The sequence below is a fragment of the Martes martes genome (assembly GCF_963455335.1).
Source record: "Martes martes genome assembly, chromosome: 13".
In the NCBI taxonomy this organism is placed as follows: Eukaryota; Metazoa; Chordata; class Mammalia; order Carnivora; family Mustelidae; genus Martes; species Martes martes.
In genome coordinates, this window is record NC_137901.1 from 49,171,510 (window position 1) to 49,315,688 (window position 144,179).

Consider the following 144,179-nt stretch of genomic DNA (forward strand, 5'->3'; position numbering starts at 1 on the left):
TTTTTAAAATGTGCATCTATTTAAAAAAAAAAAAGAAAAGGAACATGGGGAAAAAAAGAATGTCTTTCTTTTTTTGTGCTACTGCCAAGGCTTTTGTTGTTAAAATAGTTGTATTTTTCTCCTCTGCTTCTTTGCATGAGGTTTACCATATTCATCCTTCTGCTGACTTGCTATGAAGTCCCTGAGCTCTTGTATCTTTGCTGAAACACTAGTTTTTTTAGCAGTGATTACAATATTAAATAAATACATATAAATATTTAAAGTATGGGTTGTTTGGTAACAATTTCCATATGTTCATCTGAGGCAACTTTTTTTTTTTAAGATTTTATTTATTTATTTATTTGACAGACAGAGATCACAGGTAGGCAGAGAGGTAGGCAGAGAGAGAGGGGGAAACAGGCTCCCTGCTGAGCAGAAAGGCCGCTGCAGGACTCCATCCCGGGACCCTGGGATCATGACTTGAGCCGAAGGCAGAGGCTTTAACCCACTGAGCCACCCAAGCACCCCGCAACATTTTTTTTTATTGTCAGTGTTCTCCATCCATCATTTTTTCTTTTTTTCAGGTCATGAGAATGTACATATTCTATGCAGTTTCCTTTTTGATTGTTATCCATTCCCGAATGAGGTGAGTTCTTCTGGGACTCTAGTTCATAGCAAATTTATGTGGGAAAAAAATGAGAACCATATTTTGAGCTAGCAGGAATTTACTCTTTGACACATTGTGTGTGTGAATTATTTTAGCTTTAACTTCTCAACCAGAAGAGAGCAGTAGCTAAGGCCTGTTCAAAATAATATCCTTTTCCTTTATTTTGCCTCACTCACAGACTACTTTGAACAAATGTTATTTCCTTGGGCATTCCTTATTTGGCCTTGACTACTTTTATTTCTTTAGTCAAACCAGCGCCAAAGAAGTTTTGCATCAGCTTGCATAGCCATTCTCATTGTTCCAAAGAATTACTGGTTTTGGCAACAATAGTGCCCTATGTAATTAACTGTTCTGCCAGCCTTGTTTCAGGTCTGCAGCTGTAGGGTCTTTCTAAGCATCTACCTATACCCTATTTTACCTTCATTGTATTTGGCAGTGCTTTCTCATGCATTTTAGGGTTTCAGGTGTCCTCTAGGTTTGCCCAAGTTGGGATTTTTTTCCGTCCGAGTTGCCATTTTCAAGAAAAGAAGGGAGAAAATACTAACTTTGGTCTGTAACTAGAACTGGAAATCCTACCCAGTAAATAATTCTAACTCTAAAACTATCTAACAACTCAATTTTTCTATGTTAATTCTGAAAATACAATACAAGATTATCTGGCCTTAAGGCATAACTTCCTAACATCATTCATCAACATACTGAAATGTAGACGGTAGAGTTTATAATACAATAACTTTCTCACACATACGCAAAGATCCATTTATACATTTAACTCAAAACATAAATGTGAATTCATCTGCCAATCTTTGAATAAAAGGAAAGGGCTTTTACTTTGGGTATGAGTCAACTGTTAGTAGGTTCCTTTGATGAACCACATCCTTAATGCATAATCTATAATTTCCAGTTTCCATCTGTTTTTTTTTTTTAAGATTTTATGTATTTATTTATTTGACAGAAAGAGAGACACAACAAGAGAAGGAACATAAACAAGAGGAGTGGGAGAGGGAGAAGCAGGCCTCCCACTGGGCAGAGAGCCCCACGGGGGTCTCAATCCCAGGTCCCTGGGATCTTGACCTGAGCCGAAGGCAGACGCTTATTGACTGAGCCACCCAGGCACCCCTCTAGTTTCCATCTGTTTAGAGTGAAATGATTTAAATACACTTAAGAAACAATGTAAGTCCAGAATACTTTTAGGTTTTTATGATTCTCCCCACAAATATCTTTCATAGTACTTCTGCCACACCTGTCTCAACAGGAATTGTTTTTGGCAACTCACCTCTGTCATGTCTGTTCAAATTGTTTAACCTAATTTTCACGTAATTAATAACTATTTTTTTAATTTATATTTTATTGGTTATTTAATGTCTAATTAAATTGTACACAATAACAACTGACAAATACATATTTGGCAACAAACATACATAACTCCTGAAAGCAGAAATGCTCGAACTATAAGACAACAGCCATGACTATTCATTCATCTGTCAATGTGCTGTCACAGGCATCTGGAAAGCATGTTTTACATATGAGATGGAGAACCCTGGTTCCTCCTACAAGGCTGAAAGCATCATCACTATATTCTGAGTCTGACACATCCCACATATTGTTTTTGGTATGACTTATGTAAATCTCTGGTATTGGCATGTTAACTTACCATTTATTCCTTCTTCGTGAAGGTAGAGAACAGAATACGCTCAAAAAAAGTATCTGAGTTTCATGTGCATTAGATTTACATTATTTTGAGTTTTCTAAATTTTAGGTGTTGGAAGATGGAGACTGATTATAACTGGCTTTTACCGATACACGTGTGTCCTATAGTCAAGGTCACAATAGTTCGTTGGAAAAATCTGGACCAGCTTTTAAGAGGCACACAATTAAAAGAATGTAGGAAGGATAGGGAGAGTTTCTAAGGTCATTAGCTGTCTAGATTTTGGGAGAAAACAAAAGCAAAAAAACCACAAATCCCCCTATGGACCATGGAGTTTTTATCTGAGTTTAAGGACTAGTCCAATATTATTTGTTGTTTTACCCTTAACTTTCTTCTTTTACTATGGCCTAATCAAACAGATTTAGATTCTCTAGACATTTGTTGAGTACTTACTACATACTAAGTTCTGAAATGGTTATTTTCGCGAGTATCATCTCATTTAACTCTTACACTAATCTTGGGAGACATGATTTAATATGAGGAAATAGATCAGCAGAGCTAGAGCCTTAAACAAAGATGCTCAGATATAAAAAGTCAGGCCTCAACTGCCTCCAGGTCTGTGCAGGGCTTTTCAATGGAGTAGGAATATGGGATCATAGCCCTTAGTCCCACAAAGTACACTCCATAAACTGATGCTTGTTTTACTATTACAAAATTATTATATAATGAATTTGCAATTATTTTTTAAATGTTATATAACTTAGAATGGGAAAATTTAAAAATGTATTAGGAAAGAAGGTGCCTATTTCAACAAACTTAAATCTAGTTGCTAAGAAACAGTCATAAGATTAATTTTTAAAAAGTCATTCATAATAAGTGATGGTAATAATAATGACAGTATAACTGTATTTCCATGGGTGTCCTCTTTTCAACAACTTAAAACAAGTTCTGGAAACATTACTTACTTTCACAAGAGCCCAATAACAAGAGGTGGTTGTGACTGCCCATAAACATGGGATAAAGCAAGCTCCGAAAGTTCCAAGAGCCCAAAAGCCTGTGGATAAAGCAGGAACAGAATCTCAGTGCCTGGTGTTCCATCCATTAATACTGGCTTCATCTCCTTTTTTTTTTTTTTTTTAAGATTTTATTTATTTATTTCACAGGGAGATCACAAGTAGGCAGAGAAGCAGGCAGAGAGAGGGGGAAGCAGGCTCCCTGCTGAGCAGAGAGCCAGACACGGGGCTCGATCCCAGGACCCTGAGATCATGACCCGAGCTGAAGGCAGAGGCTTAAACCACTGAGCCACCCAGGTGCCCCCTGGCTTCATCTCTTCAGCCACCATCAAAATGAGTCACTGCTATTTGTCAGAGACAAAAAGATCTGGGAGAAAAATTTCAGCTGTAACCTTAACAGTGTTCTAAACATAATACTGCACCTTTTCTGATCTTCTATCATTTGAGCCAGACCTCTCTTCCATCACTTAAAGACTGGAACAAAAAGAAATTGTTCATGCCCTAGTTTTGGTGTTGCCTTCAATAACAGAAGTCCTAAAAGAGGTAGATTTGTTTTTTGCTCGTCATAAATGTGTTTCCCTGGTTTACTGCAATAAACAGACTATAGGTAGGAACTCTCTCTACCATAAAATTAATAACTACGTCCTCCATCCAGGCTCCAAATGAATTTTGAAGAGATGTCTCTATTTTGTGTGCCTTTCTACCCAGTTAACAAAGGTATCTAAGATCATGGAAACGCCAGCCATAGTCTCTAGGGAATTCTGGGTTTAAATCTGGTTTAAGTTACCTTAACACAGATGTGTGTGTGTGTGTATATATATATATATATATATATATATATATATATTTTTTTTTTTTTTTTGGTGAAATTCTCACCAGACACAGAAAAAGTGAACTGCCAATGGGCTCTGCCACCACCAGTCACAACCACCTTTATTTCACTCTTTGTACTTACTAGATTTTTTTGACTACTGTTCTCTAGCTGATCATTACAAGCTTTATGTGTTATCTTTCCTGTTAATTTGCAAATGTCCTGAGAGAGCTTCTATTTCTGCTCTATCCCTAGCTCACACATCATAGAATGGGGGATGGTAGGGATAGCAAAGCAGCACCAGTGCCCTCCTGCACCCCCACGTCTTCCTCATATGCTAGTAGCATGACTCCCCACAAACATCTTATGATATAACTATCACTATCTCCATTTTCCAAAAAAGGAACTTGAGTTTTAGGGAAGGTGAAAGACTTCCCTAATGTTACACAGCTAGTAAAAAGTCAGGATGAGATCCAAACTGAAGAAAGGCAATAAATGCTATTTTAAAGGTCAAAGGAGAGAGAAAAATGAGCTTTTCCAGCTTCCTCAAACATGTGATAAAGAAAACCAATTACCATAATACTCTCCTGCATTTATTCAGAGTCTAGGTCAAAATATTAGGAGTGTTTTATAAGTCATTTTCTCTTGATTATCAAGCAATACATGCTCTTCATAGGAAATATGGCAAGCAGAAAGAAAGTTCAATACCTTAAAAAAAAAATCACTCCCAACTCAGCACTCAGAGACAATTACATTTAACATTCCAGCATGTTTCTTTCTAGTTCTGTTTTCCTCTTCTCGTTCTTTTTGTATACATTTTCTCTACATAATTGAGATTAGTCCAAATATTCACTATTAAACCTCTTTCACATAAAATCATAATGAAAACATTTCTCATGTTATTAAAACCTTTTATTAAACATTATAATGGGCGGCACTGCCCTTATACCAGGTTGCCCAGGACCCAGGGTTTTCCAGCAGCCGTGCGCAGGCCTTCATTTCACTATACCCCTTGCCATGAGAATGGGGTTCCATAGGGAAAGGAGACTGTATCCACACAGAGTCTGTGTCATCCTTCTAGAACATTCTCTAGATACTCAGAATCCTGGAATTCCATGACCAAATGGCCCCACTGAGACCTTCTCCAGTCTTATTCCCTGAGGGCCAAGAGCACAGCACTGTACACGCCAGCCGCAGGAGTGGCGAAGTGGTGCAAGGGTGTTGATGGATTTTGGGTGTGAGAGAATTGAGTGCCCTCAAAAGCATGTGTAAGACTCCTCTTGGTGAGGCTGAAACAGAGCTAGAAGGAGTAAGGGGCTGGCTCTTCCCATGCCATCATATTCCAAAGAACCTGAGAGTTCTAAATTAAAATATGGCCTTCTAAGCCATTGTCAAAGCCAGAGGATAACACATACTCTATGAGTTTCTTACTTGATTTAAAACTTTAAAATATTTAGACATGTTATACAAGTAAGCCTCTATTTGTCTTCTTGCCCTGGGCAGCCAAAATATGGAAAGAAGCTGGTAATGTGCATATTTTTGCATGTGGATATATCATAATATTCTTCTAATATTGAACACTTAAATGGTTCCTATAAATTTTTAAATGATATATGTTAAACATCTATACATAAATATTTACCATACTTGCTAATTACTTCTTATGATATACTCTGGGAAGAAAAATTAGTGAGCCAAAGAATATAGACTCTTCACAACCAAAGTCTTAAACTAATGGCTGATTAATGGGAGATCTCACTGAAAGCAACCCCTAGCTCTCTACCCTCTACCTACATGCCAAATCCATTGACCTATATTAATGATTACAGAGGCCATGTCTCCTTTTAATGACTTTTATATATGGTCATTTTGTTTCAAGACAGGAAGCTGACTCACAAAATATCTTTTTTTAAAACTGAGGTATAAATGATATATAACATTATATTAGTTTCAGGTATTTAACATAATGATTTAATATTTGTATATACTGCAAAATGATCACCATATTAACTCCAGTTAACACCCACTAAGTAATTAAAAAAAATTTTTTTAAAAAATTTATTTATCTGACAGAAATCACAAGTATGCAGAGAGGCAGGCAGAGACAGAGAGAGGGGGAAGCAGGCTCCCCACCGAGCAGAGAGCCCGACGTAGGGCTCCATCCCAGGACCCCGGGACCATGACCTGAGCAGAAGGCAGAGGCCTTAACCCACTGAGCCACCCAGGCGCCCTGCACTAAGTAATTTTTGATATGCTTTTAAAAATCCATTAACTTTCTATCCCTAAAATCAGGAACAGGCAAACCATGGCCCTTAGGTCAATCCCAACACTGCTTATTTTTGTAAACAAAGTTTCACTGGAACACAGCCATGCTCATTCATTTCCCTATTGTGTACATCTGCTTTCAGACAACAATGGGAGTGTGGAGTCTTTGCAACAGAGACCACATATGGCTGGCCCACAACTCCTGAAATCTTTACTATCTGGCCCTTTGGAGAATAAGTTTGCCAATTTTGATCTGCAATTATCACAGAATACAAACCATGAAACAGGAAATTAGCTACTGAATAATCATAAAATTACAGTAGGTTCTCCCCCATTTCACAAATTAGATGCCCTGGTCTCGGCAGGTTTGCTGTGGTATTGCTGTGGATATTCTATCAAGCAGCTCATGCCTTCTCTGCTTCTCAGGCGCCTACTCTGTGCCCAACAGGCCTTGGATCAGGAGAGCTCACAGAATGAAAATTAATAATTTTTGTCTTCGAGGAGTTGATACATGTGCCTACTATATGTCGAGGAGTCCTTTTGCCAGGTTCTTGGGAGAATAATGCTTTGTTTTGGACCTCAAAGAGATTCTTGGTTTTCCAAATGTGTGTTCAGGTTTTCACAAAATGAACAGGATTGTTCCAATCTTCCCGTACTAAAGCAGCTTAGAGACTGAACCGCAATAATTAGGCTCCCTTGGTGAAAAATCACTGAGGGCAGACGTAGGAAGAGCGGGCAAAACAAATGATTCCTATGTATCAAGTAATCCCTCAAGAAATTTCCTTGATGTTTCTGCTTAAGCCAGTCAGGAAAACGAACTGCCCACTTTTTGACACCAGGATGAGCAAGAGATTGATAAATGGCCCTTTGTTTACCTAAAAATTAAAATTCCTGTTTATGAGGGGTGCCTCGGTGCCTCAGTCAGTTGAGAATCTACCCTCGGCTCAGGTCATGATCCCAGGACACTGAGATCAAGCCCAGCATCAGGAGCTTCTTCCTCTCCCTCTGCCACTCCCCCGGCTTGTGTGCTCACTTGCGCGCGCTCTCTCTCTCTCTCTGTCAAATAAATAAATAAATAAATATCTTTAAAAAAATTCTATTTATGAGAAAAACCTACATGTGAGTAGCGAAACAAGTCATTACTATTGCTTTACTCTTCATAAAGATAGAACAATAACAGAGTAATTGGCTTTGGGAGAGGACATAAACCTGAGCCAACTATTTTAGAGGATTCTGAGGAATGTGGTTTGAATCCAAGTTTGAGGGATTTTTTTGGAGTTTTAGTGGAAAGATAAAAGGGAGAAGAGATTATTTACAAGCCAGATACTTTCTCACTTCTTCTTGGCACAATTAACCTGTTATGAAATTACATTAGAAAACTACAAACCAAAAGCAAAGGTCTTGATTACTCTGTGGTCTTGGATCATTACTAGTACGGCTATCCTATATCACTGGGATAAAAGAGACAATTCTTTGTGGATTTGTGCTCCTCTGCCTCTTATGAGCTGGGCAACCTTGTGTAAATTTCTCCACTGCTCAGAGCCTCATCCTCTGCAAAATGTTGATAATACCACTCACTTTTCTGGGCTCTTTCACATATTAAAGGAGATAACACAAGTCAGCTCATAATGGGCATAACAGTTATGGACATTTAGTCAGAGCTAATTATCTCCAATGGCTCATTTACAGGAATGTGTCCATGTGTGAAGAGGAGTAACAATTTGCAAGAGGAGAGGCCAGTCCTGCCTGTTCATGCCAACTCAAAGCCATTAGAATGACTTGTTCTGACCTACTCAAAATAAACAAAGCTTTATGCAACTATCAACTATTTGTATTGCCTGATCCTGTTATGAGAACAGTCCTCAGAATATCTCCGAAGTATGTGCCAAGCACTTTGTTTTGTTTATTTTGCTTTTGTGAGAAAAATAAAAGATAACTCATGCTTGCATTGTTAATTGGCTTTTTAAAAAAAGATGTTATTTATTTATTTGACAGAGAGAGAGATCACAAGTATACAGAGAGGCAGGCAGAGAGAGGGGGGGAAGCAGGCTCCCCACCTAGCAGAGAGCCTGATGTGGGGCTTGATCTCAGGACCCTGAGATCATGACCTGAACCAAAGGCAGAGGCTTAACCTTGAGCTACCCAGGTACCCTGTTAATTGGTTTTTTAAAGGGTCTTGATTATGCCATTATTTTCGAGGGTTTCAAATGTTCCTTCCATCTTGTCCTTGCCTGACCAAGGAAATCAATTATTGTCCTTCAGCCCCTCACCCAAGCATCAGAGCAGTTTGTCTCCACTTCTTCACCTTCCACACCTTGTAAACATTACTTATATATTCACCAATTTATAGATGTTGCTTTCTCAGAATTTGACTATACAGGCCCACCCTCTACTTACTCAACCCAGAAGCCTTATGTTCATGTTCATCCTCTACAACAATGGGTCTAACAAGATGTATGCTATGCAAGACAATACTCGGGGTACTTTTATTGATGTTTTTAATCTTAAGCTTAAAATTTGCATTATGTGTATTTTTTACAATGTATATAACATATTAATAGAGCAGATAATAATTACTCAAGCTATTATTAATATTCTATGGAATCAGTAAAATTTGGGGGCTCACTCCAATAGAGCAGTAGTGCTCCAAGAATGATATAGGCATGCCTGGTGGTATCTGTGATCCTTTTAGGGTGTCTGTAAGATCAAAACCGTTTCACAATAATACTGAGATGGAATATATCTTTTTTACTCATTTTCTCCTGTATACAATGGAGTTTTCCAGAGGCAGCATGACATGTGATAATGCAACAGACGGATGCAAAAGCAGATGTGGGAACCCAGTTGTTATCTATTTGTAAACAATGTAAAATGATGTTCCTGTCATTAAATTTCTTATTTTGGAAGAGTTCTTTTTCATAAAATTATGTTAACTTATATTAACATATAATAAATGATTACTGTTATTTTCAAATGAAATAAGTAGTTTCAAATCTTAGTTTTTGAGGGTTAATGGAGGGGAGGTAGGTGGAGGATGGGCTAGATGGGGGATGGGTATTAAGGAGGGCACTTCTACTCCTGAAACCAATATTACTAACTAGAATTTAAATAAAAATTAAAAATTATTCTTAGTTTCAGATATCATTACGGCAAATATCAATAGATATACAGTGGTGTATTACAGCTGGCTTCTGCCAGTTTCCAGAGAGCTATCCATAGCCTGAAATAGTCCGTGCTGGTAGTTTACACCACAGAAATTGGCAAACCCATAAATCAGGGCTTATGTTTTGGAGAAATGCTTTACTAGCACACCACTGGATATAACTCACTTAAAAATTCTTTGGGATCCTCATAAATCTAACCAAAGAGGCAAAGAATCTGTACTCAGAAAACTATAAAGTACTCAGGAAAGAAATTGAGGAAGACACAAAGAAATGAAAAGACGTTCCATGCTCATGGATTGGAAGAACAAATATTGTGAAAATGTCTATGCTACCTAGAGCAATCTACACATTTAATGCAATCCTATCAAAATACCATCAGCTTTTTTCAAAGAAATGGAACAAATAATCCTAAAATTTATGTGGAACCAGAAAAGACACCAAATAGCCAGAGGAATGTTGAAAAAGAAAACCGAAGTTGGCAGCATCACAATTACAGACTTCTAGTGCTATTACAAAGCTGTTATCATCAAGACAGTATGGTACTGGCACAAAAACAGACACATAGATCAATGGAACAGAATAGAGAGCCCAGAAATAGATCCTTCACTCTATTGTCAACTAATCTTTGACAAAGCAGGAAAGAATGCCCAGTGGAAAAAAGACAGTCTCTTCAACAAATGGTATTGGGAAGATTGGGCAGCCACATGCAGAAGAATGAAACTGGACCATTTCTTTACAACACATACAAAAATAGACAAAAAGGATGAAAGACCTCAACATGAGACAGGAATCCACCAAAATACTTGAGGAGAACACAGGCAGCAACCTCTTCCACCTTAGCTGCAGCAACTTCTTCCTAGAAACATCGCCAAAGGCAAGGGAAGCAAGGGCAAAAATAAACTCTTGGGACTTCATCAAGATCAAAAGCTTTGCACAGCAAAGGAAACAGTCAAAAAAACCAAAAGACAACCAACAGAATGGTAGAAGATATTTGCAAATGACATATCAGATAAAGGGCTAGTATCCAAAATCTATAAAGAACTTAGCAAATTCAACACCTAAAGAATGAATAATCCAATCAAGAAATGGGCAGAAGACATGAACAGACATTTCCACAAAGAAGACATCCAAATGGCCAACAGACACATGAAAAAGTATTCAACATCACTCACCATCTGGAAAAAACAAATCAAAACCACAGTGGGATACCACCTCACACCAGTCAGAATGGCTAAAATTAACCAATCAAAACAATAGGTGTTGGCGAGGATGCATAGAAAGGGGAACCCTCCTACATTGGTGGAAATGCAAGTTGGTACAGCCACTCTGGAAAACAATATGGAGGTTCCTCAAAAAGCTGAAAATTGAGCTACCCTATGACCTAGCAATCGCACTACTGGGTATTTACCCTAAAGATGTAAATATAGTGATCTGAAGGGGAACCCAAAAGTTTATAACAGCAATGTCCACAATAGCCCAAACTATGGGAAAAGCCTAGATGTCCATCAACAGATGAATGGATAAAGAAGATGTGGTACATATATAATGGAATACTATGCAGCCATCAAAAAATCTTGCCATTTGCAACAACACAGATGGAACTAGAGGGTATTATGCTAAGCGAAATAAGTCAATCAGAGAAAGTCAATTATCATATGATCTCTCTGATATGAGGAATTTGAGAGGCAGGGCGGGTGGTCATGGGGGAGGGAGGGAAAAATGAAACAAGATGGGACTGGGGAGGAAGACAAACGGTAAGAGACTCTTAATCTCAGAAAACAAATTGAGGGCTGCTAGAAGGGAGGGGGAGAGAGGGATAGGGTGGCTGGGTGATGGACATTGGGGAGGGTATGTGCTGTGGTGAGTGCTGTGAATTGTGTAAGACTGATGATTCACAGAGCTGTACCCCTGAAACAAATAATACATTATATGTTAATAAAAAATTAAATTAAATTTTAAAAAATTCTTTGGGATTCTCAATAATGTTTAAGAATATGAAAAGTTCCTAAGACCAGAAAAATTGGGAACCTCTCTCTTAACACTGTTAATTGGTACATTCTTGATACTCCTTCCACACCCTCACTTCTCTCTTCATACTCTGCCTACCTTTGGTTTGGCACAGCACAGAACCTCCTTCTACTTATCTAGTTCTTAACTCTTTATTCCTCACATTTTCCCTCTAGCCTGATAGAAGACCAGTGATTCTCATGATTTGATCTATGAAACTTCTGTCTGACAAAATATAGTGCTTCTCAAAGTGCATCCTAATTATTTGGAGTGCTTATTTATAAAGAATATCCCTGAGATAACTGCATCACCCCAACCTTACTGAATTACAAGTCCCTGGAGAGGGTAGAGCTTTTTAATATCCAGGGGGTGATTCCTATGATGATCCCAAGTTTGAGAAGTCTCTGATCCTCCGTCCTTCAGGGATCTTACCTATTTCGACAACCTTAAACACCTCTTCTTTGTTTCTCTATTTTCAGTCACTCTCTTTTGCTTTAGACATACATCTTTAAATGTTCCTATGACATCTCCGTATACTGCCTTGCCACCACTTCAAGTTCAACATGCCCTAGACAACTTCCCAAGCTAATCTGCTCCTGATTCTCTTTTCCTTAGCTGAAGACACAGTAGTTATCTCAATTACTCAGATTTTGACCACTGAAATGATTCCTACCTTTCACATCTTCCCCATTGCTCCCATGTCTAACTCAGTGCACAGAACATATACTTTCCGTCCCTGAAACATCACTTTTATCTCTCCTGTCCATTTCCCACCTAGTTTTGGTCTCCTTAGTTCTGCCTTAGAAAGTTAGATCACCTTTCCTCTCTCTAGCTCTCCCTCTTTTTAAAGATTTTATTTATTTATTTGAGAGAGTGAGAGAGATCACAAGAGGTAGACAGAGAAGCAGACTCCCTGCTCAGCATGGAGTCTGATGTGGACTCTGAGCCCAAGGCAGAGGCTTAATGAACAGATCCACCCAGGCACCCCTCACCTTTCTCTTTTGTCGAGAACTTCAAGTTCTCAGTGATTTGAAAACCAACATCATTTAATGTCTTTATGACTCCTAATGCCACCTGCTGGTAGGTAAGTATCGCATAACACTTCTGGAAAGTTCTTTTGGAGACTGATGTGTGGCCATTCGTCATTCATTCTATCATAGGGTACAGGTGCAGAGCTGTTTCCAGCACAGAAATACTGGCCTCAAAAAGAGCAGAAGAAGAAAGGCTTTGGTTTGTGAGAGAGTCTGAGTCTCGGCCGCTAGGCAGGCAGAGCAGAGATACTGAGAAATCATCCCAAAGAGTTATAATACCAGTGTTACATGTGTTCTTGCTGGAGTTAAAATAGTTTTGCCTGTAAAGGACAAACAGGCTAACAAGAGAAGACTAATAACAATGGGAGAAAACAGTTACCTGTAGGGCCAGCAAGAAGGGAAGAAGTTTGAAAAATGGGAGCAGGCAAAGTGTGCTGGAAATCTCCTTTTCGTTCCTTTCATTGCATCTATACACATCTCTGTCCTGCTCTAGGCTGGGACGCTGACCTGTATGCACCACATCCACTGAGGTTATCTGTGCTCTGGTTTCTGGTAGGGTTCACCTAAGGGAGCCCTGGAGGGAGGGAGATTATAAGGAAGGAGAAGAGTGAAGTCAGAGTATTTTCCTACCAGCCGATCTCCTGCCACTGCCTAAAACCTCCATCAAAGGCTGCAGCTCCTGCCCGATAGGCCTATCCTCAGTCCTCCACAGTGCCGGGTCATAGCTGTGGCCCCTCCGCTAGCACCGGGGGTCCAGAGTGGTAGGAACACACCTTTGTGACCAGCCTGAGGTCCTGTTCTACCCCTGTGCTGCTCTACATCCTGTCTACATCTGTACAACTAGTTACTTTATGAACTCAAACCACCCCAGTTTGAGTATGGCATGTGTTTCCTGTTGGACCCTGAGTGATACACCTGGCTACAGGGGAAGAAGGAGGAGAAGGAGAACAAGGAGGAAGACGAGAAGGAGAAGAAGAAAAATTTAGTGAAGCTAAATGGAGGAGAGGAGGAGGGAAAGGAAAGATGTTAACTAATTTTCCTCCACTAAGCTGCCCTTTGCCTCCCTGGGCCACATTTTTTCCTTTCGCCTACCTGGGCCACTCCAAGCATGGGTTACCTTTTCTCCTTCCATGTCTCTTTATCCTCTTTCTTCATTATTTTACTTTACCCACCATCTTCTCTTCTCTCTATACCATTCCTTTTAATGCACTAACTTAAGCTTCTTCTTCCTCCTGGACAGTTTATCCAACTCTCTGTCCATTCTGAAATAAATATGGGGCTTAAGGGGTGCCTGGGTGGCTCAGTGGGTTAAGCCTCTGCCTTCAGCTCAGGTAATGATCTCAGGGTCCTGGGATCGAGCCCCACATCAGGCTCTCTGCTCAGCAGGGAGCCTGTTTCTCCCCCCTCTCTCTGCCTGCCTCTCTGCCTACTTATGATCTTTCTCTCTGTCAAATAAATAAATAAAATCTTTAAAAAATATATAGGACTTAATCTTTCAAAACAAGGCACCACATGGCTTTCTGGGCTCAAATAAACTTCCTGATGATGGGGTCCCTCCATACCTTCTATCTTATCTGCAGGAGATCAACACTGCCTTCAGATTCGGGGCTTCTTGGATGACACTCTCCTTGCAGCTTCCCCTAAATTCCCTCACTGACCCTCCTACTTTCAGGTACCACCCTTTTCTGCCCATCACTTGTAAGCCAGCATATTCAGACAAGGGACACTTTTTCTAGATTTGCACTGTCTAGGCTAACTCTAGGTATTGTGTTGTTATTTAAATTAAATTAAAAATTCAGTTCCTCACTTATACTAGTCACGTACCAAGTGCTCAGTAGCCACAAAAAAGTAATGAATACTGTATAGACCACTTCCATCATCACAGAAAGTTCTACTGAACATATCAGCATCTAGATTAGCATTTCTCAACCATGAATGGTTAGAACCATGAATGTTTTAGGCCAGATAAGTCTTCAATGTGCTGTCCTGCACATAGTAGGCTGTTTGACAGCATCCCCGACCTCTACCCACTGACGCCATTAGCACTCTTGCAGATGTGACAACCAAAAAGGTCTCTAGACATTCCCAGACTCTGGTTTAGATGAGACCATTCAACTACTGATTGTGTTTTGCTCACCCACAGATAAGGAGTGAGAGAAGTCAAGGGAAAAAAAAAGTTGAGATACACTTGGAACAGAAGACAGAATAAGGAAAGGAGGCCACAGAATAAAAGATTTCCACAAAACCCTTGCACAGTGTATTACAACTTTTCCCTAGCAAGTCCCAGTCCTTTGTAAGGTAGTGAGTTTCCTTCTGGCTGCCCCATGGCACCTGGAACTCTCAAACTAGGTCATCATAAGGTACAAACCCCCTGCCCCATCCCTGGAAATAAAAGTTAGAATTGTGGCTGTCATGTAAATTGCTGATGTCTCCTGTTAGGACCATGAAGTGTGGGGCTGTCAGAACATCATCACAAGATGACCACGAGTCCTTACTAACTGGACAGGGTCACTCACATGCATTCTTCCTTAGCATAGGATAGGAGTGCCACATCCTTCTTGACCTGCCAAATTCTGTTTTCTGACCCTCACAGTTCTTCTGGGTTATCAGGCATTGAGAGCCATGGAAGGAAAAGTTAATATAGCTCAAGGTTCTAGTGGAGACAACTCAACTATGCAAAGCAGGTTTTCCCAAAATGTAGTCACCAATCTTAAAAGATGTCCTACAGTCATAAGCTTTTTAAAGAAATTGCCCAAGTCAATTTAACCATATGCCCCTTCTTCTGAAATACTCCCAACTGAATATGTTTTACCCAATGCTAACTTAAAGAAAAGACTTGTACTCAACTGAAATCTGTCAGTCCAGAAGCATTTCCTTGACACTTTATAAGATCTCATGCAGAGAAACGAAGGTACAAAAGGGGTCCTGTTATGGGCTCAGGAAATAGTCATGCTTGAAACTCCCAGAAGTCACTATAGAACTAAGCATTGGGAACTGAGAACAGGTTAGGAACAGGCATCAGGCACAACCAGACAGGCTGGTGATTTTCTACTTTCTTATCAAGTATTTAACTATAAATACGCAGTTAAAACGGAGATATACAATGGCAAGGACCAAATAGTGCTTTATATTTGCCTCAGATTCATACACCATGTTTGGTTTACAGCAGCTGTTCGATAAATGTTGACTGAATACTGAATAAAGTAAAGGAGAAGCTTGTCTATCTCACATGATAGATCCCCCAAAGGCAGTGACCTTCTGTTTTGTGTCTGCTCAATTGATTACTCAGGTGATCCCCACGTAGTATGTACTTTGTTAAAAATAGTGGATAACATCCAAAATCTAGGAAATGATAACATTTGCATCAGACAGGGTTCCAACAAGAAACCAATGACGCATTCCAATTAGGATAATATCCAGAGACTTATTTGAAAGGGACAATTTGCAAAGCTATGGATGCATGTAAAGGAATGACAAGGGATACTGCTGTAATTTGGGATTGGTAGCAGCAGAACTATTACCACTCCTAGAGAAAAAGAGATGAGAGGATGGATTGATTACAGGAACCCAAAAGGAGAAAAGTCTTAGAGTGAAAAACCGTGACCTTAGGTCGAGGGGCACAGGCAGCCCAAGGCAACCCCACAAGGAGGGAGCCAGGAGAATAATTAGCCTGACCTCACTCGCGCCCCTCCCTTGAATCTCCTGCTGGGACCCTGCCATTGGCGGAAGTCAGAGGGCACAGGAGCCCTTGTGTAGCCCTCACAGGCAGCCTCCTGGGTAGAAAGAGGGAGGGTGGAGAAGGGTGGAGAGCAGATCAGAAGAGGCAAAAGGAAGATATCCTTAACAATAGGAGATTGCTATCTCTGCACTGGTAGTGTTTGGAAATCATTAAGATGCCAATTCATGATCAATTTATGATCCAATGAGAAAGAATCACTTTTAAATTCGTATTCTTTAATGATGGTTAAAAATGTGGATGTTAGGATTACCACACTAATATAAAAATAAGATTTCATCTGGGTCAAAATCAAATCCCTGTTAAAAGGAAATTTAAGCTAAAGTTACAGAGATCTTGTGAACCTTAATTCTGCCAGAACCTGAAGTTCAGCCACAAATATACCGACTCTGGACTCCTGGCTAGAGGGGAAAATGGTAGTTCTTCCCATGAGAGAATTGATCAAAGGATTACTGTACTGCCCCACACAAGAAAAGCACCTCTTGTTAGAGAATAGAGCACAACTCAGTATTTGGGGATTTGCCAGTGGGATGGAGGGAAGAAAAGGTATCTGAAACTCCTAAAGGAAAAATTACTCCATGCAGAACACAAACAGTTGAGAAACAGGAAATTTAAAAGGGAAGTCATTGAGAAAAGCTTTTAACTGTGAAGGCTGCTACTTTCCCTAAGAAAGTGGAAAGGAAAACATTATCCATGAAAGGACAGAAAATAATGCAGTGGAATACTAGAAAGAAGAGGCTGAGAAGAACTCTGATGGGGCTTCAGAAATAAAAGAAACAGAAACAAAACGTCTTTACCATATTTTAATTTTGGTGAGTCTCTGGCCTGTGGCCTGTTGACACTTGCTATCAAAATACAGCAATGCAAAGAAAAAGATCTCCCTGTTTTCTCCTCTCGTCTTAATCATAGGCATACGTCCAACATCGTCTACTTGACTTGCAGAGATTTATGTTCACAAAATAAATATGTATCTGTTATTTATATATTCATCAATTCCTGAAAAATCACCATATATTAAGAACATGTACAATTAAATTAATTGTTGTTTACCATGCTCAATCTAGAATTTGATATTTTCTTTCTTGAGAAAGACATATGCACGGCTTCTGCTTGTTCAATGCAAGCTGTTCTCATATAATGAGAACTTACCACAATTTCAGACTCTTATCTACAAGGAGAACACTTCGTACTGTTGTTCAAGCATATAACACTCAAGTTGCAAATAAAAGATAGGCAGAACTGATAAATGATGTCCAGTTTAAATGCACAGATACTGCGAGAGAAAGCCAACTGACTGTGATCACCAATCTCTTCTGCTTTATTTTTTTCTAAGATTTTATTTATTTGTTTGACACAGAGAGAGACAATGAGAGAGGGAACACAAGCAGAGGGACTGGGAGAGGGAGAAGCAGGCTTCCTGCCAAGCAGGGAACCCCCACACGGGGCTCAGTCCCAGAACCCCAGGATCATGACCTGAGCCTAAGGCAGACGCCTAAGGACTGAGACACCCAGGCATACCTCCTCTGCTTCATCCCAGATTAACAGAACAACTGGAAGAGAAAGTTATTCCCTTGCCTTTGGGCCACTTAATACCATGAAAATCTGACAGGAATATTCTTACTAAAATATAATCTAAAATGATGTAGTGGCTTATATTCTTTATGGGCCTAAATATTCTTATTCACTAATTCAACCATAAATATTTATTGAGCACATACTGCACCTATCAGACAATGGTACAAGCACTAGAGATACATCAAGAAACAAGACAGACAAGGTTCTTGTCCTCCTGGAGCTTACATTCTAGGGGAGATGGTGAACTATAATAAATACGTAAGTAAATAAGAACTTTAGATAGTAATCTTTGCTAGGAATAAAATAAAATAGGTAGTGGGATGAAGAGTAACAGGGGAGAGAGGTACATAATTTAAATGAGATGTTCAGGAAGGCCTCTCTGAGGAGCTGACATTTTAGGTAAAGCTCAAAGAGTAGGAAGAAGTCAGTCATGTGAAGATCTGGGAAAAGAGCATTCCAGGACAGAGAAGAACTGAGGTAAAAGCCCTGAGGTGGGAATAAGCTGGGGGATGTTTGCGGAGTAGTAAGAAGGTCAGTAAGTGAGAGGAAAAATGATAGGAGATAAGACAGCAGAGGTAACCAGATGCCAGACCATGCTGGGCCTTGCAAGGTAAGGAATTTGGATTCTTTTTTTTTTTTTTTTTTTTTTTTTAGAGTGATGAGAAGCTGCCATGGGGTTTTCAGATGGAGAGGATCTGATCTCTGCTTAATTTTTTTCAAAAAAAGATTTTATTTATTTATTTGAGAAAGAGACCAAGAGCCAGAGCATGAGCAGGGTGAGGGGCAGAGGGAGAAGAAGACTCCCCACCCAGGAGGGAGCCCCATGCAGGGCTTGATCCTGGAACACTGGGATCTGACCTGAGCCAAAGGCAGATGCTTAACATATTGAGCCACCCAGGCACCCCTGATCTCTGCTTTAAAAGATCACTTTGGGAGTGCCTGGGTAGCTCAGTCGGTTGGGCAACTGACTCTTGATTTTGGCTCAGGTTGTGATCTCAGGGTCTTCAGCTGGAGCCATGAGTCAGGCTCCACGATCAGTGGGGAGTCTGCTTGAGGATTCTCTCTCTCTCTCTCAAATAAATAAATAAATCTTTAAAATAAAAAAAGATCATTGTCTCTGAATAGAGACTGTAGGAGGGAAAAGGCCATCATAGTCCTTCAAGTAAGAGAAGATGGTCACTGGAACTATGGTGGGGAAGTGCATGTGGGAAGAAGTGTACAGAAGGGGGACCTATTCTGGAGACATGCCTGCCAGCAGATTGAAAGGGAGAATATATTCAAGGAAAGAAAAAAAATAACTCCTAGGTTTTTGACTTGAACAACTAGGCATTGTTATTAACTGAAGAGGGGAAAAAATGGAAGAAAGCAGGTACAAGGTAGGTAGAGTGGTTATCTAAAAAAAAAAAAAAAAAAAAAAAAATCAAGAGTTGTATTTTGTATATATAATATCTGAGATACTTATTAGATACCCAAATGGAAATATAAAGTAGATAGTTGTTATATATATATCTGGAGTTCTGGAGAAAGGTCGAAGATACTTTCTTTTAATCTAAAAAAATTTTTATTAAAAACATACACTCAAGAGAGGTGGGGACTGTGTGTTCAAATTTACTCTATAGGCTATTGTGCCTCATATACTGAGGTACTGAAAAAACACAAGGTGATATGAAGTAGTAATCATGAAACCAAAAACCAAAAACCAAAACATTGTTCAACTTCTTTGCTTGATGTTCCTACCAACTTAGCTCAGGTGTTCCTCCACCAAAAACCACATGCCTGATAATTACTTGTTGCAGAGAATTACTAAAATGAGGAAAACAATAATACAGGCTTAGCTGGTGAAGATTTGAAATACTTGACTGATTCAGAACCAGATGCACTGGTTTGCTAGCTCAGACCTGAACACAATAGTCACTCACAGATGATATCTACGAAGTGGCATGACAACTGCAGGAAAGGTCTATCAGTACTGCTACATCAAAAGAAGACCAAATTCCATGAGGGCAACTGAATAAAAGGTGTTAGTAATGCCCCCTGCCCCAGTTTTTTTTTGGGGGGGGGCGGTGTTATAGGTCAACAGAATTTCATAGACATGTAAACATCTTGTTTCCCCACAGTTTCTTAGTTGACTGGCTCTTACTCTGCTTCATAATTCATCGATCCGTCATGAAAACAAAGTGAGGTGAAAGGCATTTCAGCTCTCATAAGAGGAACCCTTAAGTCCCAGTATCACCTTATAAACTGTACAATCAAACAAGTTGAAATGAAAAGCAAAGATGTTGAATTTAATAGACATGCAAATATCAAGAATTTTTACTTGGGTTGGTTTCTTTATAGTAAGTTCTAAACCCACAAAACTCCTTTGTAAGGACAATAGGGCAGGAAGTAGCAAAGTCATCATCAGTGACCTTAGATCTTTTTGAAGTGCAAAGAAGCAAAGTAACAGCCCACAGGATAAAACTAACATCACACCTTCAAATCAGTAAGTGAAGAGAGAAAATCATTAACAGCTAGCCTATTCTTCAGTGGGAATTTCAAAACCAATTTAAAAGCCCCTGAAAAATATCATATTTATGCTTAATAGTTTAGTCCTTTTATTTCCAATAAATTTCAGGATTAAAAAACTCCCATGGAACAGTAATTTTCCACTGGAAACCTTTCTTCTACTTTTAATTTAATCTGAGGGATTATTTAGTGGTTTCTGTGCAAGTCTAATACATGACAATATCTGTTCCGGGGGGGAGAACACAATGTGTAAACACTTCAAGTTTTAGCTTCAAGGTGTCCATGTGAGGACCTGGACTTTAAGAACACATTGCATTCAAAAGGCTTCAAAACATAGATGGAAGAAAGTGATCATTAAAGCTCTGTGAATACAAAACTCCCACCTCTTTGCAAGAAGCCTAACACTCCAATTCATTCCTAAGACATTCTTTCAGTGGTCAGGTGTGTTTCTTCCAATCTACTACCCTCCTCCCCCAGAAAAATTTGTACAACTTAGATCTTAGTCTGCATTTCCTTAGTTTCAACAGATTTATGCCCACAGATGGAGGAAAGAAGTTTAAAAGAAGAAAAAGAAAAGAGAAGGAAGAAAGTAAAAGGCTATCAGTGCTCACTTTAGCACACCAGAGTTATGAAGTGGTTAATGCTGACAGAAGTGTCTGGTCAACAGGACATCTGTCCTCTAGGCCTCTTCTTGCAGCTTCTTTCTGTTCTCCTCCCTTTAGCAGCTTCCTTCCAGCCCCAGGCTCTATGCCACCAATGAACATAACATGCAAAAGCAGGCCAAAAATTAAATTATAGATATGTTTCAACAGTCTTAACAGATTAGTGTAGCATATGTGAACTGGCCATTTTAAAGATTTGGTAGGAGGTGTCTGGGTGGCTCAGTCAGTTAAGCATCTACCTTTGACTCAGGTCATGATTTCAGGTCCTGGGATGGAGCCCTATGTTGGCCTCCCTGCTCAGCAGGATGTCTGCTTGTCTCTCTACCCCTCCCCCTGCTCATGCTCTCTCTCTCAAAAAATATTTTTAAAAGATTTTATTTATTTGAGAGAGAGAGAACACAAGCAGGGGATGTGGCAGAGGGAGAAGGAGAAGCAGGTTCCTCACTGAGCAGGGAGCCCAGCATGGGGTTCAATCCCAGGCACATGAGATCACCTGAGCCGGAGGCAGATGCTTAACTGAGCCACCCAGGTGCCCTCAAAAAATAAAATCTTAAAAACAAACAAAACAAAACAAACAAAAAAAGATTTGGTAGTTGGTTTGAGCCAATCTGAGTAAGTATTCAAAATTAGTGATTGCTCATTCAACAAACTTGAAAAGAAGATGTATTGTTTTTTCTAATCAGATATCACAACCAACTATAAAAAAGACTGAGAGGATTTAACTAAGACCATGTAGGCAAACTATCCCCCATGAGCCATTCCTAGGCTTTCAGTTGGAAAACTGATCATAGGAAACCTAATTTAATATTTCAGTCCTACCACTTCTAGGCTCTCTCCTAAAATTTCACCAGTGTCTGGGGTTCTAGAACATGAAAGGGTTCAGACATCTCCAGCATTTTCAATTTACTAGCCTAAAGTTCTTTGTGAACAATATATACACAGAAGCCATTTGCTAAAAGGGGTAGGTGGGCTCTAAGGGGAAATCTGCTAGGAACTAAAATGTCTATATCAAAAGACAGCCTCTTGGAGGGAGTTTTGCAGGCTTCCCTTCCAGGATACCAGCACCTCAAGTAAAGCTACCACGGATGTGCTTCCTCCTGTTAACTTCTACAAAGCAAACAAAATAACCTGTGGTCACCCTCACTCCAACAATGCACATAGATAAGGGAGGTCAAAATTCCTTTACGAACGAATGAAATAAATGGCAAAATTATCTCAATTATACTAAATGACTCTTGGACAATCTGTAAGAACATTTACATGTTCCTTTCCAAATAGCATTCCGTCAGACATCAAACACTCTCCAAAGGCCAGCAACATGGAGGGCATCATCCGTACTGAATTAAACACAGGCTCTCCATTCTAAACATGGAGACAACACAGGAAAGACTCAAACATCCTTAGGCATACATTTAACCTGACTAGATATTGTAACCCTTACAGTGCCAGCAGGGTCTCCCTAAAATAAGCTGGAGAATAATTTTCTAAGAACAAGAGCCTAATTGTAGGATAATGTGACTTTATTCAAATAAGCAGTCTTCTTCCTCCCAACTCAGGGAGGGTGTGCAATGGGGGTGGAGGTTAGTATTTCAAGAAAAAAGAAAAGGAGAAAAAGAAGAAAACAGGATAACAGCAAGAATACAGTGAAAATAGCAAGCAATATAAAAAAATTTCCATACCAGTCTTGTATAATGCCTGGCATGTAGGTGAACAAACCAGTTGAAAAAATGTTCCACTCTTTCAGCTTATTTTGGACTGATTTTATAGAACAAAACAACATAATTACATCAAAGCATCTGCAAAGATAAAATCTAGGGAGTTTTCAAAACTGGAAAATGTTTGGAGACGGGGAAGGGAAGAGAAAGAGGCAACAGAAGTTAGAGCAGGATAAAATAGATTTACAAATCTGGCTTTTGAACAAAAGAAAATAGGAGCATAAAACATTTATGAGCATCTTCATTCATAATATTTCTTCCTAAATCAATTAAAACATTGGCTTATGATGGATTTATACCACAGTGAAACTCTTGACAACTTCAAAATCAACTTCATGTTTGGGTTCCATTCTTTCAAGTGATGAATAGTGGGAAATCAGTGAAGGAATGTCACTTGAAGTCAGTCATTTATCATGAACCAAAATGGCTAAGTGCCCCATAAACTGCAATGATCCATTTCCTATTAGCATCACACAACAGAAGGCAGCCTCATCTGCATTAACAAGTTTTATGACCTCCGTAGGCAGAGAGGCTAATGTTAGGAAATGGGTTATTTTTGTTCTGTTATAAATGTTCATTATTATACCATAAAAAATTCTTTAAGGATATAAACTACTGATTGATTCATTAAGGAATTATTTTAAAAGGTTTTCCCTATCTTGGTTTTTTTTTCTTTTAAATTTAATCTTGGTATAATAGTTTCACTCTTCTTGGTCAAGCTCTAGCTGGTTTTCTATGTGTAATACACAATTCTTTTCCCATAATGTCACATATCATGACTGCCCAGAATTAGAATAATTTCCCCCCAAATTTAGATGACACAACTTTGCAGTGTTCCAAATTTCAAAATATAATTATGCCCTTTGAATTTGGGCAAGAAAATTCCAAGAAAAGGCATGAAAATGGCATGTCATGATTTGAAGATAAATAAAATTGTTAAAGCACTTAGCCAATATATTTCCTATAAAATACACTCTGTTTAAGCATGTTAGTGGGTCACATCCAGATGATTACTGACACTCTTAACTTCAAACATAGCCAGGAGTTACCTTCCTACAACAAATGGTATCACTGCCAAACACAAAGAAAAAAGAAAAGGAAACCCAAATGGCAAGGTAAGAAAGCAACTAAGGAAAAATAGGTACCATATAAAAAAGATTATGAAAACAGGGTATTTACTCCATAATTTTTTTGAAATCTCCTCCTCTGAAATGAATCACTGAAAGTACAAAAAGATTCCAACATTTATCTGATTGTACTATTTTAGCTTAATTTTAAACTACAGAATACAGTTTAAAATGCACAGTGTACATTTATGTATTTTGAGGACTCTTCAGCCTCCCCCCACCCCTGAGGAAACATCAAAAATTTGGAAAATGAAGAAGTCTATGGTAAATTGTTTTAAATTATTAATACTCAATTGTGAGCACCCCAGATAAAAGGTGTTTCACAAAGTCACAAATTCCCAGGAAAGATAACGTGGAATTAGACATGGTCCATGTCCTCAAGGAGGTTATATTCTATTTAGAGGGACAGGATACATTCATAAATATACAACCATAAATAAGAAAAATAAAATCAACCGTAAGTGAGTTACTAGGAAATAAGTCCGTACCAGAGTACTTTTCAAGTATCAGGACTAAAAAAGGTCCTTGTTGACTCACTAAAAAGAATTTTAGGAAACAGGAGAGAGAACAAACCAAGCACGGGGATGATAAGGGAAGAATTCATGGAAGGGAGCAACGTAAGCTTGGCCTTGAAGAATAAGCAGCTTAATGCACCAATTATTTCAACATTTTTTCCCCAAACAAAATAATCTCCTGGAATATCCAGGTTCCCCTAAAGTACTGTCCAAACTCAAATGTATGGTTCTGAGTCCCTCAACAACAGCAGGCCTTTCATACTTGGACTTTTAACCTCTCCATTTCCTGACATTTCCCTCGCTGCCTATTCACCAAATGATGACCATCATTGTTTTCCTTTCTCCTTTGAAATCACTGATAACCCTCAAGTCAGATGATCCCACCCACCAAGAACTAGGGGATCCTGCAGAGTGAGGGCTGAATGTTTATGACCTTATTTATGCCAAGTAGATTTTAATCATCAGAAACTTTCCTGAAGCTTTGAGAGAAACAAAATGAAGTTACAAGGTGTCTCCAGAAAGGTACAAAAGAATCTTTTGTAGTTCCTTCCAAGCTTCACCATGAAGATTTGGGCGTGGGTCCTGAAGTATTGTTCAAGTTCTTAAGCATAACCATGCTCTTTACTCTTGTCCTCTGTCAACTTGCATGTGAATTACTGCAACTGTCCTCTGTCCTCTTACCCTAGAGCACCCCCTCTCAGTCCATTCTATATGCTTCTGTCAGGATAATCTTCCTAGAACACAGCGAGGTACACAAAACATCCTTTGATCAAAAGTCTTCAGGGGATCTCCCACAACTGGACAGAGTGCAGTCCAGCACTAACTGGTAATTCCCTGCCTTTTTTTTTTTTTTTCCCCTCAAGGCATTCAGAGAAAATTCAAGAATATTCATGGAACACATTATAGATAACCAGAGAAGACTGACTTCCTGCCAATCAGAAGTATAAACATCCTTAATGGCTTGAGGGGAAAGCAACACCACTGTCCACTTGTAATTCATTCCTAGCCCAGCACAGGGGCTGCGAAAATCTGGTTAAGTCATCTGCCCTCTTCAACCTTATTTCTCAAATTTTCTCCATGGCAGTGCTTCTCAAACTTCACTGTGCACCTGGGCCACCTGGGCTCATGTAATAATGTGAATTCTGATTCCCTGAGACTCACTCAGCATTTCTAACTAGCTTCCAGGTAGGGCTGGCTCTGTTGGTTCAATGACCACAACTGAGCAAGGAGACTATTGCAATGGCCTTCAACCACAGCTATGGTTGTGCATTAAAATCACCTGTGAAACTTTAAAAATCTGGATGCCTAGGCTGCCCTTCAGCTCAAGCAGAATCTTTAGGGGAGTTTTTAGAGCTCTCCAAATGATTTTTTTCTCCAAGTTTGTTTGTTTTAGTAATCTCTACAGCCAACATGGGTCTTGAACTCACAACCCTAAGATCAAGGGTCACATGGTCTTCCAACTGGACCAGCCAGACACTCCTTCTCCACGTGATTTTAATGTGCAACCAAGGTTGCATTTTCTATTTCAGCCAAACAGTTCTTCCATAATTCCCTCTACCCTGTACCTTTCCCAGGTAGTATTCCACACAAAGACTGCCCCTTCTCCCAGCCCTTCTTGTAAGACCTGATGCCAGTCCTTCCGCTGTGAAGACGTCTCCAGACCTGAATATTGGCTCCCTCCTCTGAGTACCTCCTGGTACTGCTTGTTTTATTCTTTACTCTCTGTCCTGCGTTAGCAGTGGAGTGTGTGAGCCTTGAAGCAGGTGCTGTTTGTTACACTTCTTATGTTCCAGACCTGGCAAGTACGAATGTTAGAGGTACCTTGCCATGACTTTGAGACAGGCTTTTAAGGAAACAGAGCAAATAACACCAAGTGAGTTCTTTTGAGCCTAAAAGGAAAGCACAAAACTAAACGAAAACGTCCTCATAAAACACAAGTACTTTCTCAGCCAGGAAGGGGTATTTTCAGGCCTTGACCATACCTGCCAAACAGGTGCAGAGATCTTGGTTAAGAAAAGCAAAGCCTCTACCCAGCCACTAAGATTTGCAAGAGATTGGTAAGAAAGAAGTCAGAGCCCAGGGTCATGACCTTTAGGATAAGATGTGGAGAGGCTCAAATAACAAGCCATTCCCAGCGCGCGGAAGCAAGAATTCTCTGGGCATGATGGTCATAGGAGCCCATTCAAATTTGGGAATGAATGGACTGGGTCCTCCAATTTAGCTAATTCTGCAACCACCCCATTTTAGGATATAAAAGGTTCCTAGTGCTATAAATATACAGAAAAAGAAGGGAAATTGTCAATAAAGCTGTTTCCAAAACCTGAGTTCATGAAATGCTTAGTTAACAGAATAGATACATTATAACATCAGTCTCTTAGCCAGAAAACATTTTAAATATGAAATCAGAATATTTAGGAAAAAAAAACAAAAGAAAACCTTGTGGAAGACTTATACTGGTCTGAATGAATCACAGAAGGCATACCTGAGAAAATCCATCACAATTCCAAATGAGAAACGTTTAAAGTGGAAGATGTGGCGTCCCTGATGGAGAGACTGATCTCTGAAATCAAATAAGCCTGGATTCAAATCTTAGCTCTCTCCACTCACTCTGTGTCCCCAGGCAAATTCCTTTACCTTTCTAGGGCTCAGTTTTTTGACTGCGAAATGGGGATCATGATGACAATTTATGTATCTATTTTAAATGATGTAGCTTCTCAAACAATGTATACAACACAATAAATGCCAAAAGTGTTAAATTTGTTTTTAAACTGATCAATTACACCTTTGCCATAAGAACCATGTCATACAGTGGTAATGTTATAGTAACCTACACTTAGACCCTATCAAGCCACATCGTTTTCTTGAAATCATATGCATTTTATTAATGCCTCAGTGGTTCTGCAAACTATGCCTTTTGCCTAGAATGAACCTTCTCACCTTCCTCCCCTCCTCCTCTGGCAAAGTAATAACAATAATAATTATTACTATTACTATTATTTTGTTAAGTCTCATTTTCATGGTACCTCCCCTCCTCTGGGTGTTTTCTCTGGCACCTCTACCACCAGAGGCAGTCTTTTGAACTTCTAGAGCACTTTACAGGGACCTGTACTGGAGTACACAGCACACCATGGGTTGCGAGCACTTGTGTTTCCTTATCTCATTCATTAACTTCTAGAGCAGTGCTGTCCAATGTGATAGCCAACAGTCTCATAGGCCACAATTACTGTTTAAATTAATTAAAAATAAATAAAAATTTATTTCCTCGGTCTCTTGAGCCACATTTCAAGCATTTAAGAGGCACATGTGGCTACAACTATCATATTGAACCACACAAAATACTACCATCATCACAGAATATTCTATTGAACAGCACTGTTCAATCTCTTGGGTAGGGACCACGTCTTATTCAGTCCTAAAGCCTAGCACTCACTGAAGTGTTTATAAATGAATGATGATATCGACAAATTGGCACATGTTTATACATACTCTGTTGGCTGAATGAGGAAGGATGAATCATTCATTAGTGTTTAAACTTACAAGAGAAAATAACATACAAAATACCTAACACGAAGGTCATCACAAGGCAGGACATGAAAAAAAGGTGGTTAATCATATGGTTGAGAAGTCCTTCTGATAATTCAGAGTTATTCTGCCAGAAGACCATTAAAAAGATTTTAGTCTAAGGAATATCACTACAATGAGGAAATGGTCAGTCCTATTTGGTAGTTTGGTTGCATCTTACTTGCTTGGTCTTACCAAGCCTATTTTTTCCAAAATCGCAGAATCAGAGCATATACTTCCCATGTGAGAGCATGAAAATCAGCTCTGCAATATCTCCATTAGACTCAGTCAAAGCCAAAGACAAGGCCAGCAAAAAAACAATATTATCTCCCAATGCCAAACCAGAGTTGCAAAACCACTCCTTCTATGGATCCTGCCTTCTTCTCAATGACTTCCCTAGCCTCTCTTTGTTCCTTCCCCATCCTGAGCAAAGATTTCTGAGATACACAATTACTAAACTGCCCCTACTTCTTGATGCTACCCAATCCAGTGTTGGTCACCTCTTCTCTAGTTCCTTCTAGAATCATTCAGCCTAGGTCCAAACCCTATAAACAGACCTTTATCTTCCTAGATGCCCATAGTCCAGCGGCTGTGCTCTCTCTTTTGCTGCATCAAGTTACGGAATTCATGATTACAGTAGCATTCCCATGGTCTTTCCCTATTGCCAAACTTTAGGACCTATCTTGTAACAATATTCATTTCATTCCATAAAAATTTCCACAACAGAAAGTAACAGAATGTCTTTGGCTCATCTGATTTTTGATAAAGAACAATGTTTCTCAATTCAGACATAAAAAGGAATGAAATACTGATAACAGGCTCCAAATAGATGAACTTTGAAAACATTATGCTTAGAGAAAGAAGCCAGATACAAAAGGTTAGAGACCATGTAATTCCGTTTATATAAAGTGTCCAGAATAGGCAAATCCATAGAGATAGAAGATCTCTGGAGAGGGCTTAGTAGGAGGAAGGAATAGAGAGTGACTGCTAACAGGTGTGGGATTTCCTTTTGGGCTGATGAAAACATTCTGGAATTACAGAGTGGTAGTGGTTGTACAACTTTGTGCATATATGAAATACCACTGACTTACACACTGTTAAACAGTGAATTTTACAGACCTGTACCTCTGAAACTATGATATATGTTAGTTAAGTGACTTTAAGTTAAATAAAATTTAAAAAATAAAAGGTGAATTTTATGGCATGTAAATTATATCTCAATTTTTTTAAAAGATTTTATTTATTTATTTGATAGACAGAGATCACAAGTAGGCAGAGAGGCAGGCAGAGAGAGAGGAGGAAGCAGGCTCCCCACGGAGCTGAGAGCTCGATGTGGGGCTCGGTCCCAGGACCCTGGGATCATGACTTGAGCTGAAGGCAGAGGCTTTAGCCCACTGAGTCACCCAGGAGCCCCTATATCTCAATTTTTAAAAGAACTACGTTTTTGCTTTGTCTGGGAATACAGTTTTTTGTAGAAATTTCAGAGCCACCAAGGGAAAACTTCTTAAAGGAAGCTCAATAAACTACTTTGGGGAGAGTTACTATAATTGATCCCAGTAGAACCGAACAAGGTTTCCCAAGTAAATCATTCTACTTTGTCTTTATTCATATTCATCCTTAGAGTTTGTTTCCTTCTCATTCTGTTGTTTCCACATTTTTTGGGTAAAATCCATCAGTTCTGTGTCTTTTGAAAATTTGCCATAAAACTGCCCTAGCAGAAATGCAAATCAAAACTATAATGAGATATCAGCTCATATCTGTCAGAATAGCTAAAATCAAAACCACAAGAAATAACAAGTGTTGGTGATGGTGTGGAGAGAAAGGAACCCTTGTGCACTGTTGGTGGGAAGGTAAACTGGTGCAGCCACTGTGGAAAACAGTATGGAGGTTTCTCAGAAAGTTAAAAAATAGAACTACCCTACAATCCACTAATTGCTCTACTGGGTATTTACCCAAAGAATACAAAAACTCTAATTCAGAGGGTTATATGTACCCCTGTGTTTATAGCAGCATTATTTATAATAGCCAAATTATGGAAGCAGCCCAAGTATCCACTGATAGATGAATGGGTAAAGAAGATGTGGTATATGTATACAACAGAATATCTTTCGACCATAAACAGAATGAAATCCTGCCATTTACAATGACATGGATGGAGATAGAGAGTATAATGCTAAGTGCAATAGGTCAGAGAAAGAGAAATACCATATGATTTCACTCATACATGGAATTTAAGAAACAAAACAAATGAGCAAAGGACAAAAAAAAGAGAAAGAGAGTGGCAAACCAAGAAACAGGCTCTTAACTATAGAGAACAAACTGAAAGTTACCAGAGGGGAGGTGGGTGTGGGGATGGGTAAAATAGACGATGGGGATTAAAGAGTACACTTATCATGATGAGCCCTGAGTGAGCTACCATATTGTATACCTGAAACTAATATGACACTGTATGTTAACTATACTGGAATTAAAATTAAAAAAATAATAGTTTTTTAAAAACTGCCCTGGCAGATAATTTAACTTTTCAAATATTACCCTATAGTTAAAACCCATGTACAGATATAGCTTCTCTGGTCCACTTGTTTCCACCATACCAAAAGACACACATCCCAAGATGATGTTAGGTGTAGAAAAGTTAAACAGGGATACCCAGAAGCCACTGGTATTGGAGCAGAGCTAATGGTGTCAAACAGGACATATGATTCTATGCAATAGGGCATTCACTTTCAACTGGAATTATAAAGAAGAAAAGGCATTTCTCTCAAAAATGGCTTAAAACACCCCTCCTATTACCACAGTGCACAAGGACATTTCATCTCACAGACAGAAAAAGTGAGACCATGAGACCACTGAGAAGAAAAAGTCACAGGATGGCAGCACCTTTAACTGATAATGTGGGCAAAAGCATTTTTATGGGATAATATGGGGAAAAGAGCCTTCTATGGAAATCTGATATGAGGAAAGGAGTTTTGCTATGAGCAAGGGAATCAGTAAAAAACAAGGACTGTTCTACTTTTCCATGATTTGTAATTAAGGCTGTCTAGCAGCAGATAACCCCACACAGAAGGCTTGAGAGTCAGTGGTGTGCAATGCAAAGAGGGTTCAACCCAGATCATAACAATGTTGCCTGGCTACTCAGTAAGGCTATCACCAGCTTCAGAGAAGCGAAACTGAAAATAACATCAAAATCTATCCTACGTACTTTATGGTTCATATTACAGAAATATTCAGAATAAACTATGTAGACCAGTGATTCTCATTTCACAGCATGGGTTCTGTTATATTTTTTCAAAGATTTTATTTTTAACTAATCTCTACACCCAACGTGGGGCTCGAACTCACAACCCTGAAATCATGAGTCGCATGCTCTATTAACCAAGCCAGCCAGGAGCCCCAAGGGTTCTGTTATTTTTAATAGATCTTTCAAAATTTTGGTGTCATTACATAGAGATATCTGCACACAGAGGAGAGGTTGCAGTTTCAGGGCCCACCAAAATTCCATAATCCATCCCTGAACTGCAAAATAGTCTATACTGAATTTGTTCTCTTTCTTTAAAGTTTTAGTTCCCAGTGAAAATCATGAATTCAGTTTTACAAGGGAAGCATAGGGTACCAGGTACTACTTCCCCTGCTTCACAGTTTTGTCGGAGGTTCGCGGACTCATGATTTCAGCAGATTGTTTAATACAAAGCCATCATATTCACAGTATCTTTAAGTAACAATATGGTTCCTCCCTTCTTCCCTTCTTCAGCAATATAAAGAAATAAACAATAAATATGTTATAAGCTCTCACCTATATTCAACCAATACACACTGAGTATCTGGTACTGCACCAGGTGTTGGGAACACAAGAGAGAAAAGCACTTACTTTGTAATGGCGAAACAGTTATATGCCCAACAGAGAAATGCCTCAGATGTCCCTACCATAGGGGTGACAGTGAGTCAGAGAAGGCTTCATCACAGAGGTAACACTAGAGCTGAACGAAGTCAGAATTTCCTCGGGCAAACAGATCTGTGAGAGTGGGAGCAGAGAGCTCATTCCAGGCCAGCGGAGGGGACAGTGTGTGCAAAGTCACTGAGTTGTGAGAATGCTTGGGTTTCAGGAACAATGGGAGCAAGTCCTCAGCGTAGGTAGGGCACAGCCTGGGGGATGGTGAGAGAGGAGATGAAACAGAGCCAGATTATGGTATGTTATCACCTGGCTGAAATAGGATAGAATATTAGCCTAAAGATCATTTTTCATCGATGACAATGGAACGATAGCGAGAACTTGTTTAAAGAATAAACTGTTTGTTTGGGGCATCTGGGTGGCTCAGTAGGTTAAAGCCTCTGCCTTCCGCCCAGGTCATGATCCCAGGGTCCTGGGATCCAGGTCTGCATCGGGCTCTCTGCTCAGCGGGGAGCCTGCTTCCCCCTCTCTCTCTGCCTGCCTCTCTGCCTACTTGTGAACTCTCTCTGTCAAATAAATAAATAAAATCTTAAAAAAAATTTTTTTAAAAAGAATAAGCTGTTTGGCTGGAAGAAAATCCTACAGCAGGACAAATGTTGCTCATTATAAAGCACTTTCGAAAGGGAAAAAATCTTTTATATGAATGGCAGCTAAAAATGTTGGCTTAAACAGGTTTGCTAAGCATTACATATCTTGAGCCTAAGTAAAGCTTTACCATAAACTTGAGATGTTCTGTTTCAAACGAACTTTTTTTTGGCCAAAAAAAAAAAAAAAATCCATATTACAATTTAGAAAGAAATGGAGCCATCTGTCTAGTAGTTAAGTATTAGATAAGCATTTATAGAAACTATAATTTTTTAAAGTAACAATATTTACATTAGATATAGTGTTGTGATACCAAGGTAAAACAAACTGAGTGGCTTAATTATGAGAAGACAACTTACACATTTCATATTAAATAAAACAACTTATCTGAAAAATAAAGGCTAAAAACTTACTTTATCCTTAAAATGAGTATAGTGCTACCATTAGCATTCATGGAAGTCACCTTCTTTTTTGGCTATATCTGGAAGGTAATTAAAATGATCCATTTGGTAACCAAATGAAGAAGTAGGACAGGAAACCAAGTGTTCATGCTACTATATTTTCCACAAATATACTAAGGCCAAAGCCCATTTTACCTTTTGCATTTCTCAGGAGCGAGGTAGCAGCACTGCATTTGTCAGAAATCACAGACAAGACAGTAAGACACTAGTATACACTGACAACCTGTCAGTCATTGTAGCCAGTGAACTGTTGGTTCTGTGCAGAATAGCTCCAATAGAGCCCTTTTTATATTTTCTACAAACTCTATGCATTCTCAACAGGAAAACCTCCATTCCCACATAATACCGGAGGCAATTGGTAGGAACCAAGAATGTAGTCTGTTCCTATGGTAATGGCATACCAGTACCAACTATCACCTGTGGACAAATATATACAATTTTGATTTAATTTCCAAGATAAAGCAGAAAATAATCCAGGTATCACTGTGACTGTACTGTTACCATCCAGAGAAACACAGATTGCTCCCCTTCCTACGTTAAATCAAGCACAAGACTGGAAGCAAAGTCAACGAAGTACAAGTAGATGCAAATGAAGATGCAAAGTCAACAGAGTCAACCTGCACAAAATAATTATGTAAGTCAGTATCAGCAAAATGGTAATTTACACAGTATTCAAATAGGTACCTGTATTTTTTTAAATTGGTATATGCATTAAGGCCAAGACTAAAAAGCGTATCTTGCTGAAGCTCCCTCTGGTGAATTTTTACCATTATAGGGAAAGGGTAAGTGAAGGACAAAGAAATGGCAGTTTCATTTCAGTTAATGTACAGATGGGTACCTCAATCTCTGACCCAAGGGTGTGATGCACACTCTTCATCTTCTCCTTAATACAGGAATGCTGCTTTTCTTAAATATAACTTCCCAAGTATCCTCAGAGTTTATCTAAAAATTGAACCTATACTAAAGTTCTTAGGCTTATATAAAAGGGATATTTTTAGTTCAGTTCTCAAAAATCTCCTAATGTATGCTCAGAGACAAACTGTGAAAACAACAATCATTCCAATTAATATGAAATGCAACCTTTTCATTTCTTTACAAGATTTTATTTATTTATTTATTTATTTATTTGAGGGAAAGAGTGTAAGCAGCAGGACAGGCAGAGGGAGAGAGAGAATCCCAAGCAGACTCCACACTCAGCATGGAGCCCAGACCACGTCAGGCTTGAGCTCTTGAATCTGAGATCATGACCTAAGCCAAAACCAAGAGTCACCAACTGAGTTACCCAGGTGTCCCCAGGCTTTTCATTTTTATTTGTTATTGCAAAGGAAGAAATAATCCCACAGGCATTTTTCAAAACTGAGCTTACTACCCCTCATTGATATGCAATGCTGACTGGTTAGCTGAGGGGAGTGATACTTGGTCAAAAAGCAGCAATCTGGCCACAGTCCACCAGCAGCACAAACATATTCACTGAAGAAATGAGAAACCTCTAGAACTGCCCTCCACAGACAGACACATACCATTTCTCCCCAATGGAAGAAAGACCAAAACTTTTTTTTTCTTCTGAATAGTCTTCTTGCTCACCTGGGAGAAAAAAAATTCTTTTGGGTTATTTTCAAACTAACATGACACAAAATGTCTATTTAAAAAAAAAAAAAAGCAACAATATTAAACTGGCTTTCAGTAGGTTAAAATAAGTTTAACTTATTTCATATGGTTAGATTTAAGTTGATTTTAATATCCTTCTCTTCTTATCACAAGACTGTCAAAGCCTCTTATGGACTCTTCTTCCATTTCCCTGGACTAACAATTGTACCCACATGAAAAGACAGTAACTTTTAAATCTCATGCTTGGTGTAGAAATACATTCAAGGGCAGGATTTCTCTTGTTAAAGATAAGAATGGATCAAAAGATACTTGGCTGCTATAGAGAACAAAAAATAGTGAGTCTATATTTTACATTAAAATTCATTTTTAGTAACATGTAGGAAAGATAATTTCAGTGAAGAATGGATGATAGGATTGAATATGAATGTACAATAACAGACAATTGCAAATATTTGGCTCATTTATTAGGGAATGTGTGTTTCAACTGGCAATGAACATTATACTCCGTTTTGATGAAAGACTTCCCCCTTCCCCAAGGAGTTACTATTTAACATTTAGAGAGTACCAATTCTGGGTGGAGTATACAGTTCTTTCAAACAATGTGTATGAGTTCTTGTTCTACATTCTGGTGTGGGACAAAATTGTATGTAGGACTATTTATTATTCTATTCTATTTCTCAGACAAACAAAAAACTCACACCCAAAAAAGTTTCATATAATTGATCTTTTAGAAGGTCAGCTTATTTTATTTTTTTAAGATTTTTTTTCAAAGTTTTAAGTAATCTCTATGCCCAACATGAGACTCAAACTTACAACCCTGAGATCAAGAGTTGCACGCCCCTCCTACTAAGCCAACGAGGTGCCCTTAGATTTTATTTTTAAGTAATCTCTACACCTAACATGGGGATCAGACTGACAACTCTGAAAGCAATAGTTACATGTTCCACAGACTAATCCAACCAGGCACTCCCCAGAGCATTCAATGTAATCAAACAGACCTCTAAACGAACTCTATGCACAGGCAATCCAAAACCCTGTGTGGCCATTTCAGGCCAGTCCATTCTCTAAACCAATGCTCCTCAAAGTATGGTCTGTGGACTGATCAGGTAAGTACAGAACCACAATTTGAGAGAGTAATTTTATGTCCGTTGAATCCAATATTTAAAAATTGGGGGTTGTGTTTTACATGTCTTTTTAAAAATTTTCATTTTCTAGGGGCAACTGGGTGGCTCAGTGGGTTAAAGTCTCCGCATTCAGCTCAGGTCATAGTCCCAGGGTCCTGGGATTGAGCCCCACATCGGGCTCTCTGCTGGGCAGGGAGCCTGCTTACCCCTCTCTCTCTGCCTGCTTCTCTGCCTACTTGTGATCTCTGTCTGTCAAATAAATAAATAAAATCTTTTTAAAAAGTTTTCGTTTTCTAGTTATTTATGCTTATTGTATTTTACAAAATTATTAGTCTACCCAAATTGAAAAGAAAATAAACCGGTGCTTTACCACAGATAGTTTGAGAAGCACTAATCTATTAAGTGCTGTCTTTCTAGGCTCCTAGGGCACAGTCTCCCCTACCCAATATGGTGAATTCTAGGGAATCTGAACATTGAAGGCAACACTCAGCCACAGAGAACCTACTCTAGACAAACATAGTGATCTATTACATATATGTGTTAGTTGTAATTCTGCCTACTGGAATTCTACTAGATGACAATGTTACTATAGCATGGAAATTAATATAGGGTTAGTCTATCTGGGGTCCCTCCCAACCATTCTCTAAGTTTTCAGTCACTCTTTGAATGAGATGTTGTAGCTATTAATTAACTTCAGGCAGGTGTGCTTAAAGTATCAAAAGAAAAATATTTAAATAAGTGCTCCTAATAGTATGAACTCTGAGGACAACATTTTGAGAAGTTCTGGTTGGTCTGTTCTTTTACACATAATGTGTAGTACAGATTCATCAGTAGTGTAGATCCATCAACATTATCTCCTTATCTCTAAGAGGACTGTGACCACTATGCTTTACATGAATTATTAACTCCAGTGCCCAGGTACTGAGCCAATGTCCAGGTTAGGTGCCCAAGGACAGTAAGCTGTTGGAAATTCTTGATGAGATTCCCCAGTCAAGTACACAAAAATGGTTGCCTGTTTAATTTGGTGGCTGGCCAAGTTCCTTCCATCTAGAAATGGAATTTAACAAACATATTTAAGCACCCACTACATTCAAAGAATTGTATTAGGAGGTGAAGTTATACCAAGATTAATAACACACACTTAAGCCTAGACTCTAGGAATGCACAACCTAGCAGGGCAATAAGGTAGGTTCACAAATAACTATTACACAAAGTGAACTTCTAGTAGATGCTGTGAGAGATTTTTAAATCTCTGTTTATACAGAAAGTCAAAAGAGATAGTCTCATATCTAGCTAGAAGGGTCTGGATAGGTTTTATGGAATAAAGTGCATTGAGAGAAGCTTAAGAGGATGGATAAGACAACAACTAGTAGGATTAAGCAGAGAATGAAAAAATGAGCACGAGCTTAGTTAAACACACACATACACCAACACAACTCATTAGTTTTCTGTCTATGAATATCCTTGTCAAAGTCTGTGGCAATAGTACTAAAAATTATTACATCATTCATAAAAGTTGTAAACTACTAAGGAAATCCATTCACTCACCACTGGATTATATTGTATTTTGTGGTTGTTAACTCAAAAAGTGAGTGTAAGAAATCAGATTTCCAGTGTTAGGAAAAGGAGGGTACACTCAAAGCAATTTTGGTTTTATATCTATAATATTAACAAGGTTCTTTAATTGTAAAATATTAACATCAACTTCTTCAGGTTGATCAGAGGTAGAGAATCCAAGAGCTATGGATTACATAGATTATACAGAGTGAGAGGTGACAAGCCAGAAGAGAATATGTCAGTATGTAAGTATCACCTAGGATTATCAGATTCTTGGGGAGTGCCCAGACTGGGCCAAAGACTTAATTGGGTATTAAAGGGAAGAAATTCTCCCTGCAAGGAGAAGAACATGTGGACATACAGGTTACAACAAAATAAACCTACACATAGAATCTCCTTTTCCTGACACTTCATCTCAGACTTCCCAGGCCCTCCTGTATCTGTTAGCTCCAAACAGGTTCCAAGTCACGGGCATCCTGGTCTACCAAGAATGAATATCTACTGAATTTCTTAAGAATTTTTAAAAAAAATCCATCAGCTATTTCTTCATCTTAGAGCCTAGAAATTATGTTTTTTTCCATAAAGTTTTTTAAATAGAAAATCCCTTTTTTCCTACATATTGCAAATATTCCTCTTACTTTTCTATGTTTTAATCTACCAAACATCTCTCAATGTAATTGGAAGAACACTGGCTTTTTGAGAATCGGATGGATGTGGGTTTTCCTGAAGCATAGATCATACATGAGAGAGTAGTGGGAGATGAGATCAATGCATGAAGGATGTCAAGAATCGATATGTATACAAAGATGCCTAGGAGCACAATTGTTACAACTGTGGATTACATTTATCGAGTGCTTGCTGAGTGCTTCGGATGGATTCTCCCTTTTAACGTTCACAACATTCTTAGGATATAAGTACACTTATTAAACTCATTTCACATAAGAATAAACAGGCAGGAAAAAACACAATCACTAATATTTATATGAATGGATATATTCATTCACAATGATGAATGATGGAGGCTTTTCTTCAGTACTAAGGGCAATAATAACTCTGTCTTCTAGGAGAAGAATAAGGAAGGCAGAGTCATAAAATACCATTTGGGTGCTCCAAGCAACCACACAAAATAGGCCTTGAGATCTCCAAATTCAATGCAATTCCTATGAAAACCACAGCTGGCTTTTTAGCAGAAAGTGACACATGGATCCTAAAATTAATATAGACATTCAAGGGACCAGAAATAGCTAAAACAATCTTTAAAAAGAACAAAATTAGAAGACTTGTACTTCTAATTTCAAAATGTAACCCAAAGCTACAGTAATCATGACTGTGTGCTAGTGGCATAAATGTAGACATATAGATCAATCAATTTATACAACTGAGGGTTCAGGGAAAAAAAAAACAACTTAACCCTTATGGTCAATTGATTTTTGATAATGAAATCTAGGTAATTCAATTGAGAAAGAAGAATCTTTCAACAATGGTGCCGAAACAACTACATATCCACATACAAAGAATGAAGTTAAACCCCTATATTATACTATACATAAAAATTGACTCAAAATGGATCATAGACCTAAATGTAAAAGCTGAAACTATGAAAGTCTTAGAAGCAAACATAGGTGTAAATCTCTGTGACCTGGCTTAGGCAATGCTTTCTAAGCCATGAAACTAAAAGCATAAGCAACAAAATAATGAACAGATAAACTTGAAATCATCAAATTAAAAACCTTTATTCTTCAAAGGACACTATCAAGAAAATGAAAAGACAGCCCATAGAATGGGAGACTGGGAGAAGACATTTGTTGTTGTTGTTGTTGTTGTTGTTTTAAAGATTTTATTTATTTATTTGACAGACAGATCACAAGTAGGCAGAGAGGCAGGCAGAGAAAGAGAGTGGAGGAAGCAGGCTCCCTGCTGAGCAGAGAGCCCAATGCAGGGCTGGATCCCAGGACCCTGGATCATGACCTGAGCCAAAGGCAGAGGCTTTAACCTACTGAGCCACTCAGGCACCCCGGGAGAAGACATTTGTAATTTATGTGTTAAAAGCCTTATAGTCAGAATATGTAATGAATTCTTACAATTAAACAAAAAAAGACAAGTAGTCCAATCAAAAAATGGGCAAAGATTTGAACAGATACTTCTCCAAGAAACACATACAAAATGCTCAACATCATTAGCCAGTAGGACAATGGAAATCAAAACCACAACGAGATACTTCATATCCATTAGTGTAACTAAAATTAAAAAGGCAGACAGCAACCTTCATACACTGTTGGTAGAAACTTAAAATGGTACAGCAACTGTGGAAAATAGTTTGCCAGTTCCTTAAAATGTTAAACATAGAGTTACCATATGACCCAGCAAATCCAGTCCTAGGTATACACCAAGAAAAATGAAACACATTCACACAAAATTTGTACACAAATGTATGTAGCAGCATTAAGCATTTTTTATAGTAGCTAAAAAGAAGAAACAACTCAAAATTCCCATCAACTGATGAATGGATAAAGAAAATGTGGTATATCCATACAAAATAATAGTATTTGGCAATGAAAAAAATGAAGTACCAATGCATACTACAACATGGCTGAACCTTGAAAACACTACGTTCATTGAAAGAAGCCAGTCACAGAAGGTCACATATATGATTCCATTTATCTGAAATGTCTAGACTATAATGATAAATCTATAGCAATAGAAAATACATTAGTGATTACTTAGGGGCTAGGAGATTTGGGGAGGTGGGATGCAGCTAACTGATAATGAATATGGGTTTCTTTTTTGGGCCGATAAAAATGTTCTAAAATAGATCATAGTGATAGTCACACAACTATGCAAATACCAGAAACCATGGGACTGTACATTTTGAATGAGTGAATTTCATGGTATGTAAATTATACCTCAATAAAGCTGTTTTTAAAAAACAAAAACAAAAACAGGCCTTTGAACCAATTAGGGGGTAAAATGGAGTGGGGGCGGTGAAGGACTGATAGGCACCACACACACAAAGGGGTAGAAAATGGAATGCCCTCTGCCCTTGATGTTGGGTTTTGAGGCCACCCAAGGACTGAAGAGGGGAGAAAAGGGGGCATATTTGCCAAGGAGGGGGCTAGCTTTAACATTAGGATAATCTTTTAAAATTATATTTGAAAGTGTTGGTGACAAGGTCTCAGCTGTCATGCCCTGGTTATAGCACAGAGGGAAGTGCAGGGAAGGTTATAAAAAACATGCATTGTTCCTTAGGAACTAACTTGACCTTGGGCTTCCTGAAATCCTACCATCTAAGTCATCCATTGAGCACAGTGTCCTAAAGCCAGTAATTCAGTCTGTGGGTGATTGGTCATTTCAGAAGAACAAAATCCCTAGATGGCCTGCCTCCAGTGACCTGAGTATGGGTAAACTGTATTTCCTGGATTCTGAGAACTCCTGGAGCCTTCCCCAGAACACCTAGTCACCTTTCCACTTGGCCCTGTGGGAGCCATTCATAATTAATCCATTAATGTTAACTTAAAATTTTTTAACTAACATTTCAACTTAAAAGAAGGCTTCTCAGCATATCCAGTAAAGCACAGCTGCAAATCAGTGATGTGATATCCCCATACAGACAATTAGTTAAGACGAATAGGCATTAGAAATCTGAGGTCACCAAACTCAAGGTAGGTTCTGTTAAGTTTGTACTGTAAACTCCCCCATTTGTAAAGTTTAAATAGGATGAAAATACTGTGAGGTTGCTGATGCCTTTCCATTAGAGAAAACAATATCGGGTTTTTTTCACAAAATTCCTGCCTGTCTTCACTTCAAATAAGTATATCTGATTAAAAATAAAATAAAATATGTTCAGCAAACTATCAGAGGCAATAATAAAGAACAACTTAGAAGGTAATAATAACAAATGATATAGGTTCTCATACAAAGAATCTTTTGAAATACATCTAAAGGGAATTTTATACAAGCCAATTTTTTATTTAATTCTGAAGTTACTTATGTTTTAGTTCAAGAGCAATAGAGGCTTCCTAGGGCCTTATCCTAAGGAAAGAAAAAAAAAAAAAAGGAAAAGAAAAAACCATATGCATAAAGCTATCATTATTACATCATTATTTTTAACAACAGAAATCCTGAAACAGTCTGAGTGCTCAAACACAGGGATATGGTTATTAGTGCATGACACATGTACCCTATGAAGTATTATGTAGCATATGGAAAAGTGATTAGAATACTGTTTTATAATTACAGTGCTAAACTGTATGTAATAGTTACAACTATGCATCAATATATAAATCTATGAACAAGAATGTAAAAAAAGCACACATAAAACGTATTATGAAAGTGGGATCTTCAATGATATTTTGCAAGGTGATGGGAAAAGAGCTCGGAGAAATACATTTTGTTAATTATACACTTATGATTTTGTTTTATAGGTATAAATTTGTTGACCTGAAAGTTGTCCATAATATATTTTTAAGTAAAAAAAGATGTATTATGTGATAAAATCATGTTTTTGTTTTTGCTGGTCAGTGTGGAATTTTTAAAGCAAATCTATTGTTATAATTTATATACTATAAAATATACCTACCAATAGTTTTTAGTAAATTTATAGAGCTAAGCAACCATCACCACAATTCAGGTTTGGGACATGTCCATTACCCCCCAAAGTTCCCTCCTATCTGTTTGCAGCCAATCCCCACTCCCAACTCCCCTCCCTTCACCACTGATCTGCTAGCTTTATAGACACAATTGCATTTTTTACACAAATGAAAAAAATAATAAAAATAAATCAGATGTTTATGTATTTACACCAAAACGTCAGAATGGATATGCATCAAAATTTTATGCAGTGGTCCCTTTACAGAAAATATTAATTAAATTTTTAAAAAATACCTTTTTTCTGAAAATTTTAACCAATTAGCATCTACTGCCTATAGAGAAAGGTTTTGGTTTTGATTTCTGTTTTTAAAAAGATGTATAAGAACTTCACATAACTATGGCAGATTGTGCAAATGCATTTACTTTCACTTCCTACCAAAACCCTACTAAAAGTATAGTACAGGTTTTTTTTAAGGCATGAATTTGTAAGGACAAGAGAGAACAGAGGCAAAGGATCAGCAACAAAATTTTTAAGCAGATGGATAAGCTGATGACCTCACAGCATTAAGAAAGTTGAATCCCAAGTTAAGCTAAGAAACAACCAGTTTACACAGTAAGCCACATATCTCTCCCCAAGGCACTGCCACGTTAGTTTTCAGGTATGAGGATAAAGGTGAGGCTAGAAACAGGAAGATTAACTGGAATTTTCTTTTAAGAATCAGATAAATCCCCAGATCCTTTCCCCAAGTCCAAGTAGGCAACTATATCTCCCTGATTCTATAGAAAGCTAGACAAGCACAGTTGAAAGTGGGGGGTACCATTCTGCAAACAGAGAGATTAGGTGAACCTGTTATATACCGAAACCAGAGTCTACCCACCTCCAAACTTCTCCAACTCAGCTTCCAGAAAGATGGCAACCAGTCCTATACTATCAAGGCAGGAGGTCAGAAGATTTCACTCTGGAGAATCTAACCAGTCCAAGAGGAAAGACTTAACATATAACAGTGAGCTTTCCTTAGTGCAATAGCCCATAGGTAGCAAGACGCACCCTGGGATGAAGCTTCTTATCAGCGTTAGCAGGCAGGGCTCTGAAATGAGAACACAGAGCCAGGAACACCAAACAACTGTAGAAAACCTCAAACATAGAATACAGGGGTCAAAATAAACAAAAGCAACTTGTGGAAACAGACTCCACAGGGAGAAAAAAGTGATTAAACATTTATTTTATAAATACCTTCAGAGATAGAAGAGAATACATGCATAAAACCGTAACAGGTAGATGTAAAAACATTTACTTTACCCAAGTGAGTTGAAAATGTATGTCCACAAAAAACCCTGCACACACATGTTTATAACAGCTTTATTCATCATTGCCTAAACTAGAAGCAGCCAAGATATTCTTCAAAAGCTGAATGGATAAGCTGTGGTACACCCATACAACAGAATATTTTTCAGTGACAAAAAGAAACAAGCTATCAATACATGGAGGAAACATAAATGCTTACTGCTAAACGAAAGAAGCCAATTTGAGGAGACCTAACATATGATGCCAACTATCCAACATTCAGGAAAAGGCAAAACTACAGAGACAGTAGTTGCCAGTGGAACTGGCAACTGTGGAAGGATGGATAAGTGTAGATTTTTAGGGCAGTCAAACATTCTGTACAATATGGTAATGGTTGATACATGACATTACACATTCATTAAAATCTGGCAACTGGCAACTGTGGAAGGATGGATAAGTGTAGATTTTTAGGGCAGTCAAACATTCTGTACAATATGGTAATGGTTGATACATGACATTACACATTCGTTAAAATCTGTAGAACTGTAAAAACCAATAATTGTAACATAAACTGTAAAACCAATAATTGTAACATAAACTATGAACTTTAGTTAATAATAAGATATAAATATTTATTAAAAATTAAAAAGTTAAAAAGCTAAAAATTAAAATTAAAAAATTAAAAACAAAAATGATAAAATTAAAAATTAAAAAATAGATTTCAGAAAAACATCATAAAAATATCAATATTTATTCATCAATTGTAATACACGTACTACACTAATGAAAGATGTTGATAATAGGGGAAACTATGGGAAAGAGTACAGAGGGGTATCTGTGAACCCTCTGTACTTTTTTTTTAAGATTTTATTTATTTATTTGACAGAGAGAGAGAGAGAGAGAGCCTGATGTGGGGCTTGATCCCAGTACTCTGGGATCATGACCGGAGCCGAAAGCAGGCAGTGCTTAAATGACTGAGCCACCCAGATGCCCACCCCCCTTTGTACTTCCTGCTCCATTTTCCTGTAAACCTAAAACTACTCTAAAAAAGTCTATTATCTAAAACAAAACAAAATAACCAATAAGGACTCTTTAAAATACTGCTAAATTAGCAATAAAATTGCTATTCTTATATTACAGGGGTTACTACAAATTCAAAAAATCTGTTGGGAGATCTTTATGCTATTTTTATGCTATTATGTCTCTAAAAGTTTAACTTTCAACTAAGCAATTTTACTTTTAGAAGTCTACCATAAGAAAAAAGTACAAAGTATGGTGGAGAGGGTCTATAAGCACCAAGTAAAAAATTGTGTCTCATCTAAATTACCCAATAAGTAAACGGTTAAATAAATTACAGTATAGCAATAGTATCAGGCTGCCTTAAAAAAATGCTAATCATAATTATTTAGTAACATCACAGAAAAATATTCATGAAAGAAATACTAATTTTAAAAGAATACAAAATTACATATATAATTACAATTATGAAAAATATTTCTGCAAAAAGCTGTGTGAAATCAGTAGAATTATAGATTTCCTTTTTCTCTACTTCCCAAATTTTCTAAAATGTTATATTTTATTTAAAACAGGAAGGGTTTGAAGTGATGAGGTAAACTGCCTTGTTAGTATTACTTTAAACATCGGGTTTGATAATATATTAATGATACTTTTTCACCAATGGAAAATTTACACTGTGAATAATTTTTATAAAAAGTATTTGTCAGAAAATTCTTTCTGACAAATATTTAGATACATATAATTACTTTATAGGACATGTGTTCAGTTGTAGAGGAAATATTACTATTCTGATGTGACTAAAATTCATGTTCATTAATTTTAAATTTCTAAAAGTCTTGACTAGTAAAACATTACTATTAGCATTAAGACAATCTGAGTTTTAAACTCAGAAACTGAGTTTCTGGTCTAAGCATGGCATACATATCTTTTCTTTATGGCATCTGATTGCCTCTTTATTAATTAAAATCTGGACTCTGAGGACATAATTTCTCTACTTTGTAATACAATGTGACTGGTGTTTTCTCTCTTGTATATTTTTGTAATTGGTGTAACAAACTGTTCAAGGATTACTATTCTGACTTAAACACTCAAAGAACACTTGATATCAGAACATTTTACACCCGGAACATTTTATACTAAGTGTTCTCAGTGCCACCAAGTACCAAGAATTCAGGTACCAGGTAAAACTGCTCAGTGCTAAATGTAAAATTTTCAATGTTTATGCTAAACTTCATATTGTGAGGAGAATGCTGCCGTAGCCTTACTATTCTACAATCTACAAGCCTAAACAGCTTAAGTGCTAAATAAGAAATCATCTGTCATAGCTACTTTGTCAGTTTCAACAAGCTCATGAGTTTTTGTTGTGTTTTATTGACAGGCTCTAGAGTAAGGAGAATGTTTTCAATACTTCATCATCCAGTCAACTTCCCAGACTCAGTTCATTTCAGAAGACAATCTACTGATGGATTATTTATGATTTCTGCTGGGAACACTTCAATCCAAAATAAGTTCCATCCTTTCTTGTTTTCACTTATCTCCATTACTTCCATTCTCTCACACATTTACTCAACAATCTCAATGTATTGAACATTGAAGATATAGAGATGAAACATGTGGTCCTTGCTCTTAAGAAGCTCCAAATGGACTTGGGCAGTTAGACAACACAGCATATTATGGTACAGTGGTTCATGTAATTATGACAGGGTACAGTACGGCATGGTATGGCATGGCATGACAGGGGTCATGGGGAGCTGAATCTTGCTATGTTCAGTTTGAAATGACATTAGGACATCTAGGCAGGTAGATACTCCAGTAGGCACTTGATGGAGAACTCTGCAAAAAGATCTAGGCTGGGGATAGATATTTGTGAGTCATTAGCATAGAGATGAGATTGCCTAGGAAGAATATGTAATGGAAGACTAAGGATGGAATGCTATTTAAGAGGTGGGAAAATGAGTAGCAGCATGCAGAGCACTTAAGGAAAAAAAAAAAGAGAGAAGCCAAAAGAGAGTAATGTCAACAAAGAAAGTAAAGCAGGTTTTAAGAATGAGTTAAGGGACACCTGGGTGGCTCAGCTAGTTAAGTGTCCAACTCTTGATTTTGGTTCAGGTCATGATCTCAGGGTTGCGAGATCAAGCCCCACGTGGTTCCTCACTTGGGAGTCTGTTTGAGATTCTCTCACTCCCTCTGCCCCTCTACTCTACCCTAGTTTCTAAAAAAAATGAAGAAGATTGAATTAATTAATTAACAGTCAGTCAACTGTATCATAAATTCAAATGAGCCCAACAGGACAGGAATAGAAGGGGAAAACTTGGCTGGGGCACCTTCATGGGCTTCACAGCAGACTAACTCATATAACATCCTGTGTGAGGAAACAGTAACAAATACAGAGCATGTGTTCAGAAGCTGGGCTGTGAGGGGGAAGAGAGATGTGCAAGACCAATTGATGAGGAGTGTGAGACCTAAAGGAAGATCCAAAATCTTCCTTTCTGCCTTTTTTTCCCCCTCCTTTCCTCCTCCTTCCAGCTTCCCTCTCTTTGTCTTTATCTCATCTTTCTCTTTCTCTTTTAATCTCCTCTTTTTCTCTTCCTTCCTGCCTCCTTCTCTTCCTTCCTTCTTTCACTTTTTTGGTAGAAAGCACAGATTAATTTATAAGCTATAGGAAAGAAAAGAGTTTAGAGGCAAAATGTTGAAGATAAAGTGGGAGGAAGGTCTCATAGATGGCCTCTTCACTCCAGGGAGTCAGAAGAGGTTGGGACCTAGTATTTACTGCAGAAAGACGTCATTTTCATCTGTGATGTAGAAGGCAAGTTGATTTTCAGAGAGCTGGAAGGGGAACAGTAGTGTTGAAATAAGAGAAGAAGTTTAGGCAGGCCAGCTGTTAGATGTAATTGGGGAGGAGCTGATTTGGGATCAGGCAGGATTTCAGGACAGAATTCCTAGCAGAGATGAGAGACCATAAATGTAGTTGTTATCAATTGCCCTAGCTGTGTGAATTTCTTCAGTAAAAGTCAACAACCTGGATGTAAGAGCAGAGAAAAGTGGATGGTTGGAGAGTCAAGTAGTGAGGAAGCCAGAGAATATGTCTTGAAAACACTGAGAACTCTACGGTTTGTTTACTATGGAAGAGCTGGTGCTGTAGAGAAAAGAGTAAAAAGGTAGGAGGACACATCCAATCAAAATAAATACATAAGAAAAAACAGATGTCCACAGGCATTCCCGTGAAATAATTCAACCCACAATGAGTTCAAGATGAAACTAGATGGAGGTGAGGGAGTGATCTTAAGAGAGCAACTACTCCATTCTTTGGCCATCCAAAGCCTTCCAAAGGAAAAAGACTCTACATTGTTTTCAAGACCACTAAATGTGGCTATTTCTCCATACCAGAGGTCAGGAAACTTTTTCTGTAAAGGATCAGATAGTCAACAGTGCAAACTTTGTTGACACAATTATTCAATTCTGAGTTGTAGCTCAAAAGCAAACATAGATAATATGCAAACAAATGTACATGCTATACTCCAACAAAACTTTACTTTCAGTACACATGGTGGATTAGTTTTAGTCCAGGACCAGTGTGTTGACCTCTATACCATTTTCTTTTAGTGGATTTGTTCTTTTTCACTGACTCAAGAATGCTTTATATACAAAGAATATTAACACTCTTTTATATACACTGACAATATTTTTTCTTCTTGCTTATATACATATTTTTTTGTTTTGGATATTTAGGGGAAATGTAAAAGTTTAAATAAATATATTCATGTAGTCAAATCTATCAATTTTTTCCTTTGCTTTTGGCTTTATAATCATGTTTAGAATGATCTTCCCTATATTAATATCATATAAATATTTACCTTTGCTTTTTCCTCGAAGTTTTAAAGAGAATATGTGTGTGATGGATAAGAACACAAACTCTGGGGATGCCTGGGTGGCTCAATCTGTTAAGTGTCTGCCTTCAGCTCAGGTCATGATCCCAGGGTCCTGGGATTGAGCTCCTCTTCGGATCCCTGCTCAGCAGGGAATCTGCCTCTTCCTCTCCCTCTGACCCTCCCCCTACTCGTGCTTTCAATCTCTCTCTTGAATAAATAAATAAATAAATAAAATCTTTTTAAAAAAAAAAGGACACAAACTCTGGAGCCAGAATGCTGAGGTTTTTAGTGCCTGTAGCAAGGTGTCCATTGTCTTAAAATTGGGGGGAAAATAACTCCTAATTTATAGGGCTGCTCTAAGGATGGAATGAGTAAAATATGTACAATAATAAAAAATGCTTAAATCAGGGCTTGACACATAGTATAAGCTAAATTAATGTTAGCTACTGTTTTTTGATAGCTTTAAGTCATCTGGAAATTATTCTGATTTAAAAAGTGAGATTGAGGACACCTGGATGGGTCAGTTGGTTAAGCCTCTGACTCTTGATTTCACCTCAGGTCATGATCTCGGGGTCATGGGATCAAGCCCTCCGTTGGGCTCTGTGTTCAGTGTGGAGTCTGATTGTCCCTCCCTCCACCCCTCACACACAGATACACACACATAAATAAAATACAATAATTTTTAAAAAGTGAGATGGAGCTAGAACTCCATTCCCTGCCCCCCACTTATTTAAATCCATCTCCCATCACCTTTCTGTCAATCTTAGTTTCTTTTCCTTCCTTCATGAGGCATAACCAACAATTCCAAAAAATCTTTCACCATGGTTCCAAGTGTGGTATTTTAAAAAATGATTTATTTATTTGAGGTGGGGAGGGGCAGAGGGAGAAGAAGAGAGACATCCAAGAAGATTCATGCTGAGTGGAGAGCCTCATGCAGGGCTCAGTCTCACAACCCTGAGATCACGAAGTGAGCTGAAACCAAGAGACAGAGCTTAACCAATTACACCACCCAGGCACCCCATAAGGGTGGTATTTTTTTAATTTAGAAATAAAAATTGTACTCACTGTATTTGTATATTTTATTCCAAATTGTTTTCTGGTTGAAAGGCTTATTGTATGATGCCATCTTTTTTTTTTTTTTTTTTTTTTTTTTTAAGATTTTTTTATTTAGTTTGACAGACAGAGATCACAGGTAGGCAGAGAGGCAGGCAGAGAGAGAGGAAGGGAAGCGGGCTCGCCGCTGAGCAGAGAGCCCGATGCGGGACTCGATCCCAGGACTCTGGGATCCTGACCTGAGGTGAAGGCAGAGGCTTTAACCCACTGAGCCACCCAGGTGCCCTGTATGATGCCATCTTAAACAGTACTTTCCCTTATTCTTTTTTGAATCACCTGAGCTAATGGATTAAAGCAAGGTCCAAAGCCTTAACATGGCCTGTGAGGTCCAGAGTCTGACCCTTTCTTACCTCTGTGCCTCTTCCTAGTCCAGGCAGCCCTGACCTTCTTTCTCAGTTCCTCCCATGCGTCAAGTGTCCTTCCTGAACCCCTTTCACACTGTGAAGGGCTCTTACTGCAACTCTTCTCTACCTTTGTGTCGTTCTTCCTTTTCATCTCAATAAAGACAGTAGGTACTCAAAAACTTCTTACATGCACTCTTGTTACTCTTTGCCTTTGTTGTCCTCATCCCAATTAGAAAAATCATACAATTACATAATTATATACTAGTATGTGTATAAGTACCTTCTCTTTGAATAGGAACTCATTGAATATTGGTTGAGTTAATGAATAAAAAATTAAAATAGTAAATATACAAATATTACTAGTGAAATAAAAAAATCTCACTAACCTATTCTCCACATAGGTGAAATTCAGGACCACTCAGATTTAACTGTATGCTTAATCTATTTATGAAAAAAAAAATTCAGTTTTTATTTTAATTCCAATTAGTTAATATATAGTATTATATTTGAAAAAATTTTAAGATTTTTGCCTCATAATCATTTGTATGCAACTAGGTACCACTACTATAATGTTAATTATTTGTGAGAAGCTAGTCAAATGATCATGTATGCTGCAGATAAAAAAATATTTTCATGAAAATTCTATCAATCAAAATTTTTATGAATTCAAAACTAACCTTTCTCCTTTCAGTCTGAATTAAAGTTGTACTACTGTCAATACATTCATTCATGCATTTATCCATTTAATCGGTCATTCAATCCCACAAGATCATTAGTTATCTTGTAGGTATTAAGCCCTGGTGATTGAAAGATGCATTGTACATGGTCTGTGCCCTCTGAGAGTTTAACAGCCAAGTGAGATTCATGCCAACCAATTAAAGCCAAGGAGCAGCACACACAGAAGTAAATACAGCAGGTTGCTTGTCATCTGGAGAGGTCAGGGAAGGCTTTTTGGAAATATACTTGAAACTTTACTACCCATATTTTAACCGTCTATAAAAAGAATTATGGTGTGAAATACCTTTGAGAAATAACAAGAGATAGTAAGTCTCTTTTATTTATAACTTCTTGTGAAACTCGCTTTTCACATTTGTAAAGAATCCCTTTATCCATCTGTCAACTGTCTTCAAGACAACTAAATTTCAATCAGCCAGAGTATGACAGAAGCTGACAAGATGCTCACCACTTCCTCTCCCTAGAGACACAGCCAAACAGCATTTCCTAGTTCTCGCAACGGAATGCATCCAATGTGGTGGCCAGACAGTTAAGCGTTGTGTGCCTTCCCTATACTCTCCTCCTTCCGGGGGGATCCTGGGGCTGGAATTCGAAGATGGCAATAGAAGATGAAAGGACCGAGATCCCTGAGCAACTGCAAGGAGAAACAACTCACCATGTTGAACTGCAATGTGAAAAAGTAACTAATTAAGCCACTGAAATTTTGAGGATTTTGTTGCAGCAGTCAGCTTATCCTGATGAATCATTCCGCTGTGAGGTAGTGAAGGTTGAGGGTAGTATGTAGACAATCAGAATTTTAAAGAATATGAGGATGACAAATACTCTCTTTTAGTCACTTTTCAAATACTCACCCCCCTCTTCTTTGCTAATAGGACCCCAATTTTGATTGGGGAGCCAATGCATGCAGCTTTAGGCAGAGGATTTTGATTGATCTAAGCTCACCATGAAGGTCATGTTCCTTAGCTTTCTAGCCTTTTCTGCAGTGAAGGAAGGCCAAGCTGCCTAGTTCTAGCTCAGCAGACATAGGGGGAGTGTCCCGCAGGGATTTCTAGGAAAGGTCTTCCTTCTCTAATAAAAAAGACCTGCATGGTTGGTATCTTTTTCCTTGACTCAAACAGAGAACAGCATGACTGGAGTTGCATTCTGAGCCAATACAGTCAATGCATTCTGAACTAATATAACATATTCACCAATGCCATAAATTTGTGGGCTGATATGGGGTATGCATGAAAAGAAGGGTGCATGCCCTATCTAAAGGCATTCAGAGATAATTTTTAATTTATATATTGAAACGACAAGGGCCTGAAGGAGTCCCTGGCCACTCAGTTCATGAAATCTTAAATATAAAAGCCTATTAACACTATCCCTTTTTGGTCATCATCTATTGAACATGGAACAACACTTCATCTCTCATACTTTCTTAATGTGCTTCTTTATCTTTTTAAAGATTGTTTGATTAATTTGAGAAAGAGAGAGCAAGCAGGGGGAAGGTGCACTGGGAGAGGGAGAAAGAGTCTTAAGCAGACTCTATTGAGCACGGAGTCTGATGGAGGGCTCAATCTCATGTTCCTGAGATCACGACCTGAGTTGAAGCCAAGAATCAGATGCTTAGCCAACCGCACCACCCAGGCACCCCTTAATGTGTTTCAGTACAGTGTATTGGCTGAGAGCTCAGGCTTGCAGTCAGACTTCCTAGACTGAGATCCCAGCTCTGGCACCTACTGTGAACTTAAATAATAATAAATTCTGTCCATTTTTTTCTCATTACTGAAATAAAAGAATAGAGCACATACTAAGGATAGCAATAAGGACTAAATAACATCATGAGTCTAAGTACTTAGTAGAGTGCTTGGCACATACTGCTTAATAAATATAAGCTTTTGTTTTAACTACATCTAAATTTCAGCCATACAACTTCAAGTAATGAAATAATCCATAATCTGTGAGAGGATGTCTGCTTCCTATGGGTGCAAATGTGCTTTATGCTCAGGGCCTCCTGGTGAGTAAACTAAAGATAATTAAGGTTGCACGACAGCCTTTGGACTGCTTGGGTTTTAAGCAGGGTTAAAATAACATCACAGCTAAGTTGTTTTAAGTAAAGGATTAGAGTAAACGACTAAGAGTCAAGGGCGGGATATGAGAGGACACTAGAGGGGTATGGCCTGTGTGCCCTTTCCTGCCCTGGGAACTGTTGGGCTTGTGGACTCTGGAGCTTCACTCCAGACAAGATGATAAAGAGACAAGAGTTAGCAATGGCCAAGATGGCCATTCCAGCAGCCGTAGTGGGTCGGGATCTCTCCCAATATTCCTTTCACCTTCCCTTTGCTTCTCCAAAATGGATCATTCACCATTATGAGAACATGGACCACGTCTTTCTGTTTCCACATCTCTGCTCCTGCAATTTACTTCCCTAAAAAATTCACCAACCCATCTCTGCCTGTCAGAACTCTATTCATTTCTCAGTCTAACATAAATGTCTCCTCTTTCAAGATTGCATCTCTAATTTTCCCTCTCAAATAGTCTCCCTGACATTTTTAAACCCTTGTTGAGCTTCATTCATTCAAAAAACATTTTCAGGGCACCTGGGTGGCTCAGTGGGTTAAAGCTGCTGCCTTCGGCTCAGGTCATGATCCCAGCGTCCTGGGATCGAGCCCTGCATCGGGCTCTCTGCTCAGCAGGGAGCCTGCTTCCTCCCTTCTCTCTCTGCCTGCCTCTCTGCCTACTTGTGATCTGTCTGTAAAATAAATAAATAAAATCTTTAAAAAAAAAAACAAACATTTTCAGGTATGTATTATCTCATTGTGCTGAGGGGCATGATCTTGACTCTTTGGGAATAGTTTAATGGTTATAATAAATTGAATTTATTTGTACCGTCTCTCTTCCCCAAATGGATGTGTACTGGCTACAAGAAGAGATATATACTGTGTAACAGAAAGTAAAAGAAAGTTCAGGTCCACCAGAGAGAAGGAATCAAATATGCTAACCAGTAAATATAGTTCAGCATCCAACATAGCACCTAGGAAACCAGGCTAAATAAAAAGGGAAATACAATGATCTTTTACTACAACATTCTTTTATCAACAGAGAAGAAGATGTATAGTAGTTCTTCAAAGCAAACAAAACTTATCCTTCACCCTGAAGTATTATATACTTCCTCCCTTAGATTGTTACAGAGGTTTCAAATAGTTACATTAAATGTCAAAACTGCTAACAGAGAGGCATGTATAATAGGATACAAACTAGTTCACTAAATTTCAAACTCCTTAAACCTAAGTAATACATTTTGTTAATAACGATAAAGACAATAATGCTATCTTAAAGGGTAACTCACCAGAACACCATCCTAGATTGCTTTTTTAGAATTCAACAAGCTGAAACAGGACGTTAGCATTTAAATGAGTGTTGGTCACTGTGCACATCCCATAGAGATGAATGTAATGTTTGAGGCAAATGATAAAAGTATACTCATTTTTTAAAAGATTTTATTTATTTATTTGACAGAGATCACAAGCAGGCAGAGAGGCAGGCAGAGAGAGATGGGGAAGAAGGCTCCCTGCTGAGCAGAGAGCCTGATGCGGGGCTTGATCCCAGGACCCTGAGACCATGACCTGAGCCGAAGGCAGAGGCTTAACCCACTGAGCCACCCAGATGCCCCAATATACTCATTTTTTTAAAAAAGATTTTATTTATTTATTTGACACAGAGAGCAAGAGAGCACAAGCAGAGGGAGTAGTAGAGGGAGAGGGAGAAGCAGGCTTCACGATGAGCAGAGAACCTGATGCGGGTTTCGATCCCAGGAACCCGAGACCATGACCTGAGCTGAAGGCAGATGCCCAACTATCTGAACCACTCAGGTGCCCCAAAAGTATACTCATTTTTACATCTGCCTGTAGGGGACATTACTCGGGTACTCAGATATTATTATAGCACACATACTTGGGATTTCCAACTACTCACCCAATGAAAGTATCCCTCTCCCTGAGGGTATAGTAAGACTTCCTTAATGCTGGAATCATTACTGGCTCCAGGCATTCCCCTTGTCGTTTATCAAGAATGAACAACTCGGACAGAGATCTTTCACAAGGCTGTTTGCTTTTAGATGTGACCAATTTCCCCATTTGAACTGTAAGATACTGACATCATAAAACTTGCCCCTAAATTCACGTCCTGAGTTTGGAGAGGTATGGTGGAGACTTAACGCAATGATGAATATTTTCACCCACAACGGAACTGGTAATTGGCTCTGAAAGTTTCATTAATAAAATTCAACTCAATTAAATAAGCACTTAAGTGTTCTCTGGGCATAAGGCAATGTACCAGGAGCTGAAACACTTTGCCCTTTTCCACCCAATACAAATAGAAGAAATAGAAAATGTCTCCTATGAGTGAAAGGGCTATTTCAGATTACACTGTGCTCATCAAGCACCTGTCTCCTCTATCAATTCTACCACAATTACTAGATTCTGATCCTGGAAAGTCTTCCTGTAATTCATACTCTTTAATTCTAGTTCTCAACAACATCGAAACAAATGAAACATAAAGCAAAAAGCCCCAAAAGTCCAGACTAATGATGCGATCTTCTTATAACGTATTTCCCTATCTGCACTTGGGATACCTGGAACTCTCATTTTGCCCTTCTATTATGTCTCAGTTTCTCAATTTGGAGAGTTATGATTTCCACATTCAAGTTTTCACCTGTTAGGCTTCAGGGTGCTGGGGAAGGAGAAGGGGGAGGTCATGTCCACTTTTTTAGACACAGTCTTATTCTGGCCTCCTGGTTACCAAAGGAGGCAGGGGGAGAAAAGCTTATCTTAAATCTCCTTTGTCATTTCTACTATTCCTGGAGGGCAGAAAGCAATAGTGGAAAAAAAAAAAATTCTTGCAAATACCTTCCCTTATCACACTTTATGATTGGAAGAGGTCATAAGGCAATCAAGCATGTGCTTCTTGCAGTTATTTCTTGTATCAACAGGTATTTACTGAGCCCCTACATCTGTGCTGGGATCTGAAGAATCCAAAACCAGTGAAGACATTGTTCCTACTCTGGAGACTTATGATTTAATGGGGAGGTAAGATTTACCCAAAAACCCAGCTGAGTTCAGCTAAGTATCAAATCATCTGATATTAACAATAAAAGAAGAAATCAATCACACAATCTTAGAACTGAAGGAAATCTAGGGAAGACGGTACCCAACTCAACCTCTCCCCATAAGCATAAATCATGCAAAATCCTTGGCAGGGGACATTAAGCTTCTGATCAATGTGGAACTCACATTTCACATAATACTCCATTTAATTTTTTGAAGTCTCTTACAGCTAAAACATTTTATCCTATGTTGAACACAAACTCTCCTCTACTTATTATTCTATACAGCAGTGATTTAAAAACCTTAAAGCAGTGCAATTTGCCTTTAAAAGAAATATCCAGGGGCACCTGGGTGGCTCAGCCAGTTAAGTGGCTGCCTTCAGCTCAGGTCATGATCCCAGGGTCCTAGGATTGAGCCCCCCATCGGGCTCCCTGCTCAGCAGGGAACCTGCTTCTTCCTCTGCCTCTGCCTGCCTCTCTGCCTGTTCTGCTCTCTCTCTCTCTGTGTCAAATAAATAAATAAATTCTTTAGAAAAAAATAATAAAAGAAACATCAAGCAAAAACCCAATGTATAAAGCAGTTAAAAGTAGAATTCTTCTGTCGGGAGCTGCAATGTCCTCTAGTGCCCCCTGCTCTACCCCACTGCAACCCAAGGCACATTCAAGGATGCCTGTAACTCTGCAGAGCAAAATTTGAAAGCCACTACTTTAGAGGTAATCAGAGTAAACATAATTCCAGCTGCACATATCAGCCCCTGAAGACAGCTATCTTGTCTCTCTAAATCTTCTTGGATTAAACTTGCCCCTTTCAAATTGTCTACTCCCTTTATGTAATTTTCTTCCATATCTCCCCCATCCTGGTCACTCTTTCCCTGAAAATGTAGAAACTGTATCTAAACATAATTATTTAGATACTGTGATCAGGTAAGGATACTGCTCTTAGGGCAGCAACAGAAGTTAAAGAAGGCTTAGTGAATGAAGAAGGACCTGAACTGGACCTTGAGAAATGTAGGATTTAGGTAGAGAGGAGAGAAGATAAAATTCCAAACTGAGAAGTCAGCATGAACAAAGATACAGAAATTAAAATGAGGGCCTCCTGACACACTTTGAATACTTCTCCAGACTCTTAACTGGTTCTTTTCCATTCAGCCAGCTGCCCACTCTCTTATATTTCTCGGAAGAAAATTAAGCCAGATCTTATCTCTGTGAAAGTAGGCTTCTGCTGTGTGGATACCAAATGAGGAATACGATCTGGGCAGTACCAAAACTAGATCATTTCAACATTGCAGTTAATGCTACAGGAGAGAAAGTACCTGACAAAGATCTTTGTTAAGTCTGAAAAAAAGTGTGTCATCTATCAATGAGTCAGCATCTTGATAAGAAAATTCATAAAGGCTATAGCACTATTGAGGAGGATCCCTGGGGATTCTCAAATCTAAAGTCAACCCAAAGAACACCTTGTCTCTAAAAAATTATCTTTTGCTTTGTCACTTATCAAACCATTGGGAATATGTGCCCCAAATGGTCTCCTGACTGTAAAAACAACAGCATTTTCATATATGAGTGCTAACCCACCAAGGCAAAACATCTTTTTGTGAAAACAAATATCAAAAAACCAATTTTGGGGTTCATCGAAGTCCATCTTCTCATGTTACTTAATTTTCCCATTTACAGATAAGAGCTGAAGCACATCAGTGGTTCGTATAGTTTGGTTTGTTATTCAAGAAGGAAGATCTTAAAGATAGGATATATCGCTCCTTCCCATAAAATGTATTCATTATTGATTACATGAATATTTACTATTTCATATTACAGGAATGTGATTTTCACACAAGCAGCCCTCAAAAACCTGGGGAAATGGAGATCTTGTCCTAAATTTTAATATGTGGTATGAATCTAAAAAATTTAAAGTTATAAAAAAAAAAACCCCTGATCTTACTAGCATTCAGGGTAATTGATTCAGACATTTTATTTCCATTATTTTCTCTTTTCCTTCATCTCAAAAGGGGATAATCTGAATTGCTCTAATCTGAAAAACAACAATAAGTGTAGCAAATACTTGACAATGAAGATGGAAAGCCTCTAAAAATCTGTTTCCTTAGTAACGGCAAGAATGTGGAAGAATAAGAATACACTGTCAGGACATCATTTCAGATTCCACAGATTTGAGGCCTAAATACAGTCAGCTTTCATTAGCTTTTTGTTTTTCCCAGCAGGTCCTTGGACTTTGAAACAAAACCTGAATGACAGCTATGAGCAATTCCAGCCTGGCTCCTGATTAGCTATGCCAAACAAAACAACTCTCTGCAGTGTAAACTTTCCAGGCATCTGCAACCAAGCCTCTGTAGAGACTATAATTCCTCAGTGAGATTTGAAGGAGAGTCAGAGGTTGGGGGGTAAAGGGTGACCAGGAGGGGGGAGGGGGGAAAGGATAAGACCTTCCCCTCTACCTCGAACTAGTTCCCTGAACTAGTCTGATAAAAGCAGGAGAGTAAATAGAGTAGAACTTGTCTCAGTGTTGTTGTCATTGTCACTTTTTAAGTCTGCCTGTTCTAGATTTAACTATTCTCCAAATCTGAATATGCTATTTCAATTAACATCTGTAACATCTTCGTATCCCAAACCACCCACGCATTTAAACCAAACAAGCAATTTGGAGGCCCTATTCGTATCAAATAGAGCAAGCAGTCGATTAAAAACATCTAAAAGAGGAGGGAAGCAACATATATGAATAGACACTGCCCTCTGTGAATGCAAACTAGCATTTTGTGCCATTTGTTGTCATTCACCTTTGGTGCATGCAGACCTAAAATTAATTGCATCAAATGACAGTGCAGTGTGCTGTGTGGTCCCATCTGCTACATAATTAGATCCTGGTGGAACTATTAAGAAGCTTTTTTCTTATGATCAGTCCCCTTGATTTTACCTAACGAACATTCCTTTATCAACACAAAAGAATTACAGATTAGATCTCAAAGCAGTCCATTTTGATCAATGCTTTATTTTAAAGTTATAAGAGGTTTCAGAAAAAGTTGTCTGGAGAAATTTCTATATTGGAGGGCTAGTTGGCAGTTCAGCTGTAAACAGATGAGTTGAACTAAAAGATTGACTTAAACTTTGCCAATAATCCTCTCAAAATTTCAGAAGTAAAAATGATTATTTTTATACTTCTTGGCCACACAGCAAGATGGTAGCATTGAAATGTCCTCTTTCTTCTGGAAAAGTGACACTTAAGCACACTCTGATCTCTATTGCTTCAGAGATAACCTACGGAAACTGGTAGTTGGCTTACTTAGAACGCTGGGCAGCAAAGGTCCCTGCTTCTAGTCAGTAACCATTTTTTTTTAATAGTGCCTGATGATTATGTAGTGTTTAAAGTCAGGAAAATAGCTCTAACACCGTAAGACATAATTTGCCTATGTATGTCAACAGATGTCACAGAAAATTTAACATTTGCATAACCACACCATAAAAGCCCAGCCCAGATTAGAAAAACAGTAAATTTAAATCATCAAAGACTCAAGTGGAAAATTCAAGTTCAGACATAAAGAAGCATTCAAATAAAGATTTATCAAAAATCACAATCAGGAAGATATTAATTTTGGAAACTACAGACAAGGAAAATGTCAGTGTTTGAGAAAGGCAATATCAAACCAGAAAGCTACATTCCCAATTATTTTATTTGACTTGTCTGCAATCCTACCACTCTATTAAACTACAGAAAAGAACCTTAAGTATATTTTTATATTATATGAAGACAAGCATAGTGATGCCAGAAGAGCAGAAAACCCCTCAATAGGAGTCTATGCTTGAAATCCCAAACCAAACCTGCTGATTCAGCACAAAGTCATCAACAGAGTTCTTATCTGTAAAAGGAACAAATCCATTGTCTGGCTGAAACAAAGGGCAATGCACAGGAAATCAGCCAAATCTGGGCCAGATGGTCACTGATTCAAGTTTCATTCTCCCCATCCCCCACTCTCCCTGGCACTACAAAAATAGATTCAGACAGTATTTTTGGTTACCAGGTAATAACCCTTCATGGAAGGTATAAACTTTTTACAATTATCTATACCACTTCCCATCTCAACATCATCTAATTTAGTGAAACATAACGTCCTAAAAAAAGCTAAATGAGAAAACTGCTATGCAACAGTTACTGAAAGGAAAATACCTCTGAAGCCCAATATTTGTTTCTTAGACATGGCATGAAGTTTTACCAAGTGGAGTGGTTAAAAATATTCACACCAATTTGTCCTCATCTACTGTTTTTTTCTCAAACCATAAGACCAAATAGGAATGAACCTAGAGAAAACTAACGTATCACATTCATTTACTACCAACTGACCACTAACAACCTTGAAAAAGAGTTTTGTGGTTTATAACCCAGAAATGTCTTCCAATAACAAGCCACCAACAAAAAGATTTACTGATTCTGATTATAAACCAATGTGTCTGACCTCGTATCACAGAATCTGTAAATTATACTACTGTAAATACACATTTCACACTCCTACTATAAAATTCAGTTTTAAATTCTCAAACAGCAGCTATTAATTAAACTTAAATATGCAGAATTGTGTCTTAGAATCTGCAAACATGCTACAGAAAGATATGTATTAAAGAATGGCCTAAATAAAAATTCAAGATCTTGCAATAAAAATATTCAGAAAACCCTCCTTTACTTATTCCTAACTGTATAAAAGAAAGATATTTAGGTTATAAACAAAGGTCTTTTCTTTGAAGAGAACCCTTGACTCTGTAACAGTTGCTTGGAAAATATTTACATTTATGTGACCTAAGTAAATTTTATCAACCAACAAACAGCAATTCCTTTAGTAAACTTTATAATCCTTTTTATAATTACTTTGGAAATGTCAATGCAGGAGTACATTTTATGGGCATGCTACAGAGCCACTTTTCCAAAATTTACATATAGAAAGGTTAGGGTAGATCAAAGAGTTTTTTGTCTGTTTGTTTTTTTTTACACAAGATAATCACAGGCTGGTAATGCAATGGCTAAAGACAAAAATGACTTCAAAATATGCAATCAACAGCAACTCACACAAATGGTCTGTTTTATTGCAGGGAAGTAGAAAAAGCTGCTAAAGTCAATACAAGGTAACCCCCCTTAAGCGAACATTCTAACTTACACAATGTCAACAACTGAGTATAAAATGAAGCCAAGTTAGAACTTTGAATCTTGACCTTCTGTCTTAAAGGGAATAGTGAAAAGTGTAAACTTCTTTAAAAACTGGCCCTCAGAAATCGTTCCTGAAAGTTGATTTATAATTACGGTATCAGACTAAATTTTAAGTAGTGGCTAAAAATATAATCTAAATATAAATACCATATATAGATATGTGCATGTGTGATACATGTCACTGTGGTTCAGTAGTTTTTTTGTTTTAATATCTCAGATTTAGTTATTTCAAATATATTTTAGAAACCTAATTTCTTTTTAAAATACTACTATTTTCCTTTATGTAGTACTACAAAGTAATATTCAGGATCATACTGGAAATTGTTGAATTGCTATTATATGTGTTTTAACAGCATATAAATTAATTTTCTTTTAATATAATTTATCATCTTGGAAAAACTACTAATGAGAAAAAATTAATAATCCATTAAGAACCTTTAAAATAAGGTAGTTGAGTTTTGGCTTGTTTAACAAGTTTTTTTCTTTAGTGTAAAATAAAGTTTTACTTCACTATTTGTGAAAAAAGGAAGAAAATGACTATTCAAATTAAAATTCTCTACTTTCTGAGCTCATCTTTAGAGTCTCTAAGATAAATTTACATTTAAATGAAACACACACAAAGGCAGCTGGACTATCATAACCATCCCACACACATTAGTGTTTTCAGAGATTTAAATCTCTAATACTTAGGGAGAGAAAATTGTGACTACACAACTATTTTTAGTCTGCTTTATTTACATATCATTGCAATAGGATTTATATGTTAACACTTTAACTTAATGTAAGAGTTAAGGGAAAAGTATCTCTGACCAGATCAAAACAGAATTCTACCAACAAAAAAGTCAACTCAGAACAGAGTTCTCATGCATGTAAGTTTCTGGAAAACCAGCTTTTAAATAAGAGAAAAACAAACACTATAGTAACAATAATAAGTGACTAAATTAATGTAATGAGTTAGAATTTAGCAGACTAAATTATGGTCTTGTCCTTTAATAAGCCCTAATATAAAATAACAGTTTGAAACCAAAATATTGTAAATAGCACTGAGTTCTAATTAACATTTAAGTCTTTTATTTTATTCTTTTTTTTTTTTCTTTCCTTAACATTTATCTTCCTTTCTCTGGTGGTCCACAACAACAGGCAGAAAATTTAATTCTATTCAAGACAAAGAAAATTTATAAAAAGGCAACATATTTATGGTAAATATGGTACTGATTAGTCTTAGTATTTTTTTATTACTGTACATGATGAGAAACATATATCAAGGGTCAAATTAGAGTGTGCATACTTTCACTGATTAAAAATGGATGAGAATCCAAATTTCTAAAGAGTGAATTGCATTTTTAAGAAAATGTTTTTGATCTGTGCTCTTAATGTTTATTTCTGAATATAATCTATATGCTTTAGTGAATAGTAATATATCAATTAAGTAGTTAATCTCATATAACTGTAAATGTGCTTTAAACATAGACTGAGGCCAAAGTAAGCTTTTTCTCATTGTCTCTCTAAATGATAATTTCTTATAACTTAAATTTACCACAAATTAACATCTCAAAATGAGCTTATTTACTAAAATTAGTTTCTGCTATATAAGCAACAAAAAAAATATGAATTGAATAGTCACCAAACTCATATATACAAAATATATGTCACAGTTTTGGTTTTATTTATAGATACCTTAATGTCCATGAAGTGCCATTACCAAGCTTAAGACCCATACAGTGATTTCTTTAACATTACCAGCACTGCTTCACATTTTACATTCAAGCCTTCATGAACAAAGTTAAAAATGTCTTCTAGTTTAAAAAAATGAGCATTAAATCCCCATTAGATATCAGTGCATTTGAATTCTTTTATAATTTTGGTATAATGTCTTATAATGTCTTCTAGTTTTAAAAAATGAGCATTAAATCCCCATTAGATATCAGTGCATTTGAATTCTTTTATAATTTTGGTAACAGAGCAAATTATACACCCTAACGTATTATGTTATATAAATCTACTACACTAGTAATGGTTTCAAGAACATGGTTAAAACAAAACTAGATCTGTCTCTACAAAACCAAAAGCTTCATAAATGCATTTTAACTAGATTGTAGGCTTCTCTAAGGTCAGAGATAGTTCTTTATTCTCCTTTCTCTTTCTCTACAGCACAACTCCAATTACAGGTACTTGATAAAGACTTATTAAGTTGACTTTCATTGTTAATTTCCTGCCCAATAGAGAATTCTATTATCCCCAGTGGATAAAAATATCTTGCTCAGTAGGAAAATTATGAAGAGAAAAATTATTTTTAAAGAACTGACAAATGTATTTGAGGCAGTACTTTTTATGCAAATGAAATGAGAGGAAGTTTGATATTATAAATGCTATTGCCAATTATTACTTCAAAGCTTTAAAAAAAAATCAGTAGAGGTTAAACACAAACTTTAAGATAGAATTGTGGTGCCTGTTTGCAATTCATGAACTTTAGCTTCCCAAGTGTAAACACTATACAGTTATCTGGTAATCTCCCATGTAACAGTATTTAAAGTAAGCCCACGCTGTTTGATTTTGGAAGTTTTATCAATCTGAAATCTAATGAGCAAAAGGAATTGTAACATTTATACAATACAAGAGATTTGTCACATGTTTCAAAACATTTTTTCCAGAATTTCCATTGCGTGGCTCTCTTCCATCATGCATTATTATCCTGAAAATAAATGACTTTCATTTATTTTTAAAAGATCTATTTATTTATTTTGGAGAGTAAGAAAGAGTGTGGAGGCAGGGGGATATGCGCAGGAGAGGGAGAGAGAGAGTCTCAAGCAGACTCTGAGCTGAGCCCTTCCATCTCACGCCCAGAGCCAAAACCGAGAGCCGGATGTTCTACAGATTGCACCACCCAGGAGTCCTGACTTCCAATTACTTTTTATTAACTAGAATATTTATTGATAAATGTGAAGCCTATATCACCTAAAATATGCAGGTTAACTTGGAAATACATAAATTTGATGATAAACTGATCACATATGGAGGAATACAAGGACATCATCATTTTGTAAAATTCAGAAAGAAGAGAAAATGAAATGCATCTCTATTCATCTCTGCCACAGAACTGTTTTGGATTTCTTTCCTTGTTAGCATCCTTTATTCAAAAGATAATGCTACCGACCTAGCTTCCATGGGGCATGGGCCTCATTTCAGTATTTCCGGTAGAGGTAGTAAGCTTATGTTGTTCCATCTACCACCCCTCCTCCCAGCTCCCTTGGAGTCTGTGCCTTAATGAAAGAAGTTTGGCCCAGGTTAAAGATGGATTCCACAGCCATGGAAAAAAGGGAACATGGCCCTACAGAAGCCCTTTAGTCATTCATTACCAAATATTCATTAAGGAACAATTACATGCTGATTTTAGGTATAGAGACAGAGTAGTGAGCAAAAGGGACAAAGTACTTGTACTCATGGAGTGTTCATTCACATTTGGTGAGTACATCCAAGATTTGACCCCAACTACGTTCCTTACTAACCAAGCTATAGCCTTGGTACAGTCTGTTTCTCCAAAATAAGGTGCTAGCTGGTCCTCTGGTGTTCTGAAAGTTAATATGTTCATTAGCACCTATTTACACTATCTTCAGCAAGAGGAGCAACATTTGCCAAAAGCTACCTTTCTGGATAATACAAAACATGAGATACAATTCCTGACATCCAGATCTTACTGAGTAACGAGACTTGTAACCAAGAATATAATTTTCAAGGAAAGAACAAAGGCTAGGAAACCAGCCAGCCCTAGGTCTGAATTCTGACTTTTCCACCTACTACCTATAGGCTCTTGTGAAATTTACTTAAACCTTTCTGAGCCTTCTTAGCTGAGAAAGGCTGAGTTTTCTTAGCTGTAAAAACAAGAATCACGATGCCTACTTTACAAGGCTGTTGTGAGGATTAGAAATGATATGTGCACAATGCCCGAAGTAGTATACATTAATTTTTATTAAATTTTTGGGTTAAATTCTTCATTTCTGCTATAAATTCAGTGATTAAATAGTAGGAAAGGACTAAGAAGAGAACAATATATGGGTCTTAAAGACCTTTATGGTTGTTTTTCACTAAAGGCTATGTTTTGTACATGCAGACATTCTCTGACATATATACACACTCTCTGAAATGCCAGCTATGCAACCACACCATGTATTACCCTGTTCAGTCACAGTTACTGCTCTGGAGGGAGAGGCTGAGATAAGGCATACCACTGACTCATGAGGCTTTATGATGGCAGAAAAACCTCAAACAGTTAGAATGTCTGAAATACCATGACCCAGACACTATGCTTCCAGACTCCAACTTGGTCCCTTTAATATCTGGCCATATCAAACAACTTCTTACATCTTTTGGCCAAGAATACTATGAAAATATCACACCTCATAGTAATCATTCCATTTATATGAATATGGGGGAGAAAAGTTGGTATTTACATGGTCCAACTTTTCTAGAAAACAAAGAACTTAGGAATATTAGTTGAGAGGCAAAACATTTAATACAAATTGGTACCCTCTGATGAAGTCAGAGGACTGCAATTCAGCAAGTCTGATAAGGGAAAAAGCCTAACATTTCCTGAGGGTCTATTTTATATCAGGAATCATGCTTAGTGAGTTGACTGATTATCTCGGAAATGTGACTTTTGGAATCAAATTATCAATCAACTGTCTTAGGGTCAAAATATATCAAGAGTTTAAGAGGAGGGGTGCCTGGGTGGCTCAGTGGGTTGAGGCCTCTGCCTTCAGCTCAGGTCATGATCCCAGGGTCCTGGGATTGAGCCCCACATCGGGCTCTCTGCTAAGCAGAGAGCCTGCTTCCCCTTCTCTCTCTGCCTGCCTCTCTGCCTACTTGTAATCTCTGTCTGTCAAATAAATAAATAAAATCTTAAAAAAAAAAAAAGAGTTTAAGAGGCAAATTGTTATTTGTCAGTAGAGATTTTATTTCTTTTTTTTTTTTTTTAAAGATTATTTATTCATTTAAGAGAGAGAGCACAAACAGGGGAAGGGGCAGAGGGAAAAGGAGTGGGAGAAGCAGGCTCCCTGCTATGCAAGGAGCCCAACAGACATGGGGCTCAATCCTAGGACACTGAGATCATGACCTGAGCCAAAGTCAGAGCTTAACTGACTGAGCCACCCACACACCCTGAAATTTTATTTCTTAAATTAGAAATTAGATTAGTTTTACATTTTAAGGTGATGAGCCTATCAGAATGTAGTTGTTTGTTTTGGTATCAACCCATGGAATAATACAACCGGTAAAATTACGTACAAGAGAATGTAAAAGGAACATTCCTTATATTAGTCTTAAAAGTGAAATGCTGCTGCTCTCTTACTATTACTAGTAGTAATATTACTGGTCTGCCCTGATCTTTCACTGTGCCCCAACTTGTGAAGGTACAGGTCTAGTCATTCTTTAATATGCTGAGACCTTAATCTCCTGCTCCAACAATTTTGAAGTGATTACTACATCATCAGAGTAGAATAACTACCTGTTGTTGGAGCCAACCATGGCTCCAGAGGTTTGATTAATTTATGTTCTACTAGAGAACCAAGGGATCAGAGCACTTTTGAAAGTTACTATTTAAAAAAATGCTGCAGATCTAAACTTTATAAGGAATATCTTCATATAACATGTGTCAGAAATCTATGCCGAATTTTCAGGTGTATTCCCAACAAGTGAAATTGAGGAAGAATATTATGGAAACATTCTTACCACCATTTATCTTTCATCTCCAATATGCCAGACACTGTTATAATCTTTCAAAGAATTATCAGTTACATATAGAATGTAGACTGTCAGTTCTGTAGAGTGTAATGAATCAGTGAATACTTTGTGTTTACCATGTATCCAATACTATGTTAGTCATTTTGGAAAATACAGACTATAAAATGCCATAGCACCTTCTCTAAAGGGACCTATCCTCTAATTATCAGAAAAAAATGCTTTCTGAAATAATTAGATAATATAAATATCTATAGTAATTATATATGTATGTATATACTATATTCTATATCTATCATATATAGAATATAAATATCTATAGTAATTCCAAAACTGTGATATATAAATTATGAATGTTATTGAAGTTTAGAGTAGGAGAAAATGAAAATTCCCATATTTAGTATATCTCCATAAAAGAAATAAAATAAAGTTTAGACCTCAAGGCTGTGGTTCTTCAGCATTCCTGGGCATGAAAGTGGCCTGGGACCTACCCCTAAGTCTTAAAATGTGCATTTAAACAGCATCTCCACTTGATTCTCATATAGGTGACCATAGTTTGGCAAACACTGTGTTAAATAATAGGTATGATTTGCAAGAATCTCTAAAGCAGTGCTGTCCAACAGAACTTTTGGCAACAACAGAAGTATTCAACATCTGTATTGTCCAAAATAGTAGCTACTATCCACATGTGGCCATTAAGCTCTTGAAATGTGATTAGTGTGTCTGAGAAACTAAACTTTTTATTTTATTTAACTTTAATTAATTTTAATTTAAATAGCCACAGCCAGCTCTGGAGAACCAGAAGAGATTTTTTTTTTTTTTTAAAGATTTTATTTATTTATTTGACAGTGAGAGAGAGAGAGAGAGCACAAGCAGGGGGACCAGCAGAGGGAGAGGGGAGAAGCAGGCTCCCCGCTGAGCAGGGAACCCGATGCAGAACTCGATCCCAGGACCCTGGGATCATGACCTGAGCCGAAGGCAGAGGCTTAACCATCTGAGCCACCCAGACGCTCTAGGAGAGATTTTTAAGAGAAACAAGAGTCAAGCCATAGTAGGAATGTACATGAGTAGGATATATAAGCAGGAGAGACAACCGATTGGCTTGTCTAAAACAGAGGTTTTATATTATATTATCATGAGGTCAGATTATGAAGAACCTTGAAGGAAATTGGATTTCATGGTACATACTGCTAGTTGCCTAATTGAGCCATTCCTAATCTTCAATATGAACAACCCCAGAAGTTTTACATGCTTACTTGAGAGAGTGGACCTTTCCCCAGGCTCTGGGGTGAATCTTGGTTATTCTGTACCAGTCATGGTATTTCCCTTTTCCTTATCAGTGACTGGTTTACACATGAGCACATGGTAAATTCTGGCCAATGCAATTTGGGACATCTATGTATGTGGGTAAACTCTTTCAAAAAGATTTTAGCCTGAAGTAAAAGAACATTTTACAGACTCTAGTTAAAACTGTGTGAGGTTTGGGTGTGCCACTGACACCTTGGGGTAATGAAAAGACAAGATGGAAGACAAATGCCATCAAGCTAAGCATGGCAGAGAATGACCTAAAGAACCTGAATCTTCTGTTTAGTTAAAATAAATGTCCTTCAATAAAGTAATAGGTGTTTAACTGTGGAAAAAATACATATACTACAGAATATCATGTAGTCATTAAAAGAATAAATAAAAGCTATGCCAGTTGACTTAGAAATATATCCCTGTGTTTTATTAAGTAAAAAAAGAGACATGATTTTTAATACATATGTAATGATAGATTACGTATATAAAGTATGACAGTATATATAAGATGCTGAAAACATACAATATAAGGTTACATGATCATGGAAAAAGTTATAACAAAAGAAACAGCAGATTTTCCATACTGTTGGGCTAAAGGGGAGGGAAAAGAGGGAATTTAGGCTCCCTGAATTTTTTAAAAGATGTGACTATAGTTTTTTGAAAAACAGAATATGACCCCATGATGTAAAATTATTTGTTTTGGTGAATATATATAAATATACTGAATATGTGTGTAAAAGAATTACCACCAAAACATTAATGGTATTTAATTTAGGGTGGTTAGATTTTAAGAAGGGAAGAAAAACAAGAGGTAAGAAAGAGAGAGAGGGAAAAAGAGAGCAGACACGATGAAAAAATCAAATACATTTGAATTGACCCTTTTGAAAAAAAAACAGAACAGATGGGATGAGGGGGAGATACAATTCTGAAGTGAAAAGATTCACCCACCCTCTATGGTGGGTCAGAATGAGAGTAATGGTCTCCGAGTTCCCTGAATATTCCAGTAGAGATATAGACATAGACTTACTGTAAGTGGTATTGGTTTAATTGGTTTAAAAATAAGAAATAAATGAGACATTACACCAATTACATCTTCTCTTCATGACTTCTACAGTGGTGACAATTTTAGGCATTCCTCCTCTATAAAAACTAAATGCACAGGATGATAATTGTGAGAAGTGGTTCTAAGATTCTTATGTCCATAAAATCACGTGGGAAGATTGTTAAAATGCACAATCCAGGGTCCCACCCCAGAAACTCTTATTCAATAGGTTAAGAGACCAATAATCCTCATTTAACAAGCACCCCGGGCAAGTAAGGCAGGTGTTGACAGATCGCACTGAAGAACAGCGCATTTAAGGACGTCTGATCTCTTTACAAACTGATTAACCAAAGAATTTGAGAAGTGTGGTACACTAGAGAGAACAAAGAATTTTGAAGTCAGAAGATCTAGACTACCTCTCTGACCTAATCCCCCACTCCCTCCCTCGCTTGCCTCTCCCCTTCCCTTCAGTGGCTGCAGCCTCCTTGCTACCCCTCCCACAACAGGTGAGAATGCTCTTCCTCTCAACTTTCCAATGATTCACACAGACTTGAGGACTCACTCAGGTGTCACATCTCAGTTATGCCTTATAGAGAATCACAGCTCCTATCTCACGTTCTAATTCCCTTTGCTGCTTCATCTTCCTCTCTGGCACTTCTTGCAATCTAAAATACAACGGCTTGCTCATTTTCTCTCACTTATTGTTTGATTCCCATAAGAGCAGGAAAATTTGTTAGTTTTCTTCACTGTGGTATCCTCAGTATCTAGAATGGCACTTGAACAGAGTTCAAAAAGGTTTCACTTGTCCAAGACAAAACAAATGAAGCCTGAAACATTCAGCGATAGGAGGCAAATACAGACAGAAGGTGGACAGCTTGTTTATACAGATTCCTGGGCCCTGCCAGAGATTCTGATGATTCAATGGGCGTGGAGGGGGGCCTGAGATTCTGAATTTCTAAGAGGAACCCACGTGATACTGATAGAGCCTGGAGAGTTATCAAGTGCCTCTGCCCACGTTTTAGTGAAAGCCAGCCTGTTTTATGTATAAGAAGAGCTGCAGGCTAGAAGAGGGAAAGCCTCATTCTACTCATGCATGTCAGAAGAGAAAAATCATTCCTCTAATCTCTGTGTGCTTAAGCTATCTACCCAAATAAATGAAATGATACTATGATAAGAATATTTTTTATTTATCTATATATCATGGATATTTATTGCAACTTAATTTTTAATAAAACCATGAGGTTTAGTTTGTTTCTAATTTTTTTGCTCTATAAATAATGATTCTGGTGATATTTTTGTTATATTCCTTTGCTCATTTGTCTAATTATTTCTTTCTAGCAAATTCCTAGGAGGGAAATTTGACACAAAGAGTTTGAACCAAAGCTGTCCAACAGAACTTCCTCCAGCGATAGAAATCTATGTCTTCACAGTCCAATGTGGTAACCACTAGCCACATGCAGCTATTAAGCTCTTGAAATATGATTGGCACAATTGAGAAACTGAATCTTTAGTTTTATATAATATTAATGTAAACTTAAATAGCCACATGTGGCAAGGCACAACCATATTGGACAGGGTAAGAAGAGACATTTAGGTCTTATCCATGATGCCAGATTGCTCTCCAGAAAAGCTATAAGTATTTGCCTTCACTCTTACTGTGTAACAGTGACCAATCTTTACCCCAATGTCAACACTAGATTTTGTTTATCTATTGAATCTTCATAAGTTTAAAAGTGTGTGGTTTTCATAAGTATTTCTTCACTAATAATGTTGAACAGAGCTGTTTCTTCTGTCATCATACTCATTCAAATGCAAATATTTTCACCCATGTTAATTAACTGAGAGGCTGGAAATTATCTTGCTTTCCAAATTTGTTTTGTTGGGCCTCTGTTTTCTTACAATTTCTTGGCAACATTTAAATTCATTTAAAAATATGAATTTTCAGAAAAAAATATGAATTTTCAGCTCCATTTGAAAAATGAAATCATCTGGCAACAGTGACACACAGTCCCATGGGACAAAAAATCAGTGAAGTCTTAGAAATCTACTGCCTTCAGACTTCCTTGTCCACCAGAACCTGTTAGCCCATATGATTTTACAGGTGTTTGCTTCACTCACTCAGATTATCTACTTGACCCCTACAGGCACCTGAGTTTACAACTATTCTGAGTTCAATTCTGAGAGATTAAAAGGCAAACAGCAGCTAATAATAATGGCTAAATTTCATTTCATACTTGGCATGCTAAAGTGATGTTATGAAATTTCTAGGTTATTTTATAATTAATATTTAACAGAAAAATACTTTTCTAGTGGTTGTTGACATTTCCTACTCCCTAAAGCAGTGGTTCAGCACCAGAATGGTTCTTAAAATACAGATCAGTGGGCCCTGTCCCCAGAGTTTCTGATTGAATAGTTTGGGTTGGGCCCCAAGAATTTTCATCTAACTTCAAGCTCCAAGTGCAGCTCTACATTGAAGTGAAGTTTTCTCAAAGGTACGGACACTCCTGAAGCATAGTGATAATGTGTAATATTAACAACCTTTTTGTTGTTGTTGTTAATGAATTTATATATCCTTTCTTCCCAAAACATGTCCACATTTATTATTTCTTTTTATATTTATAACAATCCTGTGTAGAAAGTTGATAATTAGAGCAATAACTAAGAGTTCCATTTTATATAAGAAAAATAAGGCGCAGGAGTTAAGAATTTACCCAAATACATAAGAAATTAAAAGAGCTAGAACAAGCAGGTTTCCTAACTCCCAAACTGGGTAATATAGGCAAACATAGCAATCCAGGCTACAACTGGCACCATAAAAATAGAACCATGCCCAGGAAGAGAAAAGACCATATAAGATATGGTTCACAGCAACAAACACATATCAAGTGCTTGATTATATGTTAATCTATGTTAATCATGCCTATAGTCTCTACCCTATGGATTGTTGAAGACACTCATAAAGCATAGAAAATTAAAAAAATAAAATCTGAAACCACAACCTTGAAAAGATACTGAATCTCCACATCATAAAGTGAAAGCAAATACGCTGAAGGGGTAGGTAGTAGGGGTAAATACAGAGTTGGGTAGAAGAGAGGAGTCCCTGTGGGAGCTTCACATCTGGACTTGGAGGAGTTGCTATCACCAGTCAGTCAAGAATGGGAGGGAAGGAAGAGTACACAATAGGGAGCCCTCCTGGGGCTCAGCAGCACAAAGAGCTGCTGTTATCCACATTGGGTGTGTGTTTGCCAGAAATATCAGGGCTGCTGGAACTCCAGAACTTACAAGGGCATGCTTTTGTGTAGTCTAAATTACCTTGACTATATAAGAACTCAAGTCAGAAGGAATAACTTCATTATCCATTTGTAGCCAAAAGATACCACGATTAGGGCTCATGAAACTTTCTCTCTGGCTTTCCCCCCAAGTTTTGAAAAGCATTCTTAGTAAAAATTCACCAAATTGTGATCACAATAATGCTAATTATAAATCAGCCCCTATAGGGGAAAAAAGAGAAGACTACATTTGCACTTAGGTAGAATTGATATATTACTAACTTCAGCAGCTACTTTCCTAAGATTCAAAATAATAATAACTAATAACAGTTACCGTAGACTGAAAATAGAAAAAACCAAACAAACAAAAAACTACAATTAATTTGAAAGAAACTATTGGAACATTCGATTCAGTCTTCATTAACAGTGTAACTGACCTGTCCTATATGCCCATCTCATAGTCCAGCTCAAAATGACTGAGGTGGTGAAATGTCTACCACTCCATTTAGAAAAAGGTAGCAATACTGCTGAAAAAAACACCTCTCACTTTGCACAAGATCAAAGGAATACAAATCAAAACAAAGGGATACAATTTTACATTGATCAAATTAGTCACAATAACATAAATGTTTTAAAATGACGTAAGCATGCACATAGATTGTTAATGGCAGTACAAATTATATAATCCTTTTGGAAAGTAATTTGGAAATTACCAGGAATCTGGAAATGTTCTATTAAAAATAAGAGCTAACATTTACTTGTGTTTTTATCATGCTATTGCTTTCTATCTTAACCTTGTAGAGAACTATTAGCATACCCATTTTAAGTCAAGAAGCAAAAGTTCCGAGAAAAAAAATTTATAAATAATTTTGCCAGTAAGTGATGGAGTGAGGTTCTGAACTCCGAATCTTTAATTTTAGAGTCCACCCATTTACAATTACACCATACTGCCTCTCTGAAGAAATAGTCCGAAGGAAGTAAGGAAGGAAGGAAGGAGAAGAAAGTTACATTCATGAAGACAGTCATCATATTATTTTTAAATACTGGAAAATTCCCAAGTAGAGGAAGGGCTAAGTAAATTATGGTACATTAATTGGATAAACTATTAAAAAATTACTACAAATAATAGGGAGTAAATTATTTAAAATGTTGATAAAAAATCAGGACAGAAATGTATCTGTAACATGATAAGACATTTATAAAAATATATATTCATATGGAAAGACTGAGAATGGAGCTGGAAGAAATAAAAACTACTACCATTTTAGAACTTTCTGCTAGAACTTAATTTTCTTTTACTTTTGTCACTCTTGTCAATCAAGATTACTCTAAGCACCTTACCTTACAAACTCATTCTCCTAGTTTATATTCTTATCATCCCAGTCAAACATTCCTAAAACTTCACTAATAATTTATTCATATTAAAGACTTATTCAATGTCTGAAGCTCTAAAGTATGTGACTTCTTAACATCAATGATTTTCGCAATCACCATTTACAGTATATACATATTTTTTTCTTTTAAAATTTTTATTTAAATTCTAGTTAGTTAACAAAGTGCAATATTGGCTTCAGGAGTAAAATTCAGCGATTCATTACTTACATACAACACCCAATGCTCATCATAACAAGTATCCTCTTTAGTACCCATCACCCATCTAGCCCATCCCCCACCTGCCTCCCTTCAACAACCCTCAGTTTGTTCTCTATCTTTAAGTCTATTATGGTTTGTTTCCCTCTCCTCCCCCATATGTTCATCTGTTTTGTTTCTTAAATTCCACATAAGAGAGAAATCATGGTATTCGTCTTTCTCTGACTTATTACAGAGTACTTTCAAAAAAACTTAATTGAGATCATATACAGTGACCAAAAGCAACTAATTCTTTTTTACTTTCATAACCTTGCAATCACTTCTCAGCTCCCTGAACCCATCCAGGGATCATCAGCCCAGAGTTTGCAGGTGTCTTAGAGAACAGAAAAGTTTCCTACTAAGAACATGATCTCTAAGTGAATACTTATAAAGTAAATAAACCAGCTGTAGGGATATTCACATTCTAAATGCTTGTGAGAATTACTAAGTAAATTATGTCAACTTCTTTTGAAGTACACAAGTGAAAAGAAAAAAATAAGAGTACCAAAAAGAAAAGTAAGAGTTTGGTAAGAGTAATTTCCCTAAAAATGGCACCATGAGCTATGAAGAAAATTCGCTCTCCTTAGCCATACAAGGTGATACACAGAGAGAGTCCCATTCAGCTTAGGGTTTGGCCTCTATCAATAACATAAACAGACATTTTATGGGAAAGTGAAGTAGCTGTTCTTCAATGATATCAATCTCGTAAGAACAGGAATGTAGTTTAAACCCCTCTAATTTCCTTGTTATGAATCTACAAATCAGGAAATTTTTTGTCACTCTACTCTCTAGTACACACAGGTCCAACTGGTTATCCTTAGTCAATCGTAGAACATCTATGGAAGTGCTATTTTAATAATAAAATTTGGGATTTAAAAGGACCCTTAGAAACCAAGTAGTTCAATTTGTTTATTTAACTGAGGGGGGAAAAAGCATTTCTAAGAAAGTTAGTTCATTTAGCTAGTCTATGATAAGTGCAAGCCTGGAACTAGATGTGCTCAAATATCTTAAACTTGGCTTTCATATTTCTCCCTTATCACTAAATTTCTGTATTATGTTATGTCAATGGGAGTGTATACATATGTCTTTTCAATGTCTTCTGATAATATACTTCCCTGGACATAGTTAGTTACAGTGCTCGTCCTTTACTTCATAAAGAGCTCCAAAATGGAAGAAAAAAAATTTTTTAAAGGTTATTAAAAACAGTGTAGAGGGGCACCTGGGTGGCTCAGTGGGTTAAAGCCTCTGCCTTTGGCTCAGGCATGGTCCCAGGGTCCTGGGGTGGAGCCCTGCCATCCCATCCCATCAGGCTCTCTGCTCAGCAGGGAGCCTGCTCCCCCCCCACCCCCACCCCCCCTCCTGCCTCTCTCCCTACTTGTGATCTCTGTCAAATAAACAAATAAAATCTAAAAACAAAACAAAACAAAACAAAACAAAAAAACAGTGTAGAGAAACCAGTGATGGTGGGGGGAGAGGCAGAGATCATCCTTTAACAGTTCGGCTTTCCACAGTATATTTGTTTCAAGATTTTTAGCATTCTAACTCATCTTCCACTGCAATAAGTGCCTTAGGCTAAATAAGAGGTTCTGAAGTCATCATGAGTGGGTATCACATAGTCATCACCATTGATATGTAGTTCAGTCTTATACTACATTCCTTTCATCCTTTATTTTCATAATTTAATTCCATTTAAATAGAAGATGTATAGAAGAATATACAAGAATTGCCTCTGGGAAGGAGGGCATTGGGGCTATGGAGTCGGAAAGGGAAAACTTACTTTACACTGTGAAACTCTTAACCCTATGCACATTACTTTTCAATATTAATTTAAAATGTCCTTTAGGGCACCTGGGTGGCTCAGTCGGTTAAATGGTTAAACATCTACCTTCAGCTCAGATCATGATCCCAGGGTCCTGGGATCGAGTCCCATATCAGGCTCCCTGCTCCTCAGGTAGCCTGCTTCTCCCTCTGCCTCTCTCTCTTTCTGTCTCTCATAAATAAATAAATACTTATTTCTTAAAAAAAAAAAAAAAGAAAGAAATGTCCCTTTAAACACATGCCTATATTCACATAATTCTATCATAAACATTTTCAATGAAACAACTATTTCAACGTTTTTTCTCTTTTAAAAACTTTCCAGTATTGCAACTTGTAAAATCACGTAGAAATTTTCAGAAAGAAAAAGAACAGTCACAAAACTCAAAGCAGAATTCCAGGATCTAAACTATAAGAGAATGTTCTGAGGGATGAGAGGTTTTTAAGGGGTCATTTAATTTAAAAATGTTTTGCAGAAAACCTCTTCCCCATATTCAAATAGCTAGGTTTTAATATGAGATTTAAGTGGGATTTGGGGGGGAGAGGGCTCTAAAGGTGTGAAAAATAGAAGTGAAATTTTGGTTTCTGTCTTTTGAATTGGAGACTGAGGAGTTAGGGTAAGGTGGATAAGGACCTTGTGACAGTCACGTTCATACAGGAAAGGAGTATGACTGAATGAGTTTCTCCAGGATCCGTCCACCTCAGTTGGAGGCAGCAGCTGTTCTCGTGCAGATGAATCGTTCTGGACCTTACATGGGCTCGATTTAACGTAGAAGCCCCATGAACTGAATCTATACAGATAATTTATTTTAATGGAGAGCTCGGAAGAGGGACTAAGGGAATTGATTTACTTTAACAAACTGCCTCATCATCACCCTTGCCTCGCTGTCTACCTCACCTCGCTGTCTACTTGTGTCAGGGTCAACTGTCAACACAACCCTTTGTGTCTCATTCAGATTAAAAGTGGTCCTCCACCACTCACAGAAAAATGGAAATGATGGCTGGAGACGCGCGCGCGCTGGTGACGAAGTGACATTGGATGTGGAGAAAAGAAACCCATGGACATTGAGCGACCGCCCAGCCACCGCTGGACGCTCTCAACTTTCCCAAGCTGAGCTCTCTCCATCCTTCCCCCCACCCCCCGTCACCTCCGCGCCTCCCTGCCTGCCCTCCAACCGCCGGGCTACCCCCTCACAAGCCCCTTAGGCTCGGGGAGACCGGTCCTCGGCGCGCCCCCCGCCGCCTCTGCCTCGGCGCTCCCCGCTGCGCCGTAGCCTCTCCCATCCCACGCTCGGGCTTCCTCGCTCCCGCCACAAAGGCGGCGAGAAGAGCCCGCGGTGACAGGCCTCTGGCCTCCGGGCGCGGACCGCACGGGCTCGGTCCCCTCTGAGGGCTGACGCAAGGCGGCGGGGAGAAGGGGTTCGGATCCGAGGCTGCCACTGGCGCCTGCCCTCGCCACGCAAACACAGGGGCGCTCACACACCCGCTCCGCCTTCCCAGTCCTCCAGAAAAAGTCAGCCGCAGAGCTTCCCCGCGCAGACAGGGTGTCTACAGCCCGCCAAAGGGCAGCTCCTGCCCGGCAGAGGCGTGCGCTCCCGTCCGGCTCGCCACCTCTCACCTCCCCGCCTCCCCGCGCCCGCGCCCCGGAGTCCCCGCAGCTGCTCACCTGGCCCTGGCGGGGCGCTAGGGCAGAGGACCAGGGGGTGGCCCACGCCTCGGCCGGGGCTCGTCTCCCCACCCCCAGTCCGGGTCCCAGGGCTGCGCTGCGCTCGCTCCGGCCGCCCTCGAGGTGCTAGCGCCGCCGGTGGCTGGCGTCTCTCTGGCAGGCGCGCTAGCCGCGCGCTCAGTTCCCCGGGGCGGAGCGAGGCTGCGGCTGCCGCGGCCGGAGGCGGATTCCTCAGGTGCTGCCCCTCCCGCTTCCCCAGAATCTCCGCGGCGGGGACCCCCGCGCCCCCTCCCCCCGCCCCGCCTCTCGGCCTCCTGCAGCCCTAGCGCCCGCGAGTGGTCTTTAGGGCTCCTTTGCCCTCCTTGAGGACAGTGGGCGCGATGGGGGACCTCCTTGAGGTCTTCCTTGAGGACATTTCCCCCCCTACCCTCTCCAACGACGCCCCCTCCCCTCCTCAGTCCCCTGTGCTCACGCCTCCATTTCCAAACTCTACGGCCCAAATGATGTGTGTGGCCACTGTGGGGTGTGGAGGGTGGTGGTGTGGAGGGGATGTTCTGGGAAAGAGGATTGCCCCCCAGAGTGCGGCTGACGCGCTCAGCCAGGAATAAATATTATTTTCTCGCGGATTCCGCGTTCATTCACAGAGTGCTCTCGCTTCATTGCGCGATTGCTTTCTCTGTCCGCAGGACGGCGGCTAAAGGGCCTTAGTGTGAACTCGGCCTGGGCAATGGTGGGTCAAAAACCCTTGGCCTTTTTCACGAAGGGGGGTAGGGTGGGGAGCAGGACGCGGACAAAACTAAACAAACCCGGGAGCTCCGGGCCAGAGCCAAATTTTGCACCTCCTGGATAAGCACGCCCCCCCGCCAGCGGACCCCGGCCGGGCGCTGGGGGAGGCTGCCTGCTCGCGGTGGCTTGTCCCGAGCCTCCGGGATCAGGAGGGATCGTCCGCCCCACCCGCAGCCACTTCCAGCAGGCCCTGGACCATGACGGGTGCGCCGGGAACAAACGTTCTCAAGAGATGCTCGGCCGGCCTATAGTGACAGATTGAGCTCCACTTTTCACAGCTGGTGGTTTCTGTTAGTAGAGATGCAGTTCCATTTTAAAAACTGTCATTGTTGCCAGAGATAAGCTACTAGACTCCTTTACTGAACTGCCCACCCTCTGGAAGAAACAGCTCCATGCTGGATGTGGCAGAAGAGTCTAGGTAAAGAGAAGTTGGTCTACTTTTAGTGTCTTGGGGGCAAGTATAGCCCCGGGTAGCTCAGCACGTTGGTGGAAATAAGGAAGCTAGAGCGGCACCCAGTCTTGCGCAGGTTGCTTATCAGTCTATTGTTACGGTATCATTGTCAATTATAGTTTAAAGACAACTTCAATTAAAGTAGATATCATATGATCTCTATGATCTCTAAGTCAGTACCTTTCCTTTGCTTGTCTTGTATTTTTTTTTTTTTAAAGAACCGAAATGTAATACCCCCTCCCCCCACACACACCCTTCTCTTTTGGTCGATCCAAAGGGAATTGACCAGAAGTGTGGAATCACCAGAAAATAACTTAAGTTCAATTATGACTAGCAAAAGCAAGCAATTTGTTTGTGGTTTCATTTGTGTTCTCTCCCTCCTCCACTGGGAAGAGACGCTCAACTGCCATTTTCTTTAAAATCATTTTGTTCCTTGTGGTGATAAGAAGCAGAAATGGTTTTTTGGTTTGTTTTACAATCGAATCCCTATTGTCAGGTCTTTAAAATCACATAGAAATGCTTTTAATGTGCCACAGGGGCAGGAAACACGGCTTTCAATCACTGCTGTATTCCCACAGTTCTGGATCTAGCACACAATACAGGCTTAGTAAATGAAATCAATACGGTTTTTAAACAACTATAGCATAGAGAGATGCAGATGATTAACAGTATAGCTCAACATATCAAGAAGGAATCCACACTCACCATGAGAACTAGACATACATGTGGAAATGAGTTAGTAGAAACCTGAGATTTCAAGTTAACCTTGCGAATACAAACTAAGCTCACAAGAGGTTAAAGCAGGTGAGAGAAACTTTGGAAAAACTCAATCCCTCACAAGCTCTGTAGAGTTGGGGAGAGGGTCACCATCCACTTTAAAGATAAGGAAACTCGCAACAATGAGCAGCCTTAAAGCAAAACCACAGTGCAATTTTCTTTCAGTTTAGTTGAAGGACCATTGTGGAGTGCCAAGCACGCTAGGCTCTGGAGATGTAAAAGCAAATTTGGCAGAATTGTTCAAGGACCTTAGATTAACATTATAGAGCTCTGGTATTCATTCTTCATTCATTCAATATATATTTATTGAACCCGTATTGTGAGCCAGATGGTATAGTGGGAACTAAGATTCATCAAAAAACAAAACAAGTCTCTAACAAGGTTGAAAGTTAGTGATACTAATCTCTTTCTGGATTGAAAACATTTTAATGTCTCCTTTATTAGATAATACATTCCCTTTCCCTGAATTTATCTGCTTGTATATAAATCTCTCCTGGGTTTATATATTACCCATCATGCCCAATAGACTTCTGTGATTATAAAATATGATAGGGCTGCGTGAGCACTCTGGATCCTGGCTCCAAGACCTACCTATTATGTAACCTTGACCAAGTTACTTGATTCCAGCTTAGTGTCCCCATCTGTAGAATAACATCACAATAGTACATACCTCAGAGAGGAGCTACGTGGATTTTGACAATGCATAGTACCTGGCAAACTATAAAATGTTAACTGCTGCAGATCCCTCCACTGTTCTCTGTGACAATGATTCCCAAATGCTTCTCCATAGATATTCTGCATCAGAATTCAAATTCAGTGAAAAATATGAGATTCACAACAGTTAGGATCCTTATAAATAATAGAATCCTTCCAAGTTGTTATTGTGATGATCCGCCATCTCCGCAATGGGAGAAGTTCTATGATTATGTCCTGGTTCTGCTTTCAAGGATGTACACCCTTCTGCATTAATTTCTGTAGCCCTTGTTCCACACTCTGGAAGACTCTTTCTTGTTCAATATCCTTCATGGCCACATCTGAAGTGGGCATGGGGATGTACTCCCTCCTTGGAGACTTCACAGTTTTCCTAGCTCATTTCCTGGCAGTACAAGTTTGGGGTCCTGAGAGTTCTTTTACAATTAAAGGTTTTTAAGGCCAAACTTGTGGCTTATCTGACAAAGCAGTTGCCTCAGACATATAGTAGACTTCATATTTATTTGCTTCCATTGAGTTCCATGTGCCAACAGTCACACCCAAAGTTCTTTCCTGGACGTAGTTTCCAATACTTTATTCCCTTGCTTCCTCTCTCTGTACCTTTTTCTCTCAACTTAAGGTTTGAAGCTTGGTGACTCAGCATCCTGTGTACCATCAACCATTATCTCCGAGGAGGAAGATGGGCACTACTTTCCTACTGGGGACCAGTTCATTGAGGGAAACCAAATTCCAACTTAGTACCACCATCCTCAGAGGATAAGACTCATTGTGGGGATGCGCCTGGGTAGCTCAGCGGGTTAAGCCTCTGCCTTTGGCTCAGGTCATGATACCAGGGTCCTGGGATCGAGTCCCACATCAGGCTCTCTGCTCAGAAGGGAGCCTGCTTCCCCCTCTCTCTCTGCCTGCCTCTCTGCCTACTTGTGATCTCTGTCAAATAAATAAATAAAATCTTAAGGAAAAAAAAAAAGACTCATTGTGGGGAATTGAAAGGTGGTCTCTCTAATTTCAGATGGGATGCCAGTTACCAGCCATGAGTGATCTAGATCTTCCTTTAAAAATACGAGCAGACAAAAAATATCACTAATCATTAAGAGGAAATCAATCGTTTGAAAGAAGAGGTCAAATTAAAGCAGATATCACTCACTAAAATGGAGTTAATACAGTAAATAGGAGAAAACATTTTTAAAGAATCTGTTCATGTTCTTAGTGAAATTTAAAGAGTGATAAGGACAGGTTGAAAATAGAGCAATCTGAGAACCAGAATATCCTCAGAAATTTAAAAATACATGAATATTTTAAGTTGAAAAGACTACAGACAGAAGCAGTTAATAGAAGAAAAGATCATGCTGAAAACTGAATTAATTAATTATAAGACCATCTCAAAGAATCCTTCCAATATGCAGAACAACAACAACAACAAAAAAGTAGAAAATATGGAAGAGAAGATAAATATTCTTAAAAGATCCAGGAGATCCAAATTCATATGTTGGAAGTTTTAGAAGCAAGATGGAATAGATGATATGGTGCACCTGAGGGGCTCAGTTGGTTAAGCATCTGACTCTTGATTTCAGCTCAGGTCATGATCTTGGCATCCTGAGATCCAATCCTATCTTGAACTCCACCCTCAGCAAGGAGTCTGCTTGAAGATTCTCTCTCTCCCTCTCCTTCTGCCCCTCTCCCTTCTCTCTCTCTCACTCAAATAAATAAATCTTTTTTTAAAAAAGATGGAATAAGTGTTATATATTAATATCATTGTGATATACAATATGTATCTTGTAGTATACAACAAAACACCCTTAAAAGAAACTAAAGACCTAAATAAATGGAAACATATCATGTGTTGTTGGAGTTAATATTCTTAAGGTATCTAAAAATTCCAAACTGATCTAGATTCAACACAACCTCTGTCAAAATTCCAGCTGGTTTTTTTGGTCTTGTTTTGTTTTTGCAGAAAATGACAGGCTGACCCTATAATTTGTAGTGAAATGCAAGAGACTCAGAATAGTAAAAACAATTTTTTTTTAAATTAGGAAGGTCAGGGGCACCTGGGTGGCTCAGTCAGTTAAGCATCTGCTGTCGGCTCAGGTCATGATCTCAGGGTCCTGGGATGGAGCCCCACGTGGTGCTCCCTGCTCAGCAGGGAGTCTGCTTCTCCCTCTGCCTCTCCCCAATGCTCATGTGCACACTCTCTCCCTCAAATAAATAAAGCCTTTGAAAAGATAAAATAAAAAAATAAAAATTAAGAAGGTTGGAAGAATGAACTTTCCAATTTTAAACCTCATTACAAAGTTACAACAAGACAGAATGGAACTGGGATGCCTGGGTGGCTCACTCGGTTGAGCATCTGCCTTCGGCTCAGGTCATGATCCCAGTATCCTGGAATTGAGTCCTGCATCAGGCTCCTTGCTCCACGGGGAGCCTGCTTCTCCCTCTGCCTCTGCCTGCCACTCTGCCTGACTGTGCTCTCTCTCTCTCTCTCTCTCACTCTAACAAATAAATTAAAAAAAAAAAAAAAGACAGTGGAACTGACATAAAGATAGACATATAAATTAATGGAATAGAATTTGGAGTCCAGAAATGAACCCATGAATCTATGGTTAATTGACTTTCAACAAGGGTATCAAAATAATCTACCTTCCAACAGATATAAAAATTTATTCAAAATGGATCTTAAATATAATGTAAAAGATGAAAGTCTAAAACTCTATTTACAGGGTTCTTTGACTTTGCATTGGGCAACGGTTTCCTAACATGACACCAAAAGCACAAGCAACAAGGGAAAACAAGATAAATTGATTCATAAAATCAAATGCTTTTGTGTATCAGGGGCACCTAGATGGCTCAGTTGGTTGAGCGTCTGACTTCGGTTCAGGTCATGATCTCAAGGTCCTGGGATAGAGCATCAAATTGGGCTCTGAGCTCAGCGGGAGTCTGCTTCTCCTTTTCCCTCTCCCTCTGCACCATCCCCATGCATACTCTCTCAAATAAATAAATAATTTTTTTAAAAAGCCTTTTGTACACCAAGGCTAGTATTAAAAAAGTGAAAAGATAACCCACAGTGTGGGAGATTTGTAAATTACAGATCTGATAAAAATCTATTATACAGGGACGCCTGGGTGGCTCATTGGGTTAAAGCCTCTGCCTTTGGCTCGGGTCATGATCACAGGGTCCTGGGATCGAGCCCCACATTGGGCTTTCTGCTCAGCGGGGAGCCTGCTTCCTCCTTTCTCTCTGCCTGCTTCTCTGCCTACTTGTGATCTCCGTCTGTCAAATAAATAAATAAAATCTTAAAAAAAAAAAAAGCGGACCTTTCTTTGGAAAAAAAAAAATCTATTATCCAAAATATATAAAGAACTCTTACAACTCAACAATAAAAAGACAACTAATCCAAATGAAAAATAGACAAAAGATTTGAACAGACATTTCTCCAGAGAAGATTGTCAAATGGCTAATAAGCATACAAAAAGGCGTTCAACATAATTAGCCACTAGGGAAATATAAATCAAAACCACAATGAAATATCACTTTATACCCATTAGAACAGCCATTAGCAAAACAGAAAATAACAATGGAATGCTATTCATCTTTAAAAAGGAAGGAAATTCTGACATACAACAGCATGGATGAACCTTGAAGACATCATGCTAAGCGAAATAAACCAGTCACAAAGGACAAATAGAGTATGATTCAACTTCTCTGAGGTACCTAGAGTAGCCAAATTCATAGGGACAGAAAGTAAAATGGTGGCTGGGCTGGGGCCAAGGTGGGGGAAGTGATGTGGAGGTATTGTGTAATAGGTACAGTTAAGGTTAAGGTTAGAGTAAGACATAAAGAAAGTCCTACAGATGGATGATGGTGATGGATGCCCAAAAATGTGAAGGTATTTAATGTCACAAGACTATACAAAACTATATCCTTAAAAATGGTTAAAATTATAAATTTTATGTTATATATAGTTCACCATAATAAGAAAGAAGTTTTAAAATTTGTTTTTAAAAATACAGTAACAAATGTGAGCAAAGACATGGAGAAATTGGAACCCTTATACATTGCTGGTATGAATGTAAAGTGGCAGAGCCACTGTGGAAAATGATTCACCAGTTCCTCAAAAAATTAAGTAGAATTATAACGTGACCCAGCAATCCCACTCCTAGATATACACCCAAGAGAATTTGAAATATTCACACAAAAACTTTTTACACAAATGTTTATAACAGCGTTATCCATAGTAGCCAAAAAGCGAACATAACCAAAATGTGCACCAACCCATGAAATGATAAACAAGATGTTACATCTATACAATGGAATATTGTTCAGTCATTGTTTTTAAAAGAGGAAGTAGTGATACATGCTCCAAAATGGCTGAACCTCGAGAAGATAATGCTAAGTGAAAAAGGTCAAACATAAATGGCCACATATTCTATGATTCCAATTATACAAAAATATCTAGAGTAGGAAAATCCACAGAGATAGGGAGTAAGTTAGGGGCTACCTGAGGGTAGGAGGTTTGGGGAGAAATGGAGAATAAGTGCTAATGGGTCTGGGTTTCTTTTGGGGGTGATGAAAATGTTTTAAAACTGATTGTGGTGATGGTTGCACAACTCTGAATATACATACTAAAAACCACCGGATTGTACATTTTAAAAGGGTAAATTCTGGAACACCTGGGTAACTCAGATGGTTAAGTGTCTGCTTTTGGCTCAGGTCATGATCCCAGGGTCCTGGAATTGAGTCCCGCATCAGGCTCCCTGCTCAGCTGGGAGTCTGCTTCTCCCTCTGCCTGCCACTCCCCTTACTTGTGCCTGCACTTTCTCTCTCTCTGACAAATAAATAAATAAAATCTTTTTTAAAAAGGTTAAATTTTATTGTATGTGAGTTAAAATGGAGAGGCAGTATTTAAACAGATAATAGAAGAAAATTATCTGGAGATAAATATAAATTTCTGTATTCAGCTTGAAAGGGCAAGATTATTTGATACACTTACACATATCCTTGAGAAATTTCTGCTTTTGGGTTAAAAAATAAAATTATGTGGGGTGCCTGGGTGGCTAAGTGGGTTAAAGCCTCTACCTTCGGCTCGGGTCATGATCCCAGGGTCCTAGAATCGAGCCCTGCATCGGGCTCTCTGCTCAGCAGGGAGCCTGCTTCCCCTTCTCTCTCTGTACCTGCCTCTCTGCCTACTTGTGATCTCTGTCTGTCAAGTAAATAAATAAAATCTTTTAAAAAATAAATAAAAATAAAATTATGTGATATTTCAGACCTCCCCTTAAAAATAATTAGATCATCTTCTGACATCTAATCTGCAACATTATAAGAAAAGTATTTATAGGACTGTAAGGAAGGATTATGAAGGAAAACCATATCAGTCAGAATTCCAGACAAAGCTGTAGTACAGTTAGTTGCCTCCCACACCATACTTTTCCCATTGGGTAACACTTTGGTGCACACTATAATTTCCTTTGCCTTGGTCTTGTAATTGGATCAAGAATGGACAATAATAAAGGTCTAAATCAATGAGTACATATGGCATTTTCTTGTCACAAAGTTTGTTTTGGACTACTCCAATTAAAGTAAAGGGCGATACTTCATTTAAAGGTTCAGGAAAAATAATTCTACCATTCTCACTGTGTGATGTGCTTTTGCAAAGCCTAAATTGCTATAACCACCCCAATAACACAAAGGAAGATAACATAAGGAAGAAGGCAGATTTGAGAAAATCAAAACTAGAGTTAAAGCCTTCATCAAGCTGTGTTTCAAACTTGCTTCAGAGTTCTGTTAAAAGAACAAAAATTCTTCGGCGCCTGGGTGGCTCAGTGGGTTAAAGCCTCTGCCTTCAGCTCAGGTCATGATCCCAGGATCCTGGGATCAAGTCCCATGTGGGGCTCTCTGCTCAGCAGGAAGTTGGCTTCCTCCTCTCTCTCTGCCTGCCTCCCTGACTACTTGTGATCTGTGTCTGTCAAAAAAATAAATAAAATCTTTAAAAAAAAAAAAAAGAACAGAAATTCTACTTGCTATTAAGTTTCTTTGCAATGCATTTGACATTGCTTGCAATTAAATAAAAGATCCAATATAAAGGAAACTAGAACATACAAAAAACAAGGGAGAGTAAAAACCCAGTAAAGTATAAAAATTATTTTATTTTATTTATTTTAATTTTTAAAATAAATAATTATTGATAATGTTTTCATAAAATCTAATGTACATATTAACACAGGGTTCATAGCATAGGAAAGCAAAAATTTAAATATTAAAAATAGTCTAGATTTAAAGTTCCAGTTTATTTGAACAAATGTGGGAGGTATGGATCCCTGGAATGTGTTTGGGGAGGAGAATAAGGCAAGAATATGTACCCTTTTTTCTTTATATTCATAAGCACATATTGGTTCAATTTTTAAAAATTTAATGATAATGACCATATTTGGTTGTGAAACTTTCAAATTATTTGAGGAGGGAAAACATACAAAGAAAACTTAACCAAAATGACAAAAGTCAAGAAAAGAGGAAAAAATGATAAAGCATAATAAACAGAAAACAAGATGTCTGAATATATTCTTAGCATTAATAACAATAAATCACACAAGCTAAATCTTCCTATAGAAAGACAAAAAATCAGAGTGAAAATTCAAGAGAAAATTTAATTCTATTCTCCTTATGACTAATACCAGTAATAAAACAACACAGAAAAATTGAAAATAAGTGGATGGCAAATAAAGTTCCAATAAAATGCAGACAAAAAGAAACAAAAGCAGCAAAATAAGATCAAAGTGAAATGCATGATTAAAAAGTAAGCACCAAGTAGGACAATAAGACTAGTTTACTTTGATAAAAGGAACAATAAAAGGAACAGTGAATATTTATTGAACACTCACTAAATGCCAGCCACTTAACTAAGGATTTTCTCAAGGAATTCTTACAAGCTATGGAGTGACTGTAATTAACACTTATATTTTGCAGATGCTGAACAAAGGCTTTAGAGAGATTAGGTATCCTCAGTGTCACACAGTGTAGATGGGTATGGAATTCAAACCTTGATCTGCTAATTCCAAAGTACAAATATGTAACATCAAAATACCTAAATAAAATACTAATGGGAATAAAAGAATTTATTTTAAACATTTAAATCCCTTTCTCTAAGAATTTGACAGATCTCATGGACCAAAAATAAATAGAAAGGAGAGGATTTGGTAACACAACAAAACACATATGTGATACATACAGATAACTTTGAACTCCAAAACCATAGCGTATGCATTCTTCTCTAAGTCCCAAAATACTTAAAATACTAAAATCTTCTAAGCCACAAAGAAAATCTTAACAAATTCTGAAGAATGGAAATCTTAGTCCTGAGCCATAATTTTTGACCCTAACTTAGAAAACTATAAATTAATTATAAAAAGATAACTAACATAAATCTATTTGATGTTTTAAAAATCTTTCTGACTAAAGATAAATTCAATTTGCTATTCTAGATTAGCTAGACATTATGAACAACAAGAATACACTTATTAAAAACCCAGGAGTTCATGATATTTGATTTGGCAATAACTTGGGTATGACCAAAAGCACAGACAACAAAAGTAAAAATAGATACACTGAAATACATCAAAATTTAAAACTTCTGTGCATCAAAGGACACAAACAGCAAAGTGAAAAGCCAGCCTCTGGGATGAGGGAAATTATCTGCAAATCATATAACTGATAAGGGGTTAATATACAGAACATATAAAGAACTCCTACAACTCAACAAAAATAAAACCCTAAACCCAATTTAAAAAGCAGACGAAGAACTTGAATAAACATTTCTCACAGTAGATAAATGGGCAACAAGCATACTCAACATCACTAAAAATCAGAGAAAAGCAAATCAGTACCTCAATGAGAAATCACCTCACATACATTTAGGATGGTTACTGTAAAAAACACAGGAAAAAACAAGTGTTGGCAAGGATGTGGAGAAATTGGAACCCTATTATTCTACCCTGATAGAATTTTTAAAACTTTTTCTGTTTTACTATGAAATAAGTTTTGAATCAGTTTTTTGCTCTCTATCCACAGGTACCCATTCCAATCTAGTAGTTAGCGGCATCCTTCTCCTGGAACATTCTATTAGTTACTTGGCAGGTTTTGCATGGACTAGGCCTGCCTGCAATCCTGTCTTCCCCCACATTAATCAGAGTGGTCTATAAAAACAGAACTCTGGGGGCACCGTGGTGGCTCAGTGGGTTAGGTGTCTGCCTTCAGCTCAGGTCATGATCCCAGAGTCCTGGGATTGAGGGCCATGTTGGGCTCCCTCTTCAGCATGGAGCCTGCTTCTCCCTCTTCCCCTGCTCGTGCTCTCTCTCTCTCTCTCTCTCTCTCTCTCTCTCACTTGCTCACTCTCTCTCCCTCAAATAAATAAAATCTTTTAAAAAATAGAACTCTGATCACATCCCCTCCCCCATTTTTATTGCAACTTTATATAGTGCTCAGGATATTCCAGGCAGTCTTAAGCTCTTTACATGTTTTAACTAGTTTCATTCTTATAACCTTATGTGCTAAGTACTATTATTATCCTCATTTTACATTAAAGAAAATTAAGACACAAGTTAAACGATTTTGTTTTTCCTGATGCTACTGTTAGTATGTGGTATAGTCAAGATACATGAACCTGGCAGTGCCTCCAGAGTCTACTCTCCCTCTAAGCACGTTTCAATGCCTTCTCTTTGTCCTTAAGAAAGACTATAAAACTAGCCTGATAGGATCTTAAGGCTTGTATGTTAAAGAAGAGGCGATTTGATGCTCTATCTTCAGGGATTAAAAAATGTGGAGGAAAGTTGTTATGGGTTCAGTTATGCCCTCCCAAAATTCATAAGTTGAAGTCCTAACCCCCAGTACCTCAGAATGTGACCTTATTTTGAAACAGGATCATTGCAGATGTAATTAGTTAAGTTAGAATGAGTTCGGACTGGAGTAGGGTAGGCTTCTAATTCAATGACTGAAGTCCTTATAAAAAAGACAAATTTGGACACAGACGTGCACACAGGAAAAACACTATATGAAGATAAAGACAGAGATTGGGTAATACATCTACAAACCAAATAAAACATCAAAATTGCCAGCCATCCATCAGAAGCTGGGAGAGAGGCATGCAACAGACTTTTCTTAACAACTTTTAGAAGGAATCAGCCTTGCTGACACTTTGATCCTGGATTTCCAGCAGAAGTGTAAGACAGTAAATTTCTGTTGTTTACACCACCCAATTTGTGGTACTTTGGTATGGCAGCCTGAGCAAGTTAATACAGAGATTTTGCCAGAGGTTTCATGACCATCTTAGGCATGGAGTCATAACTAAGACTGTTACAAACTTTAAGAATATTCTCTTTTTCTTTTACCAGTACAACTTTTTAAATTGAGGTTAATTGAGGTATAATTGATATACCTTACACTTGTTTCAGATGTACAACATAATGACTCAATATTTGTATATATTGCAAAATGATCACCACAATAAGTCTAGTTAACATCTGTCACTGTGTATTATTACAGACTTTTTTTCTTACGATGAGAACTTTCAAAATCTAGTCTCTTGTCAACATTTTTTAAAATAAAGCTCTTTTTATTTATTTATTTATATGTCAGAGAGAGAATGAGAGAGAGAGAGAAAGAGAAGGAACAAGCAGAGAAAGTGGCAGGCAGAGGGAGAAGCAGCTCTCCACTGAGGAAGAAGCTCAAGGCAGGACTCGATCCCACGACCCTGGGATTATGATCTGAGCCAAAGGGAGATGCTTAACTGACTAAGCCACCCAGGCATTCCAGCAACTTTCAAATATGGAATACATTATTATTATTCTAGTTGCTATGCTGTACATTACAGCCTCATGACTTACTTATTTTATAACTGGAAAATTGTAGCTTTTGATTCCTTTCACCTATTTTGTCCTTGCCCCCGACCCCACCTCTGTCTGGCAACCACCAATTTGTTCTCTGCATCTAGAGCTTGTTTTCTTGGGGGGGAGATAGGGGTTAAACTCCACATATAAGTGAGGCCATACAGTATTTGTGTTTCTATGTCCGACTTACTTAGCATGATGCCCTCAAGATCCATTCATCTGTCACAAATGGCAAGATCTCATACTTATAACTAAATAATATTCCATGGTTTATATACACCACCTTTCCTTTATCCATTCATCTGTCAGTGGACACTTGAATTGTTTCCATTCCTTGGCTATTGTAAATAATGATACAAAAAAACATGAAAGTGCATATATCTTTTTGAGTTAGTGTTTTCGTTTTTTTAAACAAATTAGACCGATTTCCAGAAGTGGGATCACTAGATAATATGGTATTCCTATTTTTAATTTTTTGAAGAACCTCCATACTGTTCTCCATGATGGCCACACCAACTTAAATTCCCACCAATAGTGTGAGAGGGCTCCCTTTTCTCTACATCTATGCCAGCATTTGTTATCTCTTGTCTTTTTGATAACAGCCATTCTGACAGGTGTGAGGTGATATCTTATTGTGGTTTTGATTTGCACTTTCCTGATGATTAGTGATGTTGACCATTTTTTTATGTACCTGTTGGCCATCTGCATGTCTTTGGAAAAATGTCCGTTCAGCCCCTCCACCCACTTTTTAATCAGATTGTTTGGGTTTTGTTTTTGTTTTTGTTTTTGTTTGCTATGAAGTTGGCCGAACACTTTATATATTTTGAATATTAAGAATTTCTCTTTTTCTAAGATTTTATTTATTTGACAGTGAGAGAGAATGAGCACAAGGAGGGGGAGGGGCAGGCAGTGGGAGAGGGAGAAGCAGGCTTCCCATTAAGCAGGGAGACCAATGCGGGCTCCGTGATCCCAGGACCCCAGGATCATCACGACTGGAGCCGAAGGCAGACGCTTAACTGAGCTGCCCAGGAGCCCCGGATATTAGGAATTTCTTAACTTTGAAGCTTCTCTATGTTTATTAAGATTCTTTAGTGATTAATGATAAATTCCAAAAAACCCATAAGGACCAGGTTGTTTGCCTCTGGATATCTGAGGAAGAAGGAATTTATGGAAGGCATACTTATCTCTACAGCCAGTCTTGTGAAAGAAAATGACAAAAGGATGCAGAGGCAATAGCAACATAAAAAAGGAAAGACAAGTAGGCTACCCTTAGGGCCTCCCAAAAAAGCAGGGGCGGGGGTGGGTGGGTATAGGAAGCCGCTTGGGCGTAAGAGCCTAGAAGCTTCTCTGGAATTTAACTTCTCTTGTCCAGAGAATTGCAGCAATCTTTTCACCAGCCTCTTATATTTCCTCTCTTTGCTCCTGCCATTTCTCCAGCCTGAACGAACACTTACCTCTTCTTTGAGTACCAGAGCTGGGACTAGGGTGAGACAAACAAGGCCCCCAAGGGTGCAAAAGATAAGGAAAACACTCCCTCCCAGGTGCCAGCCTTGCATTTCTACCACCCTGAGAGTGAGGGCCTCTCTAAATTTTGCACCAGAGGTGCCTGTTGAACTGAAGGTTTTTCACCCTTCAATGCTCACCAACTTTCCTTGATAATCCCAGTCGTGAGTAATTACTTGTCCTATATGCTGTCATAACACTTTGCTTATTTTCCTATGAACTTCAAGCACTCCTATCACTCCATGTCAAAACCTGGAGTCATCCTTGATCCTTGCGTTCATGCAAACCCCACATTCAATCCATCAAGAAAGCTTTTTGACTCTGCCTTAATAATCTCCCCAATAAGACCACTTCTCACTTCCATATCCTGTTACCATCTTGGTCTGAAACTCCTGGATGTTTGCAATGGACTCCTAGTTTCTATTCACTTGCCCTACCCATGCCCCCTACCCCCTGTCTGTACAGGCATACCCGTGTTACTTAGAATAAAAGTCGATCTCCTAACCAAGGCCTAAATGATCCTACCTGAGCCCAGATTATCTTCCCAACCTGATTCCTGCCATGTTCTCTCTCCACAAGCTGCACTCACTTTCATTACTCTCCCTAGTGTTTCTTCAAGCCCCTCCAGCCTAAGGGTCTTTGCCAGTTCAGTTATTTCTGCCTTGAAATCTGTTTATTCAGAAAGTAACATGCTTTACTTATTTTTTTTTTAAGATTTTATTTATGTACTTCGAGAGGTGGGGGGAGAGCACAAAGGGAGAGTGAGAGAGAGAAGTGGACTCCCCACTGAGCAGAGAGCCCAATGTAAGGCTCAATCCCAGGACCCTGAGTTTATAATCTGAGGCAAAGGTAGATCTTAACCGACCGAGCCACCCAGGTGCCCTATAGCACACTTTAATTCTTAGTCTTTTTCAGTTCTCTGTTTAAACAGTACCTTCTCAGAGAGACTATGTAAAATAACACCCTTGTCACTGCTTTATTCCTTTACATTGTTTTATTTTTTTTCAAGGTACTTATTACTACGTATATTTTATTATTCATTTATTTGTATATTATCTGTTTTCTCTCCTAGACTGTGTGCTACACAAGGGTAAAGATTTTTGTCTGTTTTTTTTTTTTTTAAGATTTTATTTATCCATTTGTCAGAGAGAGAGAGGGCGCAAGCAGGGGGAGCAGCAGGATTCCCACTGAGCAAGGAGTCAAAAGTGGGATCAATCCCAGAACCGCAGGATCACGACCTGAGCCAAAGGCAAAAGCATAACTAACTGAGCCACCCTGGCACCCCAGTTTGTTTTTGCTTTGTTTTTACCATGCTTTACCTTCTGCGCCTAGAACCGTGACTGCCCTGGCATAGGGCAGGAGCAAAGTAAATATTCATTGGATGGATGGATGGATGGATGGATGGATGGATGGATAGATGGATGGATTCTGCTCTGTTGCATAGCTCTTTGACCATTGTTTTAGCCATGACAAGTCTTTGTGGTACTGTCACGATGTCACTCTGTTCTATATTCCCAAAGCATCTAGCTAGTGCTTTGCATTTCGTATATACTCAGTAAATGTTTGCTAAACTGAATCAAGCCAACCTATTTATAACTTTTTCTCCCTCACTCTTATCCATCACACATAATCCTACAAGATTAAGTCACCTGAAGTCCAGGTCAGATCAAGTCTCTTCCCTACCACTAACCCCTTGAAGGGAATTTTTTCCTGAATTTTTAATGAAACTATTGTTTTGGGAAATCTTATTTATAAAAGACAGATAGATTACATACTTGTTACTTAATCCTCACAATTATCCTATAAGACAAGTAATACTCTCTTCACTTGACGGGTGAGGAAACAGAGCCTCAGAGAGGTTTAATATTATTTCTAGGGTCAGTTACTTACTAATTGTCTGATCTACCTGATTCCAAGGATGTGGCTATTCATGGTACATTTTGCTATAATTTCCCCGGTATTCAAAGCCTTCCAGAGTATGGTCTCTATTTTTTTCAGTATTGCTTCTCCATTATGGCAGAAACTACAATTAAATCTTACAAGAGTGTCCTTCTTATGAAGCTTTCTGTAAAATAGTGAAAGATGAAAAGTGAGCAATAGTAGGAAAATAATTTTTAAAAACTCATATTTCACTCCAAGGACTATCCATGAAATTAATATCAATAAGCTTACCTTGAAATGCATAAAGACTAAGATGGATTGATAAGTGGAGAGAGATAGAGACAAGGCATGTAGAGTAAAATGTTCACTATATCTAAAAATCTAAGCCATGAGAATAAGGTGTTCATAGCAAAATGTTTTCAACTCTTTTCACGCTTTAAAATTTTCATAATAAAATCTTAGGATAATTTATGGAATACTAGAAGAAATTTTTATAACAAAATAATGAAATGTTTATAATTTTAATTTATAATTTTAATAATTTTAATCATAAAGTAATATATTTCAAAACATAGGAAGTTGTATATAAAAATCATTACAAATGGAGCACCTGGATGGCTCAGTTGTTTAAGCATCTGCCTTTGGCTCAGGTTGTGATCTCAGGGTCCTGGGATCCAGCTCTGCATCAGGCTCCCCACTCAGTGGGGAGCCTGCTTCTCCCTCTCCCTTTGCCCCTCCCCCCACTCATGCTCTCTCTTTCTCGCTCTCAAATAAATAATCTTCTTTAAAAAAAATAATTACAGGGGCACTTGGGTGGCTCAGTGCGTTAAAGCCTCTGCCTTCAGCTCAGGTCATGATCTCAGGGTCCTGGGATCGAGCCCCACATCAGGCTCTCTGCTCAGCAGGGAGCCTGCTTCTTCCCCCACTCTCTCTCTCTGCCTCTCTGCCTACTTGTGATCTCTGTCTGTCAAATAAATAAATAAATAAATAATAATAAAAATTACAGGGGCGCCTGGGTGGCTCAGATGGTTAAGCGTCTGCCTTCGGCTCAGGTCATGATCCCAGGATCCTGGGATCAAGTCCCACATCGGGCTCCCAGCTCAGCAGGAAGTCTGATTCTCACTTCCTCTCTGTTGCCCCTCCTTGTGCGCGCTCTCTCTCTGTGTCAAATAAATAAATAAAAATAAATCTTTAAAAAATAATAATAATAAAATAAAAAAATATTTACAAATGAATAAAAAGAGACTGCCCCTTACCAAAAAAAGCTAACAGAAATTTACTAAATTATTATTTTTTAATTTTTTTACTTTAGAGAGAGAGAGCAGAAGCATGAGAGCATGCAGGGGGAGGGGCAGAGGGAAAGAGAATCTGAAGCAGACTCCCTGCTGAGCAAGGGACCCCAACATGGGCCCTCCATCTCACAACCCCAAGATCAGGAAGTGAGCTGAAACCAAGAGTTGGATGCCTAACTGGCTGAGCCATCTCAGCTCCCCAATTTATTAAATTATTAATAGTGTCAGTATTTGGATAACATCATCTAGATAATTTTTACTTGTCCTTTTTGTCCTTTTTGTACATTTTACAAATGTTTAATGAGCATTATCCAATCAAATTTTTAAAAGGTTTTTTTTTTTTAAGTAAAAAATGCATACTAAGTTGCACTTCATAATCCTATGGTAAAATTAGCAGGATTTGTGGGAGAGAATGTGAATCAACAGGTAGAGGCAGGCAGATCAAATAGAGACTTGTCCCTGAAACTGCTTCTGTGCTTTGGTAAATATTACCTAAATTACTTACGAGACTGCAGCCCTGACTCCTTTTACTGCAAGGTCTCTGCTATTAAAATATGCTTATTTTCATTTTTCCTTCATGATCAAAAGCCCATTTTCTACTGGAGCTCTTTCACACCCTTCTAGATTCTACTTCTTAAAGCTGACCCACATCCATGGAGCCCAGGATAGCAACAATTCACGATTATTCACTTAGTGTGTTAGTGGAGGCCTCTCAGTCATGTGGAGTTGAAGATTTGGTAAATACATCTTGGGGCTTTCTGTAAGAATATTTCTGGAATTCTGGCTCCCTAGTGTTAAAATAAATAAATTCTCTACACCAGCATGTCAGAAGGGAGCTGGGCTTTGGAGCTAAGGTCAAGGGTAGGGTCAATCAGCAGGAGTCTTACAAAACCTCAGAGGCTGTGACACCTCAATGCAGGGTAAGTTTTTTCTAATGTAAATTGAAACAAACAAACAAAGGTAACTTGGCAACCTCTTTTTTTTTTTTTTTGGTCTCTTAAAAAAAATCTTTCCAGCAGTTCTCAAATTGCAACATACAAATAAAGCTCCAGGTCTTATGTAATAAGAAGGTAACTTTTCTTAGACTTAACTATTATTTTAATCAGGTAATTCTCAACATATATCAAACAGAGTCCATTTAATGGAAAAACTTAAGCACAAAACTAGTCTATAAGTGTCTATCCTTAGAGAAAACAGTAGAGAATCAAGAGATTCTAAAATTAATACAAAACCAATTATTGATCTTCAATTATGTACCTGACACCATTTCAGTGTTTTAGTATAATACAGATTTACCCATAATGGCAATTTGGTTTGGGTTACCTGAGGAAAAAAACTGAACATGTTTTTTAAGTTTGCAATGCATAAAAATCATATAATTCTTATCAATTCAAAGTGAAATTAGTACTAGCAAAATACTTAGGTTTTTTATAGATCTAAATTTACATTTAATGTACAAATGTGGAATTACAGCATTTTTAAACCATAAAAGGCATTGTTATTTCCTGAATTTAGTTTTCAGAATACAGTCTTATATGATGTTTCATAAAGAAGCTATTCAATGGTAAAATAAGTTTGGGAAATGGCATATGCTTTACCCTCATCTTGAAAACTCAAATTCAAATAGTCATAGTAAAGGCTGTAAGAAATTCTATGGTAAGAATCCAGTATAACTTTGTTTAACCTAATGTTTCTGAAATTTCAATGATCATGGAGCCTCATTTGTTTGTTTGTTTGCATAACATTTATCAACATTTTGTTGAACCTCTTTAAAACACTGCTCTAGACCAATGTCCTCATTTTTATAGAAAGGGAGAGCCCAGAGATAAAGTGATTTGCTTACAGAAACAGTTCTTTATTTACTTAGAGACACTTACAGGTAGGTAAGCTACGTGGTGTTTTTTTAAATCAACTTCAATTATTTGTTCCTATTGAAACTTTGCTTTGAACTCTCAGTGATCATAGGCAAAAACAATCTAGCCTTACCTTCATTTCTGCAGCTAGACTCTTAGTGAAAAATACTACACATTCAGTCTTACCTGACTTAAACCGGTTTATGTAAATCAAGTAACTAGGCATCTGATGTAAATTAAATTATTGGGGAGGGTAAGTTACCTGTTAATCACCGAGCTATGAAAATCTCACTGTTTGATTGTGTAGTGGTTAGTGCACTAGACTCTGAAAATATCACTGGAAACAGCTCTTTCAAGGTTCAGCAGGGTCTCCACTACCCTAGAGTCTTGCCTGACAACCCCCTTCACAGTGATGATGCCCTTCTCCAATCAATATGTAATCAAACTCTGTCTTCCATTGTTACTTACATGCCCTGTGTGTATATCTTATCTCCCTAAACAGATTGCAAGCTCCTAGACTGTTAAAACCGATTCTTACTTTTCTTACCAGTCACTTTGGACACATCCTAGAGTCTCAAGAAATACTTTTGAATGCCTCACAAATGACCAGTTGAATACAACAGGGGAGATTAGGAAAGCAGCCCCACCTTCCATCTTCTACCTTTAGCGCAGAATTCCTCTCTCAGCTTGTATGGCTAGCAATACCCTTTGGCAGTCGTGGCTAGGGGTCCACAGTAAGCTGGGCTGCCTTTGCCCAAGGGATACTGCTTGAACCTGTCAGCATTCCAGTGGATCATTGAGAAGCTCATCAAAGCAGCAAGACAAGTACATGTCATGCTCCCAATCTGTTCGGAGATCAGATGGGCTTACTCAGTAATAAAATGGAATCCTGGTTTTATTCTACTTGTTTGGCCTCAGATTAATTAGGTACATGCCCCCAAAATACAAAGCAGCTGCTTTTTAACACTCCAAGTTAAATTGTCTTTCTTGGGGTTCCTGGGTGGCTCAGTGGGTTAAAGCCTCTGCCTTTGGTTCAGGTCATGTTCCCAGGATCCTGGGATCAAGCCCCGCATCCGCCTCTCTGCTCAGTGGGGAGCCTGCTTCCTCCTTCCTCTCTCTCTGCCTACTTGTGATCTCTGTCTGTCAAATAAATAAAATCTTTTAAAAAAAATTGTCTTTCTCAAAGAAAAGCTAATCCCAGAGTATGGATAGTTTAAATTATGTTTTAGCCTGTTCGATGGCAAGACCTGAGAGATGCTGAAAAGGAAAAAAGGAAACTTCTTTCCCTCCCTATCGCTGACAATCCAGGCCAGTTTTGGTTAGAGAATAAGCCCCGTACTAAAAAGGTTTAAACAGACCCAGTGCCCGTAAAGTGGGATCTTCCACTCCTCCTAGGAATTCCAATTTTTGTAACACATACATCTTTGATTGATACGGACCAACACTGTCAGATTAATTTGTTGTTTTTGCCACAAACAAATGGATGCATGTGGATTGTGTAGATACCATGTTCTCAGCACTGCTGTAGGCACTCTGAAGGTTATAGAAGATGTGTAAAGATACGGGTTCCTCCCCTTGAGGGATTTACAATCTAATAAGGTAAGATAAGACTAACATTGGAAACAACTGTGAACAATACAAAGTGATATATATGATCCAGAGCTGACCTGGAGGCCTTGGACTTTAATTGCCACCGAAATTCGGTGAAAGGGTAAGAGTCACTGGGAATTTCCGACATAAAAGAAGACTTCGTGAAGAAAATGGGACAGAGGTGAACATTGCAGGAGAGGCGAACTGGAGGCAAAAAAGGTAGGCTGTCCAGAATATGAATAAACAAGCACACTTTCAATCATTAAGCTATTACTTTTTCTAAAAATTACCTTTTTTAAAAAAAATTAAAATTTAATAACATACTATTATTTTAGTGGTCTATCAATAAGTTTGTTCAACTTTCCATTTCTCCATTAGCAGAATCAGGCCAATAATTTAGTTTATTATTTCTAAAGTTATCAATGAGATGCATATAGTTTATTAAAAAAATAAAAGTGATCACTATATGTTAGGCTCTTTGTGGGTTTTGGAAATAAGATGGTGCATAAGTAATCAAGATGTCTATCAAGTTTAAATGTGTTGGTGAAGACAGACATATAAAGAACAACATGATTACAATTATAGTATATGTCATCAAAGAAAGAATACAGAGAGCTATGAAAGCATATATCAGGAAGTTAATTTAGATTAGAGAAGCAGTGGCAAATTTCCTGAAAAATTGATAATTTAAAGTGAGATCTGAGGTATATAGGAGTTAGAAATAAGGGTAATAGGAACCAAGTAGTCTAGTAATGAAGAAACAATTAATGTGGTTAGAGGGTAGAGAGAGATAAGGCTGGACAAATAGGTAGAGCTAGGTCATGTTTACCTATCTATATTATAAACAATTTATAAATCACAGCAAGTTGAAATATTCAGTAGTGGTGACATCTAATTTTACCCTTATTACAAACTATGAAGAGAACTGAATTGCTCTTATGGTAAAAACAATTTGAAAAGATAAACATAAAGCAAGAATGTCTTGTTATTACATCCATATTGCCTTCCATTTGGTAGCTCTCTACAAGATACAAATAGAACTTTAGAATTCTAGTTAAAGTGATTACCTCTAAAATTACAGTATAGATTGAGAAAAATCAGACCCCCAGGAAGCAACATAATGAAGCAGTTAGGTGCATGAAATTGAAACTAAACTTTTGGGTTTGAATCCCAGCTCTTCTACTTACTCATTCTATGACATTAGGCAAATTGAACCTCAGTGTTCCTGTCTTTAAAATGGGGGGTGGAGGGGGTGCCTGGGTGGCTCAGTCAGTTAATATCTGCCTTCGGTTCAGGTCATAATCACAGGGTCCTAGGATAGAGCCCCATGTGGGCTCCTTGCTCAGTGGGGAGTCTGCTTCTCCCTCTGCCCCTCCCACCTGCTCATGCCATCTCACTCACTCTCTCCCTCTCTCAAATAAATAAATAAAATCTTCAAAAAAATAAAATAAAAATAAAGTAGGAGTAAATTACAACAAAAACATAAGTAACAAAAGAAACAGATATATTGAAATTCATCAAAATTAAAAACTTTTATGTTTTAAAAGACAAAATCACTTCAACATCAGCCACAGCAACTTCTTTCAAGACATGTCTCCAAAGGCAAAGATACCAAAAGTGAAAATGAACTTTTTGGACTTCATCAAGATCAAAAGCTTCTGCACAGCAAAGGAAATAGTCAACAAAGCAAAGAGGCAACCCAGGGAATGGGAGAAGATATTCGCAAATGACACGATAGACAAAGGGCTGATATCTAAGATCTATAAAGAACTCCTCAAACTCAACACACACAAAACAGATGATTGTGTCAAAAAATGGGCAGAAGACGTGAACAGACACTTCTCCAAAGAAGACATACAAATGGCTAGCAGACACATGCAAAACGTTCATCATCATTAGCCATCAGGGAGATTCAAATCAAAACAGCATTGAGATACCACCTTACACCAGTTAGAATGGCCAAAATCAACAAGACAGGAAACAATAAGTGTTGAAGAGGATGTGGAGAAAAGGGAACCCTCTTACATTTGGTGGGAATGCAAGCTGGTGCAGCCACTTTGGAAAACAGTATGGGGATTCCTTAAGAAATTAAAAATAGAGCTACCCTATGACCCTGTAATTGCACTACCGGGTATTTACCCCAAAGATACAGATGTAGTGAAAAGAAGGGCCATCTGTACCCCAATGTTCATAGCAACAACAGCCACAGTCACCAAACTGTGGAAAGAACAAAGATGCCCTTCAACAAAAGAATGGATAAGGAACAATGGAGAATTATGCTTCCATCAGAAAGGATGAATACCCAACTTTTGTAGCAACATGGACAGGACTGGAAGAGATTGTGTTGAGTGAAATAAATCAAGCAGAGAGAGTCAATTATCATATGGTTTCACTTACTTGTGGAGCATAAGGAATAACAGAAGACCTTGGGAGATGGAGAGGAGAAGTGAGTTGGGGGGAATCGGAGGGGGAAACAAACCATGAGAGACTGTGAACACTGAGAAACAAACTGAGGGTTTTGGAGGGGAAGGGAGTAGGGGGTTGGGTGAGCCTGGTGGTGGGTATTAAGGAGGCACATATTGCATGGAGCATTGGGTGTGGTGCATAAACAATGAATCTTGGAACACCGAAAAAAAAAAAAAGATAATGAAAAAAATAAATAAAAGACAAAATCAAGGAGGTGAAAAGACAACCTACATAATAGGAAAAAGTATGTATAAATCATATATCTGAAAAGAGACTTGTATTAGAATATATAAAAAATTCTTAAAATTCAGTAATAAAATGATACATAATCCATTGAAAAATGGGTTGAGGGTGCTTGAGCGGCACAGTCAGTTAAAGCGTCCAACTCTGGGCTTTGGGGCCCAACTTTGGGCTTCATACACTGCTGGTGGGAATGTAAAATGGTGCAGCCACTTTGAGAAAAACAGTCTGGTGGTTTTCAGACAGTTTAAACATAGAGTAATAGAGATTTTGTCTTTTTTGTTGCCAAATTCCTGGCACACAGATGGCTCTGAAAAATATTTGTGAATGAATAAGTGATCTGGAGGAAGTGGAATTTCTTTTTATAAATGCAATGTATGTTCATAACCTCACCCCTCCCAGAAAAAGCATATAAGGATGGGAAATGCCAAGTAAATGTCTTCTCATTCCCTAATCCCACTCTATAGCTATACTGACTGATCCATGAGATTTTCACTAAAGCAATGATGTCCAGACAACTAGTTTCTTATTTGCAACAGCTAGAGCAATTCCTGAATTTGTTACCTATTTTCTTAGAAGCACCCTAGAGTTTAGAGGTTAAGGAAATCTAGAAAGATATGCTTAGGACCAGGGCCAGATATGTGTCCCCCCTCTATATTGCAGTTGGCTCCCCAAATACCTAACTAAACCGAAACTAAAAGGCATAATTAGATAAAGGGTTTATATCGTCGTATAAACTTAAGTATGGTCACTGCTGGGAAATAATCCCAAATTCAACATTTAGTCATGTACAGAAACAAAACAAAAATAATATAGTTTCAGACTTAGAATCGAACATTTCAATTAAAGTCAATTTATGGGCAAAAATGACAAATTCAACTCATTCATTTATTTTTGCATCCTATTAAAACCCTACTAAGAAAATAATAAAGGGGTTGGCCCCCTGAGTGGCTGTCGGTTGAGTGTCCTGTTCTTGGTTTAGGCTCTGGTCGCCATCTCAGGGTTGTGGGATTGAGCCCAGCATCAGGCTCAGTGTTCAGTGCAGAGTCAGTTTCAGATGGTCTCTCCCTCTCATTCACTATCTCTCAAATAAATAAATAAAATATTTTTTAAAAAAAAGAAAAGAGAGGTATTTAAAAAAAATTTTTTAAGATTTTTTTTATTATTATTTATTTGACAGAGAGAGAGAGGGACAGCAAGAGAGGAACATAAGCAAGGGGAGTGAGAGAGGGAGAAACAGGCTTCCCGCAGAGCAGGGAGCTTGATGCAAGGCTCCATCCCAGGACCCTGGGATCATGACCTGAGCCGAAGGCAGACACTTAACGACTGATCCACCCAGGTGCCCCTTTAAAATTTTTTTTAAAAGATTTTTTATTTATTCGTTTCACAGAGAGAGAGTGAGCACAAGCAGGAGGAGTGACAGAGGAAGAGGTAGAAGTTGACTTCCTGCCGATCAGGGAGCCTTGACTCTGGGCTTGATCCCACGACCTGAGATGAAGGCAGACATTTAACCAACTGAGCCACACAGGCACCCCAAAAGATTTTTTTTTTAAGATTTTATTTATTTATTTGACAGAGATCACAAGTAGGCAGAGAGGCAGGAAGAGAGAGGGGCAGAAGCAGGCTCCCTGCAGAGCAGAGAGCCCGATGCGGGGCCGGATCCCAGGACCCTGAGATCATAACCTGAGCTGAAAGCAGAGGCTTAACCCACTGAGCCACCCAGGTGCCCTGGGATTTTTTTTTTTTTTTTTTTTTTTAAGACAGAAATCCATAGGGGCAGAAAGGATCCAGAAAGGAGACAATAAGAGCAAAGCTTTGGAAGCTGCAAAGAGGTGGCTGTATGGCAACTTTTCTAGAAGATCTAAGAAAACTAATTCCTGGGGCACCTGGGTGGCTCAGTGGGTTAAAGCCTCTGCCTTCGGTTCGGGTCATGATCTCAGGGTTCTGGGATTAAGCCCCGCATCAGGCTCTCTGCTTGTCGGGGAGCCTGCTTCCTCCTCTCTCTGCCTGCCTCTCTGCCTACTTATGATCTCTCTGTCAAATAAATAAATAAAATCTTTAAAAAAAAAAACAAACAAACTAATTCCTAAGCTGGCAGTGGGAAAAGCCTAGGAGGAACTCAATCTATAAGGACCTTCCAAAAGACTTGGGAATTGGTAGCATCAAGTGTGGTTGGAAACTGGGGCTCTAAATAGCAGGCTAAGATGAAAATCTGTGAAGCAGTTAAATTCCTAGGTCTCTTCCTCAACTCCACGTAGGGGGGTGACTGTCTTCCTTCACTGCCTTCCTTCAGGCAAAATAAAGGAGGTATATTTTCTGAAGAGGGTGAATAGAGAGTTCCAGGCCTTGGACACACGCAGTGCAACTGTAGATGGGGTATTATTCTGAAGACAGAGGTATTAAGTGAACACTTGTAAACTGTACGTTGAATCCTATTAGCCCTCTTTTCCTCTTAAGCTCATAGAACAATAGCATCCAGACATTACCCTCTAGCAAGGTGACTGGAAGAGCTTCTCTAAGGAAAGCTAAACCATTCCAGAAAGAAAGACCTTAAAGTATTGGTGGAGATGTTCCTCAAATAACTGACCTAGCCAGATCATCCTATATTGAAGCCCGACCTGTGTGCTCATAGACTCCTCTATCAACTTCTTAGGGCTGTTCTCTTAAATATGAACTCATAACTAGCAGGTATTGGAGAGAAGTCATTGACATGAAATATGAAGACCAAAACAAATAAACTAAACAAGAAACTTGGAGAAAACAAAGTTATTCATGGAGTTGTACATGACAAAGAATTAATATCTCTAAAGAGATAAGAGAAGATACTGAATATACAAAAGAAGGGGATGATGTAAAGAGAGCCCTTGGAAATGGAAATTGCGATTGTATAAAGAAAATATAAATAGAAAAACTGGAAAATAAAGTTTAGAAACTCTTCCAGAGAGTAGAGCAAAAAGACAGAAATGAAAAATTTGATTCTGTTTAGGAAAATTAAAGGACTGGTCTTAGAGACCCAACAAGCGCCTAATAGGAGTTCCAGAAAGAGAACAGAGAATGTGGAAGGAAGGAAATCATCAAAAAATAATTCAAGAACATTTTCTACAAATGAAAGATATACATTTTTTAACTGAAAAGCCCAACAGTGAGAATTCTCTCACCCCAAAACATATCTTTGAAAATTAGCTATTAGAGAGAAAAAAACAGATTTATGCAAAAGATCAAGAACCAGAATAGATTTAAACTTCTCAATAGTAACCCTGAAATCTGGAAGACAATGGAGAAATGCCCTCAAATTTTTGAAGGAAAATTGTTTCCAAGTGATATTTTAGACTCACCGAAGCTATCAATCAAATGGGAAGATCCAATAAAGACATTGTCACTCAAGCAAATTCTCAAAGATTTACCTTCCACACATTCTTTCTCCAGAAACTATGAGAGAATGTACTTCATTAAAATAAAGAGATAGGGGCACCTGAGTGGCTCAGTGGGTTAAGCCTCTGTCTTTGGCTCAGGTCATGATCTCAGGGTCCTGGGATTGAGCCCTGCATTGGGCTCTCTGCTCAGCAGGGAGCCTGCTTCCCTTCCTCTCTCTCTGCCTGACTTTCTGCCTACTTGTGATCTCTGTCTGTCAAATAAATAAAAAATCTAAAAAAAAAAAAAGTTAAGTTTTTCCTGGTGCTACGAAGATAAAAAATGAGTAAGATTTGGTCCCTCAAATGCTTATTGTCAAGCTGGGGGAAGACAGATCCTCAGCTATAGTGTATGAGATCATGTGAAGTGTGCCCTGAGAGGTTAAAACAGAAAGCTATGGGAACCCCAAGGAGGGCAAAGGTAGAGAGACCTTAGAGATAGTTTCATAAAGGTTTTATGTTAGGTCTGAAAGGCAGTGGAGAGATTTTAGAAGGTAGAGATTAGTGTGGCAGGTATCCCAGGTAAAGGGATTGTGTGAGTAAAGTAGGTAAGCAGAAAAGCTGTGCTTTTGTCCGGGAAGGAAGATACAGTTTGACTTGACGGAGTGTGCAGGACAAGCAGGATGTGCTAAGAAATCAAGCAGGGGAGGGAAATTGAGGACAGACCTCTGGATGACCTTGAATACCCCATTAAAGCTTTTGGAAGGCAATGGGAAATTGTTACGTTTTTGGAGCAGGGAATTGATATGATCTAAGCTGTAATTTAGGAAGATTATCTGGCAGCAGTACATGAGTTAGAGTAGAAAGAGAAAAAAGGAAGACAAGAAAATGAGGAACACAATTCAACAACCCAGGGTTGAGGTATAAGGATCTAAACTTCAACAGAATTGGTGACAATTGAAAGGCAATTGGATATGGATAGGAAATATTTCAGAGACAACAATTAAACCCGCTTTTAAAAAATTATTAATTTGTTCTTGCTTTTCTTCTGTTGGAAATTCTTCATGGGCACTGAGGCTTTAACTGGCTGATACAGGGAAAATGGAAGCCAAGTAAATCATGTTGATTTGTAGCTTATATACTCTTTAAAAGCCAACCAGTTAATAAGTCTTAGAACATCTTGATCTTGGTACAAATGCCTGATGTGCTCATGTTTTCTAACATTATATTTCATTTCAGTTGGTTTTTTAAATGTGTAGTTGCTATATACCATATGTTGCTATATACGGACTTCAAAAAGAACTCACTTATGCCTTACTTTTCATTATCTCATCATTCTTGTGAACCAAAGTTATTTTAACATAAACAAGAGACAAGCTCACAGCTAACATCATACTCAGTAGTGAACTGCTAAAAGCTCTTCTTCTAAGATCAGGAATAAGACAAGGATGCCCACTCTTGCCAGTTTTATTCGACATAGTATTGGAAGTCCTAGCTAGAGCAATTATGCAAGAAAAAGAAAAGGCATTCAAATTGGAAAGGAAGACGTAAAACTGTCACTATTTGTAGATGACGTGATACTATATAGAGAAAACCTTAAACACCCATCAAAAAACTGTAGAACTAATAAATTCATTAAAGTTGCAGGACACAAAGGTCTATGGTATTTCTCTACATTAGTAATGAGCTATCAGGAAAAACAAATTTAGAAAATTGTTCCCTTTACAGAAGAGTAAAATACCTAGGAATGAATTTAATCAAGGAGTTGAAACACAGCCTTATAAAATAACAAATCTATTGTTTAACTATGATAGTGGCTACATCACTAGGAACACTGACCTCAGTCTCTCTCATATTCCCAAACTACCCCTCATTCACAACACTGTCGGATAAATGTCTCTCCTTAATATGTAATCACTGCTTCAAATTTATGTGGGGGTTCTTTAATGCCTGCCCTAAAAAACTATAAATTTTCTGTTTGACATTCAAGGTCTCCAAGACCTAGTCCCATTCACCTCTGCAGTCTGACTTTCAGTGACCTCTACCACTATACTTGTACTCCAATCTAGAGGATTTCTTTATTATACCCTACTCTCAACATGCACCTTTGCATCTCAGTGTTTTGCTTTTCAGGCTTTTCCTGGCTAGAATTCCCTTCCTTGACATTTTTTCTTATTTAAATTCCTACTTGTCCTTTAAGGCTGAGAGTCTACCTTCTCTATTATCTTCTCTCCCAGATACATCAGAGAAAGTTGGCCTCTGCATTTGTTAAAGTTTTGGGATTTGCGTCATATAACTTGGCATTTTGTTATTTGCTTTATTTTTTTATATGCTGGCTGTGACTCCTTTCCAAGCAGACTCTCACTTTCTGGAGAACAGGTTAACTCTACCATGCACTCCTCCAGATCCCCTCTACCTTTACTTTCTGCATTAGTTATAATTATTTTGGTTGCAAGTGACAGAACCCCAATTCAAATTAGCTAAACAAAAGAGATTATTTTGCCTAATATAAATAAAGAATCTATGGATAAAGTAGGATTTAGAAGTACATTTGAACCTGGGTGTTTAAACAACATCATCACAAATAGGTTTCTCACCATCTCTTGACCCTGATTTTCTCTGAGAGAATGAGGTCAGGCAACTTCTTCCCGAGTATTAGCAAAGGTGGTCTCTAAAAACTTGGAACATATATCTGAACAACTTAGTAAGCTAAGAATGCATATTATTCTCCATTGCTCTAGGAAAAGACCCAAGGCTGACTGTCATTATAAAGAGTCACACATACTCACTGCTGAATCAGTCACAGCAACTCTTATTAATTAGGTCTGGGTCACAGGATCAAGTCTTGAACCAGGATGCTGGTCTCCTGTGGTCAGAGACCACGCCTACTTAGAATGGCACTGGGAAGCTTTTCCCATAGGAAAATCCAGACATCATTACCTGAGGAAGGGGAAATGATTCTGGGCAGGCAAAAATAGCCAGTGTCTGCCATACACATTCCATCTCCCATATCATTTAGAACATTCTAAAAATCTCTTTCAAATACTCAAAAAACATCAAATTTCTTGGGGCGCCGGGGTGGCTCAGTTCGTTGGGCCTCTGCCCTACGCTGGGGCCCTGATCTCAGGGTGCTGGGATCAAGTTCCCCCATGGGGCTCCTTGCTTAGCGAGGAGTCTGCTTCTCCTTATGCCTGCTCCTCCTCCCACCCACCCATCTGAGCACTCTCTCTCAAATAAATAAAAATAAAATCTTAAAAAAAATAAACTTTCTTGAACTGCCAAATTGTATTTTATTTTTGACGTACTGCAGTAAAGACAGGGGTAGGTGTCCTGAAGACTGGAGAATCCTCCTTTCATTCTCCTTATGTAAACACTGGAAACCAAGGCAAGCATACCCTGCGATAAAGTAATATCACCAAACAAATCCTCTTCCGTCTTTGATTATGGCAGATTTGAAAGGGGCTGTTAATGCCCTTATAAAGCATCTTAATTAATCTGAGCACTTTGTTCTTGTTTCCTGTGCTCTTTGTTAGACACTGACCAACTTCAAGAATACAGACATTCATATGGTAGAGAATTCCAAAAGAAAACAAATTTAGTGATAAGTCATAATGACCTAGTTATAAAAACTGACAAGAATTTAGCTTTCGTGTTTACTCACCATTATAGAAGCAAACACTATTTTATTTCTGTTCTCTTCAGATGTTGCCAGAATCTCCCGCCCCGCTCTCTCCTCAGGACATTAGCAGAAGTAAGATGGATTTTTAAAAGAAAATAAACAGAAAGTTTAATGAAAGGTTTTTGCAGAACCTGAGTTTGGGAAGGGAAGCAGGGAAATAAAGGTTTTGGGAAGGGCGGGGAGGAAGATTCTCTAGCCTTCCATATCAAAGAGAAACCAATACTTTAAGCCCAGAGCCTGGAATTCTCTTGGGACTCCATACAGACCAGCATCTGCCACCGTAATTGCAAAAGGTGTCATCTGACAGACCTGAAGCTACAATGTTAGACTACGGGTGTGAAACAAAACAAAATTTTACTTTCTTAACATCCTTTAAATAGGTGTTACTTCCCTTAATAGCACTGTTGTGTTTGGCGGGAGGAAGAAGGGAAACGTAAATCCTCATTCAATAGCTTTAATATTGTTCCAACTATTATTTTTAAGCCTATATGTTTTTTCCTCTAAAGTCCTCTAACTTCTTAAAGGCCCAAGTTTCACAAGGATTTTTTTTTCCTTCTTACTTAGATGGAATATTTTTTTACTTATCTATTATTAGAAACACCAAATAGTTATTAGAAGTTCTTTAGATCTTGCCTAGAGAATGCGTAAGTCAAAATTCTAAAGTTAAGTTGTCCTATAATCAAGACAAAATGAATTTTCCTTTAATATCTGTGGCACCTAGTTTTCACGTATGTTTTGCTTTGGTTGAGGCTGAATATCACAAATAAGATAGTGAGGATGAAAAGCTATATTTGGTGATCGAACCTAAGTTTAATTTAAACATTTTCCCTGGGAGTAAAATAAGGGATAAAAATTTAAGGTATACATGTCTATAATTATGGCTACAATGTAAATGGATAATATTTCAGTTTTCAGGGACACTTCAATCTAATGGCCAACATTTCTTAAATAAAAAAAGCAAGCCTCCTGGAAAATAACAGAATTTAAGAGGAAAGTTCTGCAAATACAATAATGAATTAATTATTGCTAATTACATATCTGTATGGTAATAATGACAGTCCTAAACTGACCTGATCATCCACTGCACAACACCTCTATGGGCCCAACACACGGTCGCCTTATCTCACATGTTCTCATCTGTCCTTTGGCATTTGGTCATGTTGGGATCTTGAGGTGCTACTCTTTTTTCTTTAAGATTTTATTTATTTATTTATTTATTTGAGAGGGAGAGATAGCAAGAGAGAGCATAAGCAGGGAGCAGAGGGGGAAGTAGGCTCCCTGCTTAGCAGAGAATCCAATGTGGGGCCCAATCCCAGGACCCTGAGATCATGACCTGAGCTGAAGGCAGAGGCTTAACCGACTGAGCTACCAGGTGCCCCTAATGTTTCTTTTTAAACTAGTTTATTGAGAGGGACAGAAAATGCCAAAGAGTCGAAATCTCCCACTTGAAGCCTGTAGGTTTTGTTTTTGTTCTTTTAAGATCTGTATTTGCTTATTTGTCAGAAAGAAAGAGCACAAGCAGGGGGAGTGGCAGGCTGAGGAAGAAGCAGATGGGCTCAGAGCCAAAGGCAGATGCTTAACCGACTGAGCCACCCAGGCATCCCAAAGCTTCTAAGTTTTTCAAGATTTGGTGGAAAAGGCATAAAAGAGAATAGGTTAAAAACAAACAAACACGGGCACCTGGGTGGCTCAGTGGGTTAAAGCCTCTGCCTTCGGCTCAGGTCAAGATCCCAGGGTCCTGGGATTGAGTCCCGCATCGGGCTCTCTGCTGAGCGGGGAGCCTGCTTCCTCCTCTCTCTCTCTGCCTGCCTCTCTGCCTGCTTGTATTCTGTCAAATAAATAAATAAAATCTTAAAAAAAAATTAAACAAACAAACAAACTGGGTTAGTACATGTACTGTGACACTGGCTCTGTGACTTTAGGTAGTTACTTAACATTACTGATTTCAGTTCTCTCAACTGTAAGGCAAGATAGTAATACCTTATTCATAAGGTTGATGTGAACACTAAATGAATTAGATGAGGATACACAGGAAGTACCCAGTTTAGCAACTGACACAGAGAATACGTTCAACAAATGGTAACCAATATAATGAAAAACATTAAAATAGGGAGGAAATATCTAAGGCAGGACTCCTATTTATAACGTAGACTACCATAATCTGGACAAGTTGTTCCCTACTTCCTTTATCCAATGCTGTGGGGAAAATTTTTGTAATAAAAAATGAAAGCTCTTTTTTTTCCCTTTATAATTTTACACAAATATTAGAAAGCACTTTAAATTTGGAGGAAAAAAAAACCCTCTATGCATTAACCATGATGCTTAAACATTATTTTCAGTTAATTATATATGTATTTAATATTCCTTCTCTGTGCCAAACATGAATCAAAGAACTTGGTGAAAAATAAGTAGAATCAGAAGATCCTGAGAGACAAATGAAAATTGAAGATAATAGGGACACTTCATTCCAATCCCTTAAAATATGATTCTCAGTCTCTCTGTTCTATCAGGCAATGAAATACACATGTTATTTAGTTCTAGGCTAAAGGTTGATCTGCTAAATAAAGCTAAAAATAAGTGTCCAGGAAAATTTAATAGATTGGCCTGCCCTATAGTGTACTCAATAAATTTTATGGGAGAAATTACCCCTTTTTAAGGAAAGGAATAAAATTTGCTGTCTCTATCTCAATCACCATAGAGCAGAGGCTTGTTAGATGTTCAAAAAATGAATTGCAGAGGCTGAACTGTTTGATTAAAATATGAAATTTTCAATTATTTGCAGAAGCTCCATTCAAGGTATAACAAAAAGCATTATTGGCATAAAAGAAAAACTTTCAAGACTCGGTGTTCTTTCACTAATACAAATAACCTCATTTTGGCAGTTCTGATCATTTAGAATCCAACAAAGAGAAGAACATTGTCAGTGACATCTGCTGAAATAGAAAGACAGTGATGTTGAATTCTCTTCCCTTGAAGCACTGATTTGGATGGTTATGCGATGTTCCTGGGATCACAGTGGGTCCTGGTTCTTTTCAGTATGTGAACTTTTTTAGATTAGTTCAAATTTGTAAGGAGTTTTTACCTGAGGTTGCTCCTTAAGGGATTCATGTAGAATACATTTAAAATGGAATAAGTCTTTTCCCCCACGGAGTTGAAGCTCTTAGCGATTTAGCTGCTTGGGCAAAGAGAGCAGAAAGAAAGCTGCCTGTTGGCGACAGTCAGTAGCTTGGACCAGGGTGGTGGCAGAGGAGACGGAGATTAGAGATATATTTTGGTGGCAGAACCAATAGGCTTTGTTAATGATTTGCATTTAGAAGAGAGGAGAAAAGGAAAAAATCAAGAATGACCACCAAATTCTAGGTTAGAATAATTACATGAGGCCATTTACAAAGCTGGTAAACTGGGAGATTTGTTTGAGAAGGAAATAAAAGTTAATATAGGGGTGCCCGGGTGGCTTAGTTGGTTAAGCATCTGTCTCTGGGTCAGATCATGATCTCAGGGTCCTGGGATCAAACCCTGAGCCCCACATCAGGCTCACTGCTCAGTGGGGAGTCTGTTTGTCCTTCTCCCTCTGCCCCTCCCCCACTCATGCGCGCTCTCTCTCTCTTTCTCTCTCTCCTCTCTCTCTCTCAAAAGAAATAAATGAAATACTTTTTTAAAAAGTTAATATAATAGGAGTCTTCCTCTGTATAAGAAATATTAAAAAAATACTTTTTTAAAAAACAATCAAATCACTATCAATACTTTGCTTTTTAAAGCGTGTTCTAAATGTTTTCCCCTTGATACAGTATTGTTTTGGTATATTTCAGACCACTTTTAGGTTATTGAATACTTTGAAGTTTCTGTGCATAATCATAGTAAATCATAAAATATTTACTATTCTTATTGCAAAAGGTGAGAGAGTTTATATTTTGTGAAGGTTAGAAAAAAATATAAAGACAATTTTCAGCCCTTTTCCCAAGTTCCATGTTTTCAAAGATAAAATTAATTATATACTTTTAAAAATTAATACATTTCTTCTGATAATCATCAAATACCAGCTGGTGGGCCACGGTAAGCTAACTCATAAGAAATCACTTAGCAGATTTTTAAAAATAAATTTGAATAGCTTTCGTTTTGACATTTAACCATTGTTGAATCTGCATAAGTCTAAAAAGTTGGTTTAAAGGAAAACTTTAGGCTGACAGATAGCTTGTTTTTTAAACCCTAAGATTCAACCAGGCAAAAGATAATTTTTTAAAACCAGGGTTTAAAGGTAGAAGCAGGTGTTCATTTTTTCAAACAAAAGATCAGAGCGCCATCTAGTGTTCAATGGGAGAATCTGCAACTGACTACTGCCGGACTCGTCGTCAACACGTCTCTCAGCGCCATGTTTCCGACAGTATTTGCTCACTTTCTTACTATCTTTGGGTAATTCTCATAATACTTCAAAGTTTTTCATTATCTTTATATTTTTTATGACGTTCTGTAATCAGTGATCTTTGATGTTACCATCGTAACTGTTTTAGGGCATCACGAACTGCCTATATGAGACATAGAACGTTAATTGACAAACGTTGTGTGTGCTCTGACCACTTAACCTGCCTGTCATTTCCTGTCTCTCTCCCTCCGCTCGGGCCTCCGTAGTCCCTGACAATTCAAAAAATTCAACAATATTGAAATTAAGCCAATTACTAATCTACAATGGCCTTGAAGTGTTCAAGTGAAAGGAAGAGGCACATGTCTCACACTTTAAATCAAAAGCTAGAAATAATTAAGCTTAGTGAGGAAGGCATGTTAAAAGCCATGCTAGGCTGCAAGCTAGGCCTCTTGTGCTAAATAGTAAGCCATGCTGTGAATGCAAAGGAAAAGTTCTTGAAGGAGTTAAAATCATGAACCCAGTGAACACACCAGTGATAAGAAAGCAAAATAGCCTGATTGCTGAGATGGAGAAAGTTTGAGTGGTCTGGATAGAAGATCAGATGAACCACAACATTCCTTTAAGCTGAAGCCTAATCCAGAGCAAGGCCCTGACTCTTTGGTATTCTGGGAAGGCTGAGAAAGGTGAGGCGGCTGCAGGTAAGAAGTCTGAAGCTGGCAGAGGGTGGTGGATCATGAGGTTTAAGACAAGAAGCTGTCTCCATGACATCAACGTGCAAGGTGAAGCAGCAAATGCTGATGGAGAAGCCACAGTAAGTGACCCAGAAGCTCTAACTAAGGTCATTGCTGAAGGTGACTACACTGACCAACAGATATTCAATGTAGAAGAAACAACCTTCTATTGGAACAAGGTGCCATCTTGGCCTCTCACAGTTGGAGAGGAGAAGTCAATGCCTGACTTCAAAGCTTCAAAGAACAGGCTGACTGTCTTGTTAGGGGCTACTGTAGCTGGGGACTTTAAATTGAAGCCAAAGCTCCTCTGCCATTCTGACAATCCTAGGGCCCTGAAGAACTATGCTAAATCTCCTCTGCCTGTGTTCTAGAAATGAACAACAAAGCCTGGATGACAGCACGTCTGCTTATAACATGGTTTACTGGGTATTTTAAGGTCACTGTTTAGACCTACTGCTGAGAAAAGAAGATTCCTTTCAAAATATTACTGCTCACTGACAATGCTCCTGGTCAGCCAAGAGCTCTGATGGAGATGTACAATGAGATGAATGTGTTTGTCATGCTTTCTAACTCAACATCCATTCTGCAGCCCATGGATCAAGGAGTAATATTGACTTTCAATCTTATTATTGAAGAAATTAATTTCCCAAGGCTATAGCTGCCCTAGACAATGATTCCTCTGATGGATCTGGGCAAAGTCAGATGAAAACCTTCTGGAAAGGATTCACCATCCTAGATGCCATTAAGAACATTGATGATTTGTGGGAAGAGAAGAGGTCAAAATATCACCATTACCAGGAGTTTGGGAAAAGTTGATTCCAACCCTCATAGATGACTTTCAGGTGTGCAAGACTTCAGTGGAGGAAGTCACAGCAGAGATGATGGAAACAGCAAGAGAAGCAGCATTAGACGCAGAGCCAGAAGATGTGACTGAATTGCTGCAAGCCCAGGATAGAATATTCACAAGGTAAGAAGGCGTTTCTTATGGGTGAGCACAGACAGTGATTTCTGGAGAAGGAATCGACTCCTGGTGAAGATTCTGTGGAGACTGTTGAAATGACAAAAAGGGATTTAGAATAGTCCATAAAATGGGTAGATCAAGTAGCAGCAGGGTTTGAAGAGACTGACTCCAATTTTGAAAGAAGTTCTACTGTGGGCAAAGTGCTATCAAACAGCATCACACGTCACAGAGAAATCACTCATGAGGGGATTCGCTCGTGAAAAATCACTCAGGGGCACCTGGGTGGCTCAGTGGGTTAAAGCCTCTGCCTTTGGCTCAGGTCATGATTTCAGGGTCCTGGAATTGAGCCCCGCCATCCCATCGGGCTCTCTGCTCAGCAGGGAGCCTTCTTCCTCCTCTCTCTCCGCCTGCCTCTCTGTGTACTTGTGATCTCTGTCTGTCAAATAAATAAATAAAATCTTAAAAAAAAAAAAGAAAAGAAAAGAAAAATCACTCGATGGGGCAAATTTCATTGTCATGTTAAGATTTTGCCACAGCCACCCAGCCTTCAACGATCCCCACCCTGATCAGTCAGGAGCCATCAACATGGAGGCAAGACCCTCCACAGCAGGAAGAGTATGACTCCCTGAAAGCTCAGATGATGGTTAGTACTTTTTAGCAACAAAGTATTATTTAATTAAGCTTTGTACTTTTTTTTAGACATAATGCTATGACATACTGAATAGACTTTGTATATTTGTGTGTGTATATATATATATATAAGGCATAATGTAAACATAACTTTCATGTGCTGGGAAACCAAACATTTTATTTGACTCACTTTATCATGATTTTCTGCTTTATTGTGATAGTTTGGAACCAAGGGGGCAATATCTCCAAGGTGTGCCTATATTTTCGTCATTTTACCTTGCCTACAAGATATTGAATACAGCATAAGCATGAATGAGAAGGAGACAAATAAAAAAGGTTACTGCAGCAATCATCATCATCATCATCATCAAGAATAGGCGCATAATTTCTGAGAGCCTTGAGTCTCTAATGTGGTTTCAGAGATTCAGGAGTGGCCTCCTGTAGTAGCTCCTGCCTGGACTGATACATAAAGAAAGGGGGAAAGTCACAGTGACAACAGCATGGGAAGAGCTCAAAAGACAGCAGTATGAGTCGAGGTAGAAAATCAATTTACAGAATAATATTGTGGGATAAGTTCAATGGCTCCAGTGTAAAGCAGGGGGCACTGAGCATCTGGAAGGGAAGCAGGAGAGGGAGGCAAAATTACAAGAAGAGTTTGTAATTTCTGCATAATGGGAAGCCACCTTAGAGATAGCCTTTCAGTTCAGATGGAGCTGTGGCATAAGTGGAAGATGTCTAGGGAGCAAACTAAAATTAAAACTAAATTTAAATTAAACTAAATTAATTAACTAAAAACTAAAAAGTAAATTTAATTAACTAAAAACTAAATTTAAATTAAACTAAAATTAGATGTTACTATAGTAGATGATGGTAGTAGCAAAGAGAAGATGGATTTAAAAAATAATCGTGAGACCAAATCAATAATGGACTTGCTGGCTTGATTGTATGTAAAAGGTGAAGGGCAAAGAGTCAATGATATCATCTTTTTTCTGAGGTCATGTAAATTCTATGCTCTTTAATTAATATTTTTATTTATTTATTAAAGATTTATTTATTTGCTTATTTGAGAGAGAGAGAGAAAGAAAGACAGCACGAGCAGGGGGAGGAGGAGAGAGAGAAGCAGACTTCCCACTGAGCAGGGAGCCCAAAGCAGGATTCGATCCCAGGACCCTGGGATCATGACCTGAGCTGAAGGCAGACTCTTAACTGACTGAGCCATCCATGTGCCCCTAATTAATAATTTTAAATTATAAGAAAAAGCATGGTTAGTGAGAAAGATGCTTGATTTAATTTTGATAAGTTAACTTTGAGGTGCATGGGAAATAGCATTCTTGCCAAAGGCAGTTGTGTATCTGGTTCTTAATGCTTTAAGGAGAGGATCAAACAAGACATGTGAAATTAGGTTTATCAGCATAGAGGTGGTTGCTGAAACAATGGCCGTGAATAAGATTACCCAGGAAGGGTATCCAGTATAAATCAGGAGCATGGATGAAAAAGACATTAATGTCTAGTGGGAAAAAAAAATGATTTGGAGTTGGATTTGTCTAAAATATATTAGAAAGAAAAGATACAATTTCTTCAAGATCGAAAAGTTAATTCACAGAAAGGATCAGTATTTTAGAGATTGTATTTTATGGCCTAGCTATACAAATTCTACTGTAGTATCAAATGAATACATATTATATTTATTATTATATTTGTTAATCATATTAACCAGGATTCTTTCACAAAAAATAAGAACTTTACCTAAACTAATATAAGGAAAAGATTTCATTACCATGTAACCTGATGTCTCTGGGGATGGACTGGCTCTAGGCACGGCTGGATCCAAGTGCCATGTCTTCAGTGGGTTCTCTCTCTCTCTCTCTTTTTTTTTTTTCAAGATTTTATTTATTTATTTGAGAGAGAGAGAGAGAGACAAAGCACAAGCAGAGGGAGCTGCAGGCAGAGGGAGAAGCAGGCTCCTTGCTTGGCAGGGACTTGGTCCCAGGACCCTGGGATCATGACCTGAGCCAAAGGCAGATGCTTAACCAACTGAACCACCCAAGAGTCACTGGGCTCTTTTTATGTCTTAAGATAGTTTATTCTGTATTGACTTCATTTCCATGCAGAGACAAAAAAAAATCATTGTAGAATTAATTTCAATATAAAACTAATGACAACAGAGAAACGAACAAAACCTTCTTTCCCTCCATCGTCTCATACTGACCTTCCCCAAAGAGTTCTAATTGGCTTGACTTCAATCATGTGCCTATCACTTGAACCAGTCATGGTGTCTAGAGGGAGGATACATTCTGATATATTCTGAATTATGACGCATCCCAATAGTAGTAAAGACAAAGCCCTATATGATTAGACTGCCCTCTCAGAATCACATAGGAAATCGTCTCCTCTAGAAACTCACACTTTAGTCATTAAAATTATTACCACAATAAGTTTAGTTAACACTATCCCCTCACATAGTTACAATGCTTTTTCTTATGATGAGAACTTTTAAGATCTACTCTTAGCAACTTTCAAATATATAATACAGTATTGTTAACTACAGTCACCATGCCGTACATTATATCTTCAGAATTTATTTATCTTGTAATCGGAAATTTGTACCTTCTGATCACCTTCACCTATTTTTTCCACCCTAACCCCAACCCCTATCTTTGGCAACCACCAACAGGATTCCTGTTTGCATGACTTTGGTTGTTTTTTTTTTAGATTCCACATACAAATGAGATGATACATTTATCTTTCTTTGTCTGACTTATTTCACTTGCATAATGCCCTCAAGCTTCATCTATGTAGTTGTAAACAGCAGGATTTCCTTTTCTTATTTTAATGGCTGAATAATAGTCCTATATATATATATATATATATATATATATATATATATAATGTGTTACATATATATATACACTACTTTCTTTACCATTCATCCACCGATGGGTGGTTCCCAAGTCATGGCTATTTTAAGTAATGCTGCAGTGAACATGGGATGCATGTATCTTATCAAAATAGTGAATATTTCCTTCAGATATATACTCAGAAGTGGAATCACTAGATTAAAATCTTGAAGTTCAAAATCAAAAACATCTTGGGGCACCTGAGTGGCTTAGGTGTTAAGTGTCTGCCTTCGGCTCAGGTCATGATCCTGGGGTTCTGGGATCGAGCCTTGCTTCGGGCTCCCTGCTCGGCCGGAAGGCTGCTTCTCTTTCTCTCCCTTTCCCTGCTTGTGTTCCCTCTCTCACTGTCTATCAAAAAATAAATAAAAATCTTTTTAAAAAAATCAAAAACATCTGACAGATTTGTCCCTTCCCAATTATATTTTAGACCAAAAGTTTGTTTGTCTAGATAATAAATTGGGCTCTTTTTTCTCCATTAAGAAATTGATGAAAAGTAGTGGGACAATGACTGACTAATAGATGAGGAATGTCAACAGAGACATGGAAACTATGAAAAAGAGCCAAACATATATTCACTAATTGGAAAGTATAATTTCTTTTTCTCTTTAAGTTTTTATTTAATTATTTATTTAAGTGATCTCTATACCCCATGCAGGGCTCAAACTCATGACCCCGAGATCAAGCATTGCATGCTCATGACCCCAAGATCAGGGGTTCAGCCTGGATTCAAGTGTGATTCCAAGTGAAGGAGAGACCAAAGGAAGATTTGTTAGATGGACAGTCTGTTCAGTCTAATGGCGGCTTGGAAAGGAAAGTAGAGAATCCTTGAGCCAAAGTCAGCCATCGGAAGTGTCCTGTGTTTCCCAGGAGCAGGTTTGCCTTTTTCCCTGCCACACATTCATGGCAAGTGTACCCTCAATGCAGACGCAGCAGTAGGTCCCAGAACACAGTGCGCACGTATGTCCGTATTACCTTACCTTTCACATTGCTCTCCATTGATGGATTTTCCCGGTTCACCACCACTAAGGCTTTCAGGAGCTGAGCTGCTGCCTTCTGCTAGAGACTTTCCTTGTTCCACCTGCCAAGGGTCACATTATATTTGTATGCCAGGTGGCAGGCAAGCCCTTCTTAAATCCTCATCTTACCTCGTGCTTTCTCAGACCACTCCTGATTTCACCTGTGTTACTCCAGGTGCCCCTCAAAGCGGACATTAGGAATGGGTTCAGGGAAGATGCTTCATATAGAAAATGGGAGAGGCTGTGATAGCTGTCCTATCACACTACAAGTCTGACCTGGAGTGAAGGAGAGAAGGAAGGAACTTTAGGTGTCATGTAGTCTAAGGAAGAAACTTTAGGTGTCATGTAGTCTAAGGAAAGTTCAGGAAGCCCAATGGGGAGTCCTCAAAACAACGGGAGCCCTCACAGGGTTCCTCAGTGTTTGTACAGTAGCAACCCATGAGAAGAGTGGCCTAAGCACAAACAGGAATGAATTTTACAATATTTCACAATATAATAGCTCAGGTCCTCACTCAAGTATGCTCCTGGTAGCTGGTGGCCTGGGAGGATATTCTCATGACCACTACAGTCATGAATTTGAAAAAAGATCATTAGAAATTATGCGTCCTGGAAAAGGAAGGGAAATAAGATTAGAAATCATGAACATTACAAATAATCAACAAATAATGGGACATTTGAAGTGATCTGATACAAGTGCAAATTGAGTCTCAGAATGAGAAAAGAAAGAGAATGGGACCAAAAAAAGAGCTAAAGAAAAAACAGTTGAAATTTCCACAAATTTGTGGAAATAACTTACTTACCTACTCAAGAAGCTCAACACATTCCAGGCAAGATAAATAGAAAAATACAAGAAAGTCACAACTAAGTACATCATAGTCCAACTACCAAAAACTGAAAGAGATACCAAAAAGAAAAAACGTTTTGTGTAGAGGAGCAATGATGTATGATGGTATTTCATCATGGAAATGATATTTCACAAGAAACAATAGATGCCATAAGACATGGAAAAAACATTTTTAAGGATTTATTTATTTATTTGAGAGAGAGAGCATGCAGCAGGGAAGGGCAGAGGAAGAGGGAGAATGTTAATCAGACTCCACGCCGAGTGTGGAGACAGATGAGGGAGCCCAATGTGGGAGCCCAATGTGGGACTCATCCCATGACCCTGAGATCACAGCCTGAGCCAAAACCAAGAGTCAAAAGGCTAACTGACCACACCACCCAGGCGCCCCATTGGAAAAACATTTTTAAAGTGCATCTGGAAAAGTTTTGAATATGGGCACATGTTAAACCATAAAACAAGTCTCGTGAAATGTCAAAAAAATTAAAATTTTACAGAGTATGTTTCCTGGCCACAACAGAATTAAAGGAGGAAGTAAAACTGTTTATTTACAAATGATAGGATGGTTTATACAGAAACATCAAAATGAATGTACAAAGAACTAGAAGATTTAATATGTGAATTTGACAAGGTCATAGAATATAAGCTTAATATAAAAAATCAATCATATTTCTATTTACCAGCAAATAATTAGAAAATGAAATTTTAAGATACTATTTATAATAGTATGAAAAATGAACTACTTAAATTAAATTTACAAAAATTGTGTAAGACTTCTACAGTGATAAATACAAACATTGATAAGAGATATTAAAGAAAATCTAGGGACACCTGGGTGGCTCAGTGGGTTAAGCATCTGCCTTTGGCTGAAGTCTTGATCCCAGGGTCCTGAGATCAAGGCTCGGTGTGGGGCTCCTTGCTCAGCCGGGAGCCTGCTTCTCCCTCTCCCTCTGCCACTCCCCCTGCTTATGCTTGCTTTCTCTCTTTCTGACAAATAAATTTTTAAAAATCTTATTAAAAAAAGAGAAAATCTAAATAAGTGGAAGTTTATATCATGATCACACATTAGAAAATACAATATAATTAGATTAATAGTCTTCCAAAAGTGATCTTTGAATTCAACACAATTCTAGTAAATATCCAAACAAGCTTCTTTCCTAGGAATTGACAAGCCAATTCTAAAAATTTTCTGGAAATATAAAAGACCTACACTAACAGCCTTAAAAAAGAAGAAAGCTGGAAGCTACTCGCTACCTCATCACAGGGCTGTTTAAAGCTGTGCTAATTCAGACTCTGTGGTAATGATGTAATGATTGATAAATAGATAAAGGGAACCGAAACTGAAAGCTAAGAAATAGACCCACACCGGCAGGGTCAGTTGATTTGCGACATAGTAGCCAGGGTAATTTGAAGTGGAAAGTAAAATCTTTTTAGAAATGGTGCTGTGCGAATTCTAGCTGCTTTGGACTCTCCCAGCTGTCATTCCTCTCTGCCCAATCCAGTAAGACTCCTGGGGTCTGTCTGGATTCCTGCCATCTCCACCAAGCCTGGAAATTGCCTAAAGAGACCTGGGACAATCTCACGGTTCATTGGATTGTTTCCTTTCTGTCAGAAGCCACAGGCCTGGGCTGCTGGTTGTCTAATGTGTGAAAGCGGGCATTAAAGACATTTTTGTCCAGTTTTCTTCAGACCCAGTTACTCCATATGGTTGAAACAGAAGCCGATGTGCACTTTTAAGGGAGCTTCTCTCTGCTGTGTGAAGAATAGATTGTCATGAAGCAAAAATGGAAGAAAGGAAAGCAGAGACAATTTGGGAAGTATTTGTAGCAGTCCAAGAAAGAAATGAAGGTGCTTAAATCAGTGTGACAGGGGTGCCCGGGTGACTCGGTCAGTTAAGCGTCAGACAGTTGATTTGGGCTCAGGTCATGATCTCTTGGTTCGTGAGATCAAGCCCTGCCTCCAGCTCCTGCTCAGCGGGGAGTCTGCCTGGAATTCTCTGTCCCTCTCCCTCTGCCATTTACTGAGAGGAGAAGATGAGGTATGAGAAGATTCAGGATTGTTGGTTTTTTTGTTTTGTTTTGTTTTGTTTTGATTTGATGGGGGGGCGGGGCGGCAAAGAAGAAGAGTTCAAAACTTCCATTCTTTGTCTGGAAGTATAAAAAGGAAAATTCAGGAATGGATTTTTAAATATTTTTTTCTTGGGGCACCTGGCTGGCTCAGTCCGTGGAGCATGTGATCCTGATCTCAGGGTTGTGAGTTCAAGTCCCATGTTGGTCATGGAGTTCACTTGGAAAAAAATTAAAATTTTTTTCTTACATTTTTATCACATATTATATGTCTTTCTTTTCTAGAACATGAGCTTCTGGAAGGGAGAGTCATTGTCTTATTATTCTGATGTCCCATGCAATGTACACCATTGTCCTTTAATGTGTGTATTTGTGTGTGAAACTAGGGGATCTGATCAACTTGGTGTCAGAGGTGGAGGAGCTGAGCATTCTGGGTTACAGGAGGGGCTAATGCAGAATCCCTGGAGGAGATCTAGAATACTCTGCTATTCATTCCTGGAAACCAATGTAGCCCAGTAAGGATAAAAAATGTGTATGAAATCATAAATACTGTGTGTTTATATAACCTTAGATGGAAATAATCAGAGAAGATGCCTTGTGATTTTGATATCATTTGTTTCCGTGAAGAATAAAAATCCTTCTTTGAATTGAAAACACAGAGGTGAAGTGGAGAATGGGCTCAAGTATGTGTCTAATAACACGCCAACACATCTAAATACACTGCTTAAAAGCTTGTCTTTCTCGACCCGAGTGCTATAGTTTATAACGGAGCTCCAACAGAGCTTTTCACCATCGTAGATGGCTTTATTTTTATAATCTTTAGCTGCAGTGTTAAAAATGCCAAATCGACATTGCATTCTGTGGGGGTGGATGGGAGAAGAAAGGTAACCCTACATGGTGATAAGAGGCCCTAGTGCCCAAAACTTTTGCTGTGTTTGAAATGTTCACTCTTAGGCTTGCTGTTTAGGTTAAAATATGGTTTTAAAAATAGCCATTAAAATTTGTTACATGTCTCGTTGTGTGAGTTAGCACAGTAAGTAGGGAGAATGTACGCAGTCTTTAAAGCTGTTGTACTGCCTTGACTTACCAGTTTCAAGATCCCGGATAAGAGAGGCTTAACTTCTCTAAGCCTCAGTGTTATTAATCTATGAAATGGGACTAATAATATCTATCACACTAGGTTGTCATAAGGATTAAATCAATAATGAATGTAAAGTTCCTCTGAACAGTTCTTGGTGCCTTTAGTTAGCTAAGAAAGAGCAGAGCATAATGAAAGAAGACCCTGGACAAGTACATTTTGATATGGTGGAAGGGACTGGAGAAGCTTGAAGCATTGGGAGCCAACACAGAAGGCAGGAAAGGGTCTTGGCTGAGAATGTTAGTGAACAGAGGGCATCATGGGGATTCTCAAAGGCCCTGGGAACACTCCAGAAGGAGGGATAGGACAAAATCACCACTAGAAGATGGGAAGCTGGTGCCAAAAAACCCCATGGTTACATCGGACAGACCCAAGTAAATATTTACCGAATCTTAACATAGGACAAAGGGTTCTTGAGTTTAGAAACAAGGGAAGAAATCATCTACACAAAGTTAATTATGTTTGACTACAAAAAAAAAAAAAAATCTGTCCGTACTTTAAAAACACTTAAAGAATTTTTAAATGAACAGAAACTTCATCAACAGAAATTAATTTTAAAGATCCCTCTCAAGGCCTTCCAGGTAAAGATAGTAGTTACAGGCAGCCATCTACTTTTGCTCTTTCTCACCACCCTACTAAAACAACAGCAAAGGGGGTGTCAGGAAGGCAGAAACTCATCAGGATGGAGGGAAGAGAGAAAGGAGGGGATAGAAGCAAGATTTTGAAGCTACAAAACAGATGGGGTGATATATGGCTTAGCAAACCCCCCAAAACAGAATCATAAGGCAGCAGCCCAGAAAGCTGACATTCATTCTAATTTACCCTGCAGGATCTCTGGTGGGGTCTGGTAGTGGCAGCCTCTGGCACCTGTGGAGGTCGGAAAGTGGAAATAGAAAAGAGCTGGAAATAGGACAGCTGGTTGAGAATCGATTAAGTAATTGGACCCCAGTTCTCCTCCCTACTCCGTAACTGGGCCATCGGGGAGCCCTTGTGAGAATGGGGGTTTATTGCCGGGAAAGATGAGCACAGATGCCACCAGGTGTAACTGTGAATGGGGCACATAGTACTGAAAACAGGTCCTGAGACACCTTGGCCTCTTCTCCCAATCAGCAATCGGCAGCCTTGTTTGTATGAAAGGAGACCAGAAAAGTGTTCAAGGAATTTGACCAGCCCACTAAACCAGGACTAAAGAGACTGACAGTAGATATCCCCAACTACTCCATTGTGAAGTGTTCCCTTTCCCCTCCCTGCTCAGGCCCAGCAAGCCTATTTTTACTTCCTTACTCTTGAGGAAATGAAAACAACCAGACATCCGAGGGAAGTGTCCAATATGGTAGAGAGAAACCAAAGAAATAAGCAGAAAAAAAAGCAACTCAGAGGAAACGGACCATACGAGAGAAAAAAAACACTTTTTGAAAGGAATGCTGTGGTTAATAGCCTGAGATTAGAAAAGATATCGCCAGTGAAACAAGAATAGGATACTGTTTTAGAAGAGTGCAGAGATCCCTCAAAGGAAAAAGAAAATCTCTTAAAACTAAAAACATGATAATGAGACTAAAAACTCAACCAAAGTGTTGAAAGAAAAAATTGAGGAAGTTTTCCAGTAAACAAGGTAAAAGACAGGCAGATGAAAAAATGGTAAAAGTGGATAAAACTTTGGCAGTCCAGCCAGAAGTTCTAAAATCCAAATAATAGGAATCCAGAAATAGAGAAGAAAATGTAGAAGAGAGGGTTCAAAACAAAAAATCAATACAATGTCTCAGAACTGAAGCACATGAGTCTACAGATGAAAAGAGTCCATGACAGCACAGTACAATGGATCAAAAGAGGCTCACACCATGACTCATGTGATGGTTGATTTTATGTGTCAACTTGGCTAGGGGGCAGGATGCCCAGGTGTGGAGTCCCTATTTTACACATCTGGTTTCCTAAAGTTTGCAACCATTTTATTTTATTTGTATATGATTATATTCTGGGATAAATGTGGGTTTTGTTACAATTAAGATGTTAGTGTTTATATAGAGGGGAAAAGTGTTTTTTTTTTTTTAAAGCGTCATCAAATTAAAACTGAAGTTTGGAAGCAATAAAGTGATTATTATACTTTCCCCTAAAAACAGCTGGTTATCACATTTTTAGAAATCACGAGCCTATTGACTGTGTGTTAAAACATGCCGAGACCTTTGGCATTTATTGTACTGAGAAGGACCTATTGTACCATAGGGTGCCAGAGCTGGTGACATCGATTTATATATCCTGTGAGTGTTCTTTGTATATGTGTTAAGCATCAAGATGAAGTGCTATTACTATTAAAGATAGCCGAATGAGGAGCCATAAGCAGCTGGAACCAGAAAAAGAACTGTAACATTCACTTTCATTTTGCAGACAAGCTTGTTTGTCGGCAAGGACCTTTCTCACACGGAAGTCATGCTACCGCTAGATGGCAGCACAGTGGAGCGCTGATGGTCTGAAGTCAAGTCAGAACCAGGACACTGGCTGGAGGAGACCCCGTGAGCCTGGCGGCCGGGAACTTAGAAGGGAGACTTATTCACTTTGCCTCCATCCACCCATCCATCCATCCATCCACCCACCCATCCATCCACCCAATACGCACTGACTTTAAAAAGAACTCTTTATAACGATACAGTTGAATTTAAAACAATATTCCCCAAACCATATTTTAAAATCACAGAAGTTGACTAGACAGGAAGGAAACAGATTGAAGTACATTCCTCCTGCATGACTGGTGTAGATGGAGACGTCCAAAAGTAAGCACTGCATGTTTTTATTTTTATTTTTTAATTTTTTGTGGAAGAGAACTTTTTATCACTTTTACGTACAGGAAATTCAACAGCACACACTTAGCCCAGTCAGGTGGCCAGTTCTTTAGCCTTTTTACCTTTTCCAGCGTGGCAATGCAAGCCACCGATTTAGGACCCAGGATCTTGCCTCCTCCATGATGGCGGATCTCATCCTATCTGTCTTTGTAATTGGTCCTGATAGATTCTACCAGCTTAGCCAGAGCTCCTTTGTCTTCCTAGTTAACCTGTGGGAAAGCCAGAACGGTGCATGTCTTCCTGGGGACCAAACACTCCAGCCTGGCCTTCCCTTCATAATGCAGTAGGGAGCCCCCATCTTACAACACAGGACAGGCAAGAAGACAACCAGTTTAATGGGATCCACATCATGGACAATCACTACCAGCTGAGCCGTCTTGTTTTCCACCAAGGTGGTGACATATTAACCCCAGCTTGAAGGACAGGCGGCCTCTTGGTGGGGATATCTGCTTCTCCAGTAGCTTTCTTCTCAGCCCCGGCCAACGATTCCTGCTTCCTCTATTACTTTGTGTCTGGTCTGTATCTGTGGGCGAGTGTAAGCAGTTGAGTAGCTGTTTGGCCATCCAAGGCCTGGGCGAACTGGTCAATCACATGAGGCCCTTCAAGACATTTACAGAGAATAGCCCTTTGCCACTGGAGACAGATGTAGCGATTTGACAAAGCGAGTGAGGTCCCTTTTGGTCTGGATGTCCTATCTGATGCCAAAATTCTTGGTCCTTTTCTCCAACAGAGGATTGACCGCCTTCTTGGCCTCCTGCTTCTTCAGGACAGCAGAAGCCCAGGCTGCCTTCCTCCCCTTTGTCTTCTTTCCTTTTAGCATCTCAGAAGGCAGGAGGAGAGAGCAGCACTGAGTGTTTTTAAACACAAGGAATCAAGCATTAGGCTTGACTTAACGAGGGAGGCTTGGGAGCTATTTCTTGAGATCCGAAATCCCAAATAATTCAAGGTCAAAGCTTTGGAATGGGAAGAAGTGAATAGTCATCAGAGTGGGGAACAAGTTGGTGTTGCTGGATTATGGCAGCTATTCCTTGCGGATCCGGGCCGTTTTCGGGATCCATTTCACTAATACCTGCTGACGGAAGTGATTTGATACCCAGCATACCAATTTTTAACTGCTATAATTTTCCTTCCACACCATTGGAGAAAAGCGTTTCATTTCTTTGCTCACACATTTGCCATTTGTGTACTTCCTTCCTGCTCTGTTTCCCTAGCCTAAATTCCATCTACATCTGCCAGGAGTTTTCCCTTTGCTGCTAAGAGATCTTGATATGGCTAACTCCAACACTAAGGAGAGAAGTGGGTTAGTCTCCCAATCCAACTTCTTTAGTTCAAACTGCCTTTTCAAGCACATACAAAAAGGCAAAATGTGGCATCCTGTAATGGTCAAAGTGTGATTTTTATTCTTCCTGTATATAGAGACAACAACACAGAAATAGCTTTGTCCTCTAGAGCAATGGCTTTTAAACCTTTTGAAATCTGACCTTTGATCAGAAATACATTTTACTTCACAGCTGTGCCAGCCCTGGGACTATCTGCTGTCAAATCCATTCCTTATTCTTCTCTTTTTCTGCCATGTTTCAAGGATGCTGATCCCAAGAGGCTGTATTTCCAAGCCTCCCAAGTTATGGTAACTGACTTCTGGCTGGGTGCTACTCATGTGCAGCTCTGACACTGATGGCTGAGGGGAATGGAAAAGCGAGGACGATTCCCTCCATCTTTCTCTGCCTCGAGTGCATCTTTGACAGTGGCTGGGTCTTCCCTCTGGCTCCAGCCAAAATGTCCTATGATTTTAGCTTCTGCTGGATGACCCCAGCTCTGGGACCCAACAACACTGTCACATCCTTATGTCCCTCCAGTCGAAAGGGATTAGTGGTTTCTGCCATTGTTGATCTCTGGGTTGTCTCGTCTTCCCCTGTTTGGCTTTTCAGCTGTTACATTATTTGTGTAACCAGTTTCCAGTTAAATTCCTTCCATTAAAAAACACACTGACCATGGTTTCCATTTTCCTGGTATTTCATTATAGCACACACATATGCATGAAACAGAAGCAAATGCTTCCTTAACAATATTCCTTTCACTGTGTGCTATGACTCTGATATTTCCTCTTCTATTTCACCTTTTTTTTTTTTTTAAAGTAATTTCCATGACCAATGTGGAGACCAAGACAGGGCTTGAGCTCATGACCCTGGGATCAAGACCTGAGCTGAGATCAAGAGTCAGATACTTAACCAGCTAAACTACACAGGTGCTCCTATTCTATTTCACTTTTTAAAATGCCAATCACAATGCTCTAAATGGAATTTACATCTCACTGATGGGTTGTATCTTGCTAATGGAGATTTGAAAAACACTGCTTTAGAGACCATATTTATTTTTACTTTTTTTTTTTAAGATTTTGTTTATTTATTTGACAGACAGAGATCACAAGTAGGCAGAGAGGCAAGCAGAGAGAGAGAGGGAAGTAGGCTCCCTGCTGAGCAGAGAGCCCAATGCGGGGCTCCATCCCAGGACCCTGGGATCATGACCTGAGCCGAAGGCAGAGGCTTTAACCCACTGAGCCACCCAGGAGCCCCTATTTTTACTTTTTAAAAGTCTGGTTTACTGACTCATATACACAGAAAATTCACCTTTTTAGGTACACATCATAAGAAGTTCAAAAATTATACACAGAATATTTTCATTGCCTCTCAAAGTTCCCTTGTTCTCTCTCTCTTTTTTTTTTTTAAAGATTTTTATTTATTTGTTTGCCAGAGAGAGAGACCACAAGTAGGCAGAGAGGCAGGCAGAAAGAGAGGGGGAAGGAGGCTCCCTGCCGAGCAGAGAGCCCGATGCAGAGCTCGATCCAAGGACCCTGAGATCATGACCTGAGCCGAAAGCAGAGGCTTAACCCACTGAGCCACCCAGGCACCCTCCCCGCCTTGTTCTTTTTTGTAGTTAACCCCTCTCTCCATCCCAAGCCCCTAGTAAACCACCAATGTTTTGGGTTTTTTTTGTTCTTGTAGTTTTATCTTTTCCAGAATGTCATTTAAATAAAATCCTATAGTATAGAGTCTCTTGAATCTGGTTTCTTTCCCTTAGCACAGTGCTTTTTAAAGATTTTATTTATTTATTTATTTGCCAGAGAGAGAGAGTGTGTGTGCACAAGCAGGCAGAGGTGAAGAGAAGCAGGCTCCCTGGCGAGCAAGGAGCGTGATGCAAGACTCGATCCCAGGACCCTGGGATCATGACCTGAGCTGAAGGCAGCGGCCCAACCAAATGAGCCACCCAGGCTTCCCAGCACAATGCTTTTAAGATTCATTTGTGTTGTTACATGTGTACATAGTTCATTCCTTTTTATTGTTGAATGATATTCTATTATCACATTAAAGCTTAGCAAATTCTTATGTTAACCTAAAATGTATATTTTACTTCGGCTATTTGTTTTGCAACCTGTTAGTCTGAAATCATGTAAAATCTTCGTGGCGGTCCTCACTGCTGGGCCCAATAGGGGTGGGAGTTCATCACAGGACAACCTCAATAGTTTTCATGTTCAAAGACAAGAGAGTAATAGCTTGAGCTCTGGAATCTTACTCTCTTGATTGAATTCTTTCTTTTAACTCTTGCTACTTCCTGATCTTGAGCAAATTACTTAATCTCCCTTAAATTATAGTTTCCTCATCTGTAAAATAAGATGGTAGGAATGGTATGTGTTTCACTGAATTCTTGTGGAGATACAATGAGATGAAATGTGTAAAGCACTTAGTGCAATGACTGGTGCCCATAAGTACAAGTAAATTAGTTTATGTCCTAGGGAAGCTGGCTATAATTTAGCCGGTCTAAAAAGTCAGGCGAAACACTTTTTTCAAGACCAATTCACTTCCTTTAAAACCCTGTCACTCACTTCTGAGCCTTTGCGAGCTGTGTCATTGCCAACCAATGATTCAGCCTCATTCAGTCCATGAGGTCAGGAAGAAATGTCTGGGAAGCCCAAATCTGGGGACAACCCATCGACTGGCACCTAACATCATCAAGTTGGCTCATCATTGGACTTGATGACCACATCAATTAGCTGGTCATCAGTGGGACTTGAAGTTCACATCTCCTCTATAAACTTTTCAATTCGTATTGTGTTGGGTCTCCAACACATGTCTTAAAATGGTGTAGATGGCATGCTACAATGGGAAGAATCCCAGATTGAAAGCCAGAACACTTTGGCATCAGGTCGGACCTACCACTTTTTACTGATGTGATCTTGAACAAGTCACTCACCATTTCTGTGCCTTGGTTTCTTCATTGGTAAATGGGTATATAATATGATTATTTCCCATAAGTCTTCCTGAATCAACCATCATTTGCAATGATTTCAAAATTAAAATTTTGTTATTATTTTATGTAAAAGTATATTTGATCATTCAAATGTGGCCATTCAGATTTGAATTACATGAACTCTTTGTGATATGATGAGTATGATGACTATTTCTGTGAAAGCATTTGTTATTTCTTCTGTAATAAAGACTGATTGAGTTTATAAAACACTGTTCCACTGGACCCATGAACCTCAGTGTTTAATACTTACCAGATATGCACATTCTAACAGCCTTTGTGTTCGTATAATGGACCAGTGAATTCTATTTACTGCTGAGGTTTCAATCACATCCTACAAACAAAGACAGATTGTTTTGAATTCGTGTCTGTCGGGGAAAGATGTTCAATTGTTAAATTACTTTAGCTATATGTGAGTTTTAATTATCTGGAGCATACTTCTCCTTTACAAATTATATTTCTCTGTAGAATGAAATCTTTCTGAACTAGATAAACTAAATTATTGACATATTTCTATATATTTAAATCACACTTGCAGCATAAATTGTCATTTTAAAAAAATTTTTTTTAAATATTTTATTTATTTGACAGACAGAAATCACAAGTAGGCAGAGAAGCAGGCAGAGAGAGAGAGGAGGAAGCAGGCTCCCTGCTGAGCAGAGAGCCGGATGCGGGGCTCAATCCCAGGACCCTGAGATCATGACCTGAGCCGAAGGCAGAGGCTTTAACCCACTGAGCCACCCAGGCGCCCCATAAATTGTCATTTTTAAAAGCACATTCTGGGACTTTCCCAAAGCCATTGAAACGTCACTGTCCTAAAAAAGCAAAAAACTGAGGCTTGTGTTTTCTAATAAATTTGTTAAGGAACATAAAAACTATTATGTATAACATCAATCCATCTATTCTTTTTTTTTTTTTTTTTTTTTTGAGAAAGAGTGTGTGCTTGTAAGCAGCATGAGGGAAGTGGGGTGCCAGAGGGACAGAGGGAGAGGGAGGCTTCAAGCCCAGAAGGGGCTCAATCTCAAAACCCCAAGATCATGACCTGAGCTGAAATCAAGACTCAAATGCTCAACTCACTGAGCCACCCAAGCACCCCATCCACCAATTCTATTATAGAGTATTTGTTACAAACTTACAAAATTGGGTTGCCTAAGGAATGCAAAGTTGACTAAGTTGACTAAGAGTGAGAAGGTCACAATCTATTGAAAAAGTAAGGACACAATTTATAATACAATACAGGAGGCATTGTAATTGAGATAGTAATCATCAGTAAATATTTTTTAATAAATTTAGTGCCAGCATGTGCTAGATCCTATACTAGCTATTAAGAATAAGATTTTAAGAGTTTATGGTCTAATAGAGGAGACCAACAAATATAAGAAATTATCAAAGAGTACCCACCTCACCTTGAGGAATGATGCAGGAAAATCTTCCCATAGGTAAAATTAAAACTGAGTACAGAAAAACTAACAGGAGGAGGTAAGAGGAAGAAGAGGGCTAAGGATATTCTAGACAGAGAAGCAACTTTTGCAAAGGCACAGAAATGAGGAAAACTACAAATCATTTACTATGTCTGGATCCTGGGATACATACTAGAAAGTGGCAAGGGCTACTGCTAGGATGAATAGGGGCCAGGTAACGAGGGGCTATGTTTGCTGCATTATCCAGACCAGTTTGTGTGGATGTTGTGTCAGTTTTGTTGGCCTCCAGGGTATCTGATAAGACATTTACTGTCTTTTGAATTATTATTTCTTTGTTGACAAAGTGTTGTTCCTTTCTGCTTTGAAGATTTTTTTTCACTGTCTTTAGTTTTCAAATACTTGGCTATGGTCTTGGTGTGGATTTCTTAGAATTTATCTCATTGGGGTTTTACTCAGCTTCTTGAATCTGTAGGTTTTTATCTCTTACCAGATTTGAGAAGTTTTCAGCCATAACTTCTTTGAGTACTTTTTCAAGCCTAAATTTTCTCCTCTTCTTCAGAGACTCTGATAGGATCTTTAGATCCTGTAGTTGTCCCACAGGGCCCCAAGGCTCCCTTCAATTAAAAAAAATTTTTAATAGATTTTAGTTTTTAGGGCAGCAAAACCATTGAAGATTTTCCTGTAGAGAATACATGTGTGTGCACACACATATATGTGTGCATGCACACACATATATTCATACATATATATGTATGAATGCCTTATTGAGATATAATGGACATATCATATGATTTTTAGTATATTCCCTGAGTTGTGCTCCCATCATCACAATCAACTTTAGAACATTTCATGTCTCCAAAAATAAACTCTATACCCATTAACAGTCACTCCACCCTCTCCAGCTGTAGGCAAACACAAGTCATTCTGTGTGTACAGATTTGCCTATTCCGGACATTTCATGGACACATATTGCATGGAGCCATGCAATACACAGGCTACTGTGACTGGGTTCATTTATTTAGCTTAACGTTTTCTTTTTTTTTTTTTTTAAGATTTTATTTATTTATTTGACAGATCACAAGTAGGCAGAGAGGCAGGCAGAGAGAGAAGGGAGGAAGCAGGCTCCCTGCCGAGCAGAGAGCCCGATGCGGGGCTCGATCCCAGGACGCTGGGTTCATGACCTGAGCCGAAGGCAGAGGCCTTAACCCACTGAGCCACCCAGGTGCCCCAGCTTAACGTTTTCAATCCATGTTGTAGCATGTATCAGTGTTTGCTCCTTTTTATTGTAAATAACATTTGTTTTAGTTTTCTATTGCTGTTGCAACAATTTAGTACAAACTTAGTGGCTTAAAATGATGCAGATTTGTTATCTTACAGTTCTATAGGTCAGAAGTCTGGTGTTGGTGTCACTGGGCTAAAATCAAGGTGTTGTCAGGGAAGCACACTTTTCTGGAAGTGCTGGAGAAGAAACTGTGTCCATACCTTTTTCAGCTTCTAGAAGTTGCCCACGTTTCTTGGCTGGTGGTCCCCTTCCATCTTCAAAGCCAAAAACAGTAGACTGAGTCCTCTCACATTACATAACCCCAATGTCCTGCTTTCCTCTTCCACTCTTAGGAACCTTTGTGACTACATTGGAGCCCCATGAATAGCCCAGAATAATCTCCCTATTTCAAGGTCAGCTGACTAGCAAACTTAATTTTAGCTGCTACTTTAATAATTCCCTGTTGCCGTGTAATATAATATATTCACAGATCGTGGGAATTTGGATGTGGACATACAGTGGTTTGCCTACCACCCATTATAAGTATGTGCATTTTATTTGTCTGTTCATCAGTTGATGGTTATTTGGGTTGTGTCCACTTTGGGGCTATTGTGAATAATGCTGTTATGAACACTCGTGTACAAGTTTTTGAATGGCTATATGTTTTCATTTCTCTTAGGTAGATATCTAGAAGTAGAACTGCTGGGTCAGAAGATTTACTTTCTAGACAATCATTCTGGCTCAGAGTAGAGAATGGTAGGAGTGATATATACTAAGTTTTATATGAATATGAAGGAAGAACAACACTTGTTGGTGAAGGCCTCAGAGAGGAAACATTTGAGCTGGATCTTGTAAAATTATATTATCATTTATTGGCTTCCTTTTTTTTTTAAAGATTTTATTTATTTATTTGACAGACAGAGATCACAAGTAGGCAGAGAAGCAGGCAGAGAGAGAGGAGGAAGCAGGCTCCCTGCCAAGCAGAGAGCCCAATGTGGGGCTCGATCCCAGGACCCTGGGATCATGACCTGAGCCGAAGGCAGAAGCTTTAACCCACTGAGCCACCCAGGCGCCCCTATTGGCTTTCTTTTAATTGTGAAAGTAACAAATTCATTGTAGAGAATTTAAAAAATATAGAGAAGTCTCTAAAAGATTTTAAAATCACTTAATACCCCAACACCCAGTGAAAACCACAGCTGACATTCTGCAGTGCTTGTTTTGTGTGTATGTGTGTGATTTGAGTTCATATTGTATATATGATTTTGTTGTTCATTCTTTTCAATCAACATATGTCATAAGCATTTTCCCATATCATTAACCATCAAAAAAAGAAATAAACTGGTTACATAGTATTCCTTTCCTGTATTCCTTTACATAAATATCCTTTACTGTAAGATATTTAGGTTAATTTCCAACTTTCTATTGTGATAGATGTTACTATGAAGGACAGTCTTGTACATGTATCGTTTCTTTGAGTTGGATTTTGAAGAATGAGTTAACTGGGAATCATGGAGTCTAGCAAGATAGTGGTCTCCTTTGTTTGAAAATAACATAACATTCTATGTTAACTGTACTTCAATTTCAAAAAATGATAGTGGTCCCCAAGAACACACCACAGATGCTTTTGTGCACAACTCCTGAAGATACAGGAATTAAAATGTTCAAACGAAGACTCATAAAATAAAAACTGGAGATTGCTTTCCTGTATGTAAAATAAAATTCCTGATGCAAAATTTTATTCCAGCCATGGTAATAATCTATCATTGTTAGTGGTAATGTGATACTAGCAATCTAATGTTGGACTAACCAGACTTTTCTCCTCTCAAGAGTTTTTTTTTTTTTTAAACAAATATTGCAAGATTAAAAAACAACCACAAACTCTATCATTGATAAAGCCATGTCAACTGTTAGATACCACTTTACATTTCCAAACTACAGGCTTCAGTCCTTCTTTAGAAAGCGATCTAATTCTTCAAGAATATTCTGCCATATTTAAGTTTTGGTGTGATTAAAGCAGATCTGGCCCTTCAATATTAGCTACCTTGGCTTCAAACAGTACCTGTCCTAAAAGGTTGTGACTTTTGTGTCAGGGACAAACCCTAGATTCACATGCACACCTGTTAAAGAAACAAGCCCTGCCATGCTGGTATTTCAGAATGTCCTGTTGGACCCTCAGATGTTGTTATTTACCACCAATGTGTTATGTGTAAGGATGCAGCCACTGAGCCAAGAAAGACAATGCAAAGAAAACAAGAGCTTGATGATGACTGTGATCCTATACAAAGAGAGCAACTAGCCTCGGTGAATTGCAAAGGTAGAAGTGGCTTTCAGTCCAATGTGCCAAAATGGAGGACACTGCATCTTATATGAAATAAAGTTTCAAAGTACCATTTCAGGTTCTAAGGACAGGTATTTTTAGTAAAATTAGTGGTGGTGTTTCTTTTTCTTTTCTTTTCTTCTTCTTCTTCTTTTTTTTTTTTTAAAGATTTCATTTATTTGAGAGAGAGAGAGAGAGTGCACAAGTGGGGGGCGGTGGTAGTGGCAGGAAGAGGGAGAAGGAGACTCCCCGCCAAGCAGGGAGCCCAATGGCGGTCCTGGATTGCAGGACCCCAGGACCCCAGGACCACAACCTGAGCAGAAGGCAGATGCTTTACTTACTGAGCCACTCAGGTGTCCCAATGTGGTTGTGTTTCACCAGGAGTCAAGTATAAGAAGTGAAATAACTATCTCTTTAAAAGTTGAGAAGCACCTGGGTGGCTCAGTGGGTTAAAGCCTCTGCCTTCGGCTCAGGTGGTGATCCCAGGATCCCCCATATCAGGCTCTCTGCTCGGTGGGGAGCCTGCTTCCCCCTCTTTCTCTGCCTGCGTCTCTGCCTACTTGTGATCTCTGTCTGTCAAATAAATAAATAAATAAATAAATAAATAAATAAATAAAGTTGAGAAGCACTTTGTACCCCTAAGTTATAGATTCTAAGTTTGGCCAGTGACTATAGGATTTAGCAGAAGAATTTCTGAAACAACAAATAGTATAAATATTATTTTGATGTTAAGTAACAAGTCACATTTATTGTCACAAAGGTTGAATATCTCCATGAGGGATCATTTGTAGAGAGAGCTCCTGGTCGTGGTGGCTCTTCTTTTATTTTGAATTCATCTCAGTTGCCTTTTGCTCTTCCCTGATCTCCCATCTCCTCAACCTCTTTCTAAATTTTATTTGTTTAGTTTTTACTTTTTTCTCCAGACTTTCAAGTTTCTCCCTATTCCACCCAACTTGTAAAACCCCAAAATGAAGAAATTAAAATGGAATTCCTGATAATACAGTTGAGTGTTATTTTAATGCATACTCCATGCACCTCATGTTCCATGAGAAATGTGTTTTCTTTCCCTTAACATATGCCTACATGCTTCCATTGCTAATGCTAGAGCCACCTCTTCCCAGTGATAACAGAGCTCAGATAATTTTTCTGGTGTGTAGATGAGGCTGTCATGTGGAATGGAATCAAAGCCCCAAGGAGCAAAGTATATTGCCTTGCCCTCCCAGACAAGACCCAGAAGGATGTTAAACTGTTTTCATGTGGCTTACATTCAGATGCACTGTGACATAATATGCCTTTTTTGCCAAAATATTTCCCTCTTTTCCATTTGAATGCATCTAAAAGTCTTACTGGGAAAGATAAACAAGCTTTTAAAAATATAAACAGTCCTTGAAATTTTTAAGCAGTAAAAAAACTTGCAGAATTTTCATAAGGCCAGAAATAATCTGGCCAAATCTTATTCAGGATGTGGAGGGAGCAGTCTAGGCAAGAGTTCCACGTGTGGGCTTTCTTTCTTTCTTTTTCTTAAAGATTTTATTTATTCATTTGAGAGAGAGAGAAGGAGACAGAGTGTGCTCACGCAAGCAGTGGGGGAGGGATGGAGGGAGAGAGAGAAACAGACTCCCTGCTGAGCAGGGAGCCTAATGTGGAGCTCGATCCCAAGATCCTGAGATCAGGACCTGAGCTGAAGGCAGAAATTTTAACTGACTGAGCCACCTAGGTGCCCCAATGCGTGGGCTTTCATAAACAAGGATTTTCACCTCTACCCAGCAAAAGAAATGCTCTTCCCCGCAAAATCAGCTCCAAGCGAATTTGTGAAGAATACTATTCATATTGGGCACCAAGAATCTCCCTTTCCATTAGTCTTCATTTCCCCCCTTTTTAGTTTGTTTAGTTACTTCCAGCCATCTTTTCTTTTCTTTCTCAGGAATATGTCAGATATATTCCCAAGAAAACATAAATGAGTAATATGACTTCAAGTGTTCCTTCCCAGAGGTCCTTACAAGGAAAAAAGCCTAAACCTAAAGTAGTGGTGATCAAAGCACAGGGACAGGACAGATGATGTAAATGAGCAAGGTGGGTGGCATCTTAGGAAAGCAGGGAGATAATGGAGATGGAGCCAAAGGAGAGCCCCAGCCTCTCTCAAAGAGGGCGCCCAGCTCCTGTAGACTGTTGGCAAATGGGTTTATGGGCTCCAGTATTACCAGATCTCCTGGCATTTATTTCACAACTCAGGTTTTTCTGAGAAATCTCCCAAAGTGTCAGAGTGTTGGAGCACTAAACTTAACATACCTGCAAGCTTCATTCATCTGTGGGCTACCCAACTGTATCCTTGGGTGGCAGGAAGACATGCTGACCATTGGAAGGCTATATGGACCAGTGGAAAGAGCTTTAAAGTGCCCCTCACCTGTTGAAATCTCAGTTTTGTCTCCCATAGGCTCAGTAAGCTTGAGCAAGTTATTTAATATCATTGAACTTAACTTCATTGTCTGTAAATTGGGAATAAAGCATCTCAGCCTTGCAAAATTTCTAGGTTAAGTTGTGTAACATATAAAAAGCATGCATCAGAGTCTAATACAGTAGTTGCTTAATATGCAGTCACTATTACAGCCTCTATGACTACCATTACTTACTATTAATATGGTGGAATTTCAGACATCAAACAACATATGAGGAAAGCACTCAATAAGGGCTAATTTTTCTGCAACCCTTCAAACACATCATCACTTACCTGTATATAAGATCATTCCTGTCCATATAATCTGAATATGGATGTGTTATGGAATTCTGTGATTGTAGTTTATTGGAGAGTTGACACATCAAAATATACAGTATATTTCAGCAAAGAGACTAGGTTGTTACATACATTGGAATCAACAGAGTAACATTAAAATCATTTTTATTTTAATTGAGTTCTAGTTTTGTTTTTGTTTTTGTTTTAACTGTTAGCCATAGGTGCCTGGGTGGCTCAGTCAGTTATGTGGCTGACTCTTGATTTTTGGCCCAGGTTGTGATCTCAGGGTCCTGGGATTGAGACCTGCAGTGGACTCAGTGCTCAGTGGGGAGTCTGCTTCAGGATTCTCTCTCTCTCTGCCTCTCTTCCCACTTGCCCATGCTCTCTCTCTCTCACAAATAAATAAATAAATTTATTTTTAAAATATTTTATGTATTTGTGAGAAGAGAAGCAGAGAGAGCATGAGTCGGGGGAGAGGCTGAGGGACAAGCAGACTTCCAGGTGAGCCCTACATGGGACTCCATCCCAGGACCCTGAGATCATGATCTAAGGGGAAGTTCGATGTTTAATGAACTGAGCCACCCAGGCACCCCAAAAAATAAATCTTTTTTTTTAAAAGATTTTATTTTATTTTATTTTATTTTATTTTATTTTATTTTTGACTGAGAGAGACACAGTGAGAAAGGGAGCACTAAACTTAACATACCTGCAAGCTTCATTCATCTGTGGGAGTATCAGAGGGAGAACAGGCTTCCCATGGAGCAGGGCCACCAATGTGGGCTCGTTCCCATGACCCTAGGACCATGACCTGAGCCAAAGGCAGACACTTAACGACGGAGCCACCCAGGTGCCCCTCCCAATAAATATATTTTTAATAAAAACCCAAAGCTCTACTTCCAGCCATATTGTTGCAAATGGTAAGATTTCATTCTTTTTGATTGCTGAGTAATATTCCACTATATATATGTACCATCTCTTCTTCAGTCAGAGAAAACAAGTATCATATGATTTCACTCATATGTGGAATTTAAGAAACAAAAAAGATGAACATGGGGGAAGGGAAGGAAAAATAAAATAAAACAAAATCAGAGAGGAGAGATAAACCATAAAAGTCTCTAAACTGCAGGAGACAAACCGAGGATTGCTGGATGGGAGAGGCGTAGGGGGATGAGGTACCTGGGTGATGGGCATTAAGGAGGGCACTTGATGGAATAAGCACTGGGTATTATATGCAACTGATGAATCACTAAACTCTACCTCTTAAACTAATAATACACAAACAGATAATACACATTAATTGATTTTAAATTAGAAAAAAACTATTAGTCTTTAGTTTTTTTCCAATTTTGATATGTATATTATGCAAAATTTATCATAAAACTTTATCAATTTAACAATTCTATGGAGAGAGAGGTGGAGAAGCAAGATGGTGGAGGAGTAGGAGATCTAAATATCATCAGGTCCCAGGAGTTCAGCTAGATAGTTATCAGACCATTCTGAACAGCTACAAACTCAACAGGAGAGAGAAGAAAAGCATCAATTCTAGGAACAAAAATTGACCACTTTCCAGAAGGTAGGATGTGCAGAGAAGTGAATCTGAGGCAATATTTGGGAAAATAGACTGCAGGGAGAGGGGCCATCTCCGGCAAGTGATAGAGCAGCAGAGCACAAAATCAGAACTTTTAGAAGTCTGATCCACTGAAGGACATGACGCCAGAGGCTAAGTGGTGGGTGGAGCCCTTGCAGGGACAGTGTGGTTTCAGGACCCGCGGGGTCACAGAAAGACCGGGGGTGTCTGAGTGTGGCAGAGCTTCCAGGTATTGGAGCAGGAAAGCTGACTAAAGAGACAGAGCCGAGGAGGGGACTGTCAGCTCAGGGTTACCTTAAACCATGATCTGAGGCACAGTTGGACCACTGCTCTTCGAGCAGGGACCTGACAAGTAGCAGATCCGGGAAGACTCACCTTCCTCATCCCAGAGGAGCAGTGCAGGAATGTGCTGCAGGAATCAGCTGGGTTTGGAGACTCCAAACAGAGCCATGCTTCAGAGATAAAAATGCTTGGTCACAGGCCGGGCGAGCTCATAGTTTGGCCAGAGACCAGGGAGACGGGAGGGATTGACTGCTTCTCTCCGAGGGCACACTGAGGTGTGGGGCCCTGAGCTCTTGGCTCCTCCAGGCTGGAGATTGGGAGGCTGCCATTTCATTCCCGTCCTCCAAAGCTCTACGGAAAGTGTTCAGGGAAAAAACCTCCTGAGAGCAAATCCGAACAGATTCCTTAGCCTGGCCCCTGGCAAGGGCAGTGCAATTCTGCCTCTGGCAAAGACATTTGAGAATCACTGCAAGAGGCCCTTCCCCCAGAAGATCAGCAAGAATATCCAGCCAAGACCAAGTTCACTGACCAATAAGAACTGTGGAACTCCAGAGCTAGGGGAAAGCAACACATAGAATTCATGGCTTTTTTCCCATGATCCTTTAGTCTTTCAAAATTAAATTTTTTAAATTTCATTTTTTCTTATTCTATTTTTAAAAATTTTTCCTCTTTCCTCTTTTAACATTTTTAACTATTTTATCTTATCAATACCTTTTTAAAAATCTTTTTAAAATTTCATTTTATACTCAGAGTTTATCCCTTCATTGTATTTAACTTTATTTTTTGTATACATATAGGGGGTTTTTTTCTTTAAAATTTTGGGATACAATTTCTTCTAATAGATCAAAGTATAGGGCATGGCTTTGTTCTAGTCTCCAGCCTGATCACATTCTTTACTTTTTTTTCTTTTTTTTTTTCAACCAATTTCTTTTCTTATCAATTTCTTTTTTAGAGTCTTCTTAAAAGTCATCTTTACGGTCATATTCCATCCCTTCATCATGTTTACCCTATTTTTGTATATATATAAGTTTTACTTCCTCTAAAATTTTGGGGGGCACCTGGGGAGCTCGGTGGGTTAAGCCTCTGCCTTCGGCTCAGGTCATGATCTCAGGGTCCTGGGATTGAGCCCTGTGTTGGGCTCTCTGCTCAGCAGGGAGCCTGCTTCGCCCTCTCGCTGCCTGCCTCTCTGCCTACTTGTGATCTCTCTGTGTCAAATAAATAAATAAAATCTTTAAAAAATATGTGAAAATATAAAATAAAAAATAAAATGAAATTTGGGGAGGCAGTTTCTTCTAACAGACAAAATACACCCAAAATCAAGTGTATGGCCCTGTTATATTCACCAGTCTAAGATATATATATAGATAGATATAGACATAGACATAGATATAGATATAGATATAGATATAGATATAGATATATAGATATATACACACATATACATATGTGTTTCTGTGTGTGTGTGTGTGTGTGTGTGTATATATATAATTTTTTCCCCCCTCCTTTCTTCTCCCCTCAGTTTCAGGTCTCTTCAGATTTGGTTAGTGTATGTTTTTCTGGAGTCATTACTAGGCTGTCATTGAAAATAGATGGAGAGATAAAAAGCTTCCAGGACAAACAAAAATTAAAAGAATTTGCAAACACTAAACCAGCCCTACAGGAAATATTGAAAGGGTTCCACTAAGCAAAGAGAGAGTCTAAGAGTAACAGACCAGAAAGGAACAGAGACAATATACAGTAACAGTCACCTCACAGGCAATACAATGGCACTAAATTCATATCTTTCAATAGTTACCCTGAATGTAAATGGGCTAAATGTCCCAATACACAAGGTATCAGAATGGATAAAAAACCAAGACCTATCAAAATGCTGTATGCAAGAAACTCATTTTAGACTCAAAGAGACCTCCAGATTTAAAGTGAGGAGGTGGAAAACAATTTACCATGCTAATGGACATAAAAAGAAAGCTGGGGTGGCAATCCTTATGTTAGATAAATTAGATTTTAAGCCAAAAACCATAATAAGAGATGAGGAAGGACACTATATCGTACTTAAAGTGTCTGTCTAACAAGAAGATCTAACAACTTTAAATATCTAAACCCCTAACATGGGAGCAGTTATATAAACCAATTAATAACAAAATCAAAGAAACACATCAACAATAATACAATTATAGTAGGAGACTTTAAACTCCCCTCACTGAAATGGACAGATCATCTAAGCAAAAGATCAATAAGGAAATAAAGGCTTTAAATGACACATTGGACCAGATGGACATCACAGATATATTTAGAACATTCTATCCCAAAGCAACAGAATACACATTCTTCTCTAGTGCACATGGGACATGCTCCAGAATAGATCACATCCTGGGTCACAAATCAGGTCTCAACCAGTACCAAAAGATTGGGATCATTCCCTGCATATTTTCAGACCACAGTGCTTTGAAACAAGAACTCAATCACAAGAAGAAAGTTGGAAAGAACTCAAATACATAGAGACTAAAGAATGAATGGGCCAACCAGGAAATTATAGAAGAATTTTAAAAATCCATGGAAACAAATGAAAATGAAAACACAACGGCTCAAAATCTTTGTGACACAGCAAAGGCAGTCCTGAGAGGAAACTGTATAGCAATATAAGCCTTTCTCAAGAAACAAGAAAGGTCTCAAGAACACATTCTAACCCTACACCTAAAGGAGCTGGAGAAAGAACAGCAAAGACAGCCTAAACCAGCAGGAGAAGAGATATAATAAAGATTGAGCAGAAATCACTGAAATAGAAATGAAAAAACAAAAACAAAAACAAAAACCAGTAGAACAAATCAACGAAACTAGGAGCTGGTTCTTTGAAAGAATTAATAAGATTGATAAACCCTCGGCCAGACTTCTCCAAAAGAAAAGACCCAAATTAATAAAATCATGAATGTGGGGCGCCTGGGTGGCTCAGTGGGTTAAGCTGCTGCCTTCGGCTCAGGTCATGATCTCAGGGTCCTGGGATCGAGTCCCGCATCGGGCTCTCTGCTCAGCAGGGAGCCTGCTTCCCTCTCTCCCTCTCTCTCTGCCTGCCTCTCTGTCTACTGTGATCTCTCTCTGTCAAATAAATACATAAAATCTTTAAAAAAAAAATAAAATAAAATAAAATAAAATCATGAATGAAAGAGGAGAGATCACAACCAACACCAAAGAAATACAAACAATTATAATAATATATTATGAGCAATTATACACCAGCAAATTTGACAATCTGGAAGAAATGGATACATTCCTAGAGACATATGAACTACCAAAACTGAACCAGGAAGAAATAGAAAACCTGAACAGACCCATAACCAGTAAGGAGATTGAAGCAGTCATCAAAAATCTCCCAACAAACAAGAGTCCAGGGCCAGATGGATTCCCAGGGAAATTCTACCAAACATTTAAAGAAGAATTAATACCTATTATCCTGAAACCATTCCAAAAAATAGAAATGGAAGGAAAGCTTCCAAACTCATTTTATGAGGCCAGCGTTACCTTGATCCCCAAACCAGACAAAGACCCCATCAAATAGGAGAATTACAGACCAATATCCTTGATGAACATGGATGCAAAAATTCTCACCAAAGTATTAGCCAATAGGATCCAACAGGACATTAAAAGGATTATTCACCCTGACTAAGTGGGATTTATCCCTGGGCTGCAAGGTTGGTTCAACATCTGCAAATCAATCAATGTGATACAATATATTAATAAAAGAAAGAACAAGAACTGTATCATACTCTCAGTAGATGCTGAAAAAGCATTTGACAAAGTACCTCATATTTTCTTGATCAAACCTCTTCACAGTGTAGGCATGGAGGGTATACATCTCAATATTATAAAAACCATCTATGAAAAACCCACAGCGAATATCATTCTCAATGGGGAAAAACTGAGAGCTTTTCCCCTAAGGTCAGGAACATGGCAGTGATGTCCAATATTAGCACTACTATTCAACATAGTACTAGAAGTCCTAGCCTCAACAATCAGAAAACAAAAAGAAATAAAAGGCATCTGAATCAGCAAAGAAATCAAACTCTCACTCTTTGCAGATGATAGGATACTTTATGTGGAAAACCCAAAAGACTCCACTCCAAAACTGCTAGAACTCATACAGGAATTCAGTAAAGTGTCAGGATATAAAATCAATGCACAGAAATCAGTTGTGTTTCTATAAACCAACAGCAAGACAGAAAAAAGAGAAACTAAGGAGTCGATCCCACTTATAATTGCACCCAAAACCATAATATACTTAGGAATAAACCTAACCAAAGAGGCAAAGAATCTGTACTCAGAAAACTATAAAGTAATCATGAAAGAAACTGAGGAAGACATAAAGAAATGGGAAAACGTTGCATGCTCATGGATTGGAAGAACAGATATTGTGAAAGTGTCTATATTACCTAAAGCAATCTACACATTTAAGGCAATCCCTATCAAAATGCCATTAATATTTTTCAAAGAAGTAGAACAAATAATCTTAAAACTTGTATGGAACCAGAAAAGACCCCAAATAGCCAGAGGAATGTTGAAAAAGAAAACTGGGGTTGGCAGTATCACAATTCCAGACTTCAAGTTCTATTACAGAGCTGTAATCATCAAGACAATATGATACTGGCACAAAAACAGATATATAGGTCAATGGAACAGAATAGAGAGCCCAGATATGGACCCTCAACTCTATGGCCAACTAATCTTCGACAAAGCAGGAAAGAATGTCCAGTAGAAAAAAAACAGTCTCTTCAACAAATGGTGTTGGGAAAATTGGACAGCCACATGCAGAAGAATGAAACTTGACCATTTCCTTACACCACACACAAAAATAGACTCAAAATGGATGAAATACTTCAATATGAGACAGGAATCCATCAAAATCCTTGAGGAGAACACAGGCAGCAACCTCATCAACCTCAGCTGCAGCAACTTCTTCCTAGAAATATCACCAAAAGCAAGGGAAGCAAGGGCAAAAATGAACTATTGGGACTTCATCAAGATCAAAAGATTTTGCACAGCAAAGGAAATAGTCAACAAAACCAAAAGACAACTGACAGAATGGGAGAAGATATTTGCAAACGACATATCAGATAAAGGGCTAGTATCTGGAATCTATAAAGAACTTATCAAACTCAACACCCAAAGAACAAATAATCCATCAAGAAATAGGCAGAGGACATGAACAGACATTTCTGCAAAGAAGACATCCAGATGGCCAACAGACACATGAAAAAGTGCTCCACATCACTCAGCATCAGGGAAATACAAATCAAAACCACAATGAGATACCACCTCACACCAGTCAGAATGGCTAAAATTAACAAGTCAGGAAATGACAGATGCTGGTGTGGATGCAGAGAAAGGGGAACCCTCCTACACTGTT

The 144,179-nt window shown here is 38.5% G+C and overlaps 1 long non-coding RNA gene and 1 pseudogene across 2 annotated transcripts; both read right to left on the minus strand.

Annotated features, from left to right (window-relative positions):
* Positions 1–343: 343 nt before the first annotated feature.
* LOC308354164 lies at positions 344–77,093 on the minus strand. Its single transcript, XR_013967849.1, has 3 exons — positions 76,958–77,093; positions 3,260–3,348; positions 344–643 (listed from the first exon to the last, which is right to left on the minus strand). It is a non-coding gene; the product is annotated as an uncharacterized lncRNA (long non-coding RNA).
* Positions 77,094–124,912: 47,819 nt separating this feature from the next.
* LOC308354218 (large ribosomal subunit protein eL8-like) lies at positions 124,913–125,699 on the minus strand (annotated as a pseudogene). Its single transcript has one exon. The product of its transcript is annotated as a large ribosomal subunit protein eL8-like (transcript).
* Positions 125,700–144,179: the final 18,480 nt, after the last annotated feature.